The following is a 144,179-nucleotide window of genomic DNA, read 5'->3' as shown; positions in this document are numbered from 1 at the left end:
GAAGTAATTTATTTTGTGTAAATGGTATAGAATCAATTACAAGAGGTAAGTAAAAGCTTTGCTTGTGCATACACAGATCGCAAAGACGTTTCCAAGCTCAAACTTATTTTGATTAAAAAGGACCAGTATAACACTATGTATGCATAATCGCATGCTAAAAAAACTTTATATAGAAAACATGATGCCAAATTCTGATTACGCCAAGATGTCAATGACAATCTTACATTTGAGGTAATTCTCATCATCTAATTGCTCCCTTGCTCTTTGGACGCATACAGATCCCACCCACCAATTCTTCCGATGTCCTCTCCTGACATGCCTTCCATGAATGCCGTAGACGCTGTCCCAATTCTAAAGGTAGTAAATGACCAGCCCGGTCCCTTTAAATCAGGCCTAGTGAGGACGGCCGCTAAAACATTCCCAGGTTGAAACATGATAAAGGGGCTGCCGCCTTTGTGAACGCAGAGGCAACACTCAACACAAGGCCAACCCAATAGGTACTGCAGTAGCAAAATGGTAGGAGATCTAATGCCATCCCGAGGTGTCCTCTCTGGACTTCACCACCAGTTTGCTGATGCCCAGGGTGCCAAAGAACGCCACTGCAAGTGGTCCTTTAAATAGAGTTGAAAGGTTTTTCATGTTTCAAACTTGTGTGACATTGGCCACCATGACCAGGACTGAGACTACCACACAAAATAACACTTCAAAGTTTTTTGCTTAGAAATAATAACACCGTCTCAGGATGAAAGTGCAGTACACACAGTGGACTGATAACTTAACTACAGGCTTTGCTGACTTCCTGGGAAGTGGGTCAACATAAAGGGTATCCTCTCTCTATTCCAAAAGGCGTCCCAAATTAAAGGTCCTCAGTTTCCAACCCTTCTGAAATCGTCCCCCAAATAAGGATTTACGGCATCTGAAAATTCCCCAAAGTTGATCGGTGCTTTGCTGCCACAGCTCAACAAAAATGCAAGGAAAGGCACTTCTCGAGTCCAAGTCCAGCATTCCAGAGCATCTCTGTACTCTAAGTATCCGAATCGTGGATCCATGCGGGAATGCTGTATCGGGCCTTGGTTGCGCAGGGTGGGAGTATTACTGCCAGCCTGGCCAGAATAGGCCTGGCTGGTTTAGAGTACGCTGTCTGCGATGGATGGAGGAGAATGGCCCTACTCTTGGCTCCCCAGCTGGGAAGTCTTCTAGGTTCTTGGAACTGGGCCTTTTTTTCTTCCCACCTACCCCAGGGGTGGGTCAGGGGGGGCAGAGGATAGGGAATAAAAAATATGAGGGGAGTATGGTGGGGCTGCAGGGGTCTCCCCCTGCATTTAATTGCGGTGACATGGCTGGCGGAAAAAAATCAAAATTTTTGTGTTCGCCATTTTCAATTTGCAGTGATCACATAGATTCCATAAAATTGCTACCACGTCTTTTTGCGGTAACAGTGTATCAGCTGGATGTATGATAATGGTATCTCCATTCATGTGTGTGCTATGCGGTCTTTGACTGGACAGTGGGACTACAAGAAAGTGTTGGCGGGAATCGAAGGGACCTTTCAACCTAGCTTTCATCCAGGCGATCAAATCCGGCTGACTAAACGAATATGCAGGAAGGTTATGTTTCTGTTTAATTAAAAGGACAACATTTCTTTTCTACAGGGTCCTTGTGGATCTGGGCAGGAGAGCTTTGGCTCTTTTGCAGACCTAAATGAGGAAAAATCTCCTTTCTAGCTAGTGCCTGGGGAGGATCTGACGTGTGAGCCTCAGGTTTTGAGTTAGGCCCTGGGACTGGGATCGCGGGCAGCTTCGTTTCAGCGAAAGAACGCAGTATGAGTCAGCCCTCTTTATTGACTTGAGGTTCTTGATCAGACGTCCTAAGCAACAAGGCTCATATTATAAGCCCGGAAGATGGAACTAATCTCCGAAAAGCATTAGCTACCGAGCCATATCTTGACCTAGGAACTGTATTGCTTCAGATAAACCAATCGGAATATATTTTGATGCTGAATTAAAAATTGGTTTTCTACCATAAATAAAACTGTGTGAATGACTTACCATACCTTTAGAGTAATAAAATATGTGTGAGTGAACACATTTATCAACATACGAGGAACTGCAGCATAAGAACGACAACTATAGTGAAGCTCGGTTGCGAGCCATATGCGAGCATTGGGCTTTGCTGGCTGGTAACACCCAACTTTTTGCTTCTTTGAATTTTGTGGATCCTAGTGTCCAAGGATCGACTGAAGCGTGATAGCTCCTATTGAACTTGAGTAGCAATGAATGAACATAAATGAGCTCAATCTACGAATTCACTGTGGTGCCCACCTCTCCTCCCGTTTTTTCAGGCCTGTGACTTTCCCTTATCTTCGTGTAGTGCTCCAGTTGGGTGGTTTGGGTTTCCATCATGCACCGCCCCTAAATTCAGTATCCAGCTTGGGGCAGCCACTTGAAACAGTTGAAACTCAGCTGTTGGATCTAAAGTTCAAGGAGGGGACCTCACAAAACGTGTTAAAGCAATTTTCACTCAGCCTGTCAAACAACCCCTTTAGCATGATGAGTTTGGCAGGGAGATGGGTATCTGTCTTGAGACAGTCTGCCCGGCACCACCCTCTCAGAGATACCCTTAAAGGAAAACTACTGTAAGTAGAATCTAGCCCCGTCTTCAATGTCAGGTAAAATGTGCAGCGAGACATACTAGGATCAGACATGAGCCAGGTATGGAATATATTTCATAACAGGTCTTAATTAAAGCTATATAAGGATAAACTAAAGTGGTTCCCTTGTGGTGCAAGCATGTGCATAAATCAGGGCAGTCAGGTGCACAATATGCATCAGTGTCTCTCAGGAGTGTTCAGGAAAAGTAAAATAAAAGTACTTTAGTTCTCATTAGGGTCGTGTTTGGGCCTTTCTGGTAGCTTAACATAACTAAATCCAAGTGTGGGGGTATTCGCTCAGTGTCCCAAAGAAATCATGAAAAAGGTCCAAGAGAAATGATGCAGCTCATGATTCTGCTGTTTGTGTCCATGAAACACATGTCTGCTGTTCGTGGTTTCCTTAGCAATGTTCTTGAGAGGCAAGAGGATGGCGGGAGGTCCCCACTCCTGGGTATCACATCTGCACACGATGCTCAGGACTGATTCTGTAGTTTGTGTTGCATTGGAGCAAGCTTTAAACTAAAGCCTGCAGCCATTGGAAGATAGGAAGATTTCACTGGCTCCCCTGATACCCACAGCCGCTGATTATCCACTCCGTGCGTCTCCACGTGCTCACCTGCACTCCTTGTCGTTGCTGGCCACAGCGTGAGCGAAGTTGCCTAAGATGGCCGCTGCCTTTCGTTGCTTGGTTTATTGAGCTGGGTTGCCTGGCAACCACTCCGACGACTCCTCATAGGCTGTGCTGGTTGCCCGGGGCTGAAGCCGGCCCCCCACACGTAAGGCCCCCTAACAGAAGGCCAGTTCCTGTCTGTGCCTGTCCAGGCCTAAGGGCCGTGGGGCCATTGACTCTGACTCTGCCCGTCTACACAACTCCCTGTAAGCGGACGTCCCGCACTGGTTATCTCAGATGCCTCCTATCATGCCTGTAACTGCTCCCATTGGATTAAGTGAAGTACAATACTTTCCCAGCATACGCCTGTTATCCTTGAAGACTCTGCCTCTTAGGCCACTGTATTTATTGCCATGCGCCTATACCATAGGCAGCTACTCGCATGATTATCCTTGCCTGTGCATGCATTGCGTTCACTGTCGCACCTGCACACATTAATTCTCATCACTGCCCGTCTCCCTGTGAGTGAAATGACCCGATCACACTTCTATCTACTAGCTGTTATCCTCTTCATGCATTATTATTGCCTTCCTTGATTGCAGACGTACTTATCGTCTCAGTTTCTCGCTGCTCCTTAATGCTGATGTACATACTGCTTCACCCAATACTGTACCTTCTTGGCTCCACATCTAGCTACTCTGCACATAGCTGCTCTTTAATGTGATTCTAGGTGCTCTTTTAACGCTGATGCATGTATAGCCTTGACCTAGGTGTGCCATTAATGCGGATCTATGTACTGCCCCTGATTATGATTGCTCCTAATTCCTCCTGATATATTATGTGCAGCTACCCTGTCACTTGCCAGTAGCCTTTACATGTTATACATCTCCAAAGCCACTACTATGACAGGACCGACAGGGCCCACACTATTGTTGCTGTTCCCAATACTACAACTGCTAGCCAACCTAACAGTTGTCAGTTGAAACGTCCACACACCAGTCCCAGTATGGGCATCCCCATAGGAAAGGATATTGCCTGCACAGTAGGTGCCTATATACAGATAGTAATAGGCCTAACTCACCTACGGTGTGACCGCCACCATCCCTTGTCCCACTCCTTTCCTTAATACAATGACACCCTTCCCAAACTCCCTCATCCCACCCAACAGCCCCCTCTTATAAACAACACAGTAAGACCATACCACTACTCTACTGCCTACCCTCTAACCACTTGTCCACCTGACAGACTGACAAGGTCATATCACCTATCTGTGCGCTGTGTCATCTGACTCACAAACTACTATCCCACCTCCATCCTCATGTCCTAGTGTAGGACTCCTGAGAAGATTTAGACTATCCTCATGCTCCTATCTATAAGCCACAAATGCTAGTCAACTTCAACCATCAAAAGTCTTAGGCATACAGCTCCCCTAGCACCACACCAGCCTTGCACTTCACAGCAATTTAGCTAACCCAGATGAACCCTCCAGCCCTACCCTAATCCAACCAATGTCTTATCTACCAAACGACTCCAAACACCTCAGAGACGCAAACCCACTTGCTAAGGTCCTAGCCAATGCCAACAAGGCCTTACCAAAAGGTGCACTCATTAATGCCAGATCTATCACTGCACATGCACTGGATATAGAATATGTTATCAAAACAAACGACCTTGATTTCATAGCAGTCACAGAAACGTGACTCCACACTGCCTCCGGCCCTCATCTTTCCCTTGCCATACCGGAAGGGTACTCCATCTTCAGGAAGGATAGGACTACATCAAAAGGAGGCAGAGTAGCCTTATTAGCCAAGGAAGCCCTGAGAATAATAATCTCTACTGAACTCCCCTTCACCGCAGGTGAATCATCACACTAAAAATGTCCCTCACTCATACTTGCACTCTCACACTACACATTATCTACAGACCCCCAGGGGCCATCTCCACATTTGAAGATGATATTGCATCTCTGCTGGCACATAATATGAAACCCCACTCTAAAGTCATAATTTTAAGTGATTTCAACTTAGGCTTAAACGACCCTCTGGATACCCACGCTGGCCTACTGGCCAACTAACTCTATGAAAGCCCAGGGCTTTACACAAATAGTCTGCTTGTCCACCCATGAAAAAGGACGTACCTTAGACTGGATAGCTGACACCAACTGTATCACCAACATCCTCTCTAACACCCCTACGCCTTGGTCTGATCATAACACTATAATTTTCACCACTACTATTGCCACGAAAACAACCAAACTTCCAATAATAGCACTCACAGCACCATCTAGAAATCTGAAAAATATTAACTGAGACAACATGATACCATTCCTAACACCTCTACTAGACCACTCGCATATTGATAATGACCCCTCAATACTGGTCAGCAATTACAACAAAGGTTTGTTGTCAGCCATTGAAATAGTAGCCCCTTTGAAAAGTAAAAAAGCCAAACCCTCTGCACATATCAATTCCTGGTTCACCCCTGAACTCCATACCATGCGTGCAACCAAAAGATCTGCAGAAAACCTCTGCCTAAAGTCGCCAACACGGGCAAACAAAGCACTCTTCCAGACACTAGCTAACAACTACAAAAAGGAAATCATTAAAGCAAAGAGTGAAGTTTACAACCAAAGAATTTCTAACGCCCGGTCTAACTCCAGAGAACTCTTTACAATTCTCAGAGAATTGGAATAACCAGCACCTACTCCAGACCATACCATCAAAAATGAACAATGGTGCTCCAATGTCCAAAATGCCTTAGCAAAGTCTATTTATTACAACAAGAAATTGCTCTAAAAAATCTAAACTCAACCTCAATCCCCCTCTCCCAATGACACCTCCTCCATCAGAACTCCTCCATGATAATACATTTGCCTTTACTCCACTATCCATCTCGGACACCATTAATATTATCAAAGGCCTAAAACCTTCTAGATGCAAGGGTGACATCTGTCCCGCAACCTTAGTAAAAGAATGTGCGGCTGAACTTGCACCGTTTATCACCCGTCTGATCAATAGTTAATTTCCCACTAACACAATCCCGCTGAACTTAAAAATGGCTTGAGTTCTACCACTACTCAAAAAACCCACATTACACCCAAACAGCCCCACTAATTTCAGCCCCATCACGACAGTACCGTTTTTACAAAAAATTCTGCACCGTGCAGCCTACCTGCAGATCCACACATTCCTGGAATGTAACCATCTGCTGGGCCTAAGACAATCAGTCTTTAGACCAGGCCATGGAATGGAAACAGCTCTAGTAGACTTTTAAATATAGATGGACCAATACAAAGATAAAGGCAATGTGTGTATCCTCCTTCTGCTAGACCTCTCTGCAGCCTTTGATTTGGTCAATCCTGACATTCTGTGCCAACACCTTGAAACTGCTTCCCACTTCTCTCCAGAAGCAATGAAATGGATCAAGTCCTTTCTCTCAAACAGGACCATGAGGGTCTTCTCGGACACCTCAGCAGCCCCCCTAACCCACATTGCTCTGACCTGCGGCATACCACAAAGTTCCTGTGTGTCGCCGACACTCTACAATGCATTCACTAAATTTCTATGTGACAAGCTAGACAAAATGGGTATCACGTATACAAATTATGCGGATGATACACAAATGCTCCTTCCAATTAATGGATGTTATGACACTGATTCAAAAAATCTAAACAAAATCTACCTCGCTATCCAGGCCTGGATGGCCCTCAATGAATTGTGTCTTAATGATGATAAGACAGAGCTGATTATAATTGGAAATAAAACCAAACTAAGGAAACTCCCACAAGAGTATAAATCATTTAACATTGATGGCAATACCATTATGGTTGCCAATGAAATAAAAACCCTTGCGGTCTACATTGACTCCTCCCTCACCTTGAATAGACAGGTTAACGCTATAGTACCCGCGGCTCCCTATAAATCCAAATTGATAAGAGCCAGCAGACCCCTCCTCTCACCAAACAACTCCATCACCCTGGCTAGAGCATTGATACTTTCCAGGATTGATTATTCTAACTTTCTATTTGCTGGAACTAGTATAAGAAATATCAAAAAACTACAAACTGTACAAAACAACGCAATTAGAGCAGCTCTAAATATCCCCATCAACAAACATATCTCGTCCTCCAGGAGAAATATCCACTGGCTCCCCGTCCTTGACAGGATCAAAGTTAAAATTCTCACACTCACACATAAATGTATCTCGAACAAGGTGCCTGCCAACCTTAATAACTTGATAAGTAAAACTCAATCCAACAGACCCACTTGTTCCTACTACTATAAGCTGCTCATCTCCCGAGATACAGAAGTCCGAAAGAGGGAGGTTCAAGCTTTCCAGTGATTGCATCAAGACTGTGGAACGCTCTCCCCACTCAACTCAGAAATGACACTTCCTTCTGGTCCTTCAGGAAAAACTTTAAAAACCTACTATTTAAATCTGACCTTTCACTACAGACACCATGCCTCCCAGCCTTCAGCCCCCTTGGTGATGATCCTGCTGTCACCGGGACAAACACCTAGCTTACCGAGACATTGTATCTCTAGCTGCTCCTTGTCTGTAATTTTTGGATTTGCAACAGATTTGTATTATTGCTGTGCTCTGCGCACTCTACAAATGTTCAAATAAATAAATTAAATAAATAGAAGGCCTCCTCCTTCAATCAGGGTCTTGGTCCCACAGCCTCCCCTTCCAATAACTCTTTCATCCTTGATGTCCTGCCACAAAGGGCCTTCTCTTTTTCCTCTGTCTTTATCCTTGTGCTTCTCCTTCACCTCCTTGCTGCTTTGCCTCAGTTTCATTCTCCCACCTGTCACAGGCTCCCCTTGAATCCTCACTTTCTCCTCCTTCTCCTCCTGTTACTCTCCGTTCCCCTTGATCTATCATCTTGCCTGCTTCTGCCCTCCCCTACTGCCGGTGATTCCCTGCTTCACCTACCACCCTAATATCCATGAACTTTTATTGTTTCTTCACTGATCACCACATTTTTAGTCACCCCTCCTTAAGTACCTCCATATTAAAGGATAGCTTCCTGACCCCTCCTCCATGCTTCCTCTCACTACCTCCTACATAGCTTTGCTCACCCCTCCTCCATGCTTCCTCTCACTACCTTCTACATAGCTTTGCTCACCCCTCCTCCATGCTTCCTCTCACTACCTCCTACATAGCATCACTCACCCCTCCTCCATGCTTCCTCTCACTGCCTCCTCCATCCTTCCTCTCACTACCTCCTACACAGCTTCTTCACCCCTCCTCCATGCTTCCTCTCACTACCTACGGCATAGCTTTGCTCACCCCTCCCCCGTGCTTCCTCTCACTGCCTCCTACATAGATTCTTCACCCCTCCTCCATGCTTCCTCTCACTACCTCCTACATAGCTTCTTCACCCCTCCTACATGCTTTCTCTCACTACCTCCTACATAGCTTTGCTCACCCCTCCTCCATGCTTCCTCTCACTACCTCCTACATAGCTTTGCTCACCCCTCCTCCATGCTTCCTCTCATTACCTCCTACATAGCTTCTTCACCCCTCCTCCATGCTTCCACTCACTACCTCCTACATAGCTTTGCTCACCCCTCCCCCGTGCTTCCTCTCACTACCTCCTACATAGCTTCTTCACCCCTCCTCCATGCTTCCTCTCACTACCTCCAACATAGCTTCTTCACCCCTCCTCCATGCTTCCACTCACTACCTCCTACATAGCTTTGCTCACCCCTCCCCCGTGCTTCCTCTCACTACCTCCTACATAGCTTCTTCACCCCTCCTCCATGCTTCCTCTCACTACCTCCAACATAGCTTCTTCACCCCTCCTCCATGCTTCCTCTCACTACCTCCTACATAGCTTTGCTCACCCCTCCTCCATGCTTCCTCTCACTACCTACTGCATAGCTTTGCTCACCCCTCCCCGTGCTTCCTCTCACTGCCTCCAACATAGATTCTTCACCCCTCCTACATGCTTTCTCTCACTACCTCCTACATAGCTTTGCTCACCCCTCCTCCATGCTTCCTCTCACTACCTCCTACATAGCTTTGCTCACCCCTCCTCCATGCCTCCTCTCACTACCTCCTACAAAGCTTCTTCACCCCTCCTCCATGCTTCCTCTCACTACCTCCTACATAGCTTTGCTCACCCCTCCCCCGTGCTTCCTCTCACTACCTCCTACATAGCTTCTTCACCCCTCCTCCATGCTTCCTCTCACTACCTCCTACATAACTTTGCTCACCCTTCCTCCATGCTTCCTCTCACTACCTCCTACATAGCTTTGCTCACCCCTCTTCCATGCTTCCTCTCATTACCTCCTACATAGCTTTGCTCACCCCTCCTCCATGCTTCCTCTCACTACCTCCTACATAGCTTCTTCACCCCTCCTCCATGCTTCCTCTCACTACCTCCTACATAGCTTTGCTCACCCCTCCCCCGTGCTTCCTCTCACTACCTCCTACATAGCTTCTTCACCCCTCCTCCATGCTTCCTCTCACTACCTCCAACATAGCTTCTTCACCCCTCCTCCATGCTTCCTCTCACTACCTCCTACATAGCTTTGCTCACCCCTCCTCCATGCTTCCTCTCACTACCTCCTACATAGCTTTGCTCACCCCTCCTCCATGCTTCCTCTCATTACCTCCTACATAGCTTTGCTCACCCCTCCTCCATGCTTCCTCTCACTTCCTCCTACATAACTTCTTCACCCCCTCTTCCATTCTTCCTCTGACTGCCTCCTACATAGCTTCACTCACCACATCCTCCTTGATTTCTTTCACCACCTTCTCAAAAACCTCTGTAATCAGAGGTAAGTTTGAAATCTCTTCTTTGAAACCTTTTCTCTGCAAGATCCTAGATATCTCTCTGTCACCTTTTGGTTCTCTCTCCCCAGCCTCGTGGGTCTTTCTCTCCCCAGACCCCTGGTTCTTTTTTCATTGTTCCCTGGGTCTATCCTCCAGCCTCCTACCCCTGTCATACCCCAGCTCCCTGGGTCCTTCCCTCTCCAGCCTCCTATTTTCTTTTTCTAGCCTCCTATCTCTTGCTACAGCTCCTTATGCACTCTTTGCTAGCTGTCTCTAAATGACCTCCTTCTTCATACACCCAAAGTCCTTCTTCCTTTTCTAGAGTCCTGACCACATATTCCAGCCACACTTTGGCACAGGGACCTCAGGTGTGTCTATCTATACAATTGGTGTAGAGATTGGGTGATGGGCCCCACCCCTGGGGATGGTGTACAGTTTTCATGTGAGTCTTGAGGTTGGTTGATCCCTCTCCAAAGGCAGTGCTTTCTCCAATTGGCTGCACCCTCACAGAGGACTTCCTTAGCCTAAGAGGCCTTACTTGTTTGTGTGTGATTGAGGTTTCTGTCTTATACAGGGTTCCATGCCCTCCCCCTTGTGGTTTCACATATGATTTCAGCACCCGTGCGAGGGGGGAGGAGCATGCAGGCGCTACTAGCTTTGTGGTGCTACCCCTCATTGACTGTAGTGTCTTGTTTGCCTTTCATTATCCTCTGTCAACCACTTAAACATACTGTAGCTGTATATGTTTGCCATGAGCGATTACTGAGTTTCCAAAATGTCGAGTCCAGAACATCCGCTTCCACCACTCCATCTGAAAGTGGTTTCTTCTTTCTGTGCCCAGACTTACGAATTCTCACAAAATGAAAAGGAGAGTATCTGCAGCAGTATTAGAGATTCCCACCACATAGATCACTCTAAATTCAGCATCATGCACCCAGAAATCTCCACCAGTTTCCTCAACTGTTCCACGACTACTCCACATGATGCTGATTTTAAGTTGAAACCCCTGCACCACCGCCTCATTGCCATACTGGAATCCCACCGTCTTTTATGCACCAAATCACCAGTTTTATGGTGTTTGGGGGTTTTATAACACACTCTCCTGCTATTTGCCTGGTTTCCCGGTGCTCTGGTGGATCTGAAGAGAGGTGGGTCGGATTGGTAAATGGGGAAAGAGGAACAAGGCAGGGTAGATGTTCTATTCTCTAAAGGAAAAGGAATAGTAATTTAAGTTGGTCAGTAGTAGCCCTTTCAAACGTAGATATTGGTCGTGTGGAAAATATGTATAGCCTTCCTACCAGAGCTCTTGACAGTGAGGACATTGAAAAAGTATGTTTTGCTCTGAGCTAGTTGAAAAAAAATCTGTAAAAAGAAATGCAAGAGTAGACTGCTAATACTCCGTTGTTGTGTTCTCCATAGTTTTTCCTGTTTGCTTACGCAATATATCCGTAATTCAAGCATTTACACATCTGGTAAATGCACAGAATCCATTGTCCCATATTTCTTAATCCTCTATTTCCTCAACACGTGTTTCGCTGTACTGCACAGCTTCTTCAGGGGGGAATATAGTCTATAAGATGATACAAGAAAGATAACGAGTTGGGGCACGCTGTATATAGATGTGTCCTAAAGACAGTATCTCTATCTGTATCCACAGCTGATAGATTATTTGTAGGGAAGATATTGCATTTAAAACAACCAGTGGGTGGGCGGAACAGACCCAATGGGTGATTGTAAGAAGGGAACCTAACTCTGTGTTATAAGTGATGAAAACAAAATCAGATATTGACTGTGGTGTAGTATAATAACATGTTGAAATAGGTGGCAAAACGTTGGTAATATTGGAGTTCCTATTTGTTCCTGCTATAGATAAGCAGATAGGGTTTGGTACTTTTCATTATGCTACTGGTCGCCTGGGAACATTAAAACATATTGAATTATTTTCAGAGAAAGGTGGGGTTGCCTTTGCAAGTTCAAACTTCGTACGGTAGAGAAATGCAAATTATTGAACCAAGTCAGGATACCTGACTTCAGAAAGAGAGCAATGTAAGAGATTATTCTATATTTCGATCACTCATTCTGAAAGTAAGCGTGGTGCCAGAGTCAAATCGGAGCATTCAGAAAAGGAAATAGAGGCAAAATTCGGCATCCACTAAACACTTATCAAATTGTTTGCAGATGTTTGGACATAAAGGGGTGGCAAATCAATGCCTTCCCCAAACCTCAGGTAGCGGTCATTGGTGCTGTCTTGTTTATCGTTTACATTGTAGTGCATCATTTTAATATCACAAGTGTCACAGATCGCGGAAGAACGCACCAACTCTCGAAGATGGTTGAAGATTTTTTATTCAAAAGTTTGAATAGGGTCTCATTCATGGACGTCCCCGTTTCTCTCCCTAGCCCAGGCGTCCCTAAATCCCAAGGTGGTGACTGGAAGGAGTTGTAACCCCTGCTATCTAGGATCTGGCTGGATGTTAGCGAGGGCCTAAAGGTAATTGACTTTAATGTATGTGATTTCATCTAATCCATTTCACCTAAAGGTGAAATCTTTGAAAAACATGTCCTCAAATTTGTTTTATTAGGATGCAGGGAAGAAAAAATCCACCACCGCATCTTATACACTTACCCCACCCCCATCTATGTTTTAAAATGTACCCACTTACAAAACCAATTTTGAAGAAAAAAAAATTCGAAGATTTCTCATTCTGTGAAATTGTATTCGGTGAAATGTTGGTATAAGAATTGCCTCAGATATCTGGCTTTCTCTGGGAATTGCTAGGTGAATCCGAAACGAGTAGCCCACAAAAGAGCAAAGATGACAAGAAATAGGGCCTTTCAGCTAGCCAGTTCTCACATAGTCTTTGACAAAATACAAAGTGGAGCCCAACAGGGGCCTCCGGACCCGAACCAAAGGCCCACAATATTGTCACCTCTCATAACAATACAGTCTTTACCTCTCATACCCTTGTACTCTTCACACTGATGTTCTCTCCTTCCTTTCCCTTTCTTCTACTCACCTCCCTTCTCTTCCTCTCACTCTCCTATTTCTCTCCATATCTCTGTCCCTCCAACATTCTTCCAGCTACTGCTACTCCACTCTCCCTTCTAGTTCTCTCCCCTCACACTCTACTAGTCTCCCCTCTACTCTCTCTTTCCACTACTCTCCACTCCCTATATACTCTACTCCCACTCTACAGTACACTACCCCTTCCTCCATCTCTCACAGCCACCCTTCTTTCTCTCTTGCATTCACCTGATTCACTCATTCTCGCATACACTCCCCACTCTTACACTTAATCTAATTCCCTCTCTTCACACAGGAGACATACACTCTCGCACCCAAGTACCACTTTCTCACACCAACCCTGACCTTACTTTGCAAACACTCTTTATAATCCTCCCACACGCTCTGCTGCACCATCCTTTGTCTGTTTGGTCTCTTGGTCCACCCCCTCCACCCTTGACCTCACCCAAACAACCCACACTACCCTGTTTCCTTCCTGTGTCCCTTTTATGGTTCATCTCCTCCTGCCATTGGCCTGGTGCCCCACTCATTTCCTAGGCCAATTACTAGCTTGTTCTTTCCCAGGGGTAGTGTCATGCAGGTATGAGACTTTAAAATGCTGCTGAAGCCCCGCCTCCACCATAAAAGAGGGTCCACCAATGCCGGCCTGGAATAAACATAGTCATTCTGAAAGTCCTTATAGGTCTGATCTAAAATGGCGGCCCATACTAAAGACAATCATTCCCCAAGTCTTTATGCACAGGTTTTAGTGCTTCCTAGGTGCCAGTCTGCAGCCCAGCTCTTCAATACTGGTTCGCTTGCTGTTGGGTTGCTCCTTCCCTCCTCCACTGCAAGGAATTCTGGGGTCAATAGCCCTGAAAGAGAGGAAAAAGAACGTTGGCCAGAAAAGACTATGCCAGGTGTGAGGTGATAGCAGCTGGTATTGACAGTTGCAGCCAGGCACAGGTAGATGGGGCAGAGATTGGGACCCTCCGAACTCCCACACCCAGCCGCAGGGCCATGATTGGCTCTGGCCAAACCCGGGTAGGCCTCCTGCCCCAGAATGATAGGGTTGCCTATCCCCTCTTGACAGGGCCAGATCCCTGACCCATTCACACAATGTAATCAAGATGTCTGACTCTCAAGCGAAGTGCAATGGTGGCATGAATGGCCAACCACAATAAAGAAATTATTATTATTATTAATATGGTATTTATTGAGCAAGGACCTAGCATTGAGAATCAATGGAGCGCTTTATAGAGGTATCCAACAATACAGATATATAACGAAACACTTTACAGAGATATACAACAAACAGATATGCAGGGGGGGCTGAGATGCAGAGGGGCACAGAGGAGGGGTACAGCTGTACCTGGTGGGGGGAGTAGAGGGGCGGGTGGCGTCTAGCGAGAATGGTGGAACAAGGGGCGATGTGATGGCCTAGGTGGAAATGTGTTGGGCCATGTTTTGGTTGGCAAAAAGGTACTCTGCTACAAACTGGGTTTATACAGTTACAATATAAAGTTTTGTCGACACTTACCAGCCAGCCACAACAAAGCCACAGTTTAATTTAATTGAGTCTAGTTTGGGATTGAGACTTTCTATCATTCCCGAAAACGGTGCCCACTTCGTAGTAGATTAACGTTTTGATGACCAAAGCAATGTGCAATATATTTGCCGATTGTGGTTGGCAATTTGTCACCAACTCCAAGAAGGAGCTAATATGTTCAAACAAAGCACACACACCTGACTCTCACCATGGCCATCTATCAATCAAAGTACCTTTTTCCTTGTCACTGAAAATCCAGCAAGTGTAAGCAGCAAAAGCTGCACAGAAAGAAGACTGAAAGTAACTCAATGCCCACTTTTACCAGGAGTGTGTCATGCACCAGCCCTGGAAGTTCATGCATAGATGGAAATACCACTAACATGGTTCTGATAGTTCCAGGTTGACGGTCTAGTTTTTATCCAACATGGCCGCCGGAACCTATAAACAACAATGCATTCTGGCGACTTGCCATCCAGAGCCTCTTCTCTGTTTAACCTCTCCTACTCTCCTTTCTGTATGTATTTCACCTTTATCTCCTCACATGGGTGTCTACAGGTTAAGGTAAGGTAACGGTTGGTTCTGTTTCGCTGTTCGTTCGTACACGTAGCGCTAACCACCTTTGGTGTCTGCCGCTATTTCCATTTACGTGTCTATCTCGGCTATCTCACTCAGCCTCTCTCTCTCTATATTTACTGCCTTCCTGAGTATCGGAAGTCTTTACATTTTTCTATTTATTTCTCGATACCTTCTATCTTTATTCTTACCTGTTTCTTTCTTGCTTTGCCGGTGTTCCGGTTCCTTTCCGTTTTTTGTGAGAACAACTGGAGTCTGTTTTCCTCTATTCAGCCCCTCCATAATCTAATCGGAGGAATCATTGGAGACTTTTCTGGTACCCTTCCCAAAGGACAATTGAAAGGTACTACCAAACACTCACCACATCTGAAGACGGACTGCTAACATCTCTCAGGGTTTTTTGCCTTTGGGCTTTTTCCCAGCACGAAGGGCGTGCTCCTCGGGTTTCCCCAAGATCTGTAAAACATCCAGATCAAGGTGGCCACCGAAGGAGCGCGTCCTTACTTACGTCAGAAAAAAGAGAAGAACCAGGAAGAAAATGGAAGCATTAAAGTTGGAGGAGATACAAGAAGGATCAGGTGAGGAGGAGATAGCGGAAGAGGAGTCAAGTTTTGACAGAGTGTCCCTTTTCCCTTGGTGGCCTTCCAGATGGTGGAACACAGATCAGAACTATGCATCCACCAAGTAATTGACAGTGTGACCGTGGGGGAAGGGAGGTCCCATATTATGCAATACATCCGTGGTTCTGTTTTACGTACCACCCTACAATCCTGGCCAGCCCTAATTCCTTAGTAAATTTAACAGTCATTGACTTCCTCAATTATAGGCTGCAAAATGCAGGTTCCTAATAGTTCTTTCCCTCCAAAGTCCTTCGTATAGAATCTTAAACAAATCAAGGAACAGGTGGAACGGTGCATCTCTCTTGTGGGTTCCAGGACAGCCTTCTAGCAATTCACTGAGTGCTGTATATCGACAGGTGAAAGTGGCTTTTTTTTTTTTTTTGAAAATCAATTTTATTAAGTTTCCTTGGTGCATAACGAGGTTACATTCTTGCATTGCATTTATTAATGTGAGTTAACATAAAGAGAAAACCAGACGAAACACACCCCATGCCCCCCCCCCTCCCTCTCCCTCCCCCCACCCCCCTTCAGTTCGCGCTTACATAGCCTTGATAAACACTTGCACAACGGGCTCTCTTAATGATGGAGGCGTCAATACAATATGCGTGTGGCACGCCAAAGTCATATGGGCCAAACGAGTTCAGTTCTCAGCCGGGTCCTTGGCCCATGGTCCCACATCCGTGGGGAGGGGGGGAATCCCTCAGCTCAGTCTTCAGGACCTAGACCACTCGGCCGTACTTATCAAAGAAGGGGAGCCAAATTTCCTCGATACTGGACTTAGACTCATCGAGCAGGTGTGTGAGGAACTCCATGTCGTAGATGGCCCTTACTTTGGTCACCCAGGTTTTTTCCCCTGGCATTCTCGGGTGTTTCCATTTCTGCGCTAGACAGCATCTAGCTGCTACCAGCATCACCTGGAGCATGTGATCATGAGTGTTACCCCGGTCCTCTTCGTTACTAATCCCGAAGAGGAAGAGCCACGGGCAGGATACTCGTTCTATCCCATCTACCCCTTTGATCCAGGTCCGCACCTTGTCCCAGTATTTCTGGACCACTGGGCATCCCCACCACATGTGGATATAGTCACCTCTCTCTGTCCTACATTTCCAACAGTGTGGGTCATATCCTGGACGCATTTTGGCTATTCTTTGCGGGGGGTAGTGCCATCTATGTAATATCTTGAGGGCCTGATGGCGATATTGGAGGGAGGATGTGGATCGATTGGCCCGTCTACACATCTCTGTCCATCTCTCGTCATCAATTTCCTCGCCCAGGTCCCTACCCCATTGTATGCGTGCTGGTGGCGGGTCTCGGGGGATGGAGAACAGAAAGAGCTTGTATAGGCGGGAGATTATCCCCTTGGAGCCCCTTGCGGTCAGAAGGAGTTTTTCAAAGTCTGTGAGTTCCCTCCTGAGGGTATCACCCCAAGATGGTTCCGTGAGGGCACCCTTAAGCTGAAGATATCGGAACGGGGAAAGCGTGCCTATTCCCAGGGCTTCCTCAAGGTCCTTCAAGGGGAGGAAGGAGCCCCCCACCCACAACTGGCCGGTCCTACTAAGGCCCGCCTCGAACCATGTCTGGTAGGCTGCTGGTTCCGCTATTTTGGCCAGGAAAGGAGGGGCCCAGATGCAGCTCAAGGGGGAGGGCCATGTCGTGAGCCATCTATAGTAACCTCCCTCTCTCCACAGGGACCACAGTACTCTTAGAATCGGGTGGTTCAAGACTGATCTGGGGATCGTTCTCCTTGGGACCCAGAGCCATTCCTCTAGTGTGACGGGCGCCAGGGGCCTATTGTCCATGGCTACCCACTGTTTTTTCGGTCCCGGTGAGAAGTGATCGACCAGGATCCTCAACTGGGAAGCCCTATAATACGTCTCGAGATCAGGGTAGCCCACCCCTCCATCTTCCTTGGTCCTAGTCAGAACCTCGTATGAAATCCTGTGTTTTTTGCCCTGCCAGAGGAATCTAAGGAGGATGCGTTTTGTCTCGTCAAAAAAGGCCTTGGGGACTTGGACCGGGAGCATTTGAAAGAGAAACAGAAATTTTGGGAGGATAACCATTTTTATAAGGTTAAGGCGTGCCATCCATGAGAGACCCGTTCCCGCCCACCTTTCTATGTCTCTCCTGATTGCTGACCAGAGGGGGGGGAAGTTGGCCCCATACAGGTCCTCAAGGTTACGTGTGATTTGGACTCCCAAGTAACGGAACCCCTCATCGCTCCGCTTGAAGGGGAGACCCTCCACAAAGGTCACCTCCGTGTCTGGCAGGTTCCCACCCATGAATGCGACCGATTTGTCCAAATTAACCTTATACCCCGATAGTTCTCCATATCTTGCGAGGCCCTGCAGAACCCGAGGGATTGTTTGGGACGGTCTGGTGACATAGAGCAGGGCGTCATCCGCAAAGAGGCAGATCTTGCAGTGCATATCCCCCATCTGTACACCACTGATGTCCGCATCATTGCGGATCGAGATTGCCCACGGTTCCATCACCAATGCGTAGATTAACGGAGACAGGGGGCATCCCTGCCTCGTGCCACGTTCAAGGGGGAATTCCCTAGACTCAATCCCGTTAGCCACCACTCTGGCCGAGGGGGAGGAGTAGAGCGCGGATATCCATCCCAACCACCTTGGACCCATCCCCACTGACAAGAGAACCTCCCTCATGAAAGCCCAGCTGACCCTGTCAAAGGCCTTCTCCGCGTCAAGAGCCAGTAGGAGAGCGCCTTCATTCCTGGCCTCGGTCGTGGCCAATACATGGAGGGTCTTCCTTAAATTATCGGAACCCTGTCTATTGAGGACGAATCCCGCCTGATCAGGATGTATCAGGCGTGGGAGGGAGTTTTCCAATCTGGAGGCCAGGATCCTAGCAAAGATCTTGGCATCTAAGTTGAGAAGTGAAATGGGTCTGTAAGACCCACAAGCTGCCCGGTCTTTACCAGGTTTAGGTATGACGGTGATGAGGGCCTGTAGGAAAGTCGGGGGGATCGTGTCGTTGCCTCTAATTTGGTTGAACAATTTGGTCAGGGGCTTCACTAAGGTGGACTGGGTCTGTTTATAGAAATCCGCTGTGTAGCCGTCAAGGCCAGGAGCCTTTCCGGCCTTCAGTCTCTTGATGGCTCCCTCCACCTCCTCTTCTGAAATTTCCCCCTCGAGGGCCTCCAAGTCCTGGTCGGTCAGTTTGGGGAGGGGGTGTTCTGCCAGGTAGGAGGCAATGTCCTCCCGAGATTCGCCCGCTTGCCTAGAATAGAGTTTGCTGTAGTACTCAGCAAAGCATTCCGTCACTTCATGCCGGTTCCCATGAACCCTGCCCTCTTCGTCGGTCAACCGGGTAATCCCTCTCTCCACTCTACACCCCCTCGACCTCTGAGCCAGCAGAGTGCCTACCCTGTCGCCCTGTTCGTAGTATCTCTGTTTGGTATATCGCATCCTCTTAACCACCTCCCCTATGAGAACCGTATGGAGCTCCTGTCTTTTGCCCTGCATCTCGTCCAATAGTGCCCTCCGGTCCACTCCCGGGACTCCCAGTCTGGCCCGCAAGATCTGCAGCTCCCCTCGGAGTCTGCTCTCGATCAGGCCCCTCTCTCTTTTACGCCTCGAGCCCTCCGCTATGAGGAGGCCTCTGAAGGTGGCCTTCCCCGCTTCCCATACCATGGACATGTCCGTCTCCCCCGTGTCATTTGTCTCGAAGTAGGCCAGCATTTCCTGCTTCATGAACTCACGGAATACTGGATCCCTAAGGAGCGTGTCGTTGCACCGCCATCGAGCCGATCTCGGGGCGATGGGCAGGGACCAGTTAGCTATAAGTAGTTCATGGTCCGACCACGTTATGGTCTCGACTTTTGGTTGGGTCATCGCCCCATCTCCCTCCTCTGAGGCCAACAGAAGGTCGATTCTGGTGTAGGTGCAGTGCGGGGGAGAAAAGAATGTGTAACCACCCTGGGCCGGGTACGCCTTGCGCCAAACATCTACCCAGTAGTGATCCTTCAAGAGGTTCTGCAAGGCCAGGTTATCCCTCGTGATCCCCTTGGGTACCCCACCTCTGGCGGACCACCAGTCCAGTTGGGGGTCGGCTATGAGATTAAAATCACCCCCGAGAATCATGGCCCCCTCGGCCCATTCATCCATGACACCAAAGATCCGTGTGAGGAACTCCACCTGGCCCGTGTTGGGCGCGTATACGGTGGCGAGAGTAACTCGCTGCCCCTCGCAAAGCCCCTTGACACCCAGAAATCGACCCCCAAACCCCCTCTTGGTTTCCACCCCCGTTAGTTGGAGAGCCCTTCCCAGGAGAATGCCCACCCCCTCCTTCTTCGAGGTCGGGTGTGAAGCCCAATAGTTGCTACCGATGTCTTTCCCCTTGATTCTGGATTCCCTCCCGCGCTTATAATGTGTTTCCTGTAGAAATAGGACCGTCAGGTGTTGTTTTCGGAACATGTTGCCCGTGAGGGATCTTTTATTTTGAGAGTTTAGACCCTTGACATTTAACGTGCCCACCTTCCCTTCAATCGTTGTCATCATACCGTGTGCGTATTCTGAACCCCTCGTGGTGATTGAATTTTAGTGCCCCTTGCCAAGCGTATTCTTGCGGTCTGAACTGAATTTCCCCCTGAGTCCCCCAAACTACCCCGTTATCCCCCCCATCCCCTCCCCCCTTGCAACTGACCCCCCTCCCCGTGTCTTCCCTCCCCCCTCCCCACCCTTGTACCTTGAGGCGTCCGTCCACTCTCCCCAACATGTGTTGGGGCCGGTCAACGAACCACCAAGGACTCCAACCCCAGCCCCGGGGTTTTCGTGTGTCTGGAGAGTCCCAGATCGCAAGTCCGATTCAGGTCGGCCCCTGCAGGCCTTCGGTGCACTTAACCGAGACAAAAACCAGAGACCCCGCCCGGGCCCTCAACCCACAACCAGAAACCCAAACGCGGGGCAACACAAATAAACAGTTAACTTTTTAACATAATGGTCTGCCGACCCAAGGTCCGGTGGGCCAAACGCGACACCGCCGCGGTGTCCGTTCAAGGCAGTTCGTGGGCCCGGGGCCTCCTGCGTCCGTACCCTGAATCGTCTCTCACCTCATGATTTTCTCTCCTTCCAATCGAACGTCATTTTCATGAGTCAGTGTGATTTTCCGGGTTCATCGACGGGTGTCTGGTTTTCCGAAACTTTCGGGCCCCCTTGACCTTAGATTTCCCACTGTGATTTCCTGGGCCGTCGGGACCCCTAGGGGGGTCCCGTGGTCCTCCCTCCTGGGCGCCCGAATGGCCCGCCTGGTCGTTCACCAGATCGTCCGTGGCTCTTCGTATGTCCTCCTCCGACACCAGGTGGTGTTTCTCACCTAGCCACTCAAACTCCAAATAGAAGGGGTGACCCCACCGATATCGGACTCCTTTTCCCTGCAACCATCTTGTGAGTGTGCCGCATTTCCTCCTCATTGACAGGGTTAGGGCCGAGAGGTCTTGGAAGATGGATACCTTTGAATCACCGTACTGTATGGTGCCAAGATGTCTCGCCTTTTCCAGGATTCTGATCTTGTCCCTGTAGTAGTGCAGCCGAACCAGAACCGAGCGTGGGCCTCTGCCTCCCCCCCCCGCTCGGTGCACCCTGTCGAAGTTGGTCGCCCCCACGTCTTCCGTTCCCAGGGCGATCCTCACGATATCGTGCACTTTGCCTTCAAGTCCTTGTACGGATTCGCCCTCAGATTCCATCAGGCCAAAGATTCGAAGGTTGTTCCTCCTCTCCCTATTTTCCATGTCGTCAACCTTGAACCGAAGCTCTTCCTCGCGCCTTTCCATGTCTCGGAGTCTCATGTCCATTTGGGTTTCGAGGAGTGTCGCCGAAAGTTGGTTATTCTCGACGCCCTCCACGCGGTCTTCTAGGGTGGCGACCTTGGTGGTGAGGTCGGCCAGTTTGGCCCCCATGTCTGTCCTCATACCTCGTATCTCCTCCAGAATCGTTTGGATGTTGTTCTGGATAGCCCCCAGATCCGGGGGTGGGACGGTGGGGCTACCGGCGGCCATGGTCCTTTCTTTGGGAACAAACTGATATTTCAGCAAGTTCTCTCTCCAGTTCATGAGGGGTTCGTGTCGGCCAGTTTACGACGGACGCCGCCTTTCTCCGGGTCAGGCCGGGCCTCGGGCACCAGAGGCGCCGGGCGTGCGTTCCCTGTGTGGGTGGACGGTTTTCTTCAAGTCGGAGGATGCCCAGGGGAGGAAGCGCCGCGGGCTCACCCTCTCGGGCCTATTCGTGGGCGGCGCGGCTCGTGCTGTCTCCTGCGCCACTCCGCGCCAGGTCGTGGGGGAGGGGCAGCCGATATCGCCTTGGTCCGTGTAACTCCGCACAGGAGCGTCGGATCGGAACCAAAGTTGGACCCAGGTGGGGGCCACAGGCTTCCACGTCTTTTGGGGGGGGTCGCGTAGTATATGGGACCCTCGTTTCGCCGATAAATCGTGATTCACCCGGGGCTGGGTGCGGAGCTCGACGTTCAGGCGTCCATCCTGCCCGCGCCCCCTGGTGGCCTCCGAAAGTGGCTTTTAATTGAAACACATCCATGATTCCTGCTAGATCCCAGTCAAAATGTAAATGAGATAAAGCTTCCACTATTGATTAATGATTTGTTCAGTCACTTCTTGGTGTCAAGATACATTAACTATAATCAATGCAGGTCCTTCTTTGGCATGATGTGTTGGTGACTCTACCCCTTTATGAAATGCACTACAAAAGACCACAAAAATAAATTGATATTTAGTATCTAATTTTAACACATGTTGATATTGACTCAAGCAAACAGAAATCCCTGGCCACTCAAATGGCACTGTCCGCCGAATCTAGGAAAAGGGGTAAACCTGAGTCCATGCGAACACTCCACTTCATAAAATAGGCATGGCCACATGTGTACCCAAGGAGTGTGGTCGTCTAATCACTAATTTATCAAACCATGAAGGCCTGTTAGCCTTTTTATACCCTTTAATGTGGCTGTGTGTCCTACTTTACAATCTGCAAAACAAAGAGGTGGGTTTCCCCTACTTCGCTGGCAGAGGGGAAGCAGGGATCAATATAAATGAAAAACCAGCCAGCGGAATGAATTGAAGATACTCAAACAGGCCGCTAAAAGGCCACCAAAACGGGGGAGGACCCCCAAGGGTCACAACACAGATCAATCCACTAAGAACGAAACAATCGTTAAAAATACTGTATTTATTTAGAATTTGTACTTGTTAAAATAAGTATTAAATCATCTGAGATTCTGTACAGAAAATACGCAAAGTGGCAACATTAATGTATCAATCATAAAGTGCATTGTGTAAAGTGACTGAATGCTAGTTTCACTGTTGGCTGTAAGTGAAAAAGTCAGAGAAATAAATCACAGTAGACCTAGATGCTACTAGATTGATCCCAAAAAGGGGTTTCCCGTGCGTGCGAAGAAAGTCACTCGGTAAGGGAAACCACAATCGCCTATTCAGATCTGAAGGCAAAAGGGCCAAAAAAGAAATCAACAAAGGGCAATCTGGTCACTAAAGGATCATGCAGCCAATCACAATGGTTAGTTACAGCACTGCACAATATAATGAACACATAAACATTGAAAAAAACGCTAACATTAGCCAAGGGATGCTATTTTTGTACAGAATTTCAGATGATTTAATACTTATTTTAACGAGTACAAATTCTAACTAAATACAGTATTTTTGACGATAGTTTCGTTCTTAGTGGATTGACCTGTGTTGTGACCCTTGGGGGTCCTCCCCCGTTTTGGTAGCCTTTTAGCGACCTGTTTGAGTATCTTCAATTCGTTCCGCTGGCTGGTTTTTCATTTATACTGCTCTACAATCTGCACATTCATGGGGAGTCTGTACACTGATCCCAATGAGCATGTACCACTACTGTACACACACTAGGAGTTAGCCATAATAACTAGTTTCCTGGGCAACTCACTGCAGATAGCGCTCATGTCTTCACAAAAGGGCTTCAAGCATTCCTTCAGAAATGTCTGAGACCTCACTGTCCATGGCCTGTGCATCTGTGAGCTCTCAAACCACATCTTGGGGGCTCTGTTGATGGCCCCCATAAACTACACCCACCCCTTGGGGTCCTTTTCATCTAATTTTGGGTATCATTTAAATTTTCTTAGTAAATTCTGTATCGTATTCCTATCAACTCGTACCCCGATTAAACCTATAGTCCTCTTTAATGGTACCTATAGTCCTCCTTAATGATCTTATTGTATTTCCACAGGGGTACATCATGCTCAGGAGCTCTCTCCATTAGAATGGCAGACAGTATGCCAAGAGGTTTTTGTCCAATGTACCATAGAACCTTCTGCCTTGATCTTCATCCACCTATAATTTTTCTTATCTTTTCACGTGTATTACGATGAGCCTGTCATGGACTGCAGGATAAACATAGAGCTTTACATTAGTATCGGGTTCAGACTGCAGGTTTTAATATACTAAATACCAGGATCGCCGTATTGTAAAAAGAATAACATTCCCAAAGTATATCAGTGCAGAATGTCCAAGGGAAACAAAACAAGTGTGAAGGAACCTTCTGACGGGGTCTTTAGAGAGGACTTTGCCTTAAATTACACCAGTTTATGGTCAGGGTTGACAATCTAAAGAAATGGCACGCAAAGTCCTTGACTCTCCTCTGGGATCCCTCAGAACTCTGTAACCTTCTGTAAAGGTTGCTAGGGTACGTTGACCATCCTTGGCAGGTTGTTTGGCATCAAGATGCCCCGGGTGGATTTTCAGGCTGCAGGGATTGATTATCACAACCCCCAGATAAGAGGTGATTGCAGCTTCCAGATTCAGCAAACCTTTAATTTCTGAATCCTCAGTGAGATACCTTGCTTAGGTTCCCAAAGAACAGGACTCCCTTACCTCCTTGGTGGGTTTGCCCCTTTTATCAGATACTAGATTATGGCTCCTGGCAGACCTAAGTCGCTCTCCTCGCTCTCTTATGTCTGGCACAGTTTAACACAGCTTTTTACTTCTGCTTAGCAATGTCCCTTTCACTTGTTGGCCGGTGCCAAATTCCTGTTGCTTCTTCTTGAGCTCTATCTACTCCCTGCATTTGGTGACCTCTTTTCACCTCTTGCCTTGAATATGCTCTAACCTCAACTGCGTTCACCTCTCCCTTCTCCTCCTCTGTCCCTCCTCCAACTCAACCCTCTCCGTAATGTCGCCTCCTTCCTCCACCTCCACTCTGCTCTGTCCCATATTCAACTCCTTCCTTTACATTGTACTGCTTTCTTTCGCCTCCTTTTTTCTATTTCTCTACTCAAACTCCTTCCTCTCCCTGCTGCCTTCTTCTCCTACCACTTCCTGCAAGCACTGCTCTACCTCACAACTGCCCGTTCTCCAAACGCCTTCATAGTACCTCCCCTGCTGTCTCCTTTAATACCTGAGTTCATTATGGAAGTGGAGTAATGAGGGGTTATGAGGGGGTGGGTGCCGGGGAAACATGAGCCCTGTTGGCAATGGCCATATGCCATATGGGATAATCAATGAGTCCTCCTCTGACCTCAGTGCATTAAATAGTGCATGCTTGGCCTGTTGTTACTCTGCAGCTTAAGGGACAAAGGCTTGTGAAGACTTGCATCTTACGTTCAGGCGCCCTATCATGGCGTCCTCTTGATCATGACTTGGTTCCCTGGGGCTGGCATGCTTTGCTCCTGCCTTTCCTGTAGTCCAGCATCTACCCGCAGCTTTCCCAGTTTCTCCTGCAGTGTTGGTGCTGAGAAAGATCGCAATTTTGTCTGCTGTGTATTTCATGGGTTGAGCTTGTGTGGTTTCTGAACTTCATGTTATACTTGTGCTCTGCCCTTATGGATCACAATAGTTGTGGAGTTGCCAGACACTTGAGATATCTATCCTGATGAAGGCTGGGGCTTGGAGACTGCCTGTTCTAGGAGAATGGGAATGCAAGAGAGATCCCGGGAGACCCTCTGTATACTGCCTCCATGGTTGACAATGAAGAACGGGTAGCTTCCTCGACCGCTATTGTCTCCATTCCCACTTCCCTGTCTCTGATTCATAACTTCTTTACTTGCCCCTCTGTCTCTAAAGGTGGGAGAATATTCCAAAACAACTCCCTAGACCAAATGTAATACTTTACTAATTTGGGCAATCGCCAAGGTTGGGATTAACTGCCTGATTGCAGGGTGCTATTGTGAGTCACTTGAGGAGCCATATTCGCGTGGCAGTCCTCACCCCTGCAACTGTGTTCTCTGAATATTTTGTATGTGAAGGCAGCAGCTCCTCAGCCACAGGACACAGTAGCACCGGTCCGTTAAGGCGGGCATTCAGACAAGTTTGCATTTTATAACTAGGGCCATCTGCCTAATTAAGTTGCCTGGGGAAGTGGCTATGCAACCATCTCCACCTGAATCACCAGAACCTCTTCATCCTCCTCATCCTCTGCCTAGACATCTATCATTCACTCCTTGCGTTGCTTTCATCAACACTACCATTACCTTGCCCTTGCCTGTTGGTTGGGACCTCTTTTTAGGGACCAGGTTTTTTGTAGGCTGTTGGAAGTGTGTATTTGTGACAGGGTAATACTGCAAGAAGCATGTCTTTCATGTGCCCGCCACTAGACACCTACTAACTCTAACTTACAGTCCCCCATTGTGACACTGGGGCCATTGTCGGCCTGCTGCTGTGACCACTTTCTGCCTAATCTACCTTATTTATTTATTGTTTGCTTGTTATATACAGGAAGTAAATACTGTTTGAAAGTGCCCACAGGGCAACAGGGGTGGGACAGGGGAACAGAAACTATTAAATACATAACAAATATTAAATACAGTGGGTGGGGACAAACCTACCATGCCTTGTGAGTGTTCAGAACGTGCAAGTGCAGAAGGCAGGGGGGGCGGGCAGGATAGGTGCCGGGGTGTTCATGGGTGAGCAACAGGTGAAGTGCAATGTAAGGTTAGCGCGAGAGCCACCAGGGTGGAAGGTGAGCCGAGGCAAGTGCTGAGGATAGACAGAAGCTGGGGGGTGATTCGATGTTGGAGGTCAGGGCCCTGATTATGCATAAGGACCCTGAACACCAAACAAGCAACCATGAGATTAGCAGAGAAGAGAGGGAGGAAAGTCTCGAGACGCTTCCAGAATTTAAGAAAGTCCTGCTCAAAGAGGGAGTGGGAGGCTGTTCCAAAGAAGGGAGCGAGCTGAGGAACACGATCAACCTCCTGCCCTTTCTTTAGCAAAATACTGTACACACAAAGAGTTTGTGCCAGGGCAGCGCAGCGGTCTAGAGGGGGACTATTTAGTAAGAGAGAGTTGCAGATAGTGTGGTCCCCGGCTCCAGGTAGCCTTGATGATAATACAGAGAGATTTGAATTTAATCCGTGAAGACACTGGCAGCCAGGGAAGACTTTTTTAGTGCAGGAGAGATGCTGTCCCTGGGCTTGAGGCCCAGGATAAGTCTCTCTGCCCTATTCTGGATTAGCTGGAGGGGTCGCAGAGTGGAAGAAGGTAGATTCAAGATGAGGCTATTGCAATAGTCATACATAGAGAGAACCAGGGCTCGGGTAACATTGAGCTTCTGGGGGAAGGTGAGAAAGGGTAGAATTCCGTTGAGAAGGAAGAGCTGAAAGTGGGACTTCTTCGCAATGTCCTGGATGTAGGAGGAAGGAGAGAGAGGAGTCGAAGATGACTCCAAGGTTTATGGCTTCAGAAGAGCGAGCTGGAGGTGAGCCCATGGAAGAAGGCCAGAGTGAAGGGAAGAAGTCAGGAGCAGGGGGTCTCAATCGGAAGGATCTCCGGTTTGCTGGCATTGAGGCAGAGATCATTGTAAGTGCACCAGGCCTGGATGGTAGAAAGGCAGTCTTGGTACCTTGTTTCTTGTTTAAATGGCAACTTAGTTTTGAGGTGGGTGTCCAATGGTATGTCATAGTCCAAGGGATCAACAGATGATTCAAAGCCAGTGGTCAAGAACACAAGGTCTTTATTATAACAGAAAACAAAGAGATTATGGATGACTGGGATAGAATGGGAAACACACAAGCAAATCAAAGTGCCTTTCATTATTGTAATGTGTAGTTATTCCCTCTGTTCCTTAGGTTCAGACTCCCTGGCAGTAAACAAAGAGTCACTCACAGTCTGTGTGGTTTTAAGTGCTACACTTCTATCTTGGCTCTAATGTCTTTATTGTCAAAATGTCACTCGACTGCTTCATATCCTAGATACCTTTGACACCACCACCACTGAGCCACCAATTTGGCTCACGCTCTTCTACCAAGTCAAGAGTCTCTTCAGGAACCCAGATCCCTGCCAACCCTCTCCTCCTTAAAGTTTGCTCATCTTTCCTCCTTTTCTCCTCTATACTCATGGTCTCACTCATTCCCTCCTGCCTCTAGTTGTCTCTTCTCCTTGATGTTCTGTCACACTTTTTTCACTTTCCTCCTGACTGCCCCTCTGCATTCTCTTCATCCCTTTCTCTCTTCTATTCTCCGCCTCCTCCTCACTGCTCTTCTGTTTCTCAACAGTCTTCTTCCCCACTGCCAACTTCTCTAAGGAGTGCATTGCCATATCTTCACTGCTCTCTTACCACCTCTCCTCCGTTTGCTGATGTTCCCTTCTCCACGTCTCTTCTACTACTTTATGAGCTCTTCCTCTCGTCCCCTCTGCTCCTCTGCCACTCCCATCTCTCTTCTCATGTCACTGTTGTTCTCACTACCTCATTTCCCCAGCTCTGTTCCTCTACTAGATCCACTTCTTCTCTTTTCACTGTTCTCTACACCCCTTTTTGACCCCTCTGCTCATCTGTAATGTTCTCTCCTTGTATCACTGTACTTCTCTCCACCTTGTTTCGATTCCACTGCTTCTCTACCAAATCCTACTCTCATTCGATCGCAGTTGCTCTCTCCACCTCCGTTCTCTCCTCTTGCCTACTCTCCCCTCTTTTTACGTTCTGCTTCACTTCTGCTTCACTTCTCCTACCTATTCCAACACAGTCTATCTTTTTATTTGTGTTGACCTCCGACAAACATATGTTTATTTTATTTATTTATTTAGATTTATATAGCGCGCAAGCAGCCCACGGGCATTGAGGTGCTGTTACTTGTGAGAGCTTAGTTACAGAGGTACAGGAATGGTAGCAGTTGTTGGTACATTATAAGTATTACAGACATAATACAATACTTACAGCTTCTGCGATTGGTCATTACATTCCAGCTTATGCAGATATGCTTTTCATGATTGATTGCCCCCTTTTATAATCAAGTGTGTTGGTTTCTTGACTGGATTATTGCATCATTAATTCTATATAGAATCTACCTATTGTGAAGCTGACTTTGATGTCAGTCTGTTATTGCCGGTGGCCATTCTGACAGTTCTTAAAGTTGCAATACAGCATTATCGGGCACAGTGAACATGTGTGTTCTTAAAGCTGAAGTTTAGCATTATTGGGGAAAGCCAACACAAGTATGTTCTTCCATGGCAGTACTGAATCATTGGGCTAAACCAACAATGGTGTGCTTTCACAGTACAATGCTTCAATTATTGGGCACAAAGAATATAAATGTTTTCTTAAACTGGAACTACTGCATGCATATATTTGCATAGCCAGCATGACTGTGTCTTCTCACAGCAGTAATGCTTGCATTATTGGACACAGAAATCATGAGTGTGTTTTTGTTCTGGCACTTATGCATATATTGTTAAAGTAAATGTTAAAGGCCCTTATGCTGTGCACTAACACCACCGGAGTGGTCCTGTGGCGCTCTGGTGGATCTGAAAGGTAAGAGGGTGGGATGGGTTAGTAGGGCATAGCGGAAAGAGATAGAGCGAGAGTTGTGATATCCCGTTGACAGCTTCAGTTCGGTTCACACCGTTCGCTGATAATGGGCGTGATTTGCAGATCGATAGACTCCTGTGTGCTGTTTTGAGGGACTATGTGTGGTTTGTTTCGTTGTTGCAGTGTAGTGGAGTGCATGCGGATTGCTGTGCAAGGATGTGGTTGTCTTTGTTTAGCGTGTGAGAGGTGTATGCAGAAGTTAAGGTTTTAGTAGTTGGGTTAGTCGAGCTTTGTTCTTACCTCGTTGCTTCAGACATCTGTGTTAGGTGTCTCTGCCCGTGCTATGCACTGGGGCGTTTTGTGGTGGGTCAATTGCCAGGTTCTGTACATAGTGGTGGCTTGTCTCTGTAACTAGCGGTCTGTGGGGTGGAAGGTGGTGAAGGCCTCCTCTCACCCCTGGGTGGAGATGGAGTATGGTTGAAGGGTTTGCTCTTTTGGTTGACAAGGGGTGTGCCTACCATTGCTTTCTCGGACTGGGTCCCCACCCTCTGCAATTCAGGTGCTCTAAGGCCTTCTGGGGCGGCAGTTATTGTTAATGCTCCCTCGTCTGCAGCTATGGTGACTTTCCCTTAGAGGATGCTTAATGTACAGGTTTTGCTGGGATGGATCTTTTCTGGGCTCCCTCCCTACCCGGCTTCTTCCTTCCATGTATGCTTCTTGAGGCATGTTCTATATCCAGTGATGTCTTTGTTTTTTCTAGTTGTTCCCGTCTGAGGTGAAGAGTCAAGTTTTAAGTCATTTTCTGAATTTCAGGAGGTTTTTCTTATTGCGTATTTCTTTCAGGAGGGTGTTCCAAGTTTTTGCTGCCAGGTGGGAGGATGACGATCCCCCATGTTTTTTTTTGTGTATGGTTTTGGTTCCAGGCGGATCTCGTTGCTTGAGTGTTCTTGTCGGTAGGGAAACGGTGAACAGTTATTTTCTTTTGTAGGAATTCTGCTCCTTGGCCATGGATTGCTCTGTGCGTTATGCACATTGTTTTGACCGCGATTCGTTGTTTTATAGGCAGCCAATGTAGCATTTTTAGTGCTCAGGTAATGTGCTCTCTTCGTGGTAGTCTGAGGAGAAGGTGGCAGCTGCATTTTGGATATGTTACAGTTTTTTGGTATGGGCTATTGGCATAGTCTATTCTGGATATGATGAGGGCAAGGATGATAACTATTTTATGACTGAAGGAGAGGAATGCAGGATCCTTTTTACCGTGTGTAGGAGGAAGAAACATTTCTTGATTATAGCGTTTACTTGTGGTTCTAGTGTTAGTTCATTGTCCATTAGGACTCCAAGGCTTTTGACTGTTTTCAACGGTGTGGTGGCTGTTCCTAGTTCTCTGGGCCATGGGATGTAATGGTTATTTTCCTTGTTTTGGGATATAACCATGATTTCTGTCTTGCCTGTGTTGAGTTTGAGACTGTTTGTGTTCATCCACTCATAGAGTTCTTTTAGACAGTCTTCCAGCTTGTGTTCGCGTCTTGTGCGTCTTTGAAAATTGTAGATGATTTTCGTGTCCTATGCGTAGTTGTAGCACATAAGGCTGTGTCTTTTTATGAGCTTAATTAATGGAGTCAGGTAGATGTTGAAGAGCAGTGGGGATACTGACAAACCCATGGTACTCCACAGTCGGTGTGCCGTGGAGTGGATTTGAAAGTTTTTATCCAGACGGTATCTGTTATATCAGTTAGGAGTGATTTAATCCAGAGCAGGGCTAAACCGATTATTCCTATTTCTTCCAGTCTCTTTTTGAGGATATCATGTTTGACTGTGCTGAACGCTGCTGAGAGGTCCAGTAGTATCAGAGTTGAGTTGGTGACTGAGTCTGCGCTTGCCTTTAGGTCATCCCAGATAGAGAGGAGTGCCGTCTCTGTCCCTCTCTTATGCTTAAAGCCGACTTGTGCCTAGTCCAGCAGCTGGTATTTTTCTACATGCTCCTGTGTTAGTCCGTAGACGTAGGTTTCTAGTAGCTTTGCTGGGTAGGGAACATTTGAAATAGGCCTGTAGTTAGAGAGGTCTTCCACGTCACCTGTGTGTCCTTGAGGGGTGGTTTGATGTATGCCAATTTGAATCATATCAGTACTATCCCTGTTGCGAGTAATGGTTTAAAGAGGTTTCTGTAGCATTCCAAAGGTGTGCCCTGTGCAGGGATTGATTTGCAGATGTCTGGAGGGCAGGGGTCCATGGGGGAGCCTGCTTTATTGCTATATCTTACCAGCTTGACGAAAATCTCTACTGATTTTTGTGGAAAGCTTTGGAGTTTCTTCTGTGGCTCTGCGGTTGGCAGTATGGGTTTTGTGTTTTCGTTGACTGATCTGCTTAGTATAATTTGGTGGATGTCGCTTATTTTATTTTGGAAGTGGTCTGTGAGGTTGGTTGCATAGTTTCTGTGAGGGTACCGGAGTATTGCTGCATCCCTCTGGGGTCCTCATTTCATTTATGATGTTGAACAGTTCTTTTTGTGTGTTGGCGGCTTTAGTGATTCGGTTGTTGTAGTATTTCTTTTTGGCCTTTTGAATGTTCTTTTTTTAAGATCGGATTTGTCGTTTATATTGTGATTTTATTTGCCTGGTCGTATTTTTTTCTCCATTCTAGTTCCAGCTTCTTGTTCTTTTTCATGGGGCTGAGGTGGGGAGTAAACCATTTTGCCATTGCTCTCTTTCGTGATGGGGAGAAAGGTTTTTCCTGGGAGATGCTGTTGATTGTTTCTGCGAGCCATTTATGAAATAGGTCTGTTTTTCCATCTATAGTTAACAGCCAAACGCAGTAAATGCGAGAGAGCCAACAAAAAGTACAGTATAAATAGTGAAAAAGCAACTGCCGTCACCAGGCACATTCAAAAGTAACCAAAAAAAATCCCTTTGAGTGTTGGCACTGCTAGCATGACAGTGTCATCTCACAGGGCTAATACTCGCATTACTGGGCACAGCGAACATGTGTCGGTTCTTACAGAGTTACTACTGCAAATACTGGCATTCCACAATGACGATGTCTTTGCACAACAGCAATAAATGCATTTTGGAGCGCAAAGGACACTACTGGTGTATGTTTGCAGCATGAAAATGTCTCTTGGATTGGCAGGATATTAGTGGCATAAATTGTGGGCATAGGCGCCAGGGACTGTTGAAGTTGTGAAGGGCCGGTTACTGCACCTGGCTGTAAAGCACGTCTAAATTCTCCTTTTTCTTACAATTTAGTGAGAGCCATACTTCTTTTCTTTGGTGATACATTTTGAATGGTATTGAAATGAAGTGGAATATTTTCCAGTGCTAATCCAGCATTTGTAATGTCAAATCAAAGAGATTTTTCTTGTTCTCAGGTTCCTGAAAAGATAATCAATATCCAATAGTTGTCATTCATATATGCTAATGAATCATACATTCCATGTCAACCGTAAATGCCATTTGTGTGCCATTTCGAAGTTTGCGTGTACACTACACGTGTTTCACCACATAGTTGATGTGGACATCAGGAGGTTGTGCTGAAAATACATTTACTGCTGTGATTGTGACTATAATGTGCAAAATAAAGGAGAAAAGGAAAAAAGCAAACACTTGATAAGATTTCATGGCACTAAAATGTAAATTGGTGCATTCATCATATCTGATTATTCTTGAGTATAGAGCTGATTGTACATTGTATGGCTTTTTTACATATTTTGTTTACAAAAGGTGTGCTGTAAAATGTGCCATTTTAATCCATTATTTAAAAAATATTCACATGGGAGAACTATATATTGAACTCCTTAGGACAGTTTCAAGGCTCTCCTGCTGCACTCTGGCCCTTAGCTCATGACTGGGAAATAGTTCTGCCCCTCCAGAGAATAAGTTTATCACCGGCTCCCTGCACCCCATACCTCCACAAATGTTGGACTTCTAGCCGTTTTTTCTCTATGGCAGAATCTTGCACAGGCACCCTGCTTGGGCCCGTAGGTTTCAGCGGGGGAAGTGATATGATATGATAGGTTATTTATAACGCGCTAAATACCCAGAGGTTTCTAAGCGCGGACCCCTCCCGAGACTACTGCCCTAAGTGGCCTTCCTCAGTGAACGACCCAACGTCTGGTGGCAGCACACTTGGCATGGGGTGTGGGTAGAGGGAGCCTGAGCTTTACTATCAGCCAGACCAAAATTTGGAGGCACATTTTTTCAGGTAACAACCAGAAATTGAACTACGCAACCTTTTATGTCTATGGGGGCGCCTGCTACCTTTTTTGCATTTTTGGAAGGAACTTGGGTTGGTCACCCTAAGTTACCCGGGGGCAACCAGACGTGGACTCCCTGCTCACTGTGCTCAGAGAGGCACAGCTTCACCTCACTGATGAGGTCCAACAAGGCTGAAACACGTGTATGGGGTTGCTGTTGGTACTCTTGCTCAGAGAGGAATTGCCATAGCATTCCGGTGCTGGACTGCCCATGTGGGCGGGACAAAGACTGATATGCAAATGAATATTTCCCATCTGTGAAAGGTACAGTGAGCAAAAAGCAGATGGCTGCGAACTCTCAAAGTGGTTAATAACCACTGAACAGGTTATCATGATGTGTTCTTTTGAGAGAGGGGAGCCTGCTACCTTTTTTGCATTTTTGCAACCTTTTATGTCTGGCAGAAGATTTTAAAGTTGCGTCCGACAATACTTATCAACTAACCGAAAGTTTTGACTGCAAGATTTTATTCTGTAGGAATGTTTCATAATTATTGAACAAAACGTAAAGGAAATGTCTTTTACGTTTTCTTTCTTTCTTATTGCCCTAGTGATGTACGCAATTGAATATGTCTTTAGAAATTAGTGTGTACTTTTAACTTGATGTCTTGGTAGTATGTTTCTTATTGATAAGGATGTTATGATACTTTTTTTTGCTGTTTATGTATGTGGGTAAATGGTTTGTTTTTAAGCAATATATCAACCAGATAAGGGAGAGCGCTAACTCCATTTTCCATGCAGCAGTAGAAATGGCTCCCCGATGGTGCCTGTGCCAAGAAAAAACGAGTCCACCACATGCCCACCACAACTCTGCACCCCCACGAATTCCTGAGGGAAGCTAAACACCAACCCTCCAGAGAGCCACAAGTAGTCAGTCATACACGGTGTGTGGCCACGCCTTTGGTCGCTGAACCCGAAACAGGGTGACGTACGTGCCAACCATCTATCCATCCAATGACCCTTCTCCTGGTCCGGGGGTATTACATCCATTTAACAAGACCTCCCTCTTCCCAACCACCTGCAATCCAAAGCAGACAATGCAGCATAGCAAAGAAAGTGCAAGCCTGATGGAGCTGGGCCGGAAGCGAAGTGCTCCAGCCTGAACAACTCCCAAACGTACTGATAACCACCGCTGTGTCTGTGCTACTGGTCCTGTCCGAGGAAGTTGCTGGTGGCCTGCTACAAAATAAGAGGCAGTGGTGGGAGCATCTACTTACAGCAACTGGTGAAGATGGTAGTACTTCAATACCAAATTGTAGTGCGTCTGGCTGCCATCTCAGGAATATCTGGAGCAGCAACAGGAAACATCCACACATGTGCTGCATGTACTACTAGAAGTCCAAATGTAGTGTTTGAGATGTCTTTAGTACTGACCAACTGTGGTCCTCATTTTGGATCTGCCAACGCTTTTCTATGGGCCTCATTACTGGTCCGGCGGTAACCCTGCCGCCGGAACCGTAAATATTTACTGGCGCCTGACCTCCCGGTGCAACTGGGAGATTACACCCCCGGCGGCCCTGAAAGTCAGGCGCCAGTAAAATATAAGTCCCCATTCCCATAGAGTTCCATAGGAGTGGGGACACAGAAGCACTGGCACTGTTGCTAACGGTGCCAGCGCTTCCATGAAGAGTCTGCCTACCGCGGCTGCTGTGCCCAGCAGGGTCAGACCTCTCAGGCATGGCGGCTCCGGCAGGCACACCTGTAATATGCCAGTCCAGAAACAACTGGTACCCTTGTTTCTGGGGCAAGGTCGTAATGAGGCCCTATATCTTAGTCGCCCCAAGTGGACGTGAATGCCTTTTTCCAACTTGAAAAATAATAGATTTAGAAAGACTGCTCGATAACCAAATGGAGCAGTCTTTCCAAATTGAACTGTCACGCCTATGCCACACACAAGTGTGCCCAGGGTCTGACATGCGGGGCGAGCCAGGTAAGTGTCTGACTGTGTGTGTGCATGTGTGTGTGTGTGTGTGTGTCGTTATGTGTGTCACTATGTGTGTGTGTGTGCAAAATGTGTGTGTATGCAGGGTGGGGGGAGCGGAGCAGGGAGGAGCAAAGGGAGACTCATGTGGGTGAAACCCCGAATACATTCTTTTTAAAAAAACACAGGTATTTCCTTTTCCAGTGCACAAAAGCGACCGAAACAAATCAGTCTTTTTTTTGTGCGACCTTCAGACAGCGGGAAAATGACATATAACTGCCTAGACTTGGGTCCAGAGCCTGCTGGGCCTAGAGACCCAAGCTACACCTCACTGATGATGCCAAAGGAGGTCAAAACATGTCTGGGGTTGCTTATGGTCTCTTGCAGAAGGGATGTGACAAAGCAGTGTGGGCTAGACTTTCTGTGATGGCTCGGCAGGCTGAAGAACCATGGTCTGGAGGTTGCCCAGAGCAATGCCAGAGTTTAAGATTAATTCTAAACCTTTCAACCACCGCCCCTTTGGTTTTTCTTAACACTGGTAAATGAGACGTAAAAACCATACCTAACAGGTTTGCACATGGTTTAACGCTTCCTTTACCACTCTAATTATAATGGTTCTTTTATAACGTGCTTAATACCGTAGATTGGTTTCTAAGCACAAGATCGGGATTCGAACCTGTGTTGAGCTGAATTGTATTTCTTCCAAGACAAACGCGTTGCCCCCGAGCTATCCTCCCTCACCAAAGCAAGTTTCTTGTATTTTTCAGGGCATGAGGGGTCACAGGTTAAATTTGCAACTCGCTACTCCAATCCACTGCGCCCGAGAAATACAGGATCAGGTCTGCCAGCATGTGATCTTGATGCTGGTGGAGAACCTATGGATTCCCACAGAATCCACCAACTTCTTGAACCCGCGCAGACCTGGTGGACTTTACAGGAATTCAGGGAAAGGCCTCCCGTCAGACAACAACGTGGCGAGAGACATTTAGGATTAGTTTAAAAGGGTGAAAATGTACTGTGAAAAACCAGGCCCACCCGGATTCCCGAATAATGTTTCCACCCTTGCCCAAAATGATTGAAAATGGCAATCCTTGGCCTCTATCCAGCTCATGAAAATAGAATCCCAAGAGGGAGGGGTGGGGGTGGGGGTATGGGGTGTTATATTGTTTGATGAAAAATCATTTTTTAAAAAGAAAATGGCCTGGAGGGGACTGTCTGCATGGAAGTGCACACATTTGAGGTCCCCTCAGTACAAAGACCAGGGCCTTCAAAAATGACCCATGTTTTTTAGCAGCAGCAGCAGCACAGTAACAGTACAGAACAGTGTGACTCCACCAGAAGGTGACGTGCTTGGTCTGGTGAGAGCTTGCTTTGTGGTTTTTGTTCTACATACTTTTAAAACTGTTTTCGTCTGCATAGAGAATGGCGCACTGCTTTGGACTCCATCACCTTGCAACTAAGTCCCCTTCTGGAGCACGGTTCTAACCAGCCCAAATAATAATTCTTTCTTCTACACTCCAGGTTATTTCTTCTGCTCCTGACTCATCCTTGGGAGATCTGGAAGAGAAGGGATTGGGGCTCATTACTGGACTGGCAGTAACCGTGCCGGTGCTACCAGCGGATTGCCGCCAGACCTGTAAATATTTACTGGCACCTGACTTCCCGGTACCACCAGGGGATTACAACCTTGGTGGCCCGGAAAGTCAGGCGCTGGCAAATTTAGGACTCTGTGGGATTGGGGACAACTGAAGCACCATTATCAACAGTGCCGGTGCTTCCCTGAACGGTCTGCCTACCATGGCTTCTATGCCCAGCAGGGTCAGACCTGTCGGTCACGGTGGCTCCTGCAGGCAGACCTGTAATATGACGGTCTGGAAACAATGGTGCTGGTAGGCTTACTGGCGCCGTTGTTTCCAGACTGTCAGGGTCAGAAGGAGGGCCATTGTGTACAAAGATGGTACCAGTGAAGCCAAGCCATGGTCGGTGGTGCAAGATGGGAATCCTGAGTGAAGGAACTGAGAGGCATTAAACTGGGAATGGAAGTTGGGCCCCGTAGAAGCTGATGAACAATTCTCACCAGGAAGAGAGGAGGTGCAATGCCTTCTGCAGCCCTCTGTAAAGTGCCACTGCGCGGCCAGATCCCCAGGCAAGAGGACCGTATTCGATGCTTAGGGGGACAATCTGTGGCCCACTTACTGGTGGCGACATATGCAGGTGGCTAGTATTGCCTTGCTGTTTAACTGGAAAGAAGAGCGTGTTGACTGCCCATGTTGGTCATCCTCTGAATCATGTGTCATATGGCCGTCTGCTCTCGACAAAGAGTCCATGAACACAATTCAATATAAACAGTCTTTACTCAGAACACAAAAGAAAAGCGATCTCCTCCAAAGCTTCTGCCACTGAAGGTACATCCTTACACGGTTATTAACTTGAACATAAAAGGCTCCTCTTCAAACGCTCTTGACGGTTTTGGGGTAGCTCCACAGGACTCAGGGTCTCTTTCCTCTTTGGTTTCCACAATAATTCTATTGGTTGCCTCTGAAGATGTGGTTGCAAGGTTATCACCTCCAGTTCCTGAAGCCATAGCTACATCTTGCCACAGGTGGAGTAGTAACAGTAGCTTGGCATCTGCAGGCCATCCCTGCCTTCTGGCCCCGGCTTCTTCTCAGGGCAGCTCCAGGAAGCTCCTTTCTTCCCCGGGATACTGACTTCTACCCTTCCCCTCCTCATTGCCAACCCAAGTTCTTGATCCGCCCTCCATCGTGGGTGCAACCTCTTCAGATTGGGGCTTCACTCACTAGTCCTGCCTTGGGCAATGCATGCCATCTCGTGGCTTCCTCCTCTGGCTAGAATACAAAAAACGTAGCAGGCGCCCCTCTCTCGAAAGAACAAGGCATGATAACCTGTTCAGTGGTTATTAACCACATTGAGAGTTCGCAGACATTGCTTTTTGCTCACTGTACCTCCTCTGGCTAGATCTAACCTTACTAGTCTTCTCCTCTCCTCCTGCTCTCCGGCCACCACCTGCTCTTTTTGTCCTTATACCCTCTGATCTTTTCCTGCCCTCTGTTCTTCTCCTTCTGTCACCGCCCACCGCTCTCCTTCTTCCACCCCGTGCCGTTCTCTCTTCTCCCCCTCTCGTCTCCAACCTCTGCCACTCCTTTCCCTTGTACTCCACTCCCCTTGTCTACATAGCTCCCTCAACCAATGCCCACTCTCTGAAAACGCAACTCCTCTCATCCTCCAAATGCCCACAATGGCGCTTTCAATGTTGCCCCACTTATCCCCAGTCTGCTCTTCCCCTGAGCTTGGGCTAAGGAGCTTTAGGTGTGCGTTGTTTCCTATTTGGTTACCCCATTGGTTTAATCTGAAAAGCTATTGTGGCTCAGCAGTATTGTGAGCTTGTATTGCTAGTATGCGCAGAAGCTCGAATGCGGTTCTAAAAAACCCACCTGCCCCCTTGGCATGGTCTAACACGTCTCTGTGTGCATGCAAGCGGGCACTTCCGGGGGAGCAAAGTCACATCTGATTCGTCCCGAGAGGTGGGCACTAGAGAAGTGTGGTTTGTTTGTAGCAGGGAATCGCAAATTCTGTTTTCCTTCCTGCTAAAGGTGTTCGGTGGTGAGTATTTTTGAGTTTCTCTAGTTTGAGGATGTCGCAGCACAGGATCCTGACACTCATAGAAGGGGAAACATTGGACTATGGCACACAATTATTATCCAGGGCCAGTAGTTGTGTGCAAGGGAAGGTCCTCTGCCTGCTGGAGGGGACTAAGTGGTGTTTCACCATGGTAACCTCCCCATACCGACCCCGGGCCCATCATCAAGTGGCCCAGGGTAGTACTCGGCTCCCTGAGTCACCCAGCTAGAAGTCCTCAAAACAAGGTATAGGACTTTGCCACACATGAAAGAGTGAATCATTGAGGTGAGGGGTATGGAACTTGGGAGGGATACATACCTCAAGAGCATCATGTCTTATAACTTGCATCTGCAACCTTTGGCTCTCCAGATGTGTTGGACTGCAACTCCCAACAACACTAACCAGCATAGTCAATAATATGGGGTCATAGGAGCTGTAGTCCACAACAGCCGGGTAGCCACATGTTGCAGACCCCTGCCTTCTAACAAGGACTCTTCCGTCTGGCTTCTGTAGTGGATTAGCACATTGCCTGTCCAAATGGGGGCGGTGTCATTAGATACGTAAAATGGCAAAGACAGCGTACTTTGTGATGAGCCACTTGTTGAGGTGAGATCCATTCCTTTAATTTTGTATCTATTCCGGAACACCCACACCCCATATATATATTTTTCTACCCCCCCCTAAAAATTACGATGACTTTTCTCATTATAAAACCCACAGCAAAAAAAACCCACAAAATGTCTTCCCGCGATGAAAGGACGTCGTACCTCATTGAAGGCCTTCTATAGCCTCTGTTCCTGGTAGTACCAGAAACACAAAGCATGCTCCCTCCAAAATGAATGGTTGGGTAATATGGCCCTCCGGCTGCATTTTGAAGGCTTCTTGAACTGCCTATATACCTGTTTATTATCCAATTAGCACAGAGCCAAGGGATGTCCTCAGTGGGGTAGTAACAGAAGAGCAACACACTGAGCGAGGGTGGGAGTCAACTGAAAGGTTACCCAATTCCAAGCAAAAATACAGGGGAATGAAAGAAGGACATTTAGACAAAAATTGAAAATTTCTTGCAAAAATATAAAGGGTCAATTAAGGATCTTTAGAGAAGTTGATACAGTAGTAGCCTGTTATAGATTATGTTGCTAACAGCTGAGCAAAAGTATAAAAGGCTATTGGCTTAGTGTCCTAGGCCCTGTATTGGCAATGGCTACTCTTGCAAGCCAGAAAAAACTCAGGTGGTCATGTGGCACATGATTTAGTCCGTTTGCTCCCGGTCTACAGTGAACAACTCAAAAAGAGAGATGCTTGCTCTAGCAGGATTAGACCAAACCAAGTAAATATGTACACAAGAAGGAAAGCACGTGAATCTCTCTTTCTAGTGTTGGGGGAGAGGCGGTATATTTCACCATTCCTGCACCAAGTAAACAAAGTATGAACCAAGGGGGGAGACAGTTCCACCCATCCTGTACGTATGTTCATCTCCTATTTGTGCTAAAGATAAATGAACGCCCTGTCAAGGTTCGTAGTTTGTACTCCATTTTGTGGGTTTCCAAACGCCATCTTTTTCTAGGCCCTCTGCTCCGCTGGTGAAATGTCCACTCTCCCTCTCCCAGCGCCACACACAGCCAGGCCCCACCACCTCCACCCTTTGCCAGCGCAGCGCGACTCCTGTTCTCACGGAAATTCAGTGATTCATTGTTGCTATTAGCAAGTATTGAGTACTGACAAGATGTGCTCATCTAAGAACGTGAGACCAAGGCCCACTCCAGCTTCCCATCAATCTCTGCTGACCGACTCATACCCCCTCCACCCCCTCCAGGCCAAGCTACAGCCTCTTGAACATATGCCCCCGTTCCCTATGAACGCATCTGGTCATCAGTCCCTCCCCCTGGGCCACCTTAAAGTCACCCACCATATACTTAATCCAGAATGGCCATACATTCTGGTAACACAAACATTGACCCCCAATGAGTTTCTAAACAGGAGGCCCCAGAGACCACAAATCAGAGATCGTCCCTTCTGATAAGGCATCTGGAGGAGCAACCCCTAATCCAATGCCCCCATAACAGACACAGGTCGGAATGCCCTTATCTCATACCAATAGCTTCTTTTAATGTGATAGTTTATACCAGTCATTAATTCATGCATGCCAAGTTTTGGAAGTTAACTTAGTCAGAAAGTTTTACATCATCTTTGAAGAACGTCGCCTGACCTTCACACCGCGAAGATGAGCCAAGCTGACTCACGTGTGCCCGGAACAAATACAAAGTAACAGCCAATCACCATCTTGTATCCCATATAGTATCAACTGCTCTATATGTCACTCTCTAATCCGATGCAAGAAGGGAACCATATGTATGTCATCATCAGTGATGCTCTGTGTCCTTTTAACGTGCTGCTCATGTAATTTTTGCCAGAGCGCTCTCGGGCAGCAGAGTTCTTTGCTTGCATTTATTTTACTTGTATACATTTTGGTTCCCTTGCAATTACTCTCCTTGTTTCATTTCCTAGTGGGGTGTGTCCATTATTCTGTCTCTTGGGACACATGCTTGATAAGGTGCCAGCCTTCACTAGGCTGTCAGTCAGCGGCCTTGGCTACATCAGGAAGTAATCAGTCAGGTTGCATTTTGGTCAAGATCAGAGCTGGTGCTACAAGAAGGCCACTCCAGGCAGCTGACGCAGGGCGCCACTCGTTAAAGGACAGGAAGGGGCAGGGGCGTTGCTAGGGGGGGGCTAAGGGGCCTATAGCCCCTGATCTTTTGGTTGTAGCCCCGGATAGAATCTCAGGAGCTACAGCCAAAAGACTAGCTAGCCCCTAGTCCCAACAGTTCCGACATCAGCGTAGCCTCGGGTCTTTTCCAGTCCTAGCAACTCCCCTGGGAAGGGGTATTAACGGTGGGCCTAAAAATGTAAAATCTAGACCAATTCTAAGGGATGAGGCACCAAACGGGCACTTTGCCTTTGGAGGCCTATATAATGGCATGGGCAGCCTGTTCAGAAGCTAGTGGGCTGGCAAAACACACATATATACAATTGACCAGCTCCCACGGATACATAGATTACATAGGAAGCGCACCAGTACTCTTAGTGCTCCTCAGCCCTCCTGTCCCAGCAAGTTGGACCATCCTACAGGCCGAGATTAGGGAAGCCCCACATTATTTCTCTGGTTCCATGCCCAGCTAACCAAGCCAGCTCCAGAGCACCAGGAAAATAACCAAGACGGCCTGTCTGCCCCTAGATGGGGAAGGAAACACCGCAGCCCTCTGACACCTTTCAGCCTCAGCTCGCTGAGTTTGCCCCAGACACCCTTTCTGTCCACTCCTCTTATTAATTCTGCACCCCTTGGTCCTGTGTTTCTCTGCTCACCTTATCCTGTCTCTGGGCCCTGCAACCCTCTCCTTCTCTCACCATCCCAGTGCACCCCGGTGCATCCTGCACTCCTCTTCTCACTGCTGACCATCCCAATCTTCACATGAGCTGGGCACACACGCCTGCCAGTCTTCCAGGACGGTTTTGCATTCTGGCCTGTTCAGCCTTCCTAGAGCCCTTAATCATTGTTATCCCAGGGTAAATATATTCAAACATTAACAACAACAATGATGATAATTATAAAGGAAACAGTAGCAGAGCCTCTGTAGTTATCCGTACCACTAAATTGCTTTAAAAAAGGCACTTTTGAGAGGCTTATCATTTTGACGCCCACCGATGTTAAGTGCACGATGCTTTCCAAATGACCACCGTGAATCTATTTGGAAAGGCTTGAGAAGATCCATCCAGGAGAAGCAAGATTAGGCGGGGGCCCCAAAAGTAACAAGCATTGCAAAGCCAATAGGCCTGGTGTTGCACATGTAGGAGTTAAGACTGTTTGCCCTGTGGGTGGGTGTTCAACCAAAAAAAAGTGTACTCTCAACATTTGCAAAGCCCGACCTATCAGTTTTGTAAATGCTTGTTATAACTGGAGTCAAGATGGATCGGAAGCATTTAAAGGGACTCATTACAAGTTGGGCAGTGCAGGTTAAATGTGCTGGTATTACCGGTAATTAACAAAAACATTGGGCCTCATTACGACTTCGGCGGTAGCCATGCCGCTATTGGCGGCATGGCTGCTGCCGAAATTGTGTCCAGGTTCACAGAATGGGGAATTACCGGGCCATTCCGAGTTCGGAGGGCCTGGTAATTCCTCCCTCCAGGAACCCGGGCCGGACCTTCCCCATTCCCATGTCAGCCCCCATAAGGCTGAATGGGAATGGGGGAGGGAGGTAACAACGGGCCGATTACGAGCGGCCTGTTAGCTCCCTCTTCCCCTCGCAGGACCCGGTAACGACGCCTAGTTTTACCAGGCGTCCTTACCGGGTCCCGCGAGGGGACCTCGTAATGTGGCGGAACGGGTTCACGGGTCCGCCTCCTTTAGCGGAGCCCGTTAACCCGTTCCGCCAGGGTCGTAATGAGGCCCATTGAAACGTGAAGTGTGCATTCGGCATAGCATATTAGATCTTTTGTCCATAATAATGAACAGGGGGGCGAGGGCTGTGCGGGTGTTCCCCACATACATTAAAGGCAGTACGGGGGACAAACGGGCGAAATCCCAAAAGATCAAATTACAAAATATGGGCAACTGGGCTCTGTGATTATGTCATTCGATCTTTTGGGATACTTTTTTTTTTAACGTACTTCCGTTATTACCATATAGGCCACATTACATCCGGTATTACCATATAGGCCGTATTATGAGCTGGGGGTAAATCCGCAGACTTTCCGACCCATTTTGGCGCAATCACTGCTGCAGTCATTTCCACCGGAAATTCCACATTGAGTCCTATGGACTAACAAAAGGGAGATTGACACTGCCACCGCTTCTTGTAATTCGGCTGTAATACGGCCGGAAAAAGTGGGGTAATGGTAATTCCGTTGGGCAGTATTCCAGCGGATTTACCGCCAGAATAGTGCCCAACTCGTAATGACCCCTACTTATTTATGTACAAGGCACCCAATCCATCATGGCCGCATTTTTTAAGCACACAGTGACAGCAATAATAATAATGATCACAAAAACCAAAAATAAACGCAGTCATTCAGCACAAAAATAAGAAAATAAAGCAAAGTACCGATCAGCATGGGAACAAAACAAGCTCTTAAAAGCAACATTCAGCAACTCTCTTCCCAATTTAAACAATTTTACTCGGTGCTACAAAATGGCTGTCACTGTATTTATTTATTTATTTATTGTGCATTTAAAGGCGCTTATACATCATGTAATTTGTGTATCATAGCACCTACATAGCAACAGGAAAGGAACATGAGAGTGAAAGGCAAATATAACAATGGCAGAGAGAGGAGGTCCTACTAGGCCTTGTGAGCATTCAGAGCGTGGAAGTGCAGAGAGGGTGATGGGGATGCATGCTAGGAGTAACAGGGAGGTAAGTGCTAGGGAGTAAGTTGCAAGCTGTCAAGTGACTGGCAGAGAACATTTGGTAAGTGGTCGACTGCCAATAAATAAGTGCAAGCCTGTGATAGCACAGGCCAGTGGGCGCCTAAAGAAAATGCTGGGAGTGGGTGGAGGCTAAAAGCGGTTGGGGTGTGTGAGGCCAGAACCCAGGTGGACACATAAGGGCCGTGGTCATACCCAACTAAATGACAGACACAATCCAAGGAGTGAGCACCTGAAAGAAAGGTGGGAGGCAGACCTGGAGACTGGTATCACAGAGAGTGAGTGGGACAGGGCCCTGATGTACCCGAAGGAGGTGTCTCGGAACGCTAGGTTCAGGCTTATCCAGCTGAATGTCCTCTAAGGGACTTATATGACCCCACACAGGGTATCCACATTTAACGACAAACCCCCATCGACATGCCCGTGGTGCACCAGCGAACATGCAAATCTGGTCCACATGTTCTGGACCTGCCCCAAATCCCGGAAACTCTGGTCTGCTGTCGAACGGACCTGTAGTAAGGCCGAATGGAAAGGTACGAGTGGACGCCTAAGGAGTGCCTCCTAGGCACATATCCCAGACTGAGTAAAATCAAGCAGATAGTGAAACTGATGGATATGGCGTGCATCCTAACGAAGAGAATGATAGCAATGGCCTGGAAATCTCCTGGAGGCCCCAGATATGAACCTTGGATCAGGGAAATGGAGAGATGGACCATTGCTGAAACCAGAGCCTGGGAGGAGGGGAACAACCGGGGAGGGGAGGATGTGAGCACAACACTGGAATCTTGGAAGGCCCTCATGAGAGACATGATCTTCTCAACGAACTTCAAGCCCCCCTGAGCAGACCCCTTGTTACGGACTGTTGTCATGAAACAGATGATAAAACCACACCTATAACCATCCCGGCACCGTGACCCCATGGGACAGCAAGATGGCGCACGGAGTGAGGCCCGAAATGGGGCAAGCAAAATATTTGTATGGTGACGGGAGGCGGGAAAGTCGAAGTTATCGTTTGTATTATTGTTATTGTTATGTATTGTTAATCAGGCAATTTTGGGACACTTTGGACGTCATGATGCACGATTCGTGCCTAAATGCTTTCTGTTTCTGCAAAATGCCAATAAAAACATTTAAAAATAAAAAATAAGGGCCCTGGTCCCCAATCTGAGCAACTGTGGGATTTAGCAAAGGAGGGAGGGGGGAAGAGGAGGCGAAAAGGAAAGTCTTGAGGAGCTCCTGGAATTGGAGGAGATCTGGCTCAAGACGAAGAGGAAGAGGAGGCTGTTCTGTAAGAGGGAGCCAGCCGAGGAAAGAGATTGTCTACCAGCTCGCTGTTTAGAGAATCGCTTGACATGCAGAGAGTTGGTGCTGGAGGAACGTAAAGATCTGTAGGCAGTGTATTTAGTGAGTGCCAGATGTAGACAGTGTGGTCCCAGGTCCCAGGCAGCCTTGTGGATGATGCAGAGAATTTTGTATTGATTCCTTGCAGCAACCGGGAGCCAGTGGAGGGTCTTTAGGGCTGGAGAGATGCAGTCCCTGGGCTTGGGCCAAAGATAAGACTTGCAGCCCTATTCTGGATTAGCTAGAGGGGATGTAGAGAGGACGAGGGTAGATTACAGAAGAGGCTATTGCAGTAATCCAGCCTGGAGATGACCAGAGCTCTAGAGACATTGCGCTTCTGGGGAAAAGTGAGTAAAGGAAGGATTCCTTTCAGGAGATAAGAGTTGAAAGTGGGCCTCCTTGGCAAGATCCTGGATGTGAGGGAGGAAGGAAAGAAAAGAGTCGAAGATGACTCCAAGGTTTTTGGCTTCTGATGGAGCAGAAGGGGGAAAACCCAAAGAGGTTGGCTAGAGTGAGGGGAAGAAAGAGGGGGCAGGAGTCCCAATAGGAAGGATCGCTGTCTTGCTGGCATTGATGCAGAGATCATTGGAGGCACACCAGGACTGTAGAGCATCTGTAGAGCAGAGTGGGGGATTGTGAGATGCCAGCAAAGCAACCGACATTGGAAATCTGAGGGGAAAACCTCAGATGGGACAGGAAGAGGTATGGCCAAGGTGAAGAGAGCTTCTGACTGAATGACTATATGAGTTGGGCCTGATGCTACATGTTGCAAATTCTAGTGCAAAAGACACTCTGAGCTAGCGTGAGCCCCGGCTTTGCACTCTGGGAAATGTAGGCAAGGTACCAAAGCATCCAAAACACATTGTGAGAGAAGGAGAGCCTGAAAAACTGCATCCCCATTTTAGGAAACCTAGTGAAAGTGCCACAGTATCCCAAAAGACACTGTGAGCTAGAGCGAGCCCCATGGTTGCACTCTGAGAAAGGAAGTAAAAGAACACATGAATCCACAAGGCATGGTGAGATAGAGAGAGCCACAGTGCTGCATTCTGGGAAACGTAGTGACGGTACCAAAGCCTCCAAAAAGACACTGTGAGCTACGGCGAACCCTGACGTCGTATTCTGTGAAATGCAGTGAAAGTATCAAAGAGTTCCAGAGACATTGGGTAAGAAAGAGAGGCTTGTTTTCAAGGACAGAAGATGAATTTCCCAAAGAATTGCCAGTAGGCTTTCTATGACAAGAAACATAATTAGGAAAATCATATTAAAGAAAGTCAATCATGATAACAGTTCACTCACTAAAAGGCACCTTTGCCTGAAAGCTATATCATGGACATAGGCAATCCCCAGCAGACACTTTAGGGAAGGGAAGGCCATTGTGCCCGGGTCATGGCTTTGGGCATGCCCAGTGGGGACTGCAAACTCTAAATTCAGCCATCATCATCGAGTCATAAAAAGCCGCTCGACACTGTCTGAAACCAAGGGTCTTTAAAAGAGGAATTGAATATTTCTGGCGTGGGATGTCGCAGCAGGGGCAACTGAAGAGAGCGTGCATTACTGGGATGTGTTATCACACTTACAGTTGGATTCATTGTGATGTCTCCAGGGCAGTCTGTTAGCTGCAAAAGGCAATTGATTAAATCATAACTATGTTATTAGTTTCCTCCCCCCAGTATCGTAGACACATAACAAATAAAATTCCTTGCTGAAATTTAAGTGCACGCGTGACAAGTAAGTCCTTACCCTTCCTTTGGAATCATCATTTAATGCAGCGCGGGTCTGCGGCTTCTCCCTAAAAGAGTCCAGAATTATTTTCTTTTGAGTAGGCGGGACATTGGAATTTATTGTCCGAATAAAGATTATTACTACAACTACTACTTTGTTAAATCTTCCATTATAAAAATCTCTCAAAGGCACTGAGAATTGTAAGCCTCAAAACAATGGGCCTCATTCCGAGTATGGCGGTAAGGGATAGCGGCCACCGGTAACGAGACCGGTGGCGGTAATCCCTTACCGCCATACTCCGAGTTCCCTCTGCGCCTTCGCCCTTAACGCCTGCTTTGAGCAGGTGTTAAAGTCTAGGGCGCAAAGGGGCCTCCAAGCCAATAACGGTGACCGTAATGAACGGTCACTGTTATTTGCATCTTCCCCATTCCCATTGAGCCCTATGGGGGCTCATTTGGGAATGGGGAAGAGCCTTGGTGAATGGGGAATTACCGCCCCGCCAACCTTGGAATGGGGCGGTGATTCCGCCATCCACCAAGGCGCTGCCGGTCCGGGTACGGCGTCAACCAAGGCGTTAATAGCGCCATTGGTTAGCGCCGTACTCGGAATGAGGCCCAGTGACATTCGGCAGTCCTGACTGGCATGAACATGACATGTAGATGATTGTATTTCTGGAATAATATATTATAAATATACAGAAATGCTATGACTAATCTCTAATCTCTTTTTGGGTGAAAAGGTTCACTTAAAACAAGAGAGGAGCATGACAGAGATGACTTGGACAATACGTGACATTAGGGAAAATTGAGCTTGCATGGTCACAAAATATGTACAAATCACAAGGAAGAAGGTCATTTGCAAGAGCGGAGGGACACTAATGTCCTCTCGGTTCACCAACTTCCACAGTTGAAAAGAGTTAAACAATAATTGACCGATGACTCATTTACAACTAGACCCCAGACAGATAGTCCAGTGACTGATTAATCATATAACAGTGGCCTGCTCTAAAAACGCTGATTCCAGCTGGAAAATATACAAAGTGACCTCCTCCTGGATTATCAGGACTTCCTCTCACATTCAATGGCCAGGTAGCCTTCCGGGAGAGATCAGAATTCAAGAACATGATGGGTCTGATCCAACACGTCGCTGCCATCCCCTCACACTGGTCATCAGTTGCTTCCCTCTAGAGCAGGACCTTTGGCTCATCCAGATATCTTGGACTACAAATCCCATCGCCTTAGCATAGTCAATGGTGAGGCATCATGGGAGCAGCGTTCAAAGCACTCGCAAGCTGCATGTTGCAGACCTCTGCTCTATAGGATATCCCCTTGGTAAGGGCCGCTAGATGAAGTGTATCTCTTTAGAGAGAGCCTCAGAGTTCTTGGTGCTACAAAGCGTCGTAATTTAATTCACATATTTACTTAATGAATATTCCATATGTAACCATTACAAGCAATAGCTTTCCACCTTACACTACGTAAGCTTTGTATGCGCTGGTATGGCACCACAATGTGGGAACCGCCACAGTGTCTTCCATTCAGCGTTTGAGAGCAGCTGCCTGGGAGATGTAGAGTCCACATCAGAGGATGTTCCCCAGGTTGCACAGTTGCTCACACAGTGTCATTGCTGCTGTGAGGAACATCCATGGCCACAGTCCCCTGGGGTGCATTGCTCTTTAGGTTTTATGTGTGTGTCTCAGGGAGGAGTGCAGATGAGAATGAAGTTCAAATGTGCTGATTCGAAGTTCATCCGCCACAGCCCAGGGTGGTTTCAGTGAATTGATCATTTTATTCGAATACAAAATGTGAAGCATAAAACCTGAATATGGATCATTGGAAGTATTCCACATCCCTTCCACACTCCCCAGCAATAGCCGCCACATGGCTCTCGATACAGGGATGGAGTATGCATAGCCTTATTGCCACGTGTGTGCTTGTGTGTCGTCAGCGCATAAGTATCCCATTGGGCTCCATGTAGGTATTTAAGAGAATAGTAACAACCTCTCAAAGTAAGAAAATCAATTCCAGTGTGAAGAATCACACAGAGTTCTGATATATATATTAGAAAAGTCAACACACATTTCTGTATTCCTTACGTTTTGTTGCACATATGTTTTATATGTTGTTTTCTATCTAGTTTTATGTAATGTGATCATTTTATGAGTGCTAAATTTCTACGGGTTTAATAAAAATTGTAAAAATAAATTGCATGAAAATTGGATATTAGATATACCATTTATTGTGTTCCAATTTAACCTCTGATTTAGACACCTTTTATTACATCTTTTTTTTGTAGAAAATGGGCCTCATTACATGGATGGCGGTGAACCATGGCGCTATTAGCGCCTTGGTGGAAAGGGGAATTACCGCCCTATTCCAAGGTTAGTGGGGCGGTAATTCCCCCTTCCACCATGGCCCTTCCCCATTCCCATTTTTGCCCCATAGGGCTCTATGGGAATGGGGAAGGCGCTAATTACGGTACTGCAAATTGCGGTACCGTAATTAGCTCCCTGGTCCCTTTGCGGGTTGGTTTTTAACGCCTGCAAAAAGCAGGCGTTAAATTCCCCAACCCGCAAAGGGACCTCGTAGTAAGGCGGTAAGGATTTACCGGTACCGGTAAAATACCGGTACCGGTAAACCCTTACCGCCATCCGTGTAATGAGGCCCAATGTATTTAAAATACCTGCTAATTATGAATTGGGATCACACTGGACACATTTGAAGCACGCAGGGCTTCCAGTGTCCCCATGAAGCAAGCATCCCAACTCATACTTAGGAGGTATTTTAAACATAGGTTTCATTAAAATATCACGTGTTTGCCAATGCCAGAATAGCCACAATGAGGCACCTAGGACCACAGAACCAATGATGGGAAAAACTGGTAACCCTGACATCAAGGATATAAAGCTTAACCATTAAAGGAGACATTACCAGCAGAGCAAAGCATTTAAAAGAATAATGGTAACACCGAGGAGACACGCACCTGGATCCAAATGACTTTTCGAACTACCGCCACCCGCACCCTCTCCCAGTCCTCAGCTGGATACTGGACAACACATTTACCATCGATCCAAATGCATGATCACATTGACTGCATGCTGCAGTCTTACCTGCCTGGTATCTGCCCACGATGCGTTAGAGAAACTGCAACGATGCAGGTTGTTGATGGCGCCCACAATATTGCCAATAAAGACTACCGGTCTGCCGCCTGCTCGTCCAGTTAACGGACACCTTCGGCCTTTAAGATCTTACCACCAGCGAATCCTACCACACGGGCATCTTGAAGTCAGTAATTAAATGCTTCACTTCCTCCTCTCCAATAGGCAACATTGTTCACAGATGGTCTCATCCATATCCCAACTCCTCCCTCTCATCTGCAGTTATCCAGAAGTCCATACTCTCTCCTTGGATCTTCAGTTTATATACACAACTTTGGGATGGATAGGCTCCCGTACACTCCCTCCCGCTCCACCTTCAGCGCGCTCTTATCCATAGAAATGCCTCAGTGCCATGAAAAATGTGGTCCAGCCGTCACACATTCACTAACGTAGACTCCACATTGAGCCTGTATTTTCATGTATGTTCAGACTATATTCTGCCAGAGGACCACACATCCAAAAGCGCTTTGAGGCTATAGCGAAGGCAGGAAAGTGCTACACAAATATCAAGAAACTTAATATGTAGCCCGAACCGCATGTGGTTGAGGTGCCCAAGCTGCCGTGATCACCATTTCTCTGGCTTGCGAGTCCATTATGGAAGGCATTCCCTTCAGTTTCATGCACATTCTCCCCACTCTGGCTGGCTGAGGAGGCCCTGCCCCCAGATCATTGAGTGCACGGGCATTCATGTTAGCTTTCAATCTGAACTATTCCCTACCTGTGCCTCAGTCCTGTGAGGTGGCCTTACTCTGGCACACAGTGCTGTACACACAACAAAGCATGTCATAGTCTTATAGTAACCGTCAAAGCATAGTAACATAGCATAACACAAGGGTGGCAGATTGTCACTGCCCAAGCTGCTACTCACTGATGAGGCCCAACAAGGACGAGACATGTTTGGGCATGCTTGTGGTCTCGTGCAGAAGGGATGTGACCTAGCAGTTCGGGCTGGACTGCCCCTTTTGGGGTGGGACCCAGCCTGATTTGCATATAGTCTTTTCCCTTCTGTAATGGCTTAGTAGGTGAAGAACGATGGTCTGGAGGGTTGCCCAGAGCAATGCCAAAGGTTAAGATTGATTCCAAACCTTCCAGCCATCACCTCTTTGTTTTTGTTCTGCGTAGGGAACGGCAGGTATCTGTCTCTTCTTTCCCTACCTTCTTTGTCGCACATCAACCACTGCATTTCACAGAGTACATTATGATAGCCTACTGTGACAAATAATGGGATGACATCACTTTTCCCCAGAGCAGAGCCCTTCTTTGTGAGACTAGGGAGGTGAGGCCGCTAACCGATATTTCCCCTACGGGGGGTAAAATGCGAGAGGACCTCACAGGGAGAGATTATCCTTCTGGGGATAAGGACTCCCTTCCCATATAGAAACTTCCTAGACCTCTTTTCCACCAAGGTTCATGGTCAACCCCTCTAATTTGCTAGAAAGTACCAATATCCTGTATTGTGATGTCCTTACCTGTACTTCAGTAGAGTGTAGTCAAATCCAGGCTGTGAACAGACAGTGTCACTCTTTAAAACCTCGTCAAAGTACTGAGAAGAGGCAGCCCTGAGGAGGCATGAAGATCACTCCAGCCTCTGAACAAAGTACTGAGAAGAAAAAGCCCTGAGTAGGCATGATCATTCCAGCCTCTGACCAAAGTACTGAGAAGAAGTGGCACGAAGGGAACATGAAGAGCACTCCATTGTAAAAAAGGAGAGACTTAAAGAACATGTAATTGACACTGAAAACAGACTTTGAAAGTCAGATGGGGAGGAACCAACTACAATGTATAAAAAGAAACAAAGGACTAGAGGAAGAGAGGACCAGATGTGCAGCCTGGAGAGCCCAGGAGTTTGAAACTGGGAGAGAAGGATCGTGGAGGAGGAGTAGCAACAAGTGTGAAACCTGTGAAGCCCAGCAACTACAAATTGGGTGAGAAGCTGAGACGCTGAAGGAGGGGAGAAGCTTGCTGGAGGACTGCTGCAAAGGGAAGGAGTCCATGAGAGTCCGACCGTGGCAGGCAAACCAGAAAAAAGAAGGTTGGATAATGGTGGCGCAACCTCAGGGAGGTGGACTGTCTGGTCCAACAACCGCATCGACACTGTTAGACTGGAGAGGAGACCAGGGAGCCGCTGCAGGACGCAAGAGCTGGGAAGTAGCCGCCAGAGAAGCTGGAGCTGTGAACCACTGCCCTGGGAAGACCCAGCTACGTGTCCAGTGTCAGAGAAAGGTAACAGGGAACACGGACGACCCGTTAAGGGAGTGGGGCAAGCCACAGGCATTAGGAGTAATCTCCCTTGTTCCAGTAGTATGCATAACACTACTGGCATCAAAGATTGGACATTGAGCATCAGGAGTAATCTCCCTCGTACCAGTAATATCCCTAACACTACTGGCAACAAAGATTAGATACTGAGCATTCAGAGTAATCTTCCTCATCCCAGTAGAATCTTTAACACTTCTGGAATTCAAAACTGGACGCTGGGCATCAGAAATATTGTCCCTCGTCCCAGTGGTTTCAACAAGGCTAATAGCTGGGAAACTGCAAACACCAAAGGTGTTGAAAGGAAACCTTTTCAACTGGAAAGAAGTCTGGAAAGAGCTACATAAGCTCATTCAAACGTATAAAGAGGAAAACCGTGTTTACTTTGTTCATCAGGAAGAGGGAGTCACCCTTCTGATAGATCTTGGTTTGGATGGAACTGCTACAAGAGAAGTTTTTTTTTTGCATCAGGAGGAGGGAGTAGTCCTTTTGGTTAAACTTGGCTTATTGGAACTGTTTTAAGAAGAGACTGAATCCTCACACCGAGAGGAGGGAGTCATCCTCTTGGGAGCTTTGGTTTAGAGAAACTGCTTTGAAGAAGAAACTATTGTTTGTTTGTATTTCCTTTCATCAGGAGGAGGTAGCGATCCTCCTGATCATCTTTAGTTTAGGTTATGTTCATAGTGATAGGGAGAGTAGGAGTTCGGGACAGAGGATGGATGTTTGAATTATCCTGACGACGAGCATCTGAGTTTGAGTTATTAGGCACGGCTATCCCTATAGAGTAGGGTCAGTTAGGTCTTCTTTGAATATCATTAACACAATTCCTGAAAATGCCACCTCTGTGTCGGACTCCTGCTTCAGACAACCCCTCTCATTACTCTCAAGTAAGGCACCGCCCTGTCTCAGCATGAACTAAAACAAAGTCTAGCATGACATGACACAGAACAAACTCTTAATAACAACATTTTTGGCATCCAGGTGCCAGGCTTTTTCAACTTTTGTATACTAGTTTTACCACACCATTCCCTCACATATTCACCTTCATACACAGTCTATCCTTGACTATGTGGCCCTTGGCTCAGGCATTGAGGTTGACCTGGGGTGAACCGTATAGGGATGCCAGGGCAAATAAGCCACCAAACTTCCTGGATTACCGGAGCACACTCTCAAGCTCTTCATGCATCCAACACTACATTGTGTACTAACTTATAATTCTCCAGATCTGCAGGGAAAACACAACCTAATTACAACAACACTTTAAGACATACCCACCTCATCCCTTTTGAAGAACTATGGTCCATCTAACAGGAGTGACATAGTCCCATGCTATCACAAATCATTCTCCCGCCCCCGCATCCCTGCCTCCCAATGTTTGTAGCCTCTATTTCTCACTTTCCCATCCTCTTCTCACTCATTTTCTTCCAGCAGACCAAGGTCTTAGTTCCCCTTATGAGGGCAGAGTATGCTGCTCCAAGGAGGAAAAGCCTAGATGCACTGAAACGACTACAAAGTTTATTTGGCACCATATAAAAGCATATTAACATAAGACCCCCTGGGCCATATCGTTCAATCAAAATATTGCTTTACATCAATGAAGTACAGCTGTACCTCAAAGTATCAATAGTCGGAAACATACATGCCCTTAGGTCATGCCCAGACACCATCAAAAGCGGAATTTCGACAGTAAGCCTAACTCCCAAAAATGGAATGTATCCTCCTAAAAGATGCCAAACTTCAGCTTTAGTGTAAGACCTGGTTCCGTGAGATGCGCGTTAATGGCTACAGCTCTAGTCTCTGTTTCTATGTCACTCTTAGCCTCTACATCAAAGGGGACTGTCTCAGGCAACAGCCTGGGACCCAGAGGTACACCAGGACACTAAGTTGTAGTTCTGTATCTTCACGTGATGATTTCTTACAAGAAGGGTCAACTTGAATGAAAATAGGACCTTACCTCACAAAGCAATGATCAGGACGGTTCTCTCCAAAAATACCACTGTGTCCCTTACTTCTCAGAAACCCTCCCTGTGCACAATGTCTCTTCTGTGGCATGAAGGTTGTTAGGCCTCCTGGTCTGTGGACCGATTGCCGAGTATATGAAGTTCTAGATGGGTTTCTGCATACCTTCCTGGAATTTCATGCATGTGGGTGACAAACCCTTCTTCTGTGTTGAATTTAGATTCAGGTATTTCAGGGGTCCTTCACCCCAAAACTCACTCAGGCATGAAGTCTTTCAGGCAGTTGAGTCAGAGGACATACACAACAGGGAGAGCAATGAGAGTGCCCCAGTACTCTCCCTGATCCCACCTCATTCCTCCTCCAATTGTCTGGCCCTGTCTAGGGCTACCAGGCCTGTTGTAACCATCCTGCACTTAGTATTTAGCAAACAGCCCTTTTCCTTCACTTTGGTTCTTCATTCGCTACCTGATCTTCTTCTGTCTTAGACCTCCTGAGTTGTTACCACCGGGGACACTGTGGTTTCTTTGCCTGCTGTTACCATCATCAACCCTACCACTCCTCAGCTACCTAATACTTTCACTACCACCTCCATCTTTGGATGTTGCTTCCGGTACCTCCTCTGTGTCACTCCTACCCCCTGATGTTTCCTCAGTGTCACTACCGGCCTCTTATGTGACCACCGCCTCTAGAATTTCACTCCAGTTTACTGATGTGATCACCTCCTCCTCAACTCCCCTGCTTCTGATGTTACTGTTACGAAAGATTTCTCTTTTAGGCAACTTCTCCTCTATAGTCTATGAACCCCCAAATGTGTTGCTTTTGTTTTTTTAACCTGTCCTGGATTTGTACAGAGAAGTGAAGTCTTCAGCTTAAATTCCCTGGCCTTTTTGTTCATTTTGTTATTGGGAAACTGATCAGCCCATCAGAACATCAGTACTGGGAGGCTGTTTCCTTTTTGTCTTTTACCTTTTTTGGTAACTTTTTTAACCGTGCACATAGCATCTTAGAATGTAGTGCATGGGGATTCTTTTATATCACTCTAGTCTTTTACACTGGGCATTTTTGGTTACTTTTCTATGTGCCTAAAGACAAGCTGGTGGCAGCAATTTCATTTTTACAATTTTTTCAGCACTATTAGTGTGCACATTTCAGGTTACTGCATCTGGCTAATAAACGTGGCAGGTGCTCTAAAATTGCCCTGCCAAGAGATCTTTCACTTGTTCTTTGGCCATATTGTTTCTTGGCCGCCTTCTTCTCTTCTCAGGTCAGGAAATCCCTAATATGGTCATGCATTTGCCCTGGAAAGCTGTTATGTTCGTGGGCTAGTGCATGCCATTTGTGTGTGGACTGTGTACCTAGGAAGTGGGTGGGACTGTCTGGTCCCATTCCATAACCATGGTGCCTGAAAGTCTGTGTATGAACAAGTGAACCCACTGTGGTCTCTGATTGGACAACTGCTGCCTGAGTGAGTAGTGCAGATCGTTACCAATGGTGGGCTAGTTTTTGCCATGAGCCAAGATTTGGGATACGATGAGGACTCCTGCAGCCATTCCAGTAGATACGCATTGGAGCCAAGTGTTCTGTGTAGCCGTGCAACCAACTGATTACCCATGGACGACTCCTGAAGAGGCCTTGTGACCCTTCCTAAAATTGCCCGGGTGAAGCCCGGCTGAACTACCTCATCTGAGAAGACCCTCTGTAGTGCTTCGACCCTTGGACTGGTGAGAACAACCAGTCTCAACGTCTTTTAGCATTCCTGTAGTCCCAAGCCCTCAGAATCGTCCCTGTACCGCCTGGTGGACTGAGCAGCTCTGAAATGGGCTAACACGCCAGAAGCATCGCCGTTCTGTGTTTTCATCTGGAACCTCCGTGGTCGCCCACTCAACCTGTCTAGTCACTTGGGAAAATCAGAGTCTGGGTAGTGAGTAATCGCAATACTCACAGCCACCTCTGTATCCCTACAATAAACCTTAGAATAAACGTGTGTTTATTACATTCCTTCCCTTTTTATACATTTGTTATAAAAAGCTGTTCTAAGAGATGGAAAACGCATCTTACTTATCTGTAATATTCTTGAGAAGTCTTCTGGAACATTTTTCTTGTTTTTCATAATTTTTTTTTTTTTTTTATTATTCAAGATACAGATATTATTACATATGTTAGTACATTACAGACTTTGAGTATATCTGGTAAACATAGAGAATGAACAGAGATAATAGTTTTCAGCAAGAAATGGTATAACCGTATGGAAGATATTTAAAATTAGATGCATTAAATTGAACAAGAATGGAGTAGCAATTGTAGTAAGTGCTGATTAAACCTGGATTAATATAATACATATCTGTAATGAGTAATTGATATGGAGGTATGAGTAGAGAGATGGGGAGACAAGACAGGGTTACAGACAGCTGTCATACTATATACAGAAGGGAGCGAGGTGGAGGGGGGGGAAAATGGGTATAACAGATTTATTGCATAAAGCTGATTCTTCTCTTACATTGATAATTAAAAACAAGCGTTTTTATATAAGTATAATCATTCAATTAGTAACGTAAGCATGAGAGTGTATATTCAGGAGCCATGAGCAGTTGCATTGAAACAGTTGAGATAACATGTGAAATAGTGCCATTTAGCGTTGTATTTAGGGATTTTATTGAGATTTTTTGCCATGCACATTTCCAATTTGTGAGTTTGACATAAAGCGTTCCACCATGCTCTGGTAGAGAGCGATCGAAAGTCTTTCCAGTTTGCAGTAATACATTTTAATGCTATGCATATGAGTAGGTCGTATAATCTAGCAGAGTCCGGTGGAATTTGCATTGTGATGGCTACGCTTCCTAAGAATATACTTAAAGGAGAAAATGGAACATATACAGAGAAGATGCGCTGAATACATTTCCAGATATCGTACCAGAATTTGACAATATATGAACATTCAAAGAACATATGCATATAAGTGGCAGGAGAAAGGCCACATGACCAACATTTAGCGTCGTGATTCGGGTTAGTCTTCGCTAATTTATCCGGAGTAATGAATGCTCTATGTATAAAGAAATAGTAGTGTTGTGTAATGTTAGCTGAGACTGATACTTGTTTGATTTTAGAAAACAGGCGGTGCCATATGTGGTCCTCAAACTTATATCCTAAGTCAAATTCCCATTTGAGACGAATAGGACAAATATTAAATGTTGAGGTTAGCATATTATATATTTTTGAGGCTCTGACCTCACCTGTCATGGTTAGCTGTAGTAGTCTAAGGGCGTCTGGGGAAAGAATCTCATAGGAGAAATGATTTAGTGCATCAAGGCAGGAGTTGATTAATTTATTGTAAAACTGAAAGTCAGTCTTGGGTATGTTGAATAAGGTAGAGAATTGTTGGAAGGAGAGAATAGAAGGACCATCTATAATGTGTTGGATGAATCTAATTCCCTTTCCAATCCATGCTTTACGATTGAGGATCTTTTTATTTATGACAATATTTTTATTATGCCATAGTAAAGGGGATAGATGTTTATTGGGATTTTTAGTATGGGGGAAGAGAAAGGATTGTAGCGCTGAAACGGATGCTTTAATAGGTTCTGAAATGTTCTTAGGAGAATTCTTAAATATGTATATATGGTCAGTAATATCGTGTGGATGAACTATATGTTTCTCTATTGTACACCATATAGGGATATCTGCAGATTCAGGATCTGTGAACCATTGGCGAGATTGTTTTATGAGAAATGCAGAGTGGTATAGCTTAAAGTCAGGGAATTTAACACCACCCATTTCATAAGGTGCTTTGAGTTTAGTTAGCGCAATTCTTCTGCTTTTTCCTATTCCCCAAAGAAAATTTAGTAGTATGGAATATATAGATTTGAAAAAGGAAAGGGATAGTGGAACGGAAAGGAGCTGAAGATAGTATAGTACAATAGGGGACAGCATCATTTTGATAGTATCCAACCGCCCCCACCAGGAGAGGTAAAGAGGGGACCATTTGGATGTAAGGTCTTTCAGGGTGTCCAATAGTGTTTTAGTATTGAGTTTAATGGTTTCTTGAATTGTAGGGGCAAAACGAAGTCCTAAATATTTGATGGATCCACTACACCATTTGAGGCCAAAAGATTCAATGTCATGCTTGAGGCAATAGGGATTTAATGGCATAATTTCTGATTTTTGTCTGTTAAGTTTATATCCTGATACATGACCAAACTGAGATAGAGTTTCTAAGAGGTTAGGTATATGGAATTTAGGGTTTTTGATCAGGATAAGAATGTCGTCTGCATAAGCAGCAATTTTGGTTATTGAGGTGCCTACTTGAATCCCTGGGATATTTTTGTTTAATCTTATTGATTCCAGCAACGGTTCCAGTGAGAGAATATATAATAGCGGTGAGAAGGAGCAACCTTGCCGTGTGCCCCTGAGTAAGGTGAAGAATGAAGAGGTTTGTCCATTTAAATATATAGCGGATTTGGGGGCTGAATATAGAAGTTTTACCAGTGAGATAAATTTCTCACCAAATCCGTGCCAGCGTAAGGATTGGAACATGAAATTCCAGTCTACACGGTCGAAAGCTTTTTCCGCGTCCAAAGCGATGGCAGCATATCCTTGTCTGTCTTTTTTGTTCTTAGCTACTAGACTAATGGCATTCAGTAGGAGTCTAGCATTTGAGGATATATTTCGTCCTTTTACATAACCTGTTTGATCTGCTTTAATCAAATTTGGGAGGGAAGATTCGATTCTATTAGCAAGTATTTTAGCGAAAATTTTGCTTTCTATGTTGATAAGAGAAAAGGGTCGGTAGTTACTGGGGAGGGACGGGTCTTTGTCGGGTTTAGGGAAAATGATCAGTAGAGCTTCTGAAAATGATCCAGAGGTGGATTTTTGCGATATAAAGTATGAAAAAAGAGTTTTGAGTTTTGGTGTCAATATATGGGATAAATTGATGTAGAATTCAGTTGATAGTCCATCTGGACCGGGTGCCTTGCCCTTGCCCAGGCTGTGGATGGCTTTAGTGATCTCTGAGGAGGTAATGTCGCTCTCAAGGTGGGAAAGGTCTGATCTAGGGAATGAAGTACGACTGATGTTTTTAAAAAAGGAGTCAATTTCATCTTTTGGAATAGAACATTCTGGAGTGTATAAATCCGCATAAAATTTTCTGAAGCATTCTAGTATAGCGTCAGGACGGTGATGAGATATGCCTTGAGTGTCTTTGATATGTGATATTTGAACTCTTTCTTTTTTAGTTTTTAAATATGAAGCCAGCATTTTGCCCGCTTTGTTTGAAGTTTGGTATATCTTTGTTTTATATTTGAGTATGGTTCCTGCTGCAAGTTCTGTTATTTCTTTGTTAATTTCAAAACGTAATTTTATTACTTGTCGTAAGTTAGTTGAGTTAGTGTCTGCATAATAACTTTGTTCTGCAAGGGTGAGTTTCGAGTAAAGGTCATCTATATGTTTTTTCCTAAGTTTTTTGTTCCTACCGGAGAGGGCCATTATGTGACCTCTCAAGGCGGCTTTGAATGCATCCCAATTATTGACAACCGAGGTATCACCATCAAGATTGTTAGCAAAGTATTGTTGAATGAAGGCTTGAACTGATTGGTTAAACTGTGGGTCATTTAGAAGGAAGTTGTTGAGTTTCCATCTAGTAGCAGTTTTGTTCGTTTCAGCAAGGCAGAAAGAAGTAATAACCGGTGCATGATCTGATATGATAATATTAGCGATTTTAGAGTCAATAATGGATCCGGATAGGGTTTTGGTTGCAAAAATATAATCCAACCGTGATAGTGTATTATGTGGGGGTGAATGGAAGGTATAATCTAGTTGCGTGGGGTGGGATAGTCTCCAGGTGTCAATTAATCCTGTCTCTGCTAGGCATTGAGTAAAAGATTTATGAGATTTGTTTGGTATGAATAAGCAGTTGGATTTTCGGTCTAAAAAAGGATCAAGGACCTGATTGACATCTCCGCACATTATCAGATTGATGAAGTTATTTTTGAGTATCATTTGTTTGATTGCGGTCCAGAAGGAGGGATCTGGTAGTGTGGGACCATATATGTTGAGAATAGATACTTGTGTAGAGTCAATTAAAAGTTTTACCCAGACCCATCTGCCATTTGTATCTGCATCTTGATCGAGGATTTTGCAGGGTTGTTTTTTACTAATAAGTATAGCCACTCCATTTTTCTTGGAGATTGCAGGACTAGAAATAACCTCTTTAACCCAAAGAGATTTAAGTTTCATAGATTCTTTGTTAGATAGGTGTGTTTCTTGTAGGCAAGCTACTGTTGGTTTATATTTATTTAAATGAGATAATACTTTGCATCTTTTGATAGGATTTTTACATCCTTTGATATTCCAGGTTATACACTTGAAGGTCATTTAGTCGGATATATAATGATAAACATGCAACATACGACTGCGATACGATAATAGAATCAGATCTTTAGTAATGTTGTTAAAAACATATATACCCAGGCAGTGATACAAAAGGATTGAACATTGAGGGTCTGGAAGGGGAGAAAGGGGTTTGATCCCATTTTGGGATAATTTAGGCAATGAAATACAAAAGGTTGTAGAGATCAAACAGGACATAGGATAAGGATTCAGGAGAAAAGAGAAAACGGGGATAGGTATCGCCAACTGGGTCGTCAAAAGGAAAAGAGCGACCATCAGTGGAAGAGGGACACCCGAACGGCATCCACCTCATATTGTTAGAGCAATTGGGTTATAACTGCATTAGGTAATTGCTAGTATAAACATACAATATAATAAAACACCTTTATCACGGATTGAAAGCTAGTCTTCAGGTTGTAGTTAATGTACTTGGCGGATTGGAGGTATCCATGCCATCACACTTTAGGGTTTGTATGAAAGATCTCAAATCAGCTGGATCATCAAATATAGATGTGCGACCTTCATGTGTTATCTTGAAGGAGCATGGGTGGTATAAACCATATCGGATATTTAATTGTTTTAGAGCAGGGCGGAAGGATAGAAAAGCCTTTCTTCTCAGTGCCGTGCTTCTGGCTACATCCTGTGAGATATATAGTTTATTGCCATGCCAGATAAGTGATTTACGCTCCCTTGCTGTTGAAACAATGAGTTGTAGTTGAGAATATTCCAATAGGTAGAATATCATTGTTCTAGGCAGCTGACGAGATGTGGAGGAAGTTGAAGGTTGCCCTATTCTATGGGCCCGTTGTATGTTGAATTTTGTGTCCAAGGGCAAATGTAAAATAGCTGGTAAAATTTTTTGTAGGAAGATAATAGGGTCGGATCCTTCAGCACCTTCTGTTAAACCTGAAATGCGTAGATTATTGCGCCTGCTGCGATTTTCCAAGTCTTCGTTATGCCTTTGGAGGTCTTTAATAGATTTTTCTAACTGTGCTACTTTAGGGGATATATCTTCAAGTACACCAACTCTTTTCTCTACTTCTTCCACTCTGTTATTAACACCCGTCCACTTTTCGTCTAGTTGCTGTAGCTTAATGTTGGTGTTTTCCATGAAGGGTTTAAGTGCCCTAATTTCCGCTAGGATGTCTTCAATAGCAGGATCAGAGATTCCTAGTGGGGGTGGTGATTCACTTTTAGGTCTTTTTAGGTTAGTTGTAGAGGAGGTGGTGTCTTTAGCAGAGGGTGCATTTTTTTGGTTTGCTTTATTTGTCGCCATAGTTGGAGATTGTAAAGTAGACTTTGTCTTTATAGTCTTTAATACTGCGTCAAGTTGTAGATTAGTCTGAATATGTCAGCTCAGTGGATAGTTTGCCTTAGTTATATTTCCTCCTTATTATAAAAAGATAGAGAGTTTTGTTGATTTGCAGGCTTGAATTGAAGGCTTGAAGGCGTTTAGCAGATGCTCTTCATAAATATCATTTAAGACGGCCTATAGTATACAATTATTACATCCATATTGTTTGTACTATGTTACTCTTATGTAAAGAGGCCAAAATGGGAGCATAGAAGAACAATAAGGCGTATACTACAGGAACTTTTTGAATATGTCTTCCAGGTATAGTTGGTAGCAGCAATCTTTCTGTGCTGTGTATTATTTGAAAAGGAGTCCGCCAGTTTAGTAATGGAGGTGAGGAGTTTGGGGGCTGGGGAACACTAATCCAGGCTGTGTTGCTTACTGATAGGGATTGTTGAAGCAATTGTAGCTAAAAATTTGAGAATTCTGTTTTTATCTGTATTAAATTTTCTGCACATATTCCTCAACACTTACTTTCTCCCCTTTTAACAATCCCTTCTCCCTCCACTCCTCACCTCTCCACTTCCTTTCGCTTTGTTTCTCCTTTTTGGTTTGAATTCGTCCTCAGCAATCTTTTGTTCGGTTTAAATGTTGCTCTTTTTTTTTTTTTTTTTTTTTTTTTTTTTTTTTTCTTAGAAGTGCCCACCAGGTGGCAGCGTCGTCCTGGGCACTCGTAGTGTTAGGCCCAAACCGGCGCGTCACGTGAAGCGCGACGCCGAACTTTTCTTCATGAAGGGCGGCGCTCCTCCTACACTTTCTCGGGGTCTTGTCGGTGCGCGATGCTGCCAGCTGAGCGGTGTCTCCCGCTGTTCGGAACGGAGCTAAAGAAGCACCCGGTTATGTTCCAGCCTTTTCGCGGGATACGTGCAGGGAAAAAGGTAAGTTTTATTTATATATAGGTATGCCTAATGCATTTGTTTGTTAAATTATGAGGCGGAATAGCGCGGTCAGGCGGCCATCTTCTTCGGCGCTTAGCCACGCCCCCCCTGGAACATTTTTCACCACCACAAGAACCTTTCTTAACTTTGTCCCCTCTCCTGACAAGACGCTTTTGTGACTTTTGTGCTCAAGGCCCCATTCAACATAGGGATTGGATTTATAAAGTTAGGGTACTATTCTTGTGAACTGGTTTTCCTTATTGCATCATTACTTAAACACCAGAAAGGAAGGTAAGTAAATTGTATGCATTTCTACAAACCTAAGGTACTGTATATATGTTTGATAACTGAGTGATGTGTGATAATATTACCTGCTTGTTTCATTTTTCTAGTGTGTTTTGGGCCTATAATAAATAATGTTGTACTTGCCTGTCTAAGCAGAATTAATGTGTGCTTCACTGTGTGTAGTCATTGTGTACACCTGACCTCACTCACTCACTCACTCACTCACTCACTCACTCACTCACTCACTCCTTAGACTAAGCCTCAACCACTCTCCATGTGTTCCTTGATTGGGTTTGGCTAACCTTTCAGAGTTCCCCTGTTCACTATAACTAGGGTGGCCTTCTGAAATCTGTCCACAAGGCCATATTTTAGAAATCCATTTTAACAGTTACCACCTCCTTCTGCTACCACCATCTTGATTTATCACATCTACATTTACCTCCTTAACTCTTCCCGTCTACTCCTGTTTTATCCCTCCCATTGGTTTTACCACCTACTACCTTTACCCTCTTTGACACCTCCTCCAGCTATCCGCTGCTACCATCTCTCCACTCTCGTCCATCCCGCCAGCCTCTCCTTCCTCCAATGCTATCCAGTGTTCAGCATTCACCAAAATCAAGGCTGCTGCCCCCATAACCACCCTTGGCTGACTGGGACTATATGATTTTATATTGTTTTCCCCCGCTGGGTGCGACTTTCAGTGAGGATATGCACCTGTATCTTGTACATTGTCCCGGAGTGTACCTGCAACTGCTTTGGGGCTCAGACCCTTTACCAATCCTGTACTTGGTCTAGCCACCATTTTGAAAGTTAGTTTTCCAAAACTGACCCTTCCTTGTGCTGCCTGTGCCAAGCTGACATCTCCTATGCTTCCAGCATATGAATAGGTTGCTGGAAACACTCTGGGTAAGCTCTGTACAACCTTTATTTCTGTTTTTATGTTGTGCACATGGTGAAATGGGAACATTGTAGACCCGGCATGAGAATCTCTTGAATCTCTGCTGCAGGCAATGCATTTGCTAAGACACAGACTTGCACACGTGGGCTAAACTTTTCACCACGGGACCTGCATACTGGAAAGAACTTTTGATTTATCCTGTGAAACTGAAAAGTATCTAAACACGAGCCATCATCATAGAGTTACAGGAAATGATTTCCCTTGATGGGATTAGATTAGAGAGAGCTAAAGGCTCTTTGAATTGGGGAGGGGTGGTGCATTAGTATTGCCCTGCAAGATCTCACTAGAGTGTGGGCATGGTCAAGGCTTCACTGATGGAGTGGGACGAATCTTGGTACCCAGAATTGGCTTGTAATGAGGCACTTTGCTTGTCTTGTGCCATGTGATCAGGACCAAGGTAGGGTGGCCATGGGATCCTTCTCATAGCACTCCAGGACCAACATCCATCACCTCAGGGAGGCATCACGCCCCCCCTCACCACCCACAATACCCCTCCGAGTCACACCACTTTGATGGTCTTCAGCATGAGGAAGGTTACTTCATCACAGTCCTTCAATAGAAAATTCTGCAAAGGCTTCATACAAACCTGATCTGCACTGCAGCATCAAACCATTCCTTACCCACCAACACCTTCTGCTTTGCATTATCAGCCCTGGCCATTTCACACATCAAAAGAGGGAAACGCTCTGTCCACTGGACTCTACAGTGGCTCTCCTGGAAGGTTGTCCTTCAGATGGCAACAGGCTACATCAATGTTAAATCCAAAACATCACCCCAAAGGCTTACACTGTCTTCCTCTCTCAGCCTGCATCAGGCTGAAGTCCCTCTACTTTATCTACAAAGCCATCCATGCCAAAACAATGGACGATCAAGCAGAAAGTCGCTCTGGAGGCACCCGCAGCATACGCAGATAAAAGGCCAGATAGCATGCCTCCCTTGCTACGCCGCATTTGATGGCAAGATCATCCTCCCTGATTTTTTTTTTCTCCGACCCTCTTCTTTATCCCCCACCATATGCCCCCATTGCTCTTTATTGAATGGCTCATCATGTACAACCATTGCCTATTCAAGTTCCTTCTCCTAGTCTACAAAGCTATCAATGGTCTTGCTCCTCAGTAGGCTCATTTGTGGCAAACGGTATCTGTCTAACCATCATCGTGTTCCCTCTGCTCCTCAAATGCACTCAACCTCACTGTCCTATTTCCCTCCTCTTGTTTTGGTTCTTTTTCTGTACTTCCTCCACTCCCTTGGAACCCGCTGCATATCACAATTAAAGTCAGCTCACTGTGGATTTCTTCAAAGCGTCAGCTTATTCCTCACCTACTGGCCAAAGAGGGATCACTGCCGCCCCTTCCAACATCTTCCCTACCTACCCTCCACTCCATTTAGTGCCCTGTATTAATGGGATTGTTTATATTTGTACATGACTTCCTCTTTAGCTTGCAGCACTTGCACCCCCTAAATTAATGTTATCTTTGTAAGTCCCTAATTTTATTTGTGTCTAATGTCTATGTCCAGCTTTGATCATACACTGAAACTGTCTTGCCACTTGTTCTGATGTGTGTGCTAATGTACAGGCATCCTTCAAGCCCCTTCAATAGAAAATACTATTATTCATTTCTCTGCACTGAATAATATCACTAAATCTCCCTGTCCTGTGTAAGATTATCACTAAATTTGCTTGGGCTGGATAATAAAGTTAATTAATATCCCTACATTGGATACAACTATCACTACCCACTGGATACCACAATGATGATGTCGCCCTGTGCTGGATAACACTATCACTATATTTTTCTGCTTGATAGCATCTCATTAAATCTTCATGTGCGTGATAATACTGTCACTAATTCTCTCACCACTGGAAAATACGATCACTAAATCTCTTCTACGAGATAACACTGAGAAAATTATTAAATCTCCCTGTGCTGGCTAACACTATCACTAAAACTTTCTGCTCGATAGCATCTCATTAAATCTTCATGTGCGTGATAATACTGTCTCTAAATCTCTCACCACTGGCAAATACGATCACTAAATCTTTCTCTAGTGGATACCACTGAGAGAAAATTATGAAATCTCCCTGTGCTGGATAACACTATAGCTACAGGGCAAGGGGAATATTGGGTTGAGTGATTTCAATTGGGAAAACCAGGAACTGATGATAGCACGCTCTTGTGGTGTGTAAGATCGAGCGTGTAGTTGATAAATCCAAGTTAAAAACACACCCGCGTATCATTACAATTGATAAAACTTCTAAATATATCTTCAATGGATAATACAACCAGACAATCTGTCTGCAAATATAGTAGCAATGGATGGCTATACATTTGATTATGAAAGTTTAAAAATACATATAATTTATCATTTGCTTAAAAATATATTTCTGAAAAATGAATATACGTTACAGTAACTAAAAGTGCATAAATAACCATAGAAAATAGTACAGGTTTAATGAAATAAATGTTCATTCAAATATGATTTTCATTACAAAAACCACAAAGAATACTAATTTATGTAGCTAAAAATGCAACTACATAAACTAAATAATAAGTGACATTGCTGCATCCAGCCTGACCTTTTCTCCCTATCCCAATAACCAATTCTTCAAAATACAAAAAACACAATTGCAATCTGACATTCAGTTTTGTATTTAAGTGATACGGAAATGCTAATCGCTGACAAATTCAAAGCACGTTTTTAATTACTAATAGTATTGATGAAAAAAATATATACATTACATTATGAAACATATAAGGATTTACAGCCAAAGAAAAGGGGAAACATTTATGTTTTACTATTTGATGAAGTGGTTATAATCCGCATTTGTTCGATGTTAAATGGTGTGCCTATGAGCTTTTTCTTTGTCCAAGAAACGTCAATATTGATCTTTTCATATTTGAAATTAATTTGTACTTATGCTCTTTTCCTTGTCCACAATCTTCAGTATTCGCTCTTTCTCTGTTTCTGGAAACAAAAAATGATATAAACGAACAGTGAAGAGGGTCCCCAGGTAACACAAATGAGTGCAAAGTGAGTTCAAGTCACTGCCTTGCTAAGGACCTTATTCCGGAGTCCAATCTACAACATTCTGTGTCCAGGAGAGGAGGCCTCATCCAGAGTCGGGTGGTAATGATAGAGTGGTATTTGCCCCTACCAGAACTTGCCTTCAGGCACCCTTCCCTGACTAGACTACTGAGTCGGTTGCACCCCCCCCAGCTCACTAATTGATCCTTATCCCATCTCCCACTGCACTTGCCCGCTGGCTCCCCCTAGCACTTAACCAGCCCCTGGGCCCCTTCCCTCTGGCATCCCCCTCTTCCCCCGCCCACTTACCTTCCCTTGCCCCAACCTGCCCCTGCTCCCCAACACTTCCGGTTTGCTGCACTTGCACGATCACAATGTCACAAGGCCTAGTCGGACTGCTTATTGTTGTTTTATCCTCCTCTGTTCCCCTTCCCCCTTAGTCTTGTGGCGCTTGAAAACACTTTCTGCTGTATAGGTGCCAAATGTTCAATACATAAAAATAAAATTACTGCCAATTTTGCCATCCACTGAATTCTGGGTTGGGCCAAATACCCCCAGCATTATTCCAATGCCATAATGTTGGCGGTGCTGCAGGCAGACATTCAAATTTCAAAAAGTCAAAAGTTTAAAATGTTTTACCGTACAAAAGGTAAGCACTGGTGCTTCCCTTCAATACAGCAAAACGTGTTTTCAGCTTGGACCTGGGTAGGGGGATGAAAAGGTGTGCATCCCTGATGTAATGCATAAAAGGCTCAGAAATAACACCTTTGTACATTTTAAACATATATAGTAGTGGGGTGACCCACTACTGCACACTTTCCATTGCCAAGTGGCATTGAAGGTGAGAATGGCTAAACAATGATTGCAGAATACATTGCATGGTTATCACTGTCACAGGTGGAATTCCTGGAATACCTCGTTTCGGGAGGATAGCCCAGGGGCAACGCGGAGAGCAACACAGGTTCGATCCCCGGGTCAGTGCTTAGAAACCTCTGTGTATTAAACACGATATAAATAACCAATTATAATTATACAATCCACAAATATCACCTCTGCCAGTGCTAAACTCTGAACTGGGGTGGATTTTCAGAAACATCAACAGAGGTGGTAACTTCCTATGGACGTATTTCATCCTGAAATTCTGCCCAACTCTAAATGAGACCCAAATTCATTTGCGGTTCTCTTGGTTCATAGGTCCTGGAAACCACTCAACCATTGCTGACAAATGATTGGCCACCTGGGCGATGGGTGCTTGGCTTTCAGAGGACCGATGCTTTCTTCCCCATCACCCTCGGATTGATTGCCATGTTACAGAAGCCCTCCTGGCGAGGGCTTCTGGTCTCACAGATTCAGAAAGCCCCTTCTCCTTGGCTGTTTGGTGAATTTCTGGGTGGAACTCCCTTCAAAGTTTAAGTAGCTTGATGGTCTTACTTCCCTTCGCCATGATCCGGATTATGGTTCTCAGATAGCCAGTCTCTCTATAAATTCTCTTTCTTCAGTCTTTAGATCTTGGCCCCAACAGTGGGCCTCATTACGTGTTTGCTGGTAACTGATGGCAAATCAGCCTAATTACCACCAAACTTAATTATGGTTACAAACACTTGGTCCCGTGATCTCACAATGGGATTGCAAGTAGTGGTAATTCCCCCCCCCCCATAGGACTCTGGGGATTTTTGGTGAGTTTAACACTGGCGGATTTACCATGCAGTAAATCCACCGATTTTTGGAGGTAAGGTGGTAGATTTACCTGCAAACTTTTTTCTGGAGGTAAATCCTCCGCTTTACCACCTCATTCATAACTCGGTGGTGGGGAAAAATCGGCAGTAATGCAGTTACCACCAAAAAAAGTGGCAGAAACGGAATTACCACCTGTTTTTCTCCCTCACTGCTGAGCTCGTAATGAGGCCTGTCCGTTCCCAAGTCCACTTACCCTGCCGTTTAAGCTGCACCTATGCTCAGGCCCCAGTGGTCTCTGATGTTCTCCTACTTCCTCCTTAGTTTGATTATTTCCAAGCTACTCTTTACGTCCTTCTATCCCTCCTCTCGTGCCTTTCTTTACTTATTTCCTCCACCTCACTCCACTTTTCTTTTTAACCCCTCCCTCTCTACTCCCTCTGCCTGCCTCCATTCTCATTGCTCTGTTTGCTTTTCTCTGCACTGCTACTGTGCTTCCAAACTCCCAGACTCTGACAATGGTCACACCATGTACAGTTCTATCATGTCAGTAATTGGTGTGCGAAGGGCTTCTAGATTCCTGGGTTTTATGGTTGTTCGGGGTGAAGGATTGGAGGTGTGCTATACATCTCATCTCTTCTCCAAGTGTAATTTATAGTGTCCGAGCATATCCACAGACTCGTCTCGCATATTTGTCTATCCTTCCCCCGCCTACCTTGTCTCCTCCCAAACTCTGTCCTACCTTCACCGGTGTGGTTCTCAATTTGGGTCATGTGACCTGTCAATCCTGATTCGAAAGAGCTTCCCAGGGCAGCCTTGTCCAGGCAGCCGATGATAGACAGAAGCTAAGGATGCATCTTGTTTGCCTTTTAGCCTGGCACCAATCCTTGCACACACTCACCAACCTTCAGGTAGGAGAGAACCTAATGGTTGTTACAACCCTTTCTTCCTACCACCTAGTTTTGGCTGCCTGTTCTAAGCCTATAGCTGCAGCAATTGCACTGTGATTTCACAGGTTTTTAGTAGGGCAACTTAACCATAACGTCCCTTTAACAAAGTTTTTTTACTGAATATACACTTTCATCATGTGAATTTGGGAGATATGTACTATAATTCCCTTACTTTATATACATGTAACATAGAACATACTGAATCCCCTCGCTAATGATATTTGAAGGGCACTGACTGAGCGCCTGTCCGCAGACGGGCGCGGACGAGATCAACACTACCCACACACTCAGGGGCTATCTGAAATTCTTCTATCATGCCATATGAAAAATGCACAAGTTTAAAAAGCAGCACATATACACATTATAAGTAGTAATAAATAACCATTCGAACCTACATGTCTCACACATTACCCATTCATTTAATTACCATGTAGAATGAAATGGTTTATACTATAACAAAAAAAGATATGCCTCCAACGTAATTACCTCACAGAAATTGTGCAGCTAGGAGTGACAGTAGACGAACACAACATAATGGACACAAATTACAAGAAAGTAGTAAGTGAACTTCATTTTTCTTATATGTGTGTATACGTTTTGTATGAGGTGCAGAACAAATAATGTATTTCTGTTGTTTTGACACAGGAATGTGCAGTACTTTGGAGTGGCTGGAGGAGAATTTCCCGCATCGCGAAATGTCGGAAGATAGCGATAATAATGGTACACACTTCTCTACATAAGCAAATTACTAGTCAGTACTTTATGGGTACTTAACATATATATATTTATTTTTAACAGACCAGGGAAAAAAGTGAAGAAAGTCCACCAAAAGACACAGTGCAAGACACCCTGAAACGCATAGAAGACAAACTGGACATGCTAAAAGAGAATTTTAATGGATTAAGGCAATTTGTGGAGGAGCATGTGAAAGGAAAAATCAGATATCACTGTCCCACCTGTACCTGTCCCCCTTCTCCATTTCCCAGTGAACTATCCCCAAATCCTCAAGAACAATATAAACGTTTTGACGAAACTTCCATCCCTTCATAACCTCACAACCAGCCTGTGGAAACCCCTAATTTCCCCTATATTTGTTTCAGTGTCTGCTTCCCCCCCTCTCTCTTAATTGCTGTATGTCTGTTTAATAAAAAAAATGTTATGTTACTTTTAGTGGAATTGTTTGGGTCAAATTTTGTTTTTTTAAAAGGAGTTAAAATGTCCGCGGACAGCGCGCCTGTTCTGCCTGTACGTAATTAATAAAATATGGATGTTCGAAGGACAATACACCTACCCGTACCATTTGCAACCAAGATGAAACTGTTCTTAGAACACACCGGCTGTCCAAGATGTCCGTAAATCAACAGAATGGGGGCGTCCTAAGGACATTCTACCTCTCCGTACTGTTCACAACCAAGATGAAACTGTTCTTAGAACACACCAGGTGTCCGGGATGTCTGTAAATGAACAAAAAGGTAGTGTCCTAAGGACACTATACCTGTCCGTACCGTCCGCAGCCAAGATGGAACTGTCCGTAGAACCGGCGCGGTGTCCAGCATGTCCGTAGTCAAACAAAATGGAGGTGTCCCAAGGACACTGTACCTGGCCGTACAGTCAGCCGAACATCTACACACATGCGCAACACACCCGTAAGTCTTGCGAACATCGCGCCTGTCCATAACTGTCTGTCTCACTTGTGTCGCAATTTTAATTAGTTTCAGGACCCGAACACTGTCCCTAGAACACCCGCGAGCATGCGCACAACCGTTCCTGTGCATGTGGTGTCCTGCGGGCACCCATTTCCTTCGCGGATGGATTACAATGTCATCATGTGACCGCACCCACACTGAGCGTGTGTCCTAATTTGCGCACTTTGTCCGCTTCGTTAACATTTCAAAAGAACTTATGCAAACATGCCAAATTATTTTACAATGCAAAATCACCATTCACATGTCGCATTCAATGGCCTTAGCTTTCAACATATTGTTTGGAACTTTTTCAACGCCTTTGAGTGTTCGATATGGTCACGAGGCGCACCCTTCCACCCCTATGAAAGGCCACACCCCCGAGCTCATCTTCATTGTACTTCTGACGATTGTAGATTGAGTTTTGCTGCCTTTAGTGCTGTAGCAGAGATTATCTCACGAACCCTAATGGCATCCATGGCTGCTGTTGCTACATCAGCCTCAGCACCACCCCCAAACCCTCCACCGCAACCACCTCCCCAAGGGCCTACAGAGGGAAATACGCGTGAGGACGTAGAGAGCGAGGAAGAAGAGTATGAAGAGAATGAGGTGGAGAAACTCCCTACTACCAGCACTCGCCGGGAGTCGTGGGTGTGGAGGTTGTTTACCATTTTTGGTAATGTACCAATAGCATGTGCGAACCTGGTCACCTGTAAACAGTGCAACTTGGTGCTGAGTCGTGGGAGACCTGGTTCGTACAGCTTTGGTACAACAACCATGAAGCGACACCTAACTTCGTTTCACGGTGCGGACATTCGCAAGGGGGTACCATGTAAAGAACGTAGTAGGTTGAATTCCTCCGCAGCATCCTCCGTGTCCGATCCTCTCACCACAAGAGACACTCCTGTGGGAGAGCGCATACCTCCAGCTGCCTCACAGGCCATTCGCAATGCTGTTGACCTTTCGAGGGTCACAATATTGTGTATGTACTGCGACGCAGTACTCTGCAGGGGGAGAGTCTTCGAAGTGCTTTCGAGACTACGGTCACGGAGCACCAGAAGAACTGCTACCTACCTAAATAAGGCCCACCCTACATCTTTCTCACTCCACCTGCCCTTTCTTATCCCCGTGGCTGGTGTCCCTTCCTTACCCTCCTTTCCCCTCCTCTCCTAGTGTGTCATGTGTAAAAAAAATCAAAAAAATATAAAACAACAAAAACCACAAAATAAATGGCTCTTTTCAGAGCCGCCTTTCACAGTTTAAAAATAGAAGTGTCAAATAAACAGTGTAGGGCCCTGCGCATTTTTTAAAAGTCCACGGACAGTCCTAGGACAGATAAAAATTTGGGGTGCAGCCCTAGCAAATCCAATACACTTTTCTCTGGGAGTAAGTGGTGGCTCTGAAAAGAGCCTTTTGGTGGTGTTTTGTGTGTTTGGAAAACTTGGATTCATCAAAATGTAATGCAAAATAGATGACTATGAATCCAAAAAATCTCGCAATGTATTTTGTACATTTCAAAGAAAAATATGATTGCCAGCATATGTAAAATGGACTACATCTCTGCGAAAAATGAATGTGCTACGAAACAAAATATTGTCATTGTGGAAAGAGGACATGCCAACATCTCTTAGAAACGCACAAACAGCCTTATTGACATTGTGCCTCGCTTTCTCCATTTGTGGACCAAATAAAGCAGGACGCAGCCACATTTGTCTTTATACAATACAAGAAAAAATTACTTACCAATTTGGAAACATGTCTATGGGCCTCATTACGACCCTGGCGGAAATGGGAAAACGATGGCGGAAATGCAATACCGCCATCGAATAGCGCTCGGTGCGACTACGACCCGTCACCGCAAAGTACGAAGCCATTAGCGACACCGTAGTGAACGCCAACGCTAACTGCACTAAGCACGCGCGCGCGCGCCATGCCAAACCGCAAACACCACCATGGTGCAACGGTACGCCAATTCCGACCCTAGCGGACATGTACCTAACGCCATCAGGCATGGCGGAATGGACCATTCCGCCATGGTGAGAAGTACGGCATCGCGAATCAACCGTAAACGGCCCCACTGAGTGCCTGTACACCGCTCCCTGCCCACAAAGTACAACTCCCTGTAGGTGCAAAGAAGTCACAATGCAACCATTGAAAAGTACAAAGCACCCATGCATGCCAACGAACAAAAGCAACACAAGAGGTGCCAATGGGAGCTGCAGGGCACAGATGGCACGAATACAGAAGCCATCCCAATGGACATGACCACAGTCCCCCACCAAGAAACGCACGCAAACACAGGCACCTGTGCCCAGCAACAATCCGAAAACACATCATTCCACCAGTCCACCTGGCTGACCGGCATCTGTTACACAAAACCCAATCCCCCGCCCCTGAGCATGACAACATTCAAACTGTCACATTGGCAGCCCCCATCCCTGACCTCACGGGCTCAGTAGGCAAACGCGCACAGTACAGTACCACGCAACTAAACCCCGAAGCAGGAACCCAATGCAGATCTCCTCACAATACATCGCCCCACAAATAGGCACATGCCACATCACTTGCAAAGAAAAACGCTACACGGGCCAAATCCGATCAGAAATTTAATGCACAACAAAATCACCAAGCCCATACAGCCATCAGGCCACGAACTCAAAAACACATTCCACCATTGAGGGCTGCATCCGCAAGAAATGACCATCCACCACTTGTGTGACGCCCTGTTCCAGCATGGTACACAGAGCCACATTCACGTACGAAAAGGCTACATGGAAGCGCACACAACCGCAGGGCCGTCCCAATGTGGAGGCACTAGTCCAGCTGAAAGGCCGAAATGTTGCTCCGAGCCACCAGTACTGCGTAAGGGCATGTGGGCCACTGGCGATCGTCCCATAAGATCGTAATGCTGCTCCACCGATTAACACGAAGCAGCAGGTGTTGGGAGTAAAATCCATCTGCAGGAGTGGCATACAGATGGCAGTGGCAAAAGGGGAGGAGATACCTGTCAACCAAAAGAAAAGAACAAGAACAGAATGGCCATCAGAACCACATACAAACAACTCACTTCAATGAGCACACGAAATCCACAGCCATATGCATGCTAGCCCACTCCAAAGGATCATCACCACCCCAAAACCACTTGCGACTTATAACTCTCAATATCGAGGTGTAAACACCATCACAAACGAGTGTACCTGTGCATGCGTCTGCCATAACAGAATCCATCAGAGGGGAATGTTAACGTGCATGGACACAAGTGGCTGAGTGCGCGTCGAGACAGGGAGGGCTCAACAAGGCCAGATAGACGATGGGCCCACTATGGCAGCCCTGCATCACATAGCGTAGGGGAGGCGGATAGACCCCAAGAAGCCCTGTACAAGGGAAACTCTGCATCAAATCACCTGCCCATGCATCCATTCATCATACCCTCATCCAGGAATCAAAACGCCTGAATAATTACTCACATGACATTAGAAACATCCATTGAGTCTGTGCGTAATGCAGCCTGCTAAATCCACAGTGCCCCAGCCCGTAAATCCAGTGTTGTGAAGTAACATGTATCTGGGAACGGCCGGCCTCATCGCCCACGTCGCTATTGCGCATCCCAAACTATTCATATCAATCATTGCTCCCTCGCCATGGGCCCTGTCTCAAGGACACAGAACAAAAGAACGTTATATTTGCAGACAGACCTGTGGGCATCTCCTCGCCGCTAGCCGGAAACCGAAAGCGCCGCCCTTCGAATTCCTCATTTGCAACATCACGTCGAAAAGGCATCTGTGGCCGTTTGAAATCACTAATTATTCCATCGAGTGCGGCTGTGCGTGAAAATGGCAACTGCCTTCACCCACGAATGGGAAGCCACGCCCGTCGTTGCAACTCAGTACAGTGATGCATGAGGGCCCACCGTTACTCGAGTACTACGTTCCACTGACCCTTCACAAGTCCGTTCGCGACTGCACAGATAGTATGGGAAACAATTGGACCACAGCAGAATGAACATATCAACCAATCTTACAAGGCCATCGGGTACAAATACATGAATGCAATAGCAAGATACAAATACCCGATTAGCAGCGTCGTGCGCGGGACATGCTCGGCCAAAGGGGAGAGCAGTTGGCACAGGTGGAATCAATCACCACAGGTGGAGGCCATACAGCCTGGAAACACATAATTTGCACAGCCAGTCTCCTCCCACAACCACAGCGAAATGCTACCGGCAGGACTCGCGATGTTGGCCCTGGGGGACCTGATAGCACTGCAAGTGCTCCGACTCCAAGAGGAAGACGAACATCAACTACAACCAGCCGCACGGAGGAGACGCAGGAGGAGGAGGAGGCCAAGGCAGGGCCAGCAAGGCCCAGCAGCACAGCCACTACCACCACGCAGGCAGCCCGCAATCCCACGCCTCCGAGCACATCCGTTCAACCTCACTGATGAGCAGATCCACACCCTCTACCGTCTGGACCGGGACACCATAGCCGCCATTGTGGACATGACACAGGCTGACCTAGTCAGCATGATAGATAGCCCAACCGCCATCCCACCCCTACTGAAGGTGGTGTCTGTACTCCACTTCCTGGCCACTGGCACCTACCAGCACACAGTCGGACAGTTGCATGGCATTTCTCAGCCACTGTTCTCACGGACACTATTCCAAGTGCTCGATGCCCTCTTGCAGCACGCAGACGACTACATCTCCCTACCACGCTCGGAGCAGGAAATAACCAACACATAAGTGGGATTCCATGCACTTGCCGGCATACCGGGTTGCATTGGTGCCATCGACTGCACCCATGTTGAATTGGTCGTGCCACATGCCATGGAGGCCCAGTACCGCAACCGAAAACAATTACATTCCCTGAATGTACAAATGGTGTGTGACTCCAACAGGATCTTTACGCATTGTTGTGCCCGATTCCCTGGATCAGCCCATGATTCCATGGTCTTGAGGAACTCTACCATACCACGCTACATGGAGCGACACGCAGGGAACAGATCCTGCCTACTCGGTGAGTCTCATTGCATGCATGATGATGTGGGGTATGTGATTTGGCAATGTACTGGCAGGAAGGGGGGGGGGTGTGCGTACGTATCAATGGCATCCCACATCCTACGTTTCTCGTCCACATACAGGTGATGCTGGATATCCACTGAAGAGATGGCTCCTCACACCAGTCCGGAACCCACGGGACCAGCATGAGGAGGACTACAACCATGCCCACTCACGTACCCGTGTAGTCATTGAGCAGGCATTCGGCCTACTGAAGGGCCGTTTCCGCTGCCTCAGCAGGTCTGGCGGGGCACTCCTGTACCGCCATGAGAAGGTTGCAAAGATGGTGATGGCATGTGTCATGCTCCACAACATGTGCGTACGTAGAAATGTGCCCATGCCCCCTGACGCAGAACTGCAAGCACCGGATGATGGTCATGATGAGGGTGGGGATGTGGCAGCACCTCAAGGAGTCTGCGAGGCACAGGAGGCCCGTGACATTCGTCAGCATCTCATTGATGTATGCTCCTAGCACTCATGCCTGGTGGCTGATACATGGACACGGGACTCGTGGCACTGTGTGTGTCTGGTACATGCACAATATGGACTGTACGCCTATGATGGCCTAGTACACAAAGATCATTGTCCACACATCTCATTGGTTGATCGTGCACTGTCTATGGCATATGTGATATCATGTTGAACACCCTATCGACCCGCCACCCAAGTGAGCCCAACACACCCCCTCCACCCTCCTACCTCCCCCCCGAACACCAGTGTCCAAAGATGCTCATTGTCAGTGGGCTGTCGCTATTGCAAGCCCCCTCTGCGGGTATCAGGGGCACCCCTGCCTGTGGAGCGCAGGTTCCTCCCAGATCTACGTTGGGGGCTGCCCTGGACGGAATTTGCAACGGATGATGTCTCTGCCTGCTCACGTCCATGCATGTCCCTAAGGGTTTGTGAGAGCTCAGTGAGCACACGGCGCACTGCGGCAAGTTCGGCACATACGTCTTTGGACGTCGCATGCAGTTCCCCCCTCAGGCTCTCGGTGCTACTCTCCATTTGTGCCCTTAGCGTCTCTGTACTTCTCTCCATTTCTGCCCTAAGTGTCTCAGTTGATGTTTCTATGTCTGCCTTAGTGCCCCCACATTCATCGGCATGGTCCTTGAGGAGCGTGGCCAGTTGCTGCTGTTGCACGATTAACTGGTCGAGGGACTGTTGCCTCTGCTGGGCCATGGCCATTTGCGGGGGTGTCACAGAGGGGCTGTTGACCTCATGTTGCCTTGCCACAGGGCTTGTGGGGGATGGCCAGTCGTCGTCTTGTGGGTGCCCCTGCGTGGTATCCTCATGTTGTACGGGATGGGACAGACAGGGGGATTGGGACAGGTCATGGATGGATCTGACTTCGACATCCCCGTCTTCTGTGTCGGAGCATGCTGCCATCAATGGGGTGTCACCTATGGTGCTGCTGCCACCAGAGGCAGTGCCTTCTGTGGCATCCGTTGGGGGGACCTGTGGTGGTGGTGTTGTGGGCATGCTGGCTGCTGGGGTGCCTGTTGATGTTCCCTCCTCTGTGCTGCCACCTGATTTGGTCTGCTGCCGTGTCTTGATGCGTGCAGCTGAGGTGGAGGGTCTTTGGCCGTTGGTCTTGGCCCTCTTTGCAGGTGTGCTGGTAGGGGTGTCCTGATGCTCGTCGTTTGGATCGGACCCTGTGGTGGAGTAAAGGAGGGCGAGGGTTATTAATGGGTCTGTGGGTATTGGAATGGCATTGTATCACATGCATTGGGGTGGTACCTGAGGGTGATTTGGGTCGGGGCCTTGGAGGTGCTTTGATTTGTGTGTGGAGTGAGGGTGCAGTTGTTTGGCAGCCTGCAGTTAGGGTGTGCCTGCTGCACGTGTAGTGCGTGTTTTAGGGGTTTTTAATTATTTATGTATTTATTGTGGGTTTTAACGTGCGCTATCAGGCCGATGTGTGTGGACGTTCTCCTGGACATGTGTTTCTGTTGCACTATGTGGACGCATGGTACTTCACATGGATGGACTGTGTGGATTGTTTTATCTGGCCCACCTACCTGAATCTTCGGATGTCTGCACTCCTTTCTCCATCCCTCCGACTCCCTCAATGCTCTCCATTCCGATGGTGGAGGCACAGATTTCTTCCCAGGGGGTCAACTTGATGGGTGATTCAGGACCTCCCCCGGTGGCTGTGGCAATGTTGCGGTTGGCAGAGAGTATGCTGCGGACGCGTATCCGCAGGTCGTCCCATCGCTTGCGGCATTGCTGTGGGGTGCGGGGTGCGGTCCCCGCCGCACTTACCCGCTGTGCAACCAGAGCCCATATGGCCTTCTTGTTTGCAAGTGCCGTCCTGGTCATTTGCGTGGAGAGGACCACGGCAGCATTCTCCTGGAGGGTCTCTGTTTGCACGGTGAGTTCCTCACGGGAGAAGTGGACCTGCCGCTTGCGATCACACGCTTTCTTGGCTACCTTTCCCATATTTATTTTTTTGACTGGGGTTGCTAAGGGGTTGCGATGTGTGTCAGGGTCGGATTTTTAATGGTTGTGTTGGGATTCGGTTTTATAGTTGTGCGGCGTGCTGTTTCCCGTTCCGGCCACATGCTTTTACTTCCGTTTCCGTATATTTACGGTGCCCGCTCATTACGGTGCCCGCTCATTACGGTGTCCGCTCATTACGGTGACCGCTGAGATGGGTGGCGGTATTGCACCTGGTGCAGCGTACGGCGGCGGTAAGGGCCGTTTTGGGGTCATTTCCGCCATCGCAGCCTTTCGGATTCCGCCATGGCGTAATGCTCGTGCACGATGGGTCGTAATTAGCCGCACTTTGCTCCTTCGTGCAATGGCGGAAACGCTATTTACGCTGTTGCGGTCCGGTCAGTCACTTTCCGCCAGGGTCGTAATGAGGGCCTATGACTTTCTCAAGTCCTTCCTTCATTGCAAATTGCAATGAAATTCCAGAGACATGCCCTAAACTGTTTCCTCTACGATGAATGATAATTATATCAGGATGACACACTGTCTGTAAAGTAGCACAGAGAGGTACCAAGTCCAGCCACTTCATTCCACGCACTCCATGAGGGAATCCAAGATCTGCAGATATACCGCAACGTTCTGCATGCACCTTCAACCAATGTATCCATGAGTCTCCCAAAATCCAGATAATCTGTTTTCGAGCACACACAGAGAGACCCAAGCTACTCCTCACTGATGAGCCCCTACAAGAGCGAAACATGTTTGGGGATGCTTGTGGTCTCGTGCAGAAGGGATGTGGCCCAGCAGTTCGGGCTGGACTTCCCCTTTTGGGGTGGGGCCAAGCCTGATTTGCATATGGTCTTTCCCTTCTGTAATGGCTTGGCAGGCGAAGAACGGTGGTCTGGAGGGTTGCCCAGAGCATTGCCAGTGGTTAAGATTAATTCTAAACCTTCCAGCCATCACCTCTTTGTTTTTGCTATGTCACCCCGATTGGGACGGGTATGCCCAGACGTGGGTCCCGTGCCTGCTGGGCCTAGAGACCCGAGCTACTCCTCACTGATGAGCCCCAACAAGGGCGAAACATGTTTGGGGATGCTTGTGGTCTCGTGCAGAAGGGATGTGGTCTAGCAGTTCGGGCTGGACTTCCCCTTTTGGGGTGGGGCCAAGCCTGATTTGCATATGGTCTTTCCCTTCTGTAATGGCTTGGCAGGCGAAGAACGGTGGTCTGGAGGGTTGCCCAGAGCATTGCCAGTGGTTAAGATTAATTCTAAACCTTCCAGCCATCACCTCTTTGTTTTTGCTATGTCACCCCGAGGGGGACGGGTATGCCCAGACGTGGGTCCCGTGCCTGCTGGACCTAGAGACCCAAGCTACTCCTCACTGATGAGCCCCAACAAGGGCGAAACATGTTTGGGGATGCTTGTGGTCTCGTGCAGATGGCATGTGGCCTAGCAGTTCGGGCTGGACTTCCCCTTTTGGGGTTGGGCCAAACCTGATTTGCATATGGTCTTTCCCTTCTGTAATGGCTTGGCAGGCGAAGAACGGTGGTCTGGAGGGTTGCCCAGAGCATTGCCAGTGGTTAAGATTAATTCTAAACCTTCCAGCCATCACCTCTTTGTTTTTGCTATGTCACCCCGAGTGGGACGGGTATGCCCAGACGTGGGTCCCGTGCCTGCTGGGCCTAGAGACCCGAGCTACTCCTCACTGATGAGCCCCAACAAGGGCGAAACATGTTTGGGGATGCTTGTGGTCTCGTGCAGAAGGGATGTGGCCTAGCAGTTCGGGCTGGACTTCCCCTTTTGGGGTGGGGCCAAGCCTGATTTGCATATGGTCTTTCCCTTCTGTAATGGCTTGGCAGGCGAAGAACGGTGGTCTGGAGGGTTGCCCAGAGCATTGCCAGTGGTTAAGATTAATTCTAAACCTTCCAGCCATCACCTCTTTGTTTTTGCTATGTCACCCCGAGTGGGACGAGTATGCCCAGACGTGGGTCCCGTGCCTGCTGGGCCTAGAGACCCAAGCTACTCCTCACTGATGAGCCCCAACAAGGGCGAAACATGTTTGGGAATGCTTGTGGTCTCATGCAGAAGGGATGTGGCCTAGCAGTTCGGGTTGGACTTCCCCTTTTGGGGTGGGGCCAAGCCTGATTTGCATATGGTCTTTCCCTTCTGTAATGGCTTGGCAGGCGAAGAACGGTGGTCTGGAGGGTTGCCCAGAGCATTGCCAGTGGTTAAGATTAATTCTAAACCTTCCAGCCATCACCTCTTTGTTTTTGCTATGTCACCCCGAGTGGGACGGGTATGCCCAGACATGGGTCCCGTGCCTGCTGGGCCTAGAGACCCAAGCTACTCCTCACTGAAGAGCCCCAACATGGGCGAAACATGTTTGGGGATGCTTGTGGTCTCGTGCAGAAGGGATGTGGCCTAGCAGTTCGGGCTGGACTTCCCCTTTTGGGGTGGGGCCAAGCCTGATTTGCATATGGTCTTTCCCTTCTGTAATGGCTTGGCAGGCGAAGAACGGTGGTCTGGAGGGTTGCCCAGAGCACTGCCAGTCGTTAAGATTAATTCTAAACCTTGCAGCCATCACCTCTTTGTTTTTGCTATGTCACCCCGAGTGGGACGGGTATGCCCAGACGTGGGTCCCGTGCCTACTGGGCCTAGAGACCCAAGCTACTCCTCACTGATGAGCCCCAACAAGGGCGAAACATGTTTGGGGATGCTTGTGGTCTCGTGCAGAAGGGATGTGGCCTAGCAGTTCGGGCTGGACTTCCCCTTTTGGGGTGGGGCCAAGCCTGATTTGCATATGGTCTTTCCCTTCTGTAATGGCTTGGCAGGCGAAGAACGGTGGTCTGGAGGGTTACCCAGAGCATTGCCAGTGGTTAAGATTAATTCTAAACCTTCCAGCCATCACCTCTTTGTTTTTGCTATGTCACCCCGAGTGGGACGGGTATGCCCAGACGTGGGTCCCGTGCCTGCTGGGCCTAGAGACCCAAGCTACTCCTCACTGATGAGCCCCAACAAGGGCGAAACATGTTTGGGGATGCTTGTGGTCTCGTGCAGAAGGGATGTGGCCTAGCAGTTCGGGCTGGACTTCCCCTTTTGGGGTGGGGCCAAGCCTGATTTGCATATGGTCTTTCCCTTCTGTAATGGCTTGGCAGGCGAAGAACGGTGGTCTGGAGGGTTGCCCAGAGCATTGCCAGTGGTTAAGATTAATTCTAAACCTTCCAGCCATCACCTCTTTGTTTTTGCTATGTCACCCCGAGGGGGACGGCTATGCCCAGACGTGGGTCCCGTGCCTGCTGGGCCTAGAGACCCAAGCTACTCCTCACTGATGAGCCCCAACAAGGGCGAAACATGTTTGGGGATGCTTGTGGTTTCGTGCAGAAGGGATGTGGCCTAGCAGTTCGAGCTGGACTTCCCCTTTTGGGGTGGGGCCAAGCCTTATTTGCATATGGTCTTTCCCTTCTGTAATGGCTTGGCAGGCGAAGAACGGTGGTCTGGAGGGTTGCCCAGAGCATTGCCAGTGGTTAAGATTAATTCTAAACCTTCCAGCCATCACCTCTTTGTTTTTGCTATGTCACCCCGAGTGGGACGGGTATGCCCAGACGTGGGTCCCGTGCCTGCTGGGCCTAGAGACCCAAGCTACTCCTCACTGATGAGCCCCAACAGGGGCGAAACATGTTTGGGGATGCTTGTGGTCTCGTGCAGAAGGGATGTGGCCTAGCAGTTCGGGCTGGACTTCCCCTTTTGGCGTGGGGCCAAGCCTGATTTGCATATGGTGTTTCCCTGCTGTAATGGCTTGGCAGGCGAAGAACAGTGGTCTGGTGGGTTGCCCAGAGCATTGCCAGTGGTTAAGATTAATTCTAAACCTTCCAGCCATCACCTCTTTGTTTTTGCTTCGAGCACACACAGCCATTGCTGTCTGTTCTCCTCTCAGCAAAAAGACGTTCTCACTAAATCTCTCCATTCAGAACCCACCCACTGAACTTTACTGACCAATCATTAGCTTCGCTCATCCTCATTGGCATGCCTCTCCATCCCAGAATCCCTGTATGTAATACGTGCCGCCTGCAGACCACAGCCATGTCCGCGGACATGTAGAGGATCTGAGCGTGACTACTGTACATTTAAATAGATAGTATTCCCCTTTTCCCCTTTAAGATGGGCTCTGAATACAGCCGTTTTTTTTTTGTGCAGATGCCTGACAGAGACCTGATATTTTGTTTTTTTTTTCTTCTTAGTTTACTTCTAAAATCATCACATAACCTTCTCCAAAGCAAGCCTTACATTCCAAAAAAACATGGCATTTCTCAAAAAAGATAAAGAAATACCATCAGCTTCAAAATAAGCCACATTACTGGAAACAATGTTCTCGTGGCTGCAGAAAAACATACCAGCTCTTAACATGAAAGCACGCATGCCGCGATTGATGGCACACCTACCAATACTTTGATCAGGACAAAAAACAGAACTGTTGTCCCATTTTGCTCTAGGGGGTAAGCCAGAAAAAATTACTTTCGCAGTTGGAAAGATGTTAATGACTGCCTGAACCAACTGTTCCAAATCTCCCAACAAAGTAGGTGAAGTTACGTAGCCCAAATGGGAAGCACCATAGTGCAAAACTACCACATGGGGACTGGTCATCCTACGCATATCTCTGCAAACTTGGAGAATTGCCGCTACATTGCAATCAGTCGCACCGCTCCACACCACCTCCACTCCTCTGACACACCACCTCCACTCCTCTGACATCGAAATTGTTTGCCACATGCCTACACTCTGAATAGTGCTGTAAACCATGGACAAAAATATCTCCGAGTACCAACACCCTGACTGTCTCCACCTCTGCCATCTTCACTACACACACTCTTTTTCTACACAAATCAACAATGTCAACATCTGATTGGCTGATACCTACAGTCCCCTTTCCATGCTGGATTTTATGTAAAACCCTGTATGTGGGATGCCCTACCCATGGACAAGCGCGGTGTCTGTGCAGCACGTAACTCTTAGCCAGTCCTTCTACCCTTTCCACATCACTCACGAATCCGTTCCCTCATTGGACACAGCTAAGCAGTCACACAACCATCCACCAATCACATCCAAGACCTCTACATCTAACTCCGTCATCAGAGTTCCGCACTTCAAATGTACTGTTCATCACTCTGAATACAATTCTCATATCATTGCAAAGCACCTTCTGCAGAAACTACTGTGCAAGTGTCGCGGATTTCTACTTACAGCTCCATGCATACCCACATGCATGATTACAAAGTACAGGTATGCATATTTTATTCAGAGTACATGTGCAAGTCTTAGGATTCCATTTAAACAAATTAATGCCACTAAATCTGCACAGCCAATACATACATACCAACGCTCCCGTTTTAAGCGTGAGACTTCCGATTTTTCATTAAAAAATCACACTACTTCTTACTATCTCCCGCATAACCTATACATACGTAGCAACCCTCCTGATTTTCACGCGAAACTCGATTTTCCATTAATAAATGTCACCATTTTTTACTGTCTTCCACCTAAATAAATGCTACTTCCCATGCGATCGCATGAGAAAAATAAACGTCCCAATTGCTGTGGTGAAATCTCCCTCTCAGGTGCTCCCGATTTTTCGCATTCCTACTTATATTATGAAAGCATTCAAATGTTTCCCATCTACTATAATGACCTATCACTTCCAAACCTCTCTGCTATGTACAACACAGCTGAAAACATACAAGGGAATTTCATGAACTGAAAATTGTACTCATTTGCGAAGCAGGTTCAACTAACATACTGCAAATAACATATAAAGGCTGCACATAGTGCAATGAAATGCACACATACACTGTGTTGAGATATCAAAAGAGAATACTCCCACGAAAGCTGAAAAATGAAGGTGTACATTAACATCACTGCTTTAAACACACAAAATTACTAACTTCATCCTTTTACAATTGCAGTGAAGACCACTCTCCTGAAAATCAACAGCATCTACACTGCAAACAACATATCCAAAGAAACCTGGTCATTCCACAAAAAAATGTAAGTACAGTACTACCTTTATATTCTTACTGTTCCTCAAAGAGACTGTGTGGGTTATTTATGTAATTTGCGCACCCACCAAAAAAACATTGATTTCTGAACCATTCTGCCCACAAATCCCCATTTATTAAACAAAGATTAACTAGCAGAATGGAGCACAAATAACATACACAAGCCTTAGAATGTTAGTACTACAAAACAAATAGCTGTTTTAATTTTATACCATTACGTTTACTATTAATGCTTCTCCTCACCACTAGCTCACTTTCTACTCTCATCTGAATCACAGTATAGTAATTTACAAACAGAAAAATAGCCTTCCCAACTCATTGTAACTGCCCAATGCACATTCACACACCACCACAAACATCTTCCCCATCAAACTCATGCACGCATGCACACATACATTGTAAAACAGACCAACCCATACCTTTTTATTTACAACAGACCCCAAAGAATGCCTACCAAAAAGCAAGTCCGTAGAAAGGAACGCAGAAATAGAGCAAATGTAAATAAAAGTGTACAAAGTAAGCATCCATCTCCACCAGAGTTTGTACAAAACGTTGGAACAAAACAGCTAATACAGTAATTTAGCGAAACAAAGGAAGCTTCAACAACAGAAACTTTGCCTCCTCTATCAAAATGTGGCACGAAACAGAAAATGCTTTACAAGAATTCGGCTACCACTACTGCTAACAATGCTCCTATAAATCCTAATATACTAGCAAGAAACCATAGTAAAAAAGTATTTTAGCAAAAATGTTCCGCCACAGAGTCCTTCCGAATCTAATAAGAAGAGGACTGAAATCATCCTCAAACCTTAAAACCTACCGTAGCAAATTAATCCTACAAGCTCTCATAGACAGTGCAATCCTTCTCAAAAGGAAGTTATTTATTTTAGTGTTAAATAGGATGAAACCACTAACAAAACTAAGTACTAAACTGCAAAAGAAACTTCTCAATAAACGGAAGGTCAACAAAAATAACTTCTTAAATATTTGTGGAGGTGAATGGAGTCACACAACGACCACAGAACCATATTTTAATGAAGAAACATACAAACAAAATCAAACAAACACAATTGCCATCCATAGCAGTGGACGTGAAAAAATCAATAATACCATCATGCAACAAGAAACACTGCTTACAAAAGTATCCCCAGAAAACTCAGAATTACCTCTCCATTCGACTGAACCAGACCGTCCAGTATACAAATGGCCGTGCACATCAATGTGTAACATTCCTAACAAATCTTTCAAATCTTTACGCCAGTTCCTCAATCAGTATTTGAAAGGTAAAGACAAAATGAAAATGAAAGTGCTGCAAAATATGGATACCTGTCCAGTGCACAAATACACAGGACTACAAGGACATTCATTAGCCTGCATTACAGGACCTATTTGCAAAAGCACCTTCCATGATATCAAAATGATATCAACACATCATTCAAATGTAAGAAATCTAGTGTATAAACTGTACTATGCTAAAAGTCCAGCTTTAGAACGAGCCAATTTAAATAACACTCTTCTGCATGGTACACCCAAATACCTACAAGAAGAAATCAACAATATCCAGAGAAAATATTTTGGAAATGAAATCCACTTACAAAATGCAATAGTTTTAGAACAGACTAGCAACAATTCTGCACATGGCAACCTTCCATTACACACATACACAAAAAAAATACAAACATTTAAAAGTATATCCACTGAAGTACCAAGCCATGTCTGTGAGGGTTGCCGCAGAACATTTTACAAAAGTAACATAAAAACTATAGACGTACCATACAAAATAGAAGACAATGAAGATTCAAAATGGTTTGAATTAGCTCTCTACCTTTTAGCAGAAAACAAATACGAAATAAGTGAACCCCTAATATGTTGCAGTTACTGCACTACAAAACTTGACAACAACCAAACTCCTTCACGTGCTATCACAAATAATTTGGAATTATCCCTACTACCAAAACCCCTGCAACAGCTCAATTTGTATGAGAGCATCATAATTCAAACAGTACACCCATTTCAAGCAATAATACGCCTTCAACCAAAAACAGCAAAATTACCTCCCTCTGAATTGGTGAAAGGCATTCGTGACAAAGTAGTTTATTTGCCATTAGATCTCATAGAAAATGTGCACACTCTAGGAGTGCAACGTCCAATAGAGCATTCTTTAATTGTCTTAGTAAATGGTGTACCAACAAAAGACAAAAAAATTTGGCAACAACTCGTGGACTTACATAAAGTTAGACAAGCCTTGCAATATCTGAAAGACAATAATGAATACTACAAAGAAATAAATATTTAAGAAAGCTTAAGGGAAACAACTGAAATAATTCAAGAGTCATCAGAAACTGGTCAATTTGAACTTCTGGATCCTGCTGCAGTATCCACTCTTTTGGACCATTATACAATTCATCCATTGCACTCTAATGAGAGCATAGATGATGCATTAGAAACTTACCAAATGCGACAAACCAAAGGGTCACCAATGAGCATATGAGAAAAAAGTATAGAAGCACATGCTTTTCCACTGCTATTTCCTACTGGCAAAGGAGGAAGATACAATGATATACCCACTGAGATAACAGCATCAGAATAAAGCTCATTACGAATGTATTCTGAAGATCCCAGGTTTAGACAAAATGTGGAATACATATTCCACCTACTCTTTGAAATTGAACTAGCAACCCTATGTCATGGAGCTGCACACATATTGAAATCTGGAACCCACTTTCAAAATATGTCAGCTACGCAATTAATACAAAAAAAGTGCAAGATAAAGATGAGGTTTTACAATCAAGCATAAGAAATCTGTTTGCAAACATGCGTGGGACGAAAGAATACTGGTTCTGACGTCACAGAGATATACGTTGTATGATCAGAAACCTTGGACCACCCACTTGGTTTGTTACATTAAGTTGTGCAGAATATGCATGGGAAGATTTACATGATTTCCTACGCATATCAAACAACAACAAAATCAACATTGATATACTAACACCTGGATAACTTTGCTCTCTAGATCCTGTTAATGTTTCAAGATATTTCCACCATCGTTTCATTGCTATGCTACACTTTATTTTTAATACAACTGTTCCTCCCCTCGGAGAAGTGCAACACTTCTTTTGGAGAAAAGAATACCAAGCCAGAGGAGCATCACATATCCACATGTTTTTATGGATTAAAGCTGCACCTAAATCTGGTCAGGACAGTGATGCCACTGTTTTGCAGTTCATCCAAAAATATGTCACTTGTGAAATCCCTTCACAAAGGGCACATAGTGACCTTCATGGACAGATTGCACAATTTCAAAGACACAAATGTGGCAAATATTGTTGTTGCTAATACAAAGCAAAGGGAAATACTACACCAAATGCTGCTTTGGTTTCCCTAGACCAGTTACAGAAACAGGTAAAGTGAACAACTTCATGTCTTCAGTTCGACATAGTGTTAAAGGTAAATCACCTAAGAACACGTATTAAATAAAAAGAACAGCAGAATCAAAATATACCAATGATTACAATGCAATCATTGCCCTCTTATTGAATGCAAACATAGATGTGCAGTGCATTGCAGACAATTCCACTGCATTTGCACGATATGTTACAGCCTACTTAACAAAAGCAGAAAAAACAGAGCTTCAAGACCTCTGGAAAGGCCTATCATCAGACAAAACACTATCTCAGAAATTGTACAGCCTAGGCATAAAAATGCTCTCTCATAGAGAATGTGGCACCTATGAAGCTGCAGATCGTTTAACCGGTACTGCTTTGTGCGGGAAAATCTGAAAATATAGTATGGCTAAGTCTTGGTCCTGCTAAATCTAGAAAAAGAGTTCTGAAATCATATGAGGACATAGAAACAATTGCCAAAAATGATCCCAACAGCCAAGACATTTTAAAAAACAATTTACTAGACACATACTACCCGAACAGGAGTACCACTTTGGAAACCATGTGTCTATACCACATAGCCCAAAACCTTGCATACAAAAATAATATAAAACCTGATAAAAGCAAAGGTAGACATAGAGTGACAGATTGTGAAGGTAGCTTAGTGAAACTTACCAAACAAAGCTTAATTAATCAGGTCAAATTGTCATTAAAAACTCCTCAACAAAACGAACTATATTACATGTCCCTGCTACAACCTTTTAAACCATGGAGAAAAGAGGAAGAGATACTAGATAACTATGACTGCTATGAAAACGCTTTCAAAGCAAATGAAAGCGCTATTACCGATATTAACTTTACGCAGTACAAAACAATGTTGCACAATGAACAGCAACATGAAGAAGAACTCCAGGCCCAACTAGATAAGGACACTTCTGACAGTAGTCAACCTTCTGTAACAGGAAGTCAAGAACCACTAGGACAGCCACTAATAGCAAATGAAGTAGAATTAGCTATTACAGAAGTGGAAAACACCATGTGTCACTATGAAGAAGATATAGAAGACTTAACTGTACTACAATCAAAACTTAACAAAAATCAGCGCACCATTTTTGAAGAAGTAACAAAAGAAATTGCACATGGTGTACAACACGAAAATAAAGAATGTACCTGCCAAAATTGCAAACCTATACTGCTGTATGTCAGTGGTGAAGCTGGTTCAGGAAAAACATTGCTAATCAAAATTATCAGCAAGTTCCTTTAACAATTGACAAACAACAAACTGTCAGCTGTTGTAACTGCCCCCACAGGTTTAGCTGCCTACAACATAGGCAGTGTCACTTTACACCGATTACTACTCCTTCCAGTAGAATACCAAAACAAATTAGACTATTACAAACTTTCTGCAGAAGCTGCAATGGAACTACGCAGAGTATTAAAACAAATGAAAATGCTACTAATAGATGAAGTGAGCATGGTCTCCAATCTAATGTTGGCTTTGATTCACCTCAGATTGCAAGAAGTACTTAAAACAATCTACGAAGAACTCTTTGCAGGAAAACACATTATCGTTTTCGGAGATCTTCTACAAATGACACCAGTGAAAGGTGAACCTATTTTTAAAACCTTAGGACACAAACTCTACCGTAAAAAAACTGTTGGCAGCATAGGAAATGTCAACCTTTGGGAATATTTCCAATACAGAGAATTAACAGAAAACATGTGTCAATCTGCAGACCTCACTTACGCCAACATTTTAAAAAGTATTAGAATTGGTGTACTATCTCAAGAAGCACAAGCAATATTGAAAAACTGGCACATCCAAGCACTTTATGGCGATAACGCATGTGCTACTGATGTTATGGAACAATTAGCGCACAAAAATGTCAATTGTATGGCCTTAATGCCAACTCTTGCAAGCTGTTTCAAATTCAATGAAACAATGTTAAAAAAAAGAAATGCAACCAATAATTGAAATTTGTTCCACAGACAAACTGGAGGTACATGGTATGACACTACCCATGTGTCAGCAAGCCACAGCAAGACTAACGGCCTCATTACACGGTAGGCGGTAAGGGTTTACCGGTACCGGTAAGGGCACCGGTACCGGTAAACCCTTACCGCCTTACTACGAGGACCCTTTGCGGGACCCGACCTTAACGCCTGGTTTTACCAGCCGTTAAGGATCGGGCCCGCAAAGGGACCTTGGTGCTAATTACGGGACTGCAATTTGCGGTACCGTAATTAGCGCCTTCCCCATTCCTATTAAGCCCTATGGGGGCAAAAATGGGAATGGGGAAGTGCCTTGGTGAATGGGGAATTACCGCCCCCGCTCACCTTGGAGTAGGGCGGTAATTCCGCCATCCGCCAAGGCGGACACGGTAAAATACCGGTGGCAACCATGGCGTTAATAGCGCCATGGTTACCACCTACCGTGTAATGAGGCTCTAAATATCTTACAAAATTCAATCTCTTACCCAGCTGGGTTGGAAAAAAATATTAAAATGATCCTTAAATTGTAGAGTAATGCTTAAACGTAACCTTGACATAGATCAAGGACTAGTTAATGGGGCACTGGGTACAGTTGTTGCCTTTCAAACATAGTCACGTGACAACAGCATTCAGTTTGTCAATATTCTCTTTGACAAACTTTCAGAAGTAAAAAAGATAGGGCGCTCAACAGCTTGATTCCTTCTCTTCAAAGACATGTATGTACGTAGAGAACAATTTTCTCTAACTCTTGCATATGCAGTCACCATTCATAAATCCCAAGGTCTTACCCTAGATAAAGCATTGATAGATATTGGAAACACAGTCTTCAAAGAAGGCATGAGCTATGTAGCACGATCACGCTTATGTACACTTGATGGGCTATTTCTAATCAACTTTGATGCAAGTAAAGTGAACGCTGATATTCCTTGCATTTTAGAATACAATAGACTGTGTTCACTGTACACCCTCCATCTGAAATAATATCCTGTTCCAGAAAAAGGAAAACGTTGTAAAAGAAAAATAATTCAAACAGAAAGGCAACAGGATCTGACTGCAAATCCTTCAAAGAAAACAAAAGAAGCTAATACTTCATCAATTTCCACAAGCAAAGAAGAACCTATTAGTGAAAGTAAATCAGGTACTTCTTCAAAGAAGGAACAGACACTCCGAGAAAATCAATCGGACACAGACCTATCTGGTCCATTCAAATTTTCAAATGAAACTGGTGTAAGTTGCTACGCAAATGTAGCAATGAATATTCTATTCCAATTGTTAACAACATTTACTTACACAGTACAGACCAATTGTGTTTGCAAATGTTAGTCCTTCATAGAAACGCAACAATCCTGACAACACGTATAGTGTTCACAGAATAAGACAAGAATTGGACTACTGTGCTGGAGTGGTGAGATTCACTATAAACTCACAAGAAGAACCACATGAATTTATAATGTACTTACTACAAGTACTTGAAAACAAAAACATACCTATAAATGAAATATTCCAGATTTCAGACATGTGGAAACGTACATGCACTCTCTGAAACAATGTGACAAAGGAACAAATCCCTAATGAGCGATTTGTGTATGTATCCATACCTAATTGTGAATCCATTCAATTTCATCAACTTCTACAAAATGCAAACCATGGCAGATTACGTACTATCTGCAATTCAGATAATCGCTCCACCTTACTGATACAAACACATAGTAACTACACAATACTAATGCTTCTACGTTACAATGCAGATGCTTCCAAAAACAACTGCAAGCTGACTGGATTCAGACACGGTCAAGTATCACTTGGTAAGAAAACCTTCACAACAATAGGTATAATCTACCACGCAGGAGCCACAACCAATGCAGGTCACTACACTGCATATATTAAAAATGTGGATGGTTCGAATGTATTGATAGTAGCATTACTCTAAAGCAGAGATTACCAGCAAATCTTACAAACGCGTATTTAATCTTCTTAAAGCCAAAATTTAATAACTAATGTGTACTTCAACATTAACAAAAATTCAGTTAAAAGACTATAAACAGTTAGAATACGCCAACATGTATCTAACTGATTGTATAACAACCACACAGATAAATGAATACCACTGATTTGTAACCAAAAATACACAGTTAGAATACGCCAACAGGTATCTAACTGTTTAAAAAATCTGCAACAAGCCAACATACAGGACATTAATCAGAAACAACAAGTGAACACTCAAAGGAAACAAATAAATAGTTTGTAGCATAGCAAAGAAAGGGTTATTTTAATCCGACAAGGGTTTTTTTCCCCAGACCCAATGATTTGAAAAACAAACACAGAAACTGAGCAAAATGCACAGTACACTGGTTTGTAAACTAAATACGAGGGTAAATAAAAAGCTAAAATGTCTATTATGCAATGTAATAAGTTTTTATAAAATACAAACACTAACATGCTCTTTTCTTTTATCACAGAAATTGAAAAAGAATATTTCCTCCAAGTACTAAAGTCATGTAAGAAATATATTGAATCTAAACAAATTAAACAGTAAGTATAATTTCACACAAGACTCTAGGTCCTGCCCACAACCACCACAGCATATCACACCCATGGTGGCTTATAAATCATTAGCACACCCATAGAATTAAACATTTTAACTGCAGCATACACTCAATTTGCACCCAGGACTCTAGGCTCTGCCCACACCTACCAGATATATATTCGATTGTATGGGTGTGATGTATGAATTGATATGCTGCGGTGGTTGTGGGCAGGGCCTAGAGTCTTCATTGTATGGCCCACGGCCTACAGCAAGCAGCCATGCACCCAAAACTCTACGTCCTGCCCAAAACCACTGCACTATATAAAACGCATGGTGCCTTATAACTGCAGTGCTTATAACTTTGTTCTTGGGTGCATGCCTTTGGCCATGGCCATGCACCCAAGACTCTAGGTTCTGCCCACAACCACCACAGCATATCACACCCATTGTGGCTTATAACTTCACTATGTATAACTTTGTTCTTGGCCCTCCCCACAACCACCTGATCAATGTTCGATACTACGGGTGTATCTATTGCTGTGATATGCTGCAGTGGTTGTGGCCAGGGCCTACGCCCATGCACCTAAGACTCTAGGTCCTGGCCACAACCACCGCAGCATATCACACCCATGGCGGCTTATAGGTCAGTACCACACCCATAGAAACAAAAAGTTTAACTACGGCATGTACTCAATTTTAATATCCGCTAACACCACGCGTGTCCTTAAAACAGTTTCAAGTTGCCGGCGCACAGCACGGACGGAAGTATTACCCTTATGAGACCCCTCATTTTCAGTAATTACATACATCCCGGACAAGGCGGGCATGGCGAATACATCATTAGCACCTGCCGCCTAAACAAATACAGTATTTCACCCATCTCTTACTCTCTGAACCTCCCCAAGCACTCTGACACACCAAAACACTTTCCGAAACAGTATTTCGCCTCTGGTCGCCGCTGAGCTGTCAGCGGATCCAAGATGTGAGGCGCATCCAAACAATCTGACGCACATCATGCGTCACTCCAGCCAATCGGCGGACATGTCGCGTGTCTGCGGTCATGATGCAAGCCCCTTAGCCAATCGGTATCTTGTCCGTGGAGCGAACAGGGAAGTGTGACCGCGCAGCGGACATGGATATCACTCATATTTTGAGACATACTTTTCGGTCGTTTTAAAGAAAACTACTGGACGGATTGGCACCAAATTTACAAAAGCACGTTTTCGGGACCAAGGTCCTCCTGCCGCAAATTTGGTGATAATCCGTCCAGCGGTTTGGCCTGTAGGCGTGCGCAAAGGTTTTCCCCCATTCAGTCTATGGGAAAAAAAGACGTTTTGGGATCCCCCTCCGGACCAAACATCATCAAAATGTGCAAAATAATTCCCAGTGGCCCATACACTTATTTTGCAAAGTTTGGTGTGGATTCGTCCAGGGGGAGCGGAGTTATAAGCCGCCCAAAAAGTGCTCTTCCTATGGAAACAGCAACTTAACCATAACTACACGGCCACTACTGTGGCCGTGTAATATATATAGATTTATAAATTATGTTTCTCCTGTTGAATCCACTGCATCACCATCTGACTGCCGCATTATCTACCCTTATTATTTGTGCTACTCTAATGCATATTGCTACTATGACCACAACGAGGGAAAGATTCATCCAACAGAACATGGTGGGCCTGAGCACTAAGACCTATGAACAAAAATACACCAAGTACAGACATACCACCCCTTAGTGAGTTACCTAAATACATAAACGAATTTCCATGCCCATGTTTGTTTGTTTTATTATTTATAATGCGCGCCAGACCCAAGGGTATCAGGGTGCAGAAACGCTCAAGAAAATGTTTAGCTTGGTTTCAGTGCTATACAAATACATACAATACCAAAACAAATACAAATACAGAGTAAAAAATATGAAGTCAGAGGTATATACAGCAAGGAAAGCATGTACAGAGCAGTCAAGTGGGCGATACCTGACGACGATGTATAATATACAGGGATGTGTGAGCTGGCAGCAGACCAGTGAAGAAGTGTGCGGAGATGTAGTATAGTCTGATGCAGGAAACTACAGTATATACAATGTGGGGTAAGACAGTTTAACGGTCATTTTCTTTGATCCAGTTGGTGATATTAAGTCTGAAGTGTGGGTATGTTTGGTCAGCCCTTAGGGCAGGGGGTAGGGAGTTCCAAAGCTGAGCATATATGTATAAGACAAAACTACCTATTGTTGAAATTCAACAGACTCCCTACAATGGAAGCACAGCGAGCTTGGATAAAATGACCACATAGGAAACGCTTACGCAGAATAAGGAATAGGTCTGTGGAATCAAAGCATAAAATATGACATTGCAAAGAAACAGAAGTTTTGAGAAGACTTTATTTATATAATAACGTACATATGGATAGACTAGAAAAGGATAACATGGAAGCTATTGATGAAGGGAGATAAGAACTATATGGTAATAGAGGTGATTAAGCTCTGATATGCTATATTGGACCTGGTTGTGACAATGAACTCAGCCCCCAGGACCCCTGTGGCAAGGCCATGCCCCCAGTACTTTACTGAAGACACGGGACACAGGACTTGTCTGCTCAGGCTCCCGGCATGCACTCTCGTGTAGCAGGAACACCGCTTTTATTTATACCAGTACGTGCAACGGCAGACACCGTCACACGTGACACTGTCACACTCCTCCTTTTTCATAACAAAAATCAAACACAGCTTATCAGCAACAAACAGTTTCAACATGACAAACTTTTACATGGTAACGTACCAAACAGGGGTAGGCCCAACATGGGCAACAGTGGGGGACTGGGTGCTTTCAGGTCTGGTCATCATTATGTAGTCTCTGAAACGCGCTGGTCACCTCCGGCTTTCTCTGCAAGGGTATCTCTCTCCAACTGGTGCCTCCCTGGCCTCTGCTTCCGCTACCCCTGTTATGGGTTCAGCCTCTCCTGCACTCTCCCCCAGAGGTTGCTCATTGCTTGCAGTCTGGGCCTTCCACCCGTCGATCTCTCAGCTTCTCGCCCCCTCGCATCTTTTGAAAAAAAAATGGAGTTCCTAGTCACAGTTCCTCTTTGGTCAGCACCAGTCACCATTGAGCCCTTAACCTGGACAACTCCCATGGAAGAGGGCTCGTACATGAGGGACAGCTTCCCTTCAGGATGACGGTTTTGTACCAGGACAGTGACACCCACCTCTATGTCGTCAGGTGCTTTCACCCTCATTGTGATCCCTTCGGTCCTCTGACATCTTGCTGTCGTCAATGATGCCCAGCGGCCAACCCGCCGCCTCTGGGAGAAGACCCATTGGACGTCTCCTGAAGAGAGCTTTAGGTGGTGGCACCCCCGTAGATTGGTGAGGGGTGGTTCTATACTCCCTTAGAAACTGGTAAAGGGTTCTCATCTTGTTGCCCTGGCCTTGGGCTATGCGGAACACTTGGTTTAGCGTCCTCATGAAGTGTTAAGCCTCTCCATTGGCCCGAGGCCATCCTGGTGTCACTCTCCAGTGTGTAATACCAGCTACAGTGGGCCATGAATTCTGCAAAGTTTCCCCCATGAAATGGCGGTCCATTGTCCGAGCAGATGATTCTGGGGAAGCCATATGTGGCAAATACCTTCTCCATTACTTGTATGGTCTGCTCACATGAAGTAGACTCCAACAGCTCAACCTCTGGGTACCTGGTCCACTGGTCTATCATTACAAGGAAATACATCACTCTTCCTGTTGGCCTGAAGTCAACGTGGACAACGTCCCATGGTTCATCACTCCTGAGCATGTATTCAATTATTGGCTCTCTATTGACTGGGGCAGTTGCCTGGCACCAGACACACTTGCCCACGTGGCCATCTACCTTTGCTTCCAGGCCTGGGAACCAGACCTTCGGTCGCAGTCTCGCTTTGGTTTTTGCTGTTCCTTGGTGACCACAGTGTGCCGACTCCAGCGCCCTTTCTACCAGTACATGCAGAATTACTATCTGCCTGCCCTGTAGTAGCAAGCTGTCGTCTGGTGCTGACAACTCATGCCGGACTCACCACAGCTGTTCCAGATCGTGTTGCAGCTGTCTGTTTCTGTGAGCGGTATTGGATAGTACAATTTTCCACTCACCACTGACCATGGCCTCTGGGATTACTCAAAAACACTCATCCTCTTTGGAGGCCTCTGCCACTTCTTCAAGGGTGAGAGCCACGGGCTTTGCTGCTTCCACCACCAGATGAACATGCTCCTCAATGTCCACAGGTGTTGGTTCTTCTTGTCTCACGCCGTACCTGGGGTACTGTGACAAGTAGTCTGCGGGGTTGTGGGCTCCCGGTCTGTAGATCAGTACAACTCCATACTCAATCAGGACCAGCATCCACCATTCAATCCTGGTAGTGGTTTTGATGAGGACCTCACCAGGATAGGGAGTAGCGGTTTGTGATCAGTTGTCACTGTTACAGGCTTTCCTAGAGTGTAGATGTGAAAGTGCTGGCATCCCCATAATACCTCCAGCTCCTCCCTCTCTGTGAGTATTGTTGTTCCGTGCTAGTGAGTGCCTTGCTGAAATATGCAATTGCTTCATTTGTCCTTGAGCGTCTGGGTGTGAGAGTACTGCTCCTAGGCTGACCGGACTGCTGTCAGCAATAATTTCGGACTCTTTCCTCGGGTTGAAGGACATCGATTCCTCCGCTGTGAGTGCCTTTTTAATGGTATCAAAGGCTCTTTGTTCATTGTCAGACCACACCCAGGCCGTGCCTTTCCTGGTCAGCATCCAGACGGGTTCCGAGAGGGTCGCCAAATTGGGTATAAACCTACCGCAGTAGGTCACCATTCCCAAAAAGCTTGTCACCTCTGACATGTTTTCTGGTGGTTTTGCCTGCTGGGTGTCCCTGACTTTTTCCAGGTCTGGGGAAATTCTGTTGGCGTGAAAGACAAAACCAAAGAAATCAATACTGCCCTTTACGAATTCGCACTTTTCACAGTGCAGAGTGTGTCCTAGGTTCTGTATTCTTTCCAGCACTTTTTCCAGGCGACCCATATGTTCAATTTCCGACGTGGCGTAGACCAAGATGTCGTCGCTCAAGTTTATTACTCCTTCAAGCCCCGCCAAGGCCCCCCGGATGACCTTTTGAAAATCCTTGGCCGCTGAGGAGACACCGAAGCTGAGGCGTTTGTACTGGTATAACCTGTGGTTTGTCGTAAAGGTCGTGATATAGCGCAAATCCGGGTGTAGCTCCAGCTGATGGTACCTGGACTGCAAGTCTAGTTTGGAAAACGCTCTTGCCCCTTGTAACTCTCCCACCACATCGTCCAGTGTTGGTGTGATACGTCTCACATGCTTGATTGCGAGGTTGGGCAGCCTCATATCAATGCAGATTCGGACAGATCCGGGTTGCTTTGTTTTGACAGCAACGACAATGCGGGACACCCATGGGGTGGGACCCGCCACACTTTCTATGATGTCCATATCTACTAGGTTTTGCAACTCCTTTTCTACCTGTTGTCTCAGGTGGAACGATATTTGCCGGTGATTCAGTGCTGTTGGGCGCACCTCTCATCAATGTACAGTTTAATGGGTTTGCCCTTGAGTTTCCCGACACCTTTGAAAACTGTGGCAAACCTCTCCAGAGTCTCATTGATGTCTTCGGCGTACACTGTGAGGGCAAAGTGAACAATGCCCAGAGCCTCTGCTGCTGTGCAGTTTAGCAAGGAGTGGGTGCTTATGTCTGTGACAAAGAATTTTGCTCTGATTTCTTTCTCTTTGCGAGCAACTCTGGTCACAAATGCACCTCCGAGGGGCAGTGGCTGAGTCCCTCCAAACGAGAATATTTTGGCACATTCCTTTGCTAGTATCGGGGGGCCTAGTAGTGCCTCATAATGGCGGGTCCCCAGCACGCACACCGAAGCGCTGATGTCCACAAGTACAGGTGTCATTGTTCCACTTACTGCCACAGTGCACATAGGTTGTCTCCTCCCCTTTTTGAGAGAGTCAATGCGTGAGACAAAGAAAACCTCTTCCTCCTCTTCCTCTTCTTCTGCCAGATCCAGACTTGGCATTTCTTGTTCCACGACTGGCACCTGTCTTTGTCGCCGCGGCATGTCACAAGGTGTCCTACTGGGCCCTCTGGGAATGGTGACTGGGGTGGGTGCTCTGCACATCCTATCGAAATGTCCTGCTGCTCTACAGCATCCACAGACTTCACCCTTCGCTGGGCACTCCCCTGAGTGTGGGAGGTCATAGCCACACTTGGAGCAGGGTTGCTGAGCCTTAGATTTCCTAGGGGGCCATCTAGGCATCGATGGGCCGGTATTTGCCAGTCGCCCTATCGCACATGCATCCTCAACTTTCAGAGATCTGACTGCAGCGTCCATTTTGGTGGCACGGCTGTCTGCCAACTCATATGACCTCCCCATCTCTAGAATGCGAGCCAACGTTAGACCAGGCTTCCGGAGGACCTGTCGTGCGGTTTACCTGAGCAGCTGGTTACGTACCATACCGTCCTCATTTTCCCAGCTGCACGTGCTCGCCAGGTGACGAAGCCTGCTGTAGACTTGGTCGAGAGATTCTTCCTCCCTCTGTTTCTCACTACACATGACAAACCTCTCAGAGTCTTGGTTCGCGAGTAGCATAAAGAGTTCCTTAAGGCAATCTTTGGCAGCCTGGTATGAGTCATTGGCGTGAGCAAACGATTTGAATATCCTGTGTACCTCTGATCCTCCTGCGTAGATGAGAGTAGCCACTTTGGCCTCTTCATCTGACTCACCAGTTGCTTTGAAGTACATATCAAGCTTCTCGATCCAGAGCAGCCACTTCGGCCCCCACTTCGAGGGATTACCTGAGGTGTCGAATTCAGGCATCAGGGCCAGTGTACCTTGTTGGCGGCATACTTTCATAGCTTGCTGGGCCCCTGCAGCGTTTTGGTCGGCATCCCCTATATGGGTGAAGGCTGCAATCTGCTTCTTCAGGTGCAATTTCGTGGTGGCAACACCGCACAGGCACCATCTAGTTCTTGAAGGCTGCGGTTTGCACCTGTAGATCAGCTCAGGATGTGTATGTGTCTGTGTGTGGAACGGACGAATGGGTGGAACGGACGAATGGGTGAAACGGACGAATGGGTGAAACGGACAAATGGGTGGAACGGACGAATGGGAGGAACGCACGAGTAAGTGGAGCGGATGAATACATGGAGCGGATCAGTACGTAGAACGGATGAATTCATAGAACGGATGAATTCATAGAACAGATGAATGAGGGGAGCGGACGAATGTAAGAAACCGACAAATACGTAGAGCGGTCGAGTAATATATCAAGCAGACGAGTAGTATGTTGTGCCGATAAGTGGATAGACCAGATGAGTGTGTGGATCCGATGAGCATGCGGATTGAACAAGGGTGTGGACGGGTGTGGATGCGGACGACTGTATGGAGCGGACGACTGTATGTAGCGCGGACGAGAACATGTGGTGCGGATGCCTGTGTAGAGCGGATGCCTGTGTAGAGCGGATGCCTGCGTAGAGCAGACCGGATGAGCGCATAGGCAGACTGGAGTGCATGCGCAAGGAGGACTGGAGTGCATGCATATGGAACACATGAGAGCATGCATGAAGCACACTGAAAATGAGGGATAGACTAGAGCACCCAAGACGAACTATGAATGCGCGAGTGTGTACCTGATCGCATAAATTGCGTGACGTACATAATATGCATTGGTATGCGGGAACATTTGAAAGAACATATATCATACCACACCCCACGCCTACTCTCCTCTTTACACCACCACTCAAATAGAACACAGGGATACTATGACACCATTCGGTATAACTGTTCTCATATCAACATCTCCTGCTCACTCCCCATCACTCTAAGTAACCACCGCTGGTTTTACACCCCCAGCCAGGCGTTTCTCCTCAGGCCTAACGCAGCCACACTCGAGCTGGATAAATTCTGCCAGAGCGAACACATTCTCCTGACCTCTCAACCACCACACCTACCGCTAAGAAGCAGCTACCACATTAACTCCGCACCAGCTGCACACATACCTTGTGCGCACACGCACCTTTTGACTCTCTTCACCCTCTCTACTGACCCGAACTTCGGTTCCAAGGGCGTTCAACCTACCAGCGCCTTTAGACCATACCAATGGTATATAAGGCGCTATATAAATGCAAAATAACAATAACAATAACAACATGTGAAGTCGCAACTGTGGGGATCCGAAATGGCAGTGATTGTCTTTCCCACGAGGTTTAATGCCTCTGACAGGCGTCGGAAAGCATTACCGGAACAAAAATATATATCGGAACGTTATCCCTCTGCCAAGCTGTATCCACATCGCCAATGTGATAATGGACTCATGCCCCAGGACCCCTGTGGTGAGGCCTTGTCCCCAGTGCCTTACTGAAGACACGGGACACAGGCTCGGGCTCCCGGCACACCCATTCGCCCCTTTTATTTATACCAGCACGCGCGACCGCAGAACATTGTCGTCGCGCCACGTGACACGGTCACACTGGTGACTAGCAAGTAAAGAATATGGAATGTATTAGAAACGCAATTAAATGAACAATGTTGAATAAAGTTTCTCTTTTGATATGAAGATGAAAACAAAATGTTTGTCGCCTATAAAGTTGTATAAAGATCACATTGATCGATTGTATAAATGAAAAAGGCATAACAAATATTGCTATTATAGTACTGGAAGATGACTTTCACTGGGCTCCTCACGGAACTCGCGGCATCAGGAGATCAATGTCAGGGAAACACTGGTTCAATCAATAACGCCCACGACCATGTCTAGGTTCTGCATTCTGTACACTCATCTCTCATCAAGGGAAGCTCGAGGCGCATACCCCGTTCCAGGCGTTGAATATGGTAAACAAACAAAAAGTGTATCGGCACGGAGTAGAATGGCGCTAGTCAATACAGATGGTATCCTCCTGTCTCAGCCTCCCTTCTTTCTCTTCTTCTGAAACCCCACCAAACCTCTCACCCCCTTTATTCAACCACACCACCAATCTCTGAAACGTCACGTAATAAACGTAACATGGCAGGAAACTGCAATACAGTAGAGGAAAGAAGAAAGGTAAAGGAAACCAATGGAGGCTGCAATATCAATAACTTCAGAAGAATCAATGAGAGATAACAGAGGACTTCCAGTCCCAACCCTCAGAACACCCTTAATGACCTTCATTGCCAGATACCACCTGAAGCACCCACCTGAACATAGAACTGCAGCCCTTTCTCCCCCATACCACCGAACTGATGAAGTCATCAACGATCTTTAAAACCAAAACTGATAGAAGCCTCCCTCAGCACCCCTTTGTCCCAAGACGATCTACAAAAGGAACAACAAACACACACGATCTGCGGAATGATGACACTGACCCCAGAATTAACTTATTTTGCCTTTTGGATTCTCAAAGCTTTATCTAACAGTGCAGTCAAACAACTGAAAACATGTATGATAATACCACTGACTTTCCTTCCACCACAAACACTGATCATCATATGGCTGGCACTAATCGCCAAACACTCCTGACATTTTCAACAACCTAACAGAGGACCACATTGATCTACTTACTGTTCATCATGGAAACCTAGCTCTCCAATGACTAATCGACAGCAATCTTGATAGAAGATTAAATGCACAAATCACATCAGCAAGGGAGGTGGAGGACAAGCTTTAGTCCACTGAGATTCTATCAAAGTCTCACTGTCAGGGACGTCCTTTCACCAAAATGCCAGGGGTAGTGGAAGTGACATCACGTGACCCTTGACCTCTGATGACTTCACAGGAAGTGGTGACATTTGACCCCATCACAAACTGACATCATAGGAAGCGATGGAACACAACCTTTCACCCCTTGACAAAACAGGAGGTGGCATTACATAGCATTGTTCCTAAGTACAGTATGATAAATATGGTTACGATAGCACTGTAATGTGGTATACATTTCATACAAGAATAAATCACCATATGTATCATTAATTTGGCCCATATTATAAAATTACTGTGAATGCAAGCAGATGTCCAAGGCCAAATGATAACGATGTGTTATTATACAGCTCTTACGCTTAAGCACTTTCGATAGAACAAATATACATAAAATATTACCCAACCTGTGTTGTTACTCATTTATAGACCTCAAAAGGATGAAAGGCGAGTTGGCCTTGCCGGGATGAATCTGCAACCTGCAGATCACACACACATTGTAGCAGCGTGTGCTCAACCCACTGAGCTATCTTACCAGCTATAGTAAAATGAGAAATTACATGTCTGAATGTTCTCAAAGTCAGAAAGCAAATTACACTCTGTAGTGGATACCAATAAACCGGTAACTGAGATTTAACAGTAGCCCAGAGCATCTGCAGGTCTGGTGAAAAGTTGGCCACATGTTAAGCCTGCGTGGATCTACTGTCAGGCTTCAGAGGTTACCAAAATACATACCATTGGGAGGGTTTATAACTGTGTATTAAAGAATTTAGAATAGCGCTGGGAAAGCAGCACACTCACACGGCATCCCGTACTCCGGGCACTCGTTGCCACATACAAGCACACAAACATCCTGAATAGAATACCAGCGAGATAGGAAAGATAGACACATTAAAACAAAGCATTAATTGTGGCACAATGAAATCAAGGGCCATATGATGTGCTATGGTCAAACATTTCTAAACTGTACACAAGCTTTTAGGCACAAGGATTTTGTCGAGTGACAGAGGACACTGAGATGGAATGTCTTGTGATGATCGTAACAGAGACAACGGCAGAAAAAAACATGCTATAACTTCAACTTGCGAAAAGCAAAACACATATAGTTTTTGTCTGCATTGTGAATTTGAGGTGTTTAAGAACAGACTAAATCAGTGATTCAGCCCATGAAGTGTGCATCAAATAAACCTTTAATGAGTCTAGCAATTATTGTATAGAATTCTCGAAAGACTTTGTAATAACTATTCTTTCTTATTTAGCGTCACTGCTCAAAGTGTTACACTTGAGGAACCCCCCGGTTTTTTTTAGAGGCCTGAACAAGAAAGGCAGCCACTCCAGATAAAAAGAGCCACTTTTATTTTTTTTAGGGGTAGCAAGGGAGAACTCGGCGGTCGCAGTTGCGACCCCTGGTGAGCCCCAAATGACGTCCCTGCTCAATGTCCTCTATCGAAAAAACATCGCAGACTACAGGTCACTCACATTTATCTGCTCAATCTCGCGCAGCTTTTTTCTAAGCTTCTTCCTCATTTACAGTACATCCTCCTAGAGCCCATCTTTTGAAAACAAACCTGTGGATGCAGCCGTTAACAGACCAGTGGACCTTCAGTTTCAGACAATACTCATCAACCTCAAAAACTTGGGTGAAAAAGACAATTCCATCACGAAATCCCTCACTGCTAATCTGACCAAATTACACATTAAACAACTAGTTAAGGTTACTACCGACATAGCCAACCACATGCTTGACAGTATTTCCACTAATGAGAACATTGCAACAGCCTGCTCCACAGTCCACCTACCTTGGAGAGACCACTTATAATCCATCCCTGTCACAACCTTCACAACAGCTCTGATGCATGCAAAACCTTCCTTTAGCTTTTGGCCCCATCCAGACCCCGGAGAGAAGTATACAACTCTACTTAATTTAGAATCACTGGAAAAAACTAACCAAGCGCCAAATTAGACTGAACCGCAGGTACCCCAGATGAAGAAATCCACAACATTAATAACTGGATTAACTTTTTTTTACATGAAATAGCTCAGAAAAATCCTTTTTAAAACTCAGAGAAGTATTTAGCAAAATTATATACACCTAAACTACACTGAATGAAGAAAGAGGATTGAAAACTGGAGAACATCTGGTGGGAAAACAACATACAAACAGATAGATTTGCCTACCCACAGGGCAGTAACCATTAAAGCCAAGAAAGCACACTCATTGGTTCAGCAGTAGACATCCAAAAGAAAAGGTTGAAAATAATTAAAGAATTAAAAAAACTGGGAGTCTGCAACCTAACCCCTAACCCGACCCAAGCACTATGTGATCATACCACAATACAATTCAACAAAAAGATACTAATCTCCCAAGAACATCTGGATAACAAAGGACGACAAACACCCTACCCTTAGAAGGTGACATGACCTCTTGAACCAACCTTTCCATTTCTAAACACTTTCTCACTACCATTGATTCATGCAACCCTACATATCCCCCAAAAATCCCTGTCCCTCCAATGTATTTAAAATCATCATGAAACATCGATTCCATGTCATTTCATCGCGGTACGTTTTTTCGCAGGTTTTTTACAGCGAATTACCCACATACCATATTTTTTTTTTAACCCCCCCAAATAAATTGGATGGGTTTTTTCAATAAAAAATGTGCGCTAAAAAACCCAGCAAAGAAACCTCCCGCGATGAAAGGACGTTGTACCGAAACATCCAGGACTTAAACCTGCGGTTCGATCATTCCTCAACAGCGCAAGCCCCAGCAGGATCAATCTACTTGTACTGCAGTCAGCCTATACCAGACCAGTCCCCAAAAACCAGAGAGCAGATCCAAACACCCACGCAAACAATTGTCCAATCTGAAAACCTTTGTTCAGCTGGATGATACTGGAAAAATTAATATACGGTCAACTCCGAGAGTTCATTGCATCTAACAGCCTGCTCCACGAGGCTCGCATTGCTTCAGACCTATGTGAGGGGTCCATAATGCGAGGCGGACAACTGCTTGTAGATGTCTCAAAATAGGCCATTTTATTAAAAAAAGTATCTCTTGCCCTACTCTAAAGAGGAATTGCCTACCTAGTCTAAAGGCTAAGGGAACATTCTCTAGCATGGGTAAACTGGCCCTCACTCTAAACAACCAATATACAAAGAGAATTATATAGCAACACAATATAATTAACCATATGAACACAATATCTTTATGGCCTTCTCCTGTCCTGGGTAAGATGTGATATTTTGTTTGTATCGCGCCCATACACAAGTGTTTCAGAGCGCGACGAGGCAAGGGAGGGGAAACAAGGGAGGACAAATCAACGATCTTCCTTGGCCCAGTGACATTGAGAACATGCAAGTGCAGGGCAGATGGAGGGGGGAAAGTGCGAGGGACAGGGGGGTGCAAAGTGCTGAACACATGATAGAACAACAACAGGTAGTGCGGCCAGCAGGTGGCAATTGCAAAAATCAGGGGTAGACAACAGGTGTCCAATAAGTGCTGGAATGGGGCTGTAGGGTTGCAGATACAGACCCAAGTGCAGGGGTCGCCAGGAGGCAGTGCGGATGTGTGGCTGGGAGGGCAGGGATCTGGGCCCGAAATCAGAGGGTAACCAGATGCTCGGTACCAAAACAGACAGATTAGCAGGGGAGAGGAAGAGCAAAGGCAGAAGCAAAGAGGAAGGTCTTGAGGTACTTCCAGAACAGAAGATGGTTCTCTTCGAGTTTCAGAGAGGCAGGGAGGATGTTACAGAGGTAGGCCCCAGCCGAGGAAAGGGATCTACCCCCAACTCGTTGCTTGGAGAAGCGACTAACCCTGAGGAAGTTGGAGGTGAAGGAGCGAAGAGTAGGAAGGTATTTACTGAGGGAGAGTTAAAGGTATTGTGGAACCAGGCCCTAGAAAGCCTTGTGTACAATGCAAAGGTTTGTGAATTTAATCCTAGCAGCCACTGGGAGCAAATGAAGAGGTTTTAGGGCTGGAGAGATACGATCCCAGGGCTTGAGGTGAAGGACAAGTCTCGCACCCTGTTCTGGATGAGCTGCAGAGGACGGACAGTGGTTGCAGGCAGATTAAGAAAGAGGCTCTTTCAATAGTCAGGCCTAGAGAGAACCAGAGCTCTGGAGACAGTGGGCTTCTGGGGGAAGAAGAGGGAAGCAAGAATACCTGTGAGGAGGTGCAGTTGGTAGTTATACTTTTTTGAGACGTCAGAGATGTGAGGAGAAAAGGAAAGCGAGGAGTCAAAGATAGCCTTGAGGTTCTTAGCCTCGCAACTGGGAGCAGGGAGAGGGCCAAGGGAGGCCAGACAGAGAGTGACGGGAAAGGAAGGTGTAGGAGTGCCGATGAGAGGGATCTCTATCTCACTGGCATTAAGGCAGAGAATGTTGGCGGTACACCACTCCTGGATTGCAGACAGACAGTCAGAGATGAGAGAGGGAGAAGAGGTGGCAGAGGAGAGCCTGAAAACAAGTTAGGTATCATCCGCATTGCATTGAAAGTTTGAGCAGAGAGCAGCAATGCAATGGGCGAATAGTGCCAGATATTGGTTGAAGAGCCAGGGAGAGAGGTTAGACCCCTGAGGGACACCACAGGTATAAAATGAGATAGGGGAAAGGAAGGAACCAAGTTGGACCTGGGAGGGTTGGTTGGAGAAGAAGGAGGTCTGCCAGGCCAGGGCCTGATCAGTGATACCGAGATTATCATGGAGGCAATTTAGCAGGATGACATGGTTGACCGTGTCAAAGGCAGAAGAAAGATCCAGTAGGATGAGGACAGATGTGATGTTAGAATCAAGGTTGGAGAGCAGGTCTTCTCGGATGTTCAGGAGAGCAATTCCCGTGCTTCTGGCAGCTCTAAAGCCAGACTGATGGCCATGGAGTCAACCAGCAGAATCGGTGTGAAGATTAAGCTGGGAGATGGCCAGCTTTTCCAGGAGTTTGTCAAGGAATGGAGTGATAGAGATTGGGTGGTAGTTAGCCGGGCAAGTGTCATGACCACTGTGAGGGGGCACAAGTTGTGCCACAAGAAGGCTCCCACCAGAACCCTGAGGGCCTTAAAACCACTGCAAAAGGGCTCCTGGAGCCAGTCCTGGTGCCTTTGGCCCCAGGCTCATATGTAGGAAGGGAGGGCTGTTCAAACTAGGTCCCATTTATGTATTTGGGCCTTTAAATCCAACATGGAAGCACCCACACAATCTAGTTCTAAGAACCAAGCCATGCGGTCTAGTGTTTTGGGTGTGGCAGGCCTGGAACTACTTTCCCTAGTACTACTTTACCTGGGCTATATAAACCACACCCTGACTTCAGAAAACGCTTCATGTTATTCTGCAACCCGTAGCGTGACGCTCACCGTGTTCAGCTCCTGGTCTTCAGCATCTTCCTGTAAACCTGCAAGAACAAGAACAAGATTATTCTGTCTTACCTGAGAAAACACCATGCAGCACTCAGCATCTCAAATGGGCCGCAATCTGTGGAAACAGAGAGAAGAAGAAAAATCACTCACCTGTGAGTACTAGGTTAAGGACTTCCGGGGAACCGCTACCACAGCTGCTGCTCGAACATTGCGACGTGCAATAACGAGAAAGGGAAAAACAATATTAGAACGCGCGCTTCCAAAACATCGAATTCCATCAAGCTTACCTGAATTCCATCGCGCTATGCCACGCTTCCATCTGGAGCATCGCAGCAACATCTGCAAAGGAAAAGAGACATATTCAGGTTCGCTTTCAATATTAAACAACCGCACAGCGCTGTACTTACCTTAACAGATTCCGGGGGCCTGTTTTTCATCACGCTCTCATCCACTCGCAGCACCACAGCGGCCTGTGAGGAGAAGAATAAGAAAACGCAGGTTAGCTTTAAAAGACAATAAAGGCACTGCACTTCGCGCTTTCTCTTACCTAGAAAACATGCCCCTCCAACCGGTACGCCAGCATCAAGAACTTCGCACCTGAAAAGAAGGAGATAAAGACATGAACAAATTCCCACCATAAACAGAACAAAGACTTACAATTAACAAACCTACCTGCCTAACAGCAGATTCAGGGTCACAGCAGGCCTGGGCCCAAGGAAGGCATACTGCACCAGTGAAGCAACTCGGGCAGCTCGATAACAAACGTCAAGCGCCCCTGCACAATAAATACAGGATGGATAGCTCACCCTACAAATAACTAAGGTGAGAAAAGAACCCAGTGGGAAGGGAATTGGTCAGAGGGAGGTGGGAGATTCACCCATTAGAGAAAGTTATCACAAATCCTCCCTTCTGTAATTGCAGATTCATTATTCAGCACTGGGCAACTACGCATCCAGGGTTTCAGATCTCAGAGCCTTCCAGACGCCCCCAGGGATATCAGGTGAGCGTAACAGCAAGAGGGATCAACTGTGGGTTTTTTGACAAGAGGGTGCACAAGAGTGCTTCAGAGGAGAGGGGAAGGCTCCAGAGGCAAATGAGTGGTTGCAGAAGTCGAACGGGGCAGGAGCAAGGGTATCAATGTGGTCCTTGATGGTTTTAGACGAACAGGGAAGAACCTGTTTTGATGAGACTTTCATAGATCGGACTTGTCTGGAAATCTCGTCAGGGGAGAAAAGAGGAAAAGATGAGAAAGAGGGAGGAGAGGTGGCGGCAGAGGTATCAGAGAGAGAAGGGGAGGAGGACGGGAGAACGAGAGGGTGGACAGGATGTCCTGGGTTTTGGAGATTAAATGAGAGACAAGGGCCATGCAGGGGGCCTTGGAGGTGACAGGAAAGGTAGAGACTGCAGCAGGGTTGGCCAGCTCCTTGCAGATTTTAAAGAGTTCGGCTGAGTTGTTTGATGCTGCAGGGACGTGGGCTTGGATATGGGCTCTCGTCTTCGTGTGGACAAGGAGCCGGTATTGCCTTTGGAGCAGGCAGCAGGCCAGTTTGTCAGAGGATGCGCAAGAAGCCTGCCATTTCCTCTCAGCCACTGTACACTTGTGTTTAAGGATAACTAGGTCAGAGTCGTACCAAGAGTTGCACTTGGCTTTGGGCTTCAAGCGGATGCACATGACAGGGGCAAGGACATCAAGATTATCAGAGATAGAAGAGTAGAGCGTGGAAAGGGATGTGTCAGGATGTGAGTCAGCCAGTGATGGAGGAGTGGGGAGAGAAAGTGGTAGCGAAAGCCTCAACTGACAAACGCTTCATGGGTCGGATGACCAAGAAGGTAGGTGGCAGTGTTTGAGTTGGCTTGGCCTGAGGGGTAGCGAGGGAGAGATGAGAGGAAAGGAGAGAGTGATCATTCCAGGAGAGAGGAGTGGTCAAAGGGATAGAGAGTCGAGGTCTGAGGAGATCAGAGCATGCAGAGTGTGTCCTGTAGAGTGAGTCGGGCCAGAGGGGAGAATGAAAAGAGAGAGAGAGTCACAGAGGTCGCTAAAGAGTCCAGAGAAGGGACAGGAAACATCCAGATGGATGTTGAGGTCTCCAAGAGGGAGGAGATGAGTGGTCCCTTACACAGGCTTTAAAGTCACTTCAAAATGTTCAACAAAAGAAAAGAAAGTATTCAACTAAGTTCTTGAAAGTTCAAAGTCCACACAAAGTTGCTCTGGTAGCAACTCTTTGTCCCTGGATGAAAAGATCCCCTTTCAACTTCCAGAAAGAAAAAAGCAACAATGATAATTCTGGTTCTGATCATTGCACAGTTCAAAAGACAGTGTGATATTTCTCAAATGTCAATCATATACACTTCTTTAAGACTTCTTCTGTTACAACTTTACATTTGGTATACTTGTCAGGATATTTTCTCTGACCTGCTGCTTTTATTTCAAACAACCACACTTCTACTTTTGGAACTATGCGATCAGTCACTTTTGTCCCACAATACATTACTGTTTCAACCACTTCAATTTGACATCCGCAGACACTTTATTTTATATACCATCACAGTTCAAGTGTAACTACTACTGCTTCAGAACCTGTGATTTATTAGATAGATTTTAACCAGGCATTCAACCTCTCCAGGTAGGCATGGTACTCTTCCTTTTAATGGCTTACTTAAAAAGGGGCAGCCTCTTTGCCTCTTCAGTCGGTCTAACTTCCACAAGAACAACCTGCTTTTGCTCACAATACTCTTTCCGTTCTAGCTCCAGCATTCTGTTTCACCACAGGTTGTCTTCTACTTCAGAGTGTTCTTCACAAACATGTGTTTCCCCTTCCCCAGCTTTGCACACCTTTCCAACAGGTATCACCCCCAGTAATTACCCCGAAGCGTATGCGCCACTCTCTCAGCTTCAGGTAACAATGGGGTACTTGCTTCTTATGCCACTTGACTATTAACAACTTCACAAAACAGTTAGCTGGTTCTGTAACGGTTGGCAAAACAGGTTTCACTCTGAAAAGGGGAGGTGTTCTGTATTGGGTAATGCTTGTTCTTCTCTTTAAGGCATTTAGACTCTTTACTTCTTGAAACAGAATACATGTCAATTCTGGATACAGTATAGAGTTTAGTCTTCAAGGTAAAAAGACAATAGGGCACACACAACCTTTCTTTCAAACAGTTTCTAAGGTTTAAAGTTGGATAAAACCTTGTGTTCCAGGAGAATGGTAAGGAATGATGTTCAGACTCATTTCTGGAATTGTAATTAGGCACACGTGATCTCCTTTTGTTATAGTTTTCACACTGCTACTTGTAACTTGTATATAGACAAGGTTCAGTGTTCAGTAATGTTTAGGAAACGTTCTCTTAGCTTAGAGACACACGAACGCTTTGTTATACAGCAAACAGTCTTAGATACACCAACAATGGGTTTCAAGTGCTTCAGCTTCTCATGCAAATAGTGATCTGCAATGTTATACCCGAGTGCTACAATTCCACTGATGAGAAGACTTCTGCTACAACTAACAGTTGTTCCTCACATTAACTCAAACGCGAGTAAATTAGGAGCTGGTCACAGTTACCGGCACAGCTTGCGCAGTGCACTGTAATGTAGTGCTTCACTCACCGGCTTCAGTGACACTGGTCCTGTGGGTTGCGCTGCTTCCCCAACTTCCTCTGCTTCTTCTACTACTTCTGGCTTGCTGGGGACCCACACCCTTCTCCAGCACGGGTATCTTCAGTTCGGTCACTTGATGTGGGAGTTTCCTCCCCCTCTGGCCCCAGAGACCCTCGACTTGCCTTCTGCTTCTGGCCTTAGTCTCCTGAACTTTTACAGCTCTGCAATCACTGCAGCATGGCTCACGTGGGGAAAGCTCAGCCTCCTGCTTGTCTTCTCTGCGCAGCCTCTGCAACTGAGTTTGACATAAAAGGACTCTCTCGGAGCTTGCAGGTGAAATCTGCTGTCTCTGTACTCCGGTATCTCTTCTATTCTGTCACTTTCTCGTGATTTGCCAGCCTCTATTACTGCTGCTACAGCCAGCCTTTCAGTCCTTGTTCCAGCTCCCTCTACTACTCCTTTCCTCCTGGGGCCTTTTATGCCTCCCAGGTTTCACAATAAGCTTCAGTTTTGAGCCATTAGCTTCAATTGCCTGACTCCTGCAATGGCTACTAGGGTTAATTGCCTGATTACTACATCTGTATGCCTCTTCAGCCCTCTTCCTCATCTCAGTCCCTCTAGGATTCTGGGAAGTGTAGTTTCTTCTACAAAAGTTAGGTTTTTCAACCTCTACATTCTTTTTAAAGGTAGATGTTATTCACTTAATATTTTTATCAGAGAGGCTGTGAGATTTAATTTATACGGAGGAACATGGTGTAAAGAAGACATTTCCATAATGGTTGCATATTTAGGAACGAGGAGGGACTTTAGTTTGGGACACCAATAAGGGTCTTGCTTTTGATATAATGTACTCTGAATGTATGATCTTAGAGTTCACAACCTGAGATCTCATATAAGGTTGAGAGACATTACAATGACAATATGTTATTACCTCCTTTGGTACAGTATTTTTTTTTTTTTTAATTTTATTAGCTCTTTGGTTTACACAAGGAAAACCTTTGGCTATTTTTACAAAGAACAAATGATAACAAAAAAAACAGCAAAGAAAACTCAGATAAACAGATCTATCCAACAATTAATCCAATCATTAATCAAAAACTTGGATAATGTTTTAGAAGACGAGGAGACTGACTAACAGAGGAAAAAGAAAGAGCAAAAATAAAATATGTAAGAAACAATAAAAATTCCATATAAAACCAACAAAAATTACATTTTAGAAACTACCATTCTAAAAGTATGCTAAAATATTAATAAAAATGTGTGCAGCTGCCAGTCTTATTTCTTTTCTCTTTCTGTTCTTTTACGTTGCTTAGTGCTTGAAGCTGGGAAAGTCTGCTGTCTTTCAAATCCTTATCGCTGTTCCGAGATTTAAGTGTTCTCCCTCAATTTTCTCAAAGATGACCAAGATACATTTTATTACCGCAAGGTTATTTGAAATCTTATCTCCTTCCAGCAAGTGTGACCACCAGAGATCAATTTCCTTGAATCTGTAGTCTTGCCAGATGTAGCCTAAATAGGTCTGTCGTTCCCCTCTCACTGTTGGGCATTCCAGCAACAAATGTTTCAGTGATTCCACTGTCATTACATTTTTACACAATCTACAGTCCTTTGTTTCTTCTCTCTCTTTCTTTCTGTAGTGATTTGTTCTACTTGGCCAGAGGTTCAGGCGTAGCTTTAAGAAACCCTATCTCAAGAACCAGTTGGGAAAAAGAGTTAGATATTTTGGTGGCATATTCAATTTCCGCGGGACTGCCCAGAATTCTTCGTAGCCTTGATATTTATTAAGCTCTTCCAGTGTATCAATCCAGTCTCTGGTATACATTTTTTTTTCTCACTTGGTCTGGGTTGTTTAGTAGGGACTCTTCCATCTCAGGCAAGTTAAAGAGGATTATCTGGCATGTTTTGGCCCATTCAGTCAATATCGGTTCCGACTTCTCAGCCATTGTTTTTTTTATGGCTGTAAACCCCCCATTGTTGCTGGTTCCAGGCATTTCCGGAAGAAAGACATTATCTTCCACTCTACAATGACTTTCAGAGAAGATAGTGCCAACTCTCTTCGAATTATTTGAATTGGGAAGGATTTTGGTAATCCCAAGATAGTTCTCCAGAATTTCCCTTCTAGACGTGACCATAAATTGATGTCCAAGAGAAACGAGGTTTGTGATCCATAGGTGAGGATTGCCACTACCGTTGCTCGATAGAAGTCTATCATAGGTTTCATGGAAAACTGACAGAATCGCGCCAATAAGATCTTTGCTTGTCCTATTAGGTTTCTGAGTTTATTTTTTAGATATTGACATCTCGGGGCTTTGTTTCTGTCTGTGTTAACGCAGACTCCCAGATACGTAATGGCTGTCACTTCCATTATCTTTTTGTTGGTTAAGTATCACTGAGGCAGTTTTGTCTTTTTCTTCTTTTTGGAGTTGGCGAAAGTCAAAATCCTGGATTTTTCCAGGTTGATGGTCATTTTGTTTTTGGCTACATATGCCTCTAAAGCTTTTAGCTGATGTTGAAGGCCTATTGGGGTCTGATCGATTAAAACTATATTGTCCACGTAGATTAGTCTTCCAATTGCTGTATTAGCGAGTTTAGCAGGAAAAGTTATTTCGTCTGCAAAGGCTTCTTCCATGTTCGAGGAGTACAGATTGTATAGTTCTGGAGCCAAGGGGCAGCCTTGCTTGAGCCCAATTGTCATGGGAATTGTATCGGATAGGAGGCCGGCTTTATTTAGCTTCATTTTGATCGAAGTGTTGGTATGTAACTCCTTTATGTTGTAGAGTAGAATTTCCGGACAATTCCATTTTTTTTAATTTCCTCCACATCCTCTCTCTATCTACTGCGTCGAAAGCCTTTGATAGGTCGACGAAGGCTATGTAGAATCTTGCCTCTTTGTTAATCAGGGTTCGAGCTTTTAATAGATTTCGAATAAAGATGTTTAATGGGGTACCTTGTCCCTTTACGAACCCTGATTGCCATTCGTCCTTATGGCCTGTTTGCGTTGCCCATTTGGTGAAGGATTTTAATAATATAGAGGCAAAGATTTTTCCTGCCACGTCCAGAAGGGCAATAGGCCTATAATTTTCTGGGTCTGTTCTTAGTCCCTTTTTGAAAATTGGCACCACAACGCTCGTTTTCCATGAATTTGGTATTTTCCCTGATGACAGGATGTATTTGAACAAATGGTGTAAGATTTTAGCCCATTCCGCTGGATCCTTTTTCAAACCTTCGTTCGTCAGACCGTCAGGTCCTGGTGCTCTTGAATTCTTTAGTTTTTTATCAGATCTTCTAAGGTCCCACTGTCTATATTCAGCAAGCTTTCTTCCATTTTTGCTGGGATCCATTAGTTTGTGACCGGTCTTAATATCAGCTGTCTTTGTTTATAATATGCTTGCTATTGTTTCTCTGTAACCGGATTTGCTGTTAGGGCGCCTTGAAGCGTCTCCTTACAATTAATCAGAGCCCATGTCTCTGCGGTGTTTCTCTTGCATATCGTGCTTAACATAGCCTGAGAGTCGTGGTTCAGCATTGATTTCTTATGCATCTTTATCCAGTTGCAGAACGCTTGTTTTATTTTTTGTATTTTATCGATTTTGTTTGCCTCCTTCGAATGTTTCAGTTGTTTTAGATGTTTCCTCATAATTCTTTTCTTCTCAACCACGGCTTGATCATATATATGCTGATGTGACATTATTGGTTTTGTAATTCTGGACTTGATGGTAGTATGACATTTTTTTTAGCAGTGGAACCTAATCAATGACTTGCAGGGGTACCTGCGACTGTAGTTCATTTATCATTGTTGTCAGATATCCGTTCAGCGTTGGTAGTTTCGCTGGATTCATTTTCATTGGAGTTCTCCCTAAGTTGATATCTAGCTTGAACGGATATATTTCCTTTTCCTTTTTCGGGAGAAAGCTTAAGCATGTGAGTTTGATCGCGCTGTGGTCACTTACCTTAGTGGTTTTCACCTCGAGTTTTTGAATAAACGCTGACAAGTTGGATGAAATTGTCACGTAATCTAGAATGGCTTTTGATTTCTGGCCTCACCATGTCGGTTTCCCCGGGATATCTCCCGGCGTGACTCCGTTTAGGATTATACAGTCTCTAGATTGGAGGGTAGACCTCCAATTGACTCCTCTTTTGTGTTTCGTAGTGGCCATTTTCGATACATCTTCGAGTGCATTTTTGTTTTCGTCAAGACAAGTACAATTGAGGTCACCCAGCAATATGATCCAAGGGTCGTTCCATTTGGCTTCCAGATCGTCAATAGCAGCTGCTACGTCCCTTGGAAGTGATTTATTCACTTTTACGCCTGGCACCCAATATATGTTCATAAGCACTACGTGCTGAGAGTAGTGATTGTCTAGGTACACAGGTATTTCCACGACTAGGACTTGAATGTATGGGGACAAGTTCGAAGAATGGATCACATTCCAATCTAGGTCCTTTTTTATCGCTATCAGCAAACCAGCCATTGGTCTTCCTCGTTCACCTTTCTTGGCTGGGTTTATGCTTACTGAATAACCTTCAATCAGGGGAATTTCTCTTAACCAACTTTCCTGCAGGCATAGTACGTCTGGCATGTTTTTTTCAAATTCATTTTTTGTTAGAAGGTGGTTGAATCTTCTTGTGTTCCAAGTAGTGAGGGTTCAAGTTTCCTTTTGTATTTCTTTCCGGCACTACAGGGGCTTCATTTTTCCAGCTGCTAAGATAGCCAACCATACCCATCTGTCCTGTTCTCCGTCTTGATGTTGGGTTACTTGAGATTGTTTCATAGCTTTTTTTATGCATGTCATACGCCTCTTGGAATCGGGCTTTCTTTGAAATAATTTCTTGATCAAGTACGTCCGGTTCCACTTCTTTATTGCTTTTTTCAGTTATCTTAAACCCCATCTACCATATGGTCCTCTCTTCAGATAGTAATAGCTGATGTCTGACCTGAGAGCAAGTTGAAACCCGTATTCTATCCATGTACGTTTTATCTGGAAATTCTATCAGGATTATGTCGCTGGAGCTGATTAATCTCAATGTTGGTATATGGTGGAACAACCTTAGGACGTTAGCCCGGTTTATGATAAGACCATCATTTGTGTGTAATAGTCTTTCCAAAAGGAGACCTCTACCCTTTTTTTCCAGGTTTAGCCTGCGTTTTGGTAATCTCAATGGGCTAATCAAGAAATTTTAATTTCCCGTACTATGCTCATTTTCTTCTGTGTCGTGTTCCTTAATCTCCAATGTAGGTAGGGAGTTGTTTTTGTTTTGTCTTTCCAGGTTCATTGTTGGAATTTTAACTGGAGTATTTAAGCCTCCAGTCGACGTTGTCTTTAATTTTTTCTTGTGACCACCTTCTGGGTTATTATGTACAAGCTTATTTGCAATTTCGGGCTCAATTGTTTTACTTTCCTTTTTAGTTGTTTCGGGTTTATTTAAGTTTTCCCCAATCGTCCCGTTTCCATCCTGCAATGTTTTTGATTGAAGTTGTACTGGTCGTTCTGTCTGTGCTTGTTCCTCGTTTACTTGTTCTAGTTCCTCTTCTTCTGAGTCGCTAGAGGTTGAGTCATTTTCATCCGAGATGGAATATGTGGACATGTCCATTAGCTCCTGCTCAGAATCATCCGTTGCTACTGCTTCTTTGTTCTTTTGACTCATATTTAGCTGCATATTAGCCTCTATCCGACTACAAGTGTTTTGATTGACTACATGTGTCACTGCTTCCTTTGGTACATTTAAGAATTTAAAAAATGTTTTACTTTTGTTTGATTTACTTGACCTCTACGGAGGTTGATTTTTTGTTTTTTTGACTGTCTGTAATGTTTGAGTACATCTAACTTTCTGTTCGTTCATGATGAATTGCTCCGTTGATTGAATCAATGCGTTACCGCCCTTCTGTTTTGTGTTCTTTTTTTAAAGATTTCACACAATTTTGAGTTCTGATTGGCGATTTTTGTTAGTTCAATATCCCTTTCAGGTTGCGAGGTATCCAATGTTATTTGATGTGTTTATTGTCCAGTTTTTGTGTTTTGTTTTACTTTCTGGTCATTGTTTAGTATGTCTCCTCTCTGAACTTCGTTAGCAGTTGAGGTTTTAGAGATATTTGGCATTGCTTCACTGTTTTCCTTATTTTGTTCACCTCCTGTTACCATCTCCGTCATGTCTTCATTTATCCGTCCTTCCACCGAAGATGTAATTGGGGGTTCGATCAGATTTTTTGATTCTTCTGGGGACCCCTCTTCATTGACGTTTTGGGGACGCTCTTTCAATTGCTCTTCCTTGGAGCTTTCCTCCGTTTGTGGTTGTAATTTCACTAGTTCCTTCGATTGAAGTATGGAGAAGTCAGGACCACCTAGTGAGTCTCTCCTAGGGTTTTTCCACCGGTTTTCCTTCTCTTTCATAATCGGTTCCAGGATAGTGTGCAGCATGTCCGAGATTCTTTGGTCGACATTTTGCATGTTCTTTTGAATGGCCGTTATAAATCCTTCGATGAAAATTATCTTCGAGTGAACCATTGCTAACAGTGTAGTATGGTCTTTTAAAGTATCCATGGCATCCTCATGTAATTTCATATAGGGGGCCAAAATAGCTGCCATTGTTGTAATCATAAGGACATCGTCCTTTTCATGTTTTTCTCCCACTGTCCCAGACTTAAAGTTCATCTCCCCCTGTATCGGGGGTGGTTCTGTTGTTGTTGGTAGTGTAATCAAATCTAATTCCTGAGCATTGTCTGTTTGATTTGACTGATTTTTCATTTCCCCTATCATGGTTTGTACTGCCGTCTCTGCGGTCTGGGGCTCTTTGTCAATTAAAACTGAGTTTTCCAACATCACTGCATCAGGGATTTCATTTAGCGTGATGTTTTTACAGGTTGTTTTCATTTTAGGTGTATTAGCAGTAATACCTGTCCCCCAATTTAGTAGGGATTGTTTCCCAAAGAAATAGTTGTTTCTGTCTTGGGCATCACCTGAGAATAAGGTCCAAGGTTTCCATATTTTTTTTCTAGATCCGTATATCTTATGAAATCCATTCTGATTGGTTTGGGGGTTATTGTTTTGCCTTTTGTTACACTATGGGTTCCTTTCGCTATTTTGTCTAAGTCTTCAGCCATAGTGTTGAGGTTGAACCTTGGAATTTCCTCAGATAGTTGAATTAAATTATTTTCCTTAGGTACATTTCCTGCTAGTTTTTTTGGTCTTGTATCTAGTGCAAGTGATGAATTCTCTAGCACGTCTTCCTTTGAGTAATCCCTTTTCCTTGTTGATTCTATCTCTTATTTGTTTTTGGCGGGTAGCTTCCTTCCTCTCCTTTGCATCAGGGATGTTTTCCTGAGGCTGAGGTAATTGGTCGATCTCATTCACGTTATCTATTTGATGGATTGTGTGGTTATCCATGCTCAAATGTGCCCCATCACTCTCTAGGTCTGGATGTGTATCTTCCTGTGGCAGGCTCCACCCAGTTTGATTGCCAATCTTTACCTCTATCATGAAAGGCAGTGTTACTCCCCCCTGATTTGAGTCTTTAATTCCCAGACTCAGGTTCATGCTTTTCACAACTTGAATCACCTCATTGTCATTGTCGTGGGGTAATATTGTGTCTTCTGTGTGGTCTTTTGTTCGTAGATGATCCCCCTGTCTGGTCACCAGCACTGGCTCTGCCATTGGGTGTTGAGGGGTCATGTGTTCATTGTCTCTGTACAATGGTATAAAACCTTCAAGTAGGCTTGTCATTTTCCAGACATCCTTATTAGTGTTTTTCTAAGTCGCAAAATGCGCTCCAGTTGTTTAGGCACTTGCGTCAAATATGTACGATTTAGTTGAACTTTTATATGATTTTTGCTTCTATGTCGGTAGTAGCGGTAAGCGGGATCAAAGGGGTCAAGCCCCGGCAGTCTCCCTTTTTTTGAATAACAAGTCAAAAGTTTGCAACGTTTCACTGGGCGGGATCAAAGGGGTCGAGCCCCAACAGTCTCCCTACCCCAGCATATGAGGACAGAAATGGCGAGTAAAATTGACGTATTTGTCAGACTGAGCGTGTAAGCATGTAGTCATGTATAGTCAAGTATCTTATTTAGATTGTGAAATGTCTGCAAACGGCAAACTGATTTACAAAATCTGAACCACCTGTTGTACTTTAGGGTGCTCGAGTTGATTACACGCTGCAACTTTGAAGTGGTTTCCAAACATTAGCACATCCGGCCGTCCGGCCGTCCAGTCGTCCAGTCAACCAGCCAAACAGCTCCAAACAGCAGCGCCCTTATCCACGCAGCAGGCTTTTCGCCGCAAGGGCTGCTACTGTGCAATTTAAACTCCTCGTGTGCAAGGGGGAGGGGCCAATCCTTACGGCAACGCGCATGACACAACAAAAGCACTTTTTGACTTCTCTCCAGCTCCAAACAGCAGCGCCCTTATCCACGCAGCGGGTACAGTATTAAAAGTCTCTCTGCCAGAGAAAAAATACTGTGTCTCATCCCATAGACTTCCCTCACCACCCTGCGCCTGTCTCCTCCCAGGTGATCCTCATGCAGTACACCACCCGCAGGGTTGGGATCAGGACATGTCTGCTTTCCCCTGGACACCTGGGATTAGACTTCAGGCATGGTTTCAGTGAGGGATCAATAGGATCTTCAGGGGCAGAGAATCAACCTTGTGCTCAATAAGGAATTGGTTAAAGAACAACACGGATGACAATGATGAGAGTGCTTTTATCCTCCTAGACACCTCAGTAGCCTTTGACACCATTAGTCCTCAATGGGCCTCATTACGAGTATGGAGGTAGCCATGCCGCTTTTAGCGGGTACCGGGTCTGGGTTCCAGAAATAGGGACGTACCGGGCCATTCCGACCTTGGAGGGCCCGGTAATTCCCTTTCCTGGAACCCGGACCTGGAACATCCCCATTCCCATTTGAGGCCCAATAAGGCTCAATGGGAATGGGGAGGATGCTAACAACGGGCCTGTTAATGACAGGCCCATTGGTAGCATCCTGGTCTGCAAGCGGGTCCCGCTAAGGATGCCTGGTTTTACCAGATGTTCTTTGCGGGACCTGTGAGCAGACCTCGTAATGAGGCAGTAGAGGGATAACAGGGCCGACAGCTCTACGGCGCCATTATCCCTCTACCGCCTTCCTCGTAATGAGGCCCAATGTCTTTTAAAAAGACTGGAAGACATTGGATGGAATCAAGGGAACAGAAATATGCTGGATAACCTCCTTCCTCAACAACAGAACCAAAACCACTATCATGACCCATACAGGTCTAGAATGTGAAGTACCCCAAGGCTCCACACTGTCACCTCTCCTTTGCAAAATCTACATGTCTCCACTACTGGAACTCGCCAGATCTGTGGAGTCACATGCTAAAACTATTCTGGTGTCTCCCAAGTTACATACAAAATGGGGAACAAAAGCTTTAACTAACTTGCTAGAATGAGAAAGATATCTCACACATGCGCATGCTTGGATGACAACCATGACTCAACCCTTCCAAAACGGAATTCACACTTTGGAGTGCAACCCCATTATATACCTCTTCAGTCCATTGACCTGTTGAGTTGGGCCCATCACCAGCCCCCTCTTCAATAAAAAGGAGCCTTAGAAAAACATTGGACAGTAGCCTCACTCTCGAACAACATGCAACAGTAATCATTATTAACTATTTCTACCAATTTTCATACTTTGATGCATATTGTGAGGGGCTAGGAATGAGCTGAGGACACAGAGGACTCATAGTTTTAACTATAGACTTATTTCAAATCAAAAGGGTTGGGGAAATGCCTTACTATCCCTATCCTAGGAGGTATTTCCTTACCTCAGCCAAAAGGTAAGGGGTCTGTCCGTTGTCAAGATGTCCAAAGTAAAAATACGACCTGCGTCCAAAATCCTTTCCTGGCCCACACACTCTACAAATTAGCTCTAAGGTGCAAAGGAATTCTCTCTGGATCTCAAGGTGTACAAATGTTCCAATTCAACGAAAAGATACAACTCCATCTGAAATTTCCAAGTTCACAATGCCAGGGAATGGCTCCATTAGCCAGGTTCTTGTTCCAAATATGTAAGTTCCTTGTAGCCCAGGAGGATGGCTTCTCCCTCTTGGTGCACACACAATTCTCTGAGAAATAGTTCCTTTCCCCAGGTTCCTTTTTGTAGATAAATTCAAAACAAAGAATCACGTTTCAAATAGTTGAAGATCCTTGGGCTTGTGGCTTCCTAAGCCTTCTCCTGAAATTGAACACACATTTGATTTGGCCTGTTATATTCTTCTGTCAGGACTTCTTTGCGGTCTTTTACACATTTATCTTCACCTGGTGTACTCGCCTGCCAGGACTTTCATACCATAATTTTATTACACTTCTCTTCACCTGGTGTACTCTCTTGCCAGGACTTTCATACCATAACTTTATTACACTTTTCTGCACCTCATGTACTCTCCTGCCAGGACTTTCATATCATATCTTTATTACAATTATTTCTTACCCATGAAACAATACCAGCCCAATGTTGGCATAGTATTTCTTGAATGGTTCTCTCCTTCATATATGGGCTCTGGACCCTCTCTCAAGTTTGTTCACCTTTACTTGGTTTTCTCTTTCTGCCTTTTTAAGATGTGGGTTCAATGACCTGTTCCTGGAATAGCTTATGGGTCTTTTAGCTTCTTCACATACTTCACTTTGCTTACTCATGGTATAGCTATTAGATTCATTAGGTTCTTCAGATATTTCACTTCGCTTACGGGTAGCTCATTCGAAGCAGTGCGCACTTTCAGGCAACCCAGTAACCCTCTCTGCTTCCCTGGACTTACTCGGTGCTCCAGGTTTCTCTTGCACCTCTCTGCTTCTGTTTGCATCGGATCGGGGGCTTGGCATGTGATCTGTCATCTGCTGCAACTCTGCCTTGCCGGTCTTCGATGTCTGCTGCCTTTCCCACTCGGGCAGCGTGTTTCCTGCTCTCCTGCTGGGTCGATTAGCTTTGTCAGTGTTTCCCATTGCGCCTCACCCCTCCCCAATGTTCCAGCCGGTGCTCATGCAGGAACGTGCAGCTCAGCGTCTGCAGCTTTCTCTCATTGTGGTCAGCTGTGTGGCTTTTAAATCTTCCGCCCTGATTAAAGAGTTTCCAAAGGCTAGACCGCAGCGTAGGCTTCCCTGTATTAGTTAATGTTACTGCTCTTTGTCTCTTCCTCGTCTCAGGGGTTTATGGATGATTCTTTATGTGTTGTTGATGAAGCTGGTATGGGATTCTTTCAGGAGTAATCATTACTGCTCCCCATCTCTTTATCTCTGTAATGAATGTATTGCTCTGGTTATCATGACGGTAAATATTAATACTGGATTCAGTACATGGAGTGGTGCAATAATCCATTAAGACCTGAGGAATGGAGGAAACATCCCTAGAGGGGAATGGGCCATATGTTTCTTTCCCCGAAAATATCACATCTCTCCCCCGAGGGTCGCCTCTCCGGAAGTGGTCCTCCTTCATATATCTGCCCCCAGGGTCAGGATCAGGTAGCGGCTGCCATCCCCTGGCCACATAGGGAGAGGCTACTTCAGGGAAAGAAGTGATGATACCATCAGATTCATCACAATATGAACATACTTCAGTTCACCCACAAACCCACGGCCAGTATATTGCTCACCCTATCAAGATTGGATTAGTATAACATTCTTTATCTAGGACTCCCGGATTACCTCATGCAAAAGTTACAGGGAGCACAAAGCGCAACTGGCAGACTACTCCTTAGGATGAGAATGTTCAGACTCATCCCCCTTGCACTTGGCGTGGTGCATTAGACTCCCATAAAATAAATGTTCACTATAAAACCTTATGCATTGCCCACTGCGCTTACCGTGGAACAGGACCAACATGCTTCTCAAGGATATTTCAACATTACACACCCACAAGGACTTTCAGATTATGCTCTAGTCCATGTCCCAGACTTCAAAAGAAAACAACTAAGTGGATCATCTTTCTCGTTATTGGCTACCAAACGTTGGAATCCCAGGTCCAAGCCCTTCCATTTGGAAGCCTACCACCAGGCATTCAGGGAATGACTCAAAACATGGCTCTTCAGCTAAAGCGATCTGCAAATACAACAATGAGTTCCAATGAACCCACTGGGAATCACAGGCTTCCACCCATCTCAAATCATAAAGGTCATAAGTGCCCAAAAGCTCCAGTTCAACCAAACCCTTGATAGGGGAGTCAAGGCTACTATAACAAGACACACCTGCCAAGGAAACACCTGAAGAAGTCACTAAATACAGACCCCTTCCCACCTACTCAAACTTCATTAATAACCCACTGCTAAATCTCCCAACTGTTACACCAAACCAACCCCCATCAGGAGACCCAACCCCCATCAGGAGGCCCACAAGGACCAGCACATTATATGCAGATGCTTACCTTAAACTGTCCCTATTTACATTTCAGTCCATGGCACCCCGATTGTATTCATGACTTTTCTCTTAACCCTATGACCGCACATGCGGCCAACACCCCCCACAGCACATCTTTGTCACCCTACCTAACATAGCAGAATCCATAATATTCACACAGATAATTGGTGCTTTCGAACTGCACCCACCCAGACAGCAGCCTTTCTGTTCCTCACCTTCTCAGCTACCCCAATGACCCCCACCATCCCACCCCCATTATTTAAATAGCCACACGTAGCGAGACCAACGTTATTGGCAGAAGAGAGCTATACAAGACCACTTTACCTTACCTTCGGTGACCAGCTTGGGGATGGGAGAGAGGCCCTGGGGATCCCCATATACCTCCCTCAGGATTGGTGCCCTTACAATGTCCTCAGAGTCACCCTTTTTCCGCTCACCCCACCTGTCCAATCAATAGGTAGGACTCCATCACAATACACTCTATTTATTTTATTGGGCATTTGTAGGGCGCTTATACACCAAGAAATTGGGTTTCAAAGCTCCCACAGGGCAAAGGGACGGGAACAAAGGAACAGTAAGATAATGGAATATGATCATAGTCATGAATAAAATACCAAAACAGTCCTACTGGACCTCATGAACATTTGGAGTGTGCAAGTGCAGAGAGGGAAAGGGGAGGGGATAAGTGCTAGAGGATCCACAGGAGGGGCGGGGGGTGCCAGTGAGTCAGTTGCAAAGGCAACAGGTATGTGCCAGGCAGTGACCACTTAATGGAAGAGCGGTCACCGTCCAAAAACAATAAGTGCAGAGACAACACAGGCCAGTGATGCCCGACGGCAAGTGCAGGGGGGTGGATGCTGTGGGCGATTAGATAGAATGCCAGGACCCAAGAGGACACATAAGAGCCCAGGTCACCAATCACGGCAACTGTGGGGTTTAGGACAGGAGAGAGAGAGGGAAGGAGGAGGAGAAGAGGAAAGTCTTGAGATGCTTGCAGAACTTGAGGAGATCTGGTTCAAGACGGAGAGAAAGAGGGAGGCTGTTCCAGAGGAGGGAGCCTGCAGAGGAAAGCAACGACTGCCCGCTCTCTGTTTAGAGAAGCACTTGACAAGCAGAGAGTTGGAGCTGGGGGATCAGAGGGATCTGGAGAGTATTTGGTTAGAGCAAGTTGCAGATAGCATGGTCCCTGTCCCCATACAACCTTATGGATGATGCAGAGGAATTTACATTTGATCTTTGCAGCAACCGGGAGCCAGTGGAGAGATGTTAGTGCTGGAGCGATACGGTCCCTGGGTTTAAGGCCAAGGATAAGTCTCGCAGCCCTATTCTGGATTAGCTGGAGGGGCGGAGAGAAGAAGGTAAATTAAGGAAGAGGCTGTTACAGTAGCCCAGCCTGGAGAGTACCAGAGCTCTGCAGACATTAAGCTTCTGGAGAAAAGGGAGGATTCCCCTGAGGAGGTAGGGTTTGAAATGGGCCTTCTTGGCAAGGTCCAATATGTGAGGAATGAGAGAGGAGTCGAAGATAACTCCAAAGTTTCTGGTTTAAGAGGAGGGAGAGGGGGGAGACCCCATCAAGGTTGGCCAGAGTGAAGGGAGAAAAGACAGACCAGGAGTCCCGATAGGAAGGATCTCAGTCTTGCTGGCATTGAGACAGATGATTGGAGGTACACCAGGACTCGATGGCGGACAGGTAATCAGGCATGACAGAGGACGTCAGTAGAGATGCAGAGGGTAGTCTGAAGAAGAGGTGGGTGTCATCTGCACAACACTGGAAGTGTGGGTGAAAGTGGATATAAGGTGAGCAAGAGCGGCGAGATATCTAAAATAAAACATATCAAAAGAGGTCTTTATTTTAGTCACAATGTTGTGCTACCCTGACCTAAATTAATTCTGCCTCTACAACGGTTGGTTCTAGGACATGGCAATACTACGAGGTTCCCTGCCATGCCACTAGCAGGTAGGACAGTGCTGAATTGCCCTTAGAAGTAAAAAGCATGCCAGGATTGCGAGGAATGGGGTCATAAAAAAATCCTAAGAACAGATAAAAAGTTAAAATGGCAGAGATTGGGCAGCCTTTCCATCTAGACAGTTGCCGGTGATAGCCTTAGTATAGCACTTGGAAGAGCGCCTCAGAAGACCAGGGTGCTGCACTTAGTCAAGTCCATGAGGGCGACCAAGTTACGGTCTCTAGGCAATTGTAGAATGTGCTCCACTACATGTAATCCAAGTGGTGGCGGAATGGCGCCTTTACGGTTAAGTGGGGTCTTGAAGGTAACCGCCTAATGATAGCCAGAGGCATGCAGAATACAACCACCATAAGTTATCAACCCAGAGGTAGCATAATTATGCTGAATGTACCAATTGTAGGCTTTCAATTGATTATAACCAATGTTACCCCACACCATTGGAATTAGCCAAAGGCGCAGCCTCAATACTTACGCATCTGCTTTGAAATCGAACTCAAAAGACACACTGCACAACACAGCTGCCATAAGAACATAGCTTCTTATTGCGACAAAAATTAGAACCGTAGCTGCGCACATAACTGTCTATCCTCTTACACACACACACTGCGTATTTCCCTAGTGTGCCTCTCTCCATCCATACACATACCAATTAGACATGGGTGGCTAGCAGGGAACCGGCCAAGTCCTCATAACCTTTAATGGCCATTCTGCACACATGCATACTAGCACCTGCTAACTTTGCCAGACTTTGGACTTTGGTTCCTGCAAGGGCGTTCATCTTACATCGCTTTGGGACCATACCCATGGGGAAAGGCGCTTTACAAGTAATTAAATTAAATTAGCTCCTGGCAGAGTTTGAGTCTGGACTTCCTAAGTTTGAATCCCATTGATAAACTGAGTAGCATTACATTGGGTGAGAATGTTGAGTTAATGGGATTTATAGTATGCCTAACAGTTATTATTACAGGTCTTAGAAGTGGGAGGAATCCAGCCTGAACCACCGTTCTAAAATCTGCCATTATGATTATTACGTCCAAGCATGGACCGTGAGATGGGAGCAATAGACTTCTGATGAATGGAATGTGGACCCGTTTCTCTTCTCCAGGCTCATTTTACTCTTTGGAGTCCCTGGTTTGCTTCTAAGATTTTTCTCATTGATCGGTTTCCCAAGTCGGGGGTTCTCTGAGTAGTAGGACTGGCCCTGCACTTTGAGAGTGAGAGTTATATAAATGCCCACCCTTCTACTCTAATGAAATATGGCAGCCTCTCTCCAGTCCTCCTTGTTCCAAGAAGATCCAACTTCTACCATGTCCCCGAGATTGTCTTGAACCATCTGAAGAAAAGGGCGGGTGGGTTCATATATACCATCTCCCCAGAGTGTCATGGGCAGAGTGGAGTAGGTCCTGGCCTCGCCTCACATTCCTATGCAACAACTGCTGAGGTTTAGAGAGAAATGTCCTTTCATTTTGCTGTGCCAACCTCCCATGCTGTACACCTTGGCAATAGTGGTCTTATCGGTTGACTCCATGCCACTCAGGACACTATGCTCCAGTTCTGGGCTTTCATTTCTCTATCATAAGCATTCAGGGTGTTGCAGTCTTCAGGGACTTCCACTGCATAAAATGGACGGAAGTAGAACTAAAGTAAAAGCAAGGCCCCGTGCCGAAATAAGACGTAGAGCTCGAAAGTTTCCTGTTACCGTGAGTAAGAAGGCCATCCGGTCCGGGTGCTTCCCCCACCACCCCATGTCAATTCTAGGACATGCTGTTTCTTTCCCAGTTGAAATTTAGGGAAACTACAAGTCCTAGAATTCCAAGCAAAAACACGATTGGATGGCCATCTCAAGCGTGTCCACTGGAAAATTGAGAATCTGAAGCGGTCCCTGGCGGCTTGGAGTCTTCCGATGGCCTTAGCTGTATAGAAACACATACATACATACATAGATACATACATACATACATACATTAGCCCATACGTCAGACCACGACCTTGCGCTACTCTCCAAACGTGGGTTGCTGGGTTTGCGCATTCCTGTGCCAGTTGAGCGCGCCTTTACGTTTCGCCCATTAATTCCTCTGCATTGCCCTGTCCCCCAACCGCAAGGATAGGACGTCGCCACGGATGCGCACCCACGCTGCTATGGGAATGGTCTTCTGGGGCGATGGTCAAGGCTGGCTGCCTGCCTCCCTGCTCAGCAGATCCCGGGATGGCTCCTGCTGAGCGTGAACTCTGGACTCGAGCTGGACATTCTCGCTGCTCACTGATCTCTTCACGCAAAGAATTCCTCTGTGCAATTCCAGGCCTCTTTTCAGATTAACCCTGCGTTTCCTTGCAGAGGAGAACACACACGGACAGGACTTGCTTTGGGGAGGGGGAGGGAGTGGAGGGGGCATCCCTACAGCTGTGAAAATCAGTGTGTGTGGTGCGCAGATCATAATGGAACTATAAAGGAATACAGGGAGGGGTGAATAACTGCATATTATTACACGGCAGGCAGTCAGTGAGGAGCTGAAACACTAAAAGCGCACTGAAAAGCTATTATACCTTATTCACTACAACATTACAATAATACGTTATTTTCCTTTTGTACCTGGAACTCGTGCAAATCCTGCACTTTTCATGCTCACTGTTTTTTGCAAAGTGCATAGTCTGTGAGTTTCTGCATCCGGGCGCTATTGCTCCGAGAGGAGGAGTGGCGTCAGATTCACTTTGCCACAGTATATTTTCACTTACATCACAACGCGAAGATATTTATATAATTTCCCAGCTGAGATGTCACAGCTACATTATCATGTATGATGTCACAGCCAAAGTGAGGGATATAATCGCCCAGTTATTGTTTCACCATTTGATGATTATAGTTGTGATGTTTCAACTTGAGAGTTATGCAACACTTAAGAACCTTCCATGCATTTCCATCCATCACTCTTCAGAACTGCATAGGTCACCCTGAGGGGGTGGGGGGGGGGGGGTATATGCCAGCACCCCACTAGCCCTTTTTGAAGTGGGACCAAGCCTGATTTGCATATGGTTTCCCATTCGTTAATAGCATGGGACTCCCGAGAACAAGGCCAGTGATTGTGATTCATTCACGACCGCCCATCCATTACTCTTTCGTGTTGCACAACTAGAGAGTTTTGGGGGATTTGCTCTTGTTGCAGCATTTCCCATTTCCTGTCAATGTCCTCTGCCCTCTTTCTTTTCTATGCCTTATTGTGCACAAAATACAGCAATTGCCAGCCGAAGACCATCACTTACAGACAATGGGAGATGCCATGTGCTGGTATATGCCACTATGCTTGCTCCGGCAGCCAGCGGTGTGACATCACAGAACAACTGTAATAATCGATTACAGTTGGCTTTGTGATACCATGTTCTTATTATAGGTGTGCGATAACCTCACAAATTGTTCTAAGAACATTGTGCACATGTTTTTATGTAGTGTCACAGAGCTGCCTATGACCAAGAAGCGTGCCAAGATCATGGGCTTCGTAGCGAGTTTGGTGGTAACTCCAGAAGAATGACTGCCACGCTCACTTACTGTTACCGCCACTCGGTCTGGTTGAATTACCGCCAGATTATGATTGGGGTAACAGTGGATTTAATCCTCATTTTTGGAGTCCACATGACCCCATGGGGACTTTGGAGGATTTACCATGAGCACTTTATCACCAATATTTAAATATGGCAGTGCAGTAAATCCATTACCGGCAACAACAAAAAAAGTAGCTGTAAAAGAATTACAGCCACTTATTTCCCACACTGCCAAAACCGTAAAGAGGCCCCTTATGTTCAACTTTCTTTGCGCCCTGAAACACAAGGGACCTCATTACGACTTTGGCAGTAGCCGTGCCGGTTGCCGTCAGAATCATTTTTTTTCCAGCACCCGTGAATGGGCAATTACCGGGGTATTACAATCCCAGCGGACCCAGTAATTGTCAATTCCCGGGCACCTGAAAATATTCTTCCCCATTCCCATTTGCGCTCCATGGAGCTCAATGGGAATGTGGAGGTCGGATGCACTAGCACCATTCGTGAATGGTGCCGGTGCATCTGACATGGTTTGCACGCGGGTGCCATTCCGCCCGCCAGGTCAGACCTGGCGGGAGAAAAGGCACTCGCGAGCAGAACTCGTAGTTTGCCGGTCCGGTAACAACGGTGCCGGTAGCTTACTGGCACCGTTGTTACCAGACCGGCAAACTTGTAATGAGGCCCATTGTGTACAGGTGCATTAGAAATACCCAGTACATTACATTTAAATGAAGTCATTTTTCAGGAACATATTTACAAGTGAGGACAAATCAAAGCCTAACGGGATCTTCCAAATTCAAATTTCACAGGATGGTTCTTCTCTGTCTTAATTAGGCGTCTCTGATTCTGGGAGGTTCCACAATGTCATGTCCGGTCACTCCCAGGCTCTCCGGTTTTCCAGTCTCCTTGTCGCTCCCTCTGGGATTTCCCAATTCCTCACATAGTTCCCAAAAGGTGTTTGTAAAACCTGCAAAATTCAGAGACCTGAAAATGGAGCTCAGTTTCCCAAACCTTTCTTCAGATGACTAACTGTGGGCTTTCAGGGGCCCCACACCCAAGACTATCTCTAGTCTGTGCTCTTTCAACCAGGAGTGTTGCAACACAGGAAAGAATCTGGGGACAATCAAAAACATGCATTATTTTAATGACTGTAAAACATTCATGAAATATATTTGACACATCATAATCAAATTATTCAACATACAAAGGAACAGTGAAACATCGGCACCACAAATGAGACAAAAACTAGTCAAATGCACAAAGTTAATCTAATACTCCACAACTAATCAACAAACACACAACATACAGCTATCCGCATACGCAATTCAATGCACAAATCTGGCAATCACTCAAGTCAAAAAATGAATCCAAGATGTGGGCAACACAAGGAGGATACGGCTAAGTATTTCCTTGCTTCCATTTTTGGGTCACTTAGGAAGCCACCATCCGGTTTCGACATCATACAAGATTTATTAACGTCTTCATCAGGGATACAACCACCGAACAGAAGGATTTACAATAAATTAGAAACCGCCATCTTTCATACTTACAAAGTATTATGCCCTTGTTTGTTTAAATGTAACATGCAGTACACAATTATGTAGTATAAGTAACTGATTTTTTTGTTGCATATTAACCAAATTTCAAATTCTTATACCATCACAATGCACACAGGTACGTACTTTCTTTTGTATGCGATTATTTTTTCTTATAAAACGTGTCATTTAGCAAAGAATATGTTCATGTTATGTTATTCCATTGAGGAGAATTGTACATTTAAATATGAATACTGACCCCATGCTGGAGAGGAATCTATACAGACACTTCTGCTCACTATTTGACATGGTTCAGTGACAGTATGACCAGCTATTGAACTAAGCCCAATTCCATCCCCCAAACAGGAATGTCAATGTATTTGTTTTCTGGACACAATAGCATGGCATGCAGATTTTCAGAAATACTGCATGGGGCATTCCAGAAAATCTGCAGGCCTTACTGCCGACTTGGTAGTAAAACTTAATCCCAGAAACACTTGGATTTCTTCATGCAGTAACAGTAATGACCAAATATGGAGTATAAACTCCCCAGTACTCCTAATCAGCCCTTAAGTAGTCAAAAGGTAAAATACAGATAACCATCTTTACACCTGCACAAAGCCAACGACTCACGGGTGTCTACATTTGTCATGATATCTACCTTTACCTCTAACTTTCAGTGTTATGCGGGTGGCACGCATCTCTCTTTCAGGCTTCCCTCGGCCCCCTCCTCCTCGCTTATTCCGGATTGTCTATCCGCAATTAAGGCTTGGTGTGCTGCTAACGATCTCTGCCTGAATGCCAGTAAGATAGATTGTACTCATTGGGACCCCTGCGCCCGCTTTCCTACTCTCTCACTGGCCTGCCCCCCTTTGCCCTGGGCCCTGGCCTACCAATGAGGCAAATAATCGTGGGGTCATCTTCGACTACACTCTCTCCTTCTCTTCTTACATCTCAGACAGCTCCCATAACTCCAACTACCAACTGCTCCTGCTCAGAGGTATTCTACTGTTTCTCACTTTATTCCAGAAGCTCATCACCTCGAGAGCCCTGGCTCTCTCTAAGCTGGACTATTGCAACAGCCTCTTTCTCAATCTTCCTACTTCTACACTCCGTTCTCTACAATTCATCCAGAACAGAACCGCAAGACTTATCCTTGACCTCAAGCCCTGGGACCGCATCTCTCCGGCACTGAAATCCCTCCACTGGCTCCCTGTGGCTGCAAGGATCACGTTCAAGACCCTCTGCATAATCTACAAGGCTTCCTGGGGCCTGGGCCCACACTATCTACAATGCTCTCTTCCTAAATACTCTCCCTCTAGAGCCCTCCGCTTGTCCTTTATCCGCTGCAGGTGCCTCCCTCTGCCTCTCTCCGTCTTGAGCCTGAACACCTTAAGTTCCAGAAACTTAAGGTGCTGGATATATGTTTTATTATTCTGCAGCTAAGTATGTTTACGATTGATTTATATATGGTAGCCAGAATTTATGTATGAATCTTTGATTTGAGTTATTATTCTATGGAAACCAACACGGTTATATGCTTGATTTAAATTCTAACTGTAGAGTAAGATAAGTTATGAATTGAAGTGATAATGTTGATATTAATCTCCTTTTTTGTATTTTGTAAAAGTTTGTTTACAAACTCAAGACAATTTAAAGAAAAAAACAAAACAAAAAAAGAAGTTCCAGAAACTCCTCAAGACCTTCCTTTTCTCTTCCTCTTTCTCTCTCTCTCCCTCTCCCTTGTTAATTCTCCTTTCCTTCTCTCCTCCCTCCTTCTCCACCCCCCCAACTCTGTTCAGTTTTTGCTGACTGGTTGCCTGGTTCACCTCCAGAGCCTAACAGGTCCCAGGCTCCCCGCCAGTCTTTTGCACTTCTCTCCGGGCTGCTGCACTTTTTTTTCAGCAATAATGCACTTCAGCTTACGCTCCATGAGCGGGGAAACCTCTCTGCACTTAACCCAGGGCCCTGCTGGAACCGGACTCGTTTTGTCCCCCCCCTCCTCTCAACCCCGTATGTATGTATGCATTACTTAAATGTTCTAGGACCAGTTAATCGCCTCTCCAGTTCCCCCTCACACCGTATCTCGTCTCCCTCTCCTGAGCTTGGTCGCAACTATAATACTTCATGCACTTACTCTAGGAGAAATGTCGTTAGGCCTAGTATTCTAGTTTTCTCATTCAGAATCTTCAAGGCCTAAGAATGATTACTGTTATTCGCCTGTTCCCTTCCCACCTTGAAGCACTTCACCTGTGTATAAGCGCTGTATCAATAAACTATAAATAAATACATTGGGTATAGCAGAGGTTGACAGGAGCAGGAGTACCGCTACATTTAAAAAAAATGTCTTTTAGCAGTTCACAGTTTCACTGCTTTTTACAACCACTTGCACTATTCTGGAGTGATGTTCTTTTTGAAGTTTAAGTGTACCTCTTCATGTTACCCCCCTGTGGAAGTTACAGCCAAACAGAAATCTGTTTCCATATACATTCACTGAGCCGTCAGGATGACATCTCAGCCTGGATGGACTCTATTTGGATTCATCTTAACTCCCAGAAGATGGAGGCGGTCCTGCTGACACCAACAAATTATCTCTCCTGACCCTGTCTTCCCCTGATTTGTACAAAATGTGTTAAGTTGTTTTCTCAGGTTAAATGCTTACATGATACAGTTAGTAACGGTTCAGCCTATTATCATAGAATTTTGTTTAAACTTCAGGCGGCTGCATGAGATCACTGCACAGGTGTGCTGCACTCCAGGACCACCCATTATTCTTCCCTTGGACTCTGTCAGACCAGAAGAGATATGAGAGGGACCTGTTGGAGCAGCCGCTGTTTAAGTAGTTCTTTAAAGTAGGTTGTTTATAACGCGCTACGCACGACCCAGGGATCGAACCTCTGTGGTGCTCCGTGTCGTCTCGTTTCCAAGGCGAGCACGTTGCCCCTGAGCTAATCCCCCGAGAATGGGGTTCCCGCAGAGATAAAATCAGCGAAAAGAGGCGAATGATTTCACAACGACCATATGTAAATGCTCCAACTGACGCCCTAATGAGAGAAATGAACGACAAGCAATTCCGAGGACCTCATTATGTCTGTTCCACACAAGTAGCTGTCAACCCGGCCCAATAACAACCCCATGAAACATGTGTTGCAACTTTCTCCATCCCGCACACCGTGTCCCCGCCAGAGTCACAGTTCCACTGGCACCTTATAAGCGTGCATGGTGGACGCCACCAGTCCAGTTTTATGAGGTTGTCACGACCAACAACATGTTCACGGATACGGTATCATGCCTATAAAAGAGATGAGAGGGTAGAAAAGGGAGTTTGAGCCCTCACAAAAGGTACCAGTGTGCTTTAGATTTAATCAGGGTGATGGTCACAGAGAACTAATGAACGTGACACCTTTTGCAACTCCAGTTTCTGAACACTTTAACTGGCAGTATTTCAGGCGTGGCCTTGCTCCCCTTGCCTGAAACATTTTTTTTCCAGCAGCTGCACGAGTTGCGAAAGTACGTCGGATGGCTTTTTGCTCCTGTTGTTCCAAGTCATAAACTGCAGCCCGAGATTCCTGTCCTTGCAGGCAAGGAGAGCTGCCGAGAATAATTGCAAATTGGATTTCTTTATGGCCCACTAACCCAAAGTTTACAGAGAGGGAAAAAAGGCTGGATACTGCAAGAATAATTCAAAACAGCAGAGTAGCGTTGAGTCCGATTGGGCGAGGGCAAGCAATCATATAGCAAACGCTATATTCATAGCAAGCACTATATCACCAATCTCATGAAAGGATTATACAGAGCCTAGATAGTGATATCGTATATACGCTCGTCCTTTCACTTAGAGAAGAACTTGTCTTCCCAACGTGCTGTGCCTATACTCTGTGGCGGCCCGCCACCATGCAGTCACCAGGGTGCGCCGCACCAGATGCCGGGGTTACCCGGCTCACCAATATTACTGCGGGCACGCAGTATACCAACAGCAGGGGACATTCTGCAACGTCTGGATCACCTGACGTGTTCCCTTGGCTGGGGCACCCGGAAGACGGCGGCCTCAGGGATCTGGGGGCACCCAGGCCAGGGCTGCTGCACCAGGCCGTGATCACACAGCAAACAAAGACACAGACAGCAGTTGCCACTTCCTGGGGCTCTGCTGCACTGACCCTCACGTGCCAGCAGAGCCCCTTTTATGGAGGAGTGTCATGACTCTTTCTTAAAGGGGCAACGGGCCCACAATTAAATGGGTCACACACCACATCCCTCCTTTATTATAACAAAAACACACAGCACACATAAAACAACGACCCCCTACAGAATTCCACTACTGTGGTTCAATCCAGTCCACGCACCACTCCTATGAACTACTCAATCACTGCAAACTATGGTGCATTCTAGTCCGCGCACCCAGGGGAGGCCCAGTGGCCGGCGTTGGGATCAGAAAATGCATGGATCAAACTGACAGCTTGAGCTGCTGCAGGACAAGAAGAACACATTCTCCTCATTTTCGTCCTCTGCATAGTCCTACAGTTCCCTCCTTTGCAACCTGAACCACCGCTACTCTTGGGGGCTTCCTCCCTGCAAACTCCTTTGACGCACTTCCCGCTGATGGCCCAACCATGCTGGCCGGCGTTGGGGCGGGGCAAACCCATGCAAAGTGATCCACTTTTCCGCACCTCCCACGCGTGTGTCCTATGGCCGGGCACTCCTGCGCGTGCGGCAGGTCCCATCCACACTGATGGCATATTGTGGCACCTGGCTCTCTCAGTGGTCAATCCCCTCTTCTCGTTGGCCTACCTCTGTGCCATTTGCCCAAGGCCGACACCTCCTACAACTTCATCCGTTGCATGGGGGCTTCCAGCTTGAGCTGCTGCCCAGAGAAGTCCACAGCTGAGGCACATACCTCTGCCAGTTCCTGGGCACGGCCCAGCTCCAATATCCGGTCGAGGCCCAGCCCTGGCTCCCCGAGGACCTGCTTCCACAGCTTAGCAGAGCTACAGACATAGATGATCTGAGCCCAGATCTCGTCATCCTCGAAGTTACCCAGATCACAGGACAACGCGATGCCACAAAGCTTGCCATGAAATGCATCGAGGCTCTCACCTTCCTCTTGCCTTGCGCATCTCATCCTGAACTGTTCATAATCCCTGTTGACCATGGGCATGAAGTATTCATTCAGTGCTGCAATGGCTGTGCCATATGACTGGTCTATGGGCCGCAGAGTCTTTAACAGTCTCTGGACAGCCGAGCTGGCTGAGTACAGAAGGGTTGGGCGTTTTGCCCTGTCCTTGATCTCGAAGGCCTCAAAATACAGCTTGAGGTTCTCTACCCACGCTGTTCAACCAGGTATTAGACTGGCAGGCACACCCACTACATCGAACGGCTACAGGGGCGCTAGCTGACCACCTTGTCAATGCATCACATAATTTTCCTCATCCCCTCTGATGGTTACTGGGCGTATCACAGTGTGCGCTCACTGTTGATGGGCGCCTGGCTTGGCTGACCACTTTGGAAGTCACTGAGGGTGCACAAGCACTCCTTTAGGAGCCACTACCCGAAAATGAGGAAACGTTGCAAGCGGTAGATGCACAGACCTTCAGGGCAGATCAATGGGGCCACAGGGCTTCTTCTTGTGCCCCTGAGTGATGGGCCTCCCGGGCTGATGGCACACTTAGGCCAGGCTCTGGGCAGCGCTGCTAGCACTGAGAGGCTGCCTACTCCGCGAGCAAATTGAGGGATGCAGACATGCAGAACCCCTCCAGGCTTCAGTGTTTTTTTCTTTTAAATTTGTTTTCCCTGTTCACCGTCGCAGGTCCAGTGTTGATAGGCTACCCCCACCTTCTGCAGACTTGAATGTTTTCCTTTGTTCGCCGCCGTGGCCTGGTGGTCAAAGGTTATGCCTCCTTTTTTCTTTTCTTTCCGGGGCCGCCGCAGGCCTCTCTTTCCTTGTGTTCTTAATTTCACAACAGCAGGCCCGGGTCTTGATGGGTCCCTTTCCCTTCGATATTTTTTTTTTCTTTCTTGCAGCCGATGAGCGGGCCGCCACACAAACATGGCTGCACCCACTCTGCTCCAGATCCAGATGCTCTTTGGTCACAGGAGCGGGCGGGCGAGAGCCTGGAGCATCTTTACCACCGCAGGCCCGGAGCTCAGCAGGCCACACCCCTTCTTGTCAGTGCCACTTCAGGGCCTCAGCTGTTCTTTTTGGTCACCACCGCGGGTCCAGGTCTTAACGGGCAACTCACACGCAGCAGACACCACTTCTTCCTCCTTCTCCGGGCTAACGCTGCCTCCACACATGCAGTTCACGCCACTATCGGGATAGCACAACTGGCTTCCAGCAGCCTGCATACTCACACATGCGGGGCCCAGACCGCCCTCGTCGCCAATGTGGCAGCCTGCCAGAAGTCACCAGGGCAAGCCGCACCAGATGCCAGGGTCACCGGGCTCTCCAATATTACTGCGGACATGCAGTATACCAACAGCAGGGGACACCCTGCATCGTCCGGATCACCAGACGTGTTCCCTTGGCTTGGAGCACCCAGCAGACGGTGGCCTCAAGGCTCTGGGGGCAACCAGGCAGGGGCTGCTGCACCAAGCCCGTGACCAATGGCAAACAAAGACATAGACATGAGTTGCCACTTCCTGGGCCTCTGCTGCACTGACCCTCACGTGCCAGTAGAGCCCCTTTTATATGACGACACTGACACTCTTTCTTAAAGGGGCAACGGATCCACAATTAAATGGGCCACACACCACATCCTCTTCTGTTCTAGGGTGTGGGTGTCGCTATTTTACATCACTTCCTGTCCCGCCTCTTCCACTTACAATGGAGAAGAGAGCAGATGCGTTTTACGACTAGAGCCGAAAAAAGAAAGAGTGGGAAAGGATCTGATAGCAAGAGGGAGCAAATGCCAATGTTTGGGGCGAGAGAAGTTGTTAGAGGGCGGAAACAGGATTGTCTGCCGGGAGATTACAAACTGTCAGAAGAAAAGGATTTTGTGAGCGCAGAGTGCAAGCTGGAGAATAAATGCAGACGAGGGGGCAAGTAGGAGGTGAGCAAGTCTATGAATAGATTTTGAGGTAATACAAATACAATAAATAAGACGGGACTCAAGATGAAGCCAAACAAATGGACTGGGGAGAAGAAAAGAAGTGCAGGGAGACAGAGAAGAGTAGGAATGGTAGAGTTAAATACTGAACGCAGCGAGCCAATCGATAGGCCAAAAGGACAATTAACAGCATCAATCAAGTAGAGACAAGACAGGTAAAGTGATAAATAATTTAGTACTGTGAAAAATCAGAAAAAAGTTTTCCAGATATTGTGTTGGAAAGGTAATGTACGAGAAATAACAGAGCCATGAAGTTAGAAAGAAGGAGTTAAAGGTGAGATGAGATTACATGCAGCAAGTGAAAATGGGATAGACAAGGGAGAAAACGAGATAGTCGGGGGAAGATAACAGAGCAGGAGTAGTTAAAGCAGAAACATATCTCTGAGGAGCTCAGTTTTTGGTGGTATTAAGATAAAGAAAGCATGTGCACTCGTGATTGGATGGCCAGCAGGCACGTGATAAGGGTGGATTGACGAGACGCAGAGGAACAAAATAATTATTTTCTTCGAATTGTCAGCATAAGAATGGCAGGACAGACCAAAGGCAGTAATGGAGAGGCAAGATGAGACGTGCATAGAGAAAAGCGAAGGCGACCAAGAACAGACCCATGGGTACATCATGATAAAAGGGAAAGGTAGAGGATAATTTACCAGGCTAAGAAATAAAAATAATTGGTAGGTTACATAAGAAGAGAGAAACAACTACTGTAAGAGAGAACCAGAAAAGCCCAGCGTAGAAAGGAAGGTAGGGTAATCAACATTATCAAAAGCAACTGAGAGATGAAAACATTTCAAGACAGAGGAATGCTTTGAATGACGAGCAGAGAGAATTGCTTTAGTGACACTAAGGAGAGCAGTTTCAGTGAAATGATGAGGATGCAAACCAGACTGATCAGGAGAAAGAAGAGATGTATGATCAAGTTTGGAAGAAACGAGTGTTTAGGCAACATATTCAAGAATTTCAGAGAGATATGGGAGGAGGGGACTGGACGACAGTGAGCAGGCAGAGAAGGATGAAGAGAAGGCTGTTTTAGGATGGGAAGGATCATAGCATTCTTCAAGTCTGTGGAAAACATGGAAGTAGACATGGAGGGATTGAAAAGGGCAGTCAAGAAGGCAATTAAGTGTGGGAAAACCTTGGGAATAAGAGCGCATATGGCAGGATTGAGTGGTAAGGCAGTAGGGTGAGCACGAGATATGCAGCAAGCAACCTCAAATTCAGAGCGAGGAGAAAAGGAGAATAAAGAAGAAACAAGTGAAAGCAGGGGAACTACTGGCTCAATGAAGATCGAGGGATAGAAGAGCGCAGTTGAGAGATCTTGTTAGTAGAGAAATGTAACAGGACATATTAATACACAGGTAATACCTACCGCCAATACTCAGATGAATATACCAGTACCAATTCCAATCCCTGCCCCTCGTCGGCATCGTCCAGGTGAGAAACGTTACCAACTGAGATAGCCCTACCACCCAAAGAGCCTAGGGGTGGAAGATGATACCAACTAAAGCCACGAAGTTACTGTTATGAATAAGCTAGATGAGTGGACTACTAGAGTGTCAGGTAGTTGTTACTATATACAGAGAGATAGAGAGTAACTAGATGACATATATATATATATTACACAGCTAGGGTAGTGGCTGTGTAGTTATGGTTAAATTGCTAATCCCATAGGAAGAGCACTTTTTGGGTGGCTTATAACTTTGCTCCCCCTGGACGAATCCTCACCAAACTTTGCAAAAAAAGCATATGGCCCACTCTGAATGTTTTTCCAAATTTTAGTGAGGTTTGGTTCGGGGAGGGGGGGCAAAGTTATAGGGGGGGCCCAAAATTTATTTTTTTCCCATAGACATAATGGGAAAAAACTTTGCACATGCCTACAGCTAAAACCGCTGGACGGATTTCCACCAAATTTGCGGCAGGAGCGGCGGCTTAGTCCCGAAAGCGTGCTTTTGTTAATTTGGTGTAAATTCGTCCAGTCGTTTTTTTTTATAAATGGCCAAAACGTAACGCAAAAAAGATTAGTGATATCTATGTCCGCTCCGTGGACACACTTCCCTGTTTGCTCCGCGGACTGGACACCGATTGGCTAGTCGGCTTGCGTCATGTCTGCAGACAGGCAACGTGTTCTCTGATTGGCTGGGGTGAGGTGTGACACATTGTTTCGATGCGCCCGCCATCTTGGATCTGCCGACAGCGTGGCAGCGAACAGAGGCAAAATGCAATTTTGGGGAGTGTGTTGGTGTGCAGAAGTACTTGGGGAGGGTTTGGGAGTAAGAGATGGGTCAAATACTGTATTTGTTTAGGTGGCAGGTGCCACTGATGTGTTCGCCATGTCCACGGATATAATCATTGCACTACTGGCTATTTTACCTTAGTATGATGTTGGTTTTGGGTTGTTAGTAGAGGATTGATTGTAATTAATATCCCCTATAAGCAGCCTACATACCACAGTCAAAATGTTTTGCATTATAGGTGTGTTATGCTGTGGTGGTTGTGGCCATGGCCTAGAGTCTTGGGTGTACAGCGGAAGGCCGTAGGCCATGCACCCAAGACTCCACGCCCTGGACACAACCACTGCAGCATAACACACCCATAGAATCAAACACCCATCAAATATCCAGAACGCAAAGTTTGTGTACTGTTTCATTTGTAGAGTTTGCTTGTGAAGTTTTGATTAGGCTATGCAGTTAAGATTGCAGAGTTTGTACTAGGACTACGTTATAAGATACCTTTGGAAGTAAATATTTTGGATTGTGGTGTATGATTGTGTACATTTTCTTTGAGATCTAATGGTAAATAAAGTACTTTGCCACAAATGCCTTTCACTAATTTAGAGGGAGGTGATTTTGCTGTTTTTGTTGAAGGCGTACTGACAGCGCGGCAGCGAACAGAGGCAAAATGCAATTTTGAGGAGTATATGTTGGTGTGCAGAAGTGCTTGGGGAGGGCTGGGGAGTAAGAGATGGGGCAAATACTGTATTTGTTTAGGTGGCAGGTGCCCCTGATGTGTTCGCCATGTCCGCTGAGTTATTTTTGTTGATATTCAGTTTATTGAGAAGTGTTTTTTGTAATTTAGTAGTTAGTTTTGTTAGTGGTTTCATTTTGTTTAAAATAAAATAAATAACTTCCTTTTCAGAAGGATTGCACGGTTTATGAGAGCTTTTAGGATTACTTTTCTACGGTAGGTTTTAAGGGTTGTCCATGATTTCTCTCCTGCTTTTATAAGGTTCTGAAGGAGTCTGTGGCGGTACATTTTTCGTAAAATATTTCTTTAGGTATAGTTAGTTGCTACTATATCAAGATTTAAAGGTGCAGCGTTAGTAGTAGTGGTAAGTGAAGTCTTGTTAATCACTTTTTGTTTCGTTTTACATTTTGCTAGAGGAGGGAAAGTTTCTGTAGTGGAAGCTTGTTTTGTTTCGCGTAATGACTTTATTAGCTGTTTTGTTTGAACTTTTTGTACAAAATCTGGAAGAGATGGATGATTATTTTGGACACTTATTCTGATTTGCTCTAATTCTGCATTGCTTTCTACGGAGTTGCTTTTTGGTAGGCATTCTTTGGGGTTTGTTGGAGAAAAAAAAGAGTGTGGGTTGGGTTGTTGTGCTGTGCAGTGTATGCATGCTTTGTGCATGAGTGTCCGAGTATGATGGTAAGGATGATTGTGGAGGTGTGTGATTGTGCAATGGGCAGCTATATTAAGTTGGGAAGGTTATTCTTGTATTTGTATGTTAGTATACTGGACTTGAGATGACCATATAAAAGTATGCAACTGGTAAGGGGAAGCAGTAATAATACATCTAATGGGAAAGGGTTAACACATCTTTGTTCTACAACAGTAAAATGCTAGTGTGTTTGAGTAACAGTTAGAATATTATGTAAGTATTGTATTTACTTTTTTGTATGGAAAGAGTAGGTTTCTTCGGAGTCGTTTGTACTTTAGACGCTGCTGCTTTTCAAGAGAGTGGTCTTCACTGCAATTGTAAAAGAAAGAAGTTAGTGAATATGTGTGTTTATAGCACTTTTGTTAATGTAGACATTGGGCCTCATTACGAGTCCAGCGGTAAATCCGCCTGGTTACCTCCGGACTCGTATTACCATTTCGCCTCCGTGATTCCCGGAATTACCGGGGCATTACAACCCCGGTTTTCCGGGAATCACGGAGGCAGAATGGTGTTAATCCCCATTCCCATTGAGTCCTATAGGACTCAATGGGAATGGGGATCATGGAAACAGCGGCAGCATCTCGTAATGCTGCCGATGTTTCCTCGTCCGCCTGCACGCGGGCAGTGTTAAACCCGCCAGGTCAAACCTGGCGGGAGCATCATCTCCCGCCTGCAGGAGTCGGGATCAGGCGGTCCGGAAACAACGGTGGCAGCGGGTTTACCGCCACCGTTATTTCCGGAGCGCCTGCTTTGTAATGAGGCCCATTGTTTATTTTGTTTTTGTAGCAGTGGTGTTTTCTTACAACTGAGCATAGTATGCATATGCACTTTCCTTTGTCTATGTGCATCTTGTATATTTTATTTAGAATCTGTTAGTTGAATATGTTTTACAAATGAGTATAATAGTAAACGTATAGAGCACAGTTGTTTTTTTAATGTTATGTTATTGGATGGTAAGAGGTGGAAGAAATAACCATATGCATTTTTTGCTGTTGTTACAGGGTAAATGGCAGAGATTGTGCAGAGAAGCATGCAATTTATGCATTTGTGAAGGTCTGGGAAATAAAGGAGTTGGATTTCATATAGAGGCAGTGGTGTTGTTTGAGCTGGGAGCCTTTGTAATTATATTGTCTGTGTGTGTGCTTGAATGAACATGCATGTACTCATCCTGGCTGTGTGTAATTTTATAACACACTGGACAGAATTTTTCATAATTATACTGTTATTTCTCCCATCTTTTAATATGAAATAAAAAATTTGTAGATAGCTGTGTGAGTAAACAAGAATTTGGAAAGGAGACAGGTTTGCAATTGATACTTCATCATACCAGATGGGATAAATGAAGTAAGGTCATTTTACGGTTTATACAGGGTAAGTGGAAGTTACTCTGTTTATATGTATTCTTAGAAGAGCTGTACATGTACTGTGTAGAAAATATTCATGCCTGTAGTCTGTGTTCATGCATGTGGATGTGCATGAATCTGCAAGTAGAAATATTGGCCAGTTTTATAGTAGTTGTTGCTGTAGGTCTTTTGCAGTGACAGCGG

Source organism: Ambystoma mexicanum, chromosome 9 (assembly GCF_040938575.1).
Source record: "Ambystoma mexicanum isolate Mex_15411 chromosome 9, UKY_AmexF1_1, whole genome shotgun sequence".
Taxonomy (NCBI): domain Eukaryota; kingdom Metazoa; phylum Chordata; class Amphibia; order Caudata; family Ambystomatidae; genus Ambystoma; species Ambystoma mexicanum.
This window is presented reverse-complemented; position numbering follows the sequence as displayed.